Source organism: Centroberyx gerrardi, chromosome 13 (genome assembly GCF_048128805.1).
Source record: "Centroberyx gerrardi isolate f3 chromosome 13, fCenGer3.hap1.cur.20231027, whole genome shotgun sequence".
In the NCBI taxonomy this organism is placed as follows: domain Eukaryota; kingdom Metazoa; phylum Chordata; class Actinopteri; order Beryciformes; family Berycidae; genus Centroberyx; species Centroberyx gerrardi.
The window spans coordinates 2,641,844-2,786,022 of NC_136009.1; the positions used below are offsets into that span (position 1 = coordinate 2,641,844).

Below are 144,179 nucleotides of genomic sequence, written 5' to 3' on the forward strand. Positions count from 1 at the left end.
TTCCCAGATCTGGCAACCCTGGTTGCTATACATAAACAGGGGGGCGAAGTTGTCAGGTGCTTCAAGATGCACATTTTGGTACAATTGCAAGGGGGAAAATTTGTGGACTTGTTGAAAGCTGAAAGCTGAGTGATACAGCATTGGATCTGATCATTCCTGAGGTAGGCCCAGGGAAGCTTTGTCAATATATAGTGGCTGTAATCCTTATTCAGAAAGAGGGAGGGTATTGCAATTTATTTCAAATAACAGGGAAGAGTCAGGTGAAAATACTTTTAAGTTGGGGAGGATGGGTTTTTTTCAGGCTATTGAGAGTTTGAACGCATCACTTCCTGTGCAGCAGGGAAAGAGGGACCTCACCATAGGAGTTTAGAACAGCAAATGTAAAAGCTTTCTTCAACTGCCAATACACAAAATGTAGCAAAATTTATTTCCATGAAAAAGTAGCAGATTACTTTTAAAAATGTGAATATTTTCCACCGCCACAGAAGTGGTCAGTTAGTAAATGACATGTTAAATATGCAACAATCACTTTCTATAATATTTTCATTGGCTGTCACCTGCAGCACCACTCAGAGTAGAGCAACAGCAAACTGACTCCTTCACAGCAATCACTAGCATAGTAAATTCATGACTTAGCTCTAATTAATAGAATTGATCAGAATGCGGGTAACTGCTCAGAATGCAGTTACCATTGTGTTTTATGATTAACCACTTTAATCACCCACTTTTTTAGAGTCCAAATGGATTAGAATCTCAATCATTTGGTGGGTATGAAGATTCAGGTCAATTGCCTCCTATGTCTGTGGCCCACGTTCAATTAAAGCGACCCTATGCAAGGAGACTCCATGTGAAGCACCTTGAAGAGCTGAAAACACACACACACACACCCTCACACACTTGCAGTGACACACGTGAGTGAACACACATGCATTTGCAAGTGCTGTAGACACACAAATGCAAGAGGACACATTCGCAAGAGATGGAGAAATACTTCATGTGTGTGTGCTCTGACACTCACACACACACATACATACAAGCACAGACAGTGGGAAACAAGCACAGTGAGGCATATTGAGTTTGACAGCACCTTGTGGAGCGTTGGGTCAGCGGTATATTATGCTGATCAGATACTTTCGGCCTGTTTCAGGTCTCCAGTTCAGCGGCCTCAACAGTCATCTAGTCTTTAAGAATTTGCCATTTACAACCAGTGTTGGGCAAGTTACGTGGAAAATCACATGACTTTACTAATTAATCAACAGGAGCAGTAATTAGTTACATTACTCGTTCCTTCACTTTCTGTTTCGTTGGCAGTAGAGTCTCCTTGTTTTTCCCTGAGTTTCACATTGCTGTGTTGCCGTATCAGATGCTTTGATAAATTGGATGTTGTGTTTTTCGCTGTGGAAAGTGTTTTGCTGCCCACACAAATTTGACATCGGACCATAATGTTCTCCTGCATCCCATGACTGAGATCAATTCAGAGTAATGGGAATACTTCCAGTTGCTGAGAGTCTGTGTCTCACCCTCAATCTTTTGTTTTGCTTTTTTGGGTAATAGCTGACGTAAACCGTGCCTTAAGATACCTATGATGAAAAAACAAAGAGGGATTTTGAATTTTTTGGGGGGAAAATTTCGAAGGATGGAAAATAAAAGGTTGAATGGGGTTTAACTAAGACAGTAACGGAGCGTTACTGGGATTAGTAACTGTAATGTAATTACTGAATTTGTAATTGTAATCCCTTACACTACTGTTACTGAAAAATGTAATCACATTACTGAGTAACACCTTACCGCCCAACACTGTAAAACAGCATGTGTTGTGTGCTGCTAGTTGCAAATAATTTATAATGTGTTTCTTGAAAAGTGTTGACATAACCTTATGAAGAATGTATTGTTTCATTGTAATGCTCTCTGCCACATGCTTTTTCATCATCATCGGCAGCCAACTGACAAGAAATTCAGTGAGTACGTTTACATGCCACACTAACACTCTGATTACTGGCAGTATTTCCATTAAAACATTTACATGGTTCGACATGACGCAATTTCTCTGATAATGGTGTTTACATGGATTCACTTAATAATCTATCAAATGAGAACTGGCTTTCCCAGCACTTCCTCTTCTTTCTTGTCTGCATGCGAACATGTCAAAACATTTCTTCTACCTTTCTTTGTATTTGTTCATTCTCTTTGCATTTTTACAGAACACCTTAACAGGAGTGTTCTTATTGTCCTCTCAAGTGTTGTCATTTCTGGGCTTTCGGATTATATCCGGATCTTTTTTTTGCCAATCGTTCTGTTCTTAAAATGGGTGAAATAATGTAAGTAGAAATGACATATGACAAAGTTATTACATATTTGAACATGTTGTTACTGAATTTAAAAAACAAAATAGTTCGCTATTAGGTGCAGATGTTGCGTTATCCTCGTTTCACAAAGCCAGGAAAAGCATCAGAATCCACCTCAACAAATAAAGAAATGCTTAATAGATGAACCCTCGAGAGAAAATATTAGCACTAGATATAGTTAAATACAATAATTTTACACACTGATTCATTTTCACGTTAGACTGAAAGGGGCGGGATCCAGAATTCCTTCCTTGGTCTGAAAAATGATGTCACACTTGAGAGGAAAACTTGCAATCCTGTCCAAAAGCAGAAGATGCTGTCAGTGTATTTGTTTGGAAATACAACATATTTTATGTATTTATTTACATTCCCTGATTAAAGGAAAGATTGAGTAGAAATTAATCATGTTAATCATGTTATGCTTCCTCTGATTATGACCCTAAGGCATTTACATGACAATATCTATAATCAGAATATTGCCTTAATTGGGCTAAGATTGAATAATTAGTGTGCATGTAAATGTACTCGAGAACTTAAAACCATATTTCAAAAACTGTCATTTGTTTTCCTTCTTGTCCTTCTTTGGCAAAATTTCCTATCTATATTTCCTGGCAAATTGTGGAGGAAGTGCTAGTGATAGATGAAATGAATGTGGGTAATGCATTTGCAGCGCGGAGAGTGTGGCTCCAACTGGGGCAGCTCGCCTTGTTCCACCTCAATGGAAGATTGATGACTTCTGGGTTTTCTGGGATTTGCACCTGTTTCCACCGCTCTGTCTTTTCTCTCTCTGTCTCTCTCTCTCTCTTTACCCCTTTGTCTTTCTTTCTGTCTTCTATCCTGTCTCACCCTCTCTCCATCTGTCTTACTCGCTGCCTACAATTCTCTATTCAGTTACTTTATCATGACTGTTTATCAGAAACAATATTACCAAAGCAGTATATAAAAAATACATTTTCATATACATTTAGTAAATTATTTGGTTTGAAAACAATTACTATACAACGCAACAGAATTGCAGTATCTACAATTACTATTGATTATTTATCTTCAAAACATGTACTATACAATAGCACATAATCACCAGTATCTATAATTATTATTAATTATTTGGTTTAAAACATGTACTATACAACAGAACATAATTACCAATATCTATAATAACTTATTTGGTTTAAAACATGTACTATATAAAAGTACATAATCATCAACATCTGTAATTGTTTATTGGTTTATTTTTTCAGGGACAATGCACATCAATCAACAGTCAAACTGTAAATGAGCCAGAGTTAGCCAGAAAGGCTAATTTTCATCTGCTGTCCCTGGCCAGATGTTTAAAAGGCAGCCTAAATAACTATTAATTATTTTGGTTTAAAAACATACTCAATGATAGTACATAATCATCACTATCTATAATAACTATTTGTTTTTATCTGACTTTCTCTCTCTCTTTCCACACTCTATGTCCTTCTGCTATTCATTTCTCTCTCTGCTATCTTCCATGCTCTCTCTCTCATTGTTTCTCCCTCTCTCCTCTCTTTCCCTGCTGCACATCCTCTCCTGTCTGTGCAGTCGCATCAACATGCAGTGTGTGTTTGTGCTTACATGTGCATATCAGCATGTCTGGCTGAATGACAGTTGCTGGTTTGTTGATATACGGGGTTTGTGCCATGCAGTACATGGTGATGGGACAGTTTCCATGCCATTTTATCATATTTAAGAGTGCTGATAATATTTTCACCTTGAACACTTTAACACTGATTAGGTTTAAAACCTGCAATACGCAATATCAGACCTTATAACCAATCCTGAAACTAATGTGTGCTATGTGGAGATTTCATTGAGACATAATGATATAAACCAATATCCACACAGCAGCCAGCTGTGTTGCTGTTTTCACCTCTTTTCTAAAGCTTGTTGTCAAATTCCGCACCGGAATGAAGCTCCTCCTGCTCTATTCAGTAGCTTTTCTTTTTTTTAAACTTGCTTGTCTCCTCCCTCGCTGTTTGAAAGCGGCGCTCACCCCCTCCTATTCCTGAAAAAAATTCTCGTAATGGCGGAATGAAGCGAGCAAGTGAACTTGTTAAACTAGTAAACTTGCTACCTACCTCTTCACTTGTCATTGTGGGACATGTAACCTTCAGCGGGAGAAAGATCTGGCAAAGAGAGACTGGTAACCGACGAGCCTTCTCCGTAGGTACGTTTAGCTTAGCGATTAGCCTTTATGTGCGGTTCAGTAGCTTTGCTGTGCTTTATTTACAAATGTGTTGTGGTTTCTGTCACCCTCTAGTGGTTGGAAAATCGCTTATTGCAGCTTTAAAGTGGTAATCCTCGAGTTCCTCAGATTTTCTGTTGATGAAGTTTGAGTTTCTGTAGGTGGCGCTCTTTTCTTGTCTGTTCAGTCTCTTCTGTGAGATATGAAATGAGAGTTCCTGTGCAGTCCACAGGGGCATCTAATAGCATTGATTAGATTGTTTGTATTGCAGTTAATGATGCCCTTGATGTGCATTGTTTTGCCTGATCTTGGAGTGGGAAAATGACGCATTTTCTTGGTAAAGAGGTGGTTGTGGAGCAGATTCGTTTAACTCTATGTAACTGACTCACAGGTAGAGTCTTTTTCAGAGCAGCTGGATCTATGAGCAATTATGAGCATGAAGATATAGCTATTCGTGGCTGTTGGTTTACGGAAAAGATCAGTACATATTTGGTTACCTTATTTGATCACTGTGACATCCAAAAACTCAAGCACACTGTGACTGGAATGGATGGTGAGTAAGGGAGTTCAAGAAATTGTGAAGCTCAGAGAGAGAAGACAGGACGCCTTTCCACAGGACCAGTATGTCATCAATCTATCTTTCCATAAATATATGTTCAAAGAAAAGACTGCTTGTTTCAGTAAGTATGAAGATTTTTTGTGAGGAGCCATCTGGGTGTCCATACGGAAGAGGATTAGGGCCAAATGTGAAAAATGTATTTGAGTTATGAGTTTAAAGTCAGAATTCTGAGAATAAGGTCAGAATTCTAAGAATAAAGTCAGAATTCTAAGAATAAAGTCAGAATTCTGAGATTAAAGTCAGAATTCTACGAAAAAAGTCAGAACGCTGAGAAAAGTAAGAATTCTGAGAATAAAGTCAGAATACCGAGAAAAAAGTCAGAAGTCTGAGAATAAAGTCAGAGTTCTGAGAGAAAAAAAGTCAGAATTCTGAGTTCTGACTTTATTTTTTAGAATTCTGACTCAGAATCCTCTTCTGTACATAGCAGTTCCCTTTTATTAGAACTCAAAATAGTTTTGGGTCAGCACCCTGATGCAAGGAAATGTTAGTTGTAGGCACAGAACACAGTGCTTAATGCCAATGTTGTGAGGTATAACAGTGTACAGTTCCTCAACATCAAAAGACACTAGTAGGCAATCTTCTGGCACAGGGCCAAAATTATCTGTCAATCTCAAGAAGTCATCTTTTTTCCATAAATACAAACTGCCATCTGGGCAAAAACATTCACGCCAACCTCCCTATGTGTGGGATTTTTTTGCAGGTAAACATGTCAGGGAATCCACCAATGTCGGCAGTCCAAGGTATTAAAAATCTAAATTATCAGTTATATTCACACAAATAAATTTAACCATATGTTTATGGTTGATTTTAAATTCATAAAAACAAATGATTTTGAATGTGGGCATTCCAATGAGTTAAAAACAGGAACACTCTCAATCTGTAGTAATGAAATCCCGTTCTAATGCTTTTTCCGATATGACTTGAAAAACCAGCAGCCATCAAAGTAAACAAGAAAGTACAGCAAATGTAAAAGCTTTCAGAAACTGGATATAGGTTGGATCACTATTGTGTCATATCATTCAACAACAGAGAGTAGCAAAATGGACATTGATTTATATGGAAATGTTTTAAATATTTAATTATTACTAGGTAATACACGCAGGAGTGCAAGCACAAAACACACACACACACACACCTGCAGACAGGCATGTGCAAGGAAACACAAGAATTTAGTTAACACAGTACACACGCGCACGTACGCACACACACACACACATCACAGTCTTTCTAATATCCAACCAGAGTGTGTGGCTGTAGGCTGCAGTGGGTTATATTAGGCTCTACATCGTCACAACTAACTAGACCTTGCATAACACATAATCACTGTCAGCTACCATCATCTTTAATTGAACATTATAATTATTGATTTTCAATGACAAGAACTTGTAGATATAAAAACATAAATGTTCCTGCATCCACGGCAACACTTTTTAAAAAAGATGTGTCATTTTCAATGCATTTTTTGTGCATGTAGATTCGGACAGCACAATTTTGGGTTACTTTTCAGCACAATAATTGTTACACGTATCATTTTAGCATCAATAAATCTTTACCACATTCATTTTGAGACATTAGTATAATTACTAGAAACAAATTAGACTGTAACGCAGACGACTGACAGCCTTTGCCTAGTCTTGCAAGCCAGATGAGTCTCGCTAGTAGATTACACCGCAACGAAGATCTGGCCTACGTGTCCCTCGGGGGCGTTGCTGCCTTGAGTTATTTAAATGGTCGAACCAATCCGAACAAGTCATATGATGTAGACACAGTGTGCCGCTAGCTTAGCCGATGATGTAACAATGTTGCAATTTGGCGGGAAATCTGTTGGATTGCTTTACAAAACAGGAAGAGGGTGAGGGAGAAAGGGATTTTTTCCCCCCTGTGTTGCCAATATGCCCCCAGTCAGGCTCTGCAAAGTGGCTGGCGGACGGAAGAGTGTGAAGCGAACTGCAGCCTTCTTGCGTTTCGATTTCTAATCTCCTCCCCTGAAGCTATACAAACTCCAGTCACCACAAAACAAAAACAAAACGTCTTCGCATCGCTCAGCTCGACAAAATTAGCAATTGAAATGGCATACCAAAATTTCACTATTGAGAACTTTAACCACGACTACACATTTATTCGCTTTTACATTCTTCTTTTCCATTATGCGAAGATGGCATGTTTTCCAACAATCTGTAAATGAAACTGTAATCCACTCTCTCGTAAAAGGGTAATGTTTGCTACATGTGAAAATGCAGGCGTTCTGTGCTACTTTTGTGGCTTTAGTTGGTGACGGTGCGCCCACATAGACCCTACAAAATCATATCAAACATATATATAAAATACCTTTATGCATGTTATGCTTACCTGTTTCACTTTAATATAAATTCTTCAACCTGAAGAATCCCCTACTGGGCTATGATTCTTACCAATATCTGTCTAAATTTTGCGCAACTAGCACCAGGCTCTTGCAAAAAAGGAAGGCTATAAGACCTTCTGTGCTTTTGTGCACTCCAAACCGGTTAGCTTTAACACGATAGGCTATTACACACAGCTACCAAGTTTCTACAGTGCAATTATCAGGAGTACAAGAGCACAGACAGTGACATCCTGGGGACACACTGGTGAAGTAGTTCAGGACCGGCCGTTCCCACCGATCCTCACTCCCTATCCTCATCCAGAAGCGCACTGCATGTTTCCTAGAGTATCGCCTGAAGCGTTGCATTTTTAATTGCAAGTAGAGATAGCTATGGCTGTGACACACAACATGATGTGGCGGAGCAGAATCATGGCTGCAACTGATTTGGTTAAATTTGATAATGGCAGGACAGGAAACAAGTTACTGTTTCAGCAAAAAAAGCTCTGATTTCCACAATTGCGTCTGGATAATCAAAATAAGTACTCAATTCATGTAAACAGGATTATTATTATGAGGAGTTGTTAGTTTATGTAAATGACTTAAACAGACTATTGCTTTACTCACAGTACTGGCAAAAGTGTCATTATAGTGCGCATGTAAACTTAGCCAAATATGAAAGCAATTGAATGCAACCTTATTAATCATTTAAGTAAAACAAAAGGCAACCGACAAAATAATGGAAACAAGTTTTATTGTACCACAAAGTTAGTTGTAACTGCACATGTTATTATGGTGTGGTATCACTGTGTTACATAAAACTGTCGGTGCATTTTCAATATCTCCAGAAATGTGAATTCAGCTTAAAAGGGACATCATCTGCCCTTGGTGGCATATTTGTGGTGTTGTATATTCACGCCTTGCGACTCTGCATCTCAAGAACAACAATATCGGTTTCCTCTTGGGAGAAGCCGGTCTGGACTCTCCTCATCCCTTACAAAACTGTCAGTGCACTATATGGTAACACTTTATTTTCTGGGTCCACAATTTCCTAATCATTTCCTAGAAATGAACTGTTTTCTTGGGAAGTTTCCTGGAAAGAACCGTGAAATGATGTAGTAGTTATATAGAAAATGTAAGCAGTCTGGTGGAATCAATAAGAGCTGCAAAACTATAAACTATTTATTGGAATAATAATAGGCAGAGGTCAATTTGGTAACCCAAGGCATTATTCATATAATTGTATAATATAGTTATTTGTTGAATTTCTTCCTCTTATTTCAAATTGTCTATATAACTACTACATCATTTCGTTCTGGGTCTGTCTTGGAAACTCAGAAGAAATTAAAGGTACTTACTACCTACCTACTAGCATTGAACTCTTTCTCTCTTTTCCCTGTAATTAGTACATAATGTAATGGCTCTTTCCAGGAAACTTCCTAAGAAATTAACAGTTCTTTTCTAAGAAATTATTAGGAATTTGCGGACCCGGAAAATAAAGTGTTACCCGCTATATGGCAGGGAGTGCACTGCCAACTGTAACTAAACCCCACCCAAATCTTTGGTGAAGCCTGACACCTAATGGTGAAAAGTAGGTTACTGAACTGGTCATCTGCTATTGGCTGGTCTTTGGTACCAGGTGATGTCACATTCTATAGAGTACAACATGGTGACATCACCTGGCACCAAAGATCAGCCAATAGCAGATGACCAGTTCAGTATCCTGCTTTTCATCATTAGGTGTCAGGCTTCACCACAGATTTGGGTTTGGGGTTTAGTTACTCTTTAAAAGGGATGAGAGGAATGGCCATGATTGATTCCAGCCACTACCACATCTACTGATAATGTATTCTTCCTTATCCAACCCCTTTTACAACTGCGCTGTCTGTGTCCGTGCCGCACCGGCACCTCTGGTCACAAAATTAACAAAACTCTGTCGGTCCCGCCCAAGTGAGCTTTGCGCTGTCAACTTGCGCCACCGTCTGCATCTGTGCCTCGATTCACGACAAAATCGAGCCCATACATTCAACATACAATGTCACAGTTGCATGTTGTCCCAAACTAGACACACTGATCTTTTCAAAAGTGAATCTTCCTCCCCAGCCAGCAAACATCCATCCAGTAACAGCGACGGTGCTGGACCTTCAAAACTTTTATTTACTCTCGCTCTTGTTTTTGTTTTCCATGTGGTGCTGTTGTGGAAATGTATATGACGGTGTGCTGAAGCGTGGATAGAATCTAATTATAAGGTGCGACTCTGACAGTGGAATAACATATGCAGGGAAAACCATAGTGTATCTCCAAATACTGTCACTTGGAGGGGGCAGAATGTACAGTTTGTGTCTATTCTTTTATTTTCCCGCTGGTCTTTGCAGATGTACTGATACATAAGTCCATGCACACAAAATTGCCCACCCATGCATCCACGCCTGCGTACCCAGCCCACCCAATTGTGTGTATGCACATACATATTATCTAGATCTGCAAACTGAAGTGAATATATCACAGTTCTGTAGTCACTTCTGTACACATGTATGGCTTCCTGTAGACCTCTTAATACCATCCTGTATGGTGTAATCTTTCACATAGTGTCTTGTCTATTCCTCTCATTTTTATATATTGCATATATATGGATATATACAGTATTTTTTTTTTTTTTTCATTTTTGTAATTTTCCACCTTTTTCATAATGCACAAGTCTCACATTGTCTTTCTGTCTTAGTAAGTTCTGATGCTACTGCTGCTATTTTACATCCTGTTAATGCTGGAAACCACACTTTTTTTTTTTTACATTTTCATTTATGCATGTCTACTTCATATGCCCAAGTGTTGGGATTGTCGGTTGAATACATTTATATAACACTCATTTGCTCTATTCTTAGTTATATTCTATTTTTCTTTGCTGTATCCTATTACTGTTCACTACTGCGACAAACCACAGGAATCCTTAAAGTTTCATCTAATCCAATGTAATCTAATACACCGATATACAGTATACCTGCATAACACACACACACACAAAGAAAACTTCTCTCTCTGTCCTTTGTTTTACCCAAAAGTTATAAATTGCTGCTGTGGCTCGGCAGGCGGCTGCTGAGCCTGAATAACTGTGACGCTGTCTGGGCCTTTAAAGATCACTGCAATGGAATTAACCCCCCCCACCCCCCTCAACCCGCCACCACTCCACCCACACACACACACAATATAACCACTAACACACAAACAATAGAAACAAAAATGAGTTATATTTTCAGAAAAGCATTCATGTGCTTTTTTCCCTTTAAATACCCAATCCTCATACAACTCTATATAACATCATATACTATACTATATGTATACTACGAACATGAAGATTTATGGTAGTCCAAAAAGTTGCTATTCTACCACATATAAAAAGCTGGTAAACTGAGTTGATGTAGGTTTACCCTCCACTACATCCCTGACTATGATAATACTGTATGTATGTGTATTATTTCTGTGAGTGGGTTTAGGCAATAGCCATACACACACACACTCACTCACACTTTCACACATATAGACACGCACACTCTCAGACAAATGCACTTACATACAGACACACACATAAGCACATGAACAAACATGGAAAAAAACAACATGTAAATGTTTGTCCATGCAGAGTTACATAGTATTATGGAATTCTACTGTATATGTTCACACACAGGCACACACACACACATACACACACACACACACACACACACACACACACACACATACACACACACACACAAGTTTGAGGACTTTGTGTTCCTCACTTCATGTTTGACTTGTGTTTGTGTCTTTGCATGGAGGCATTTGAGCTCCTCACATCTCTTATCTGTGTTCATTAGAGTCAAACAACTATTAAGGTGATTTTGGCTGCATTGATGAATTTTGAGATATTATAATATTTGGCTTCTATAGTTACTGTAATTTCATAAAATATACAAAACAACTATAAATTGTTAATTTATAGATTTTATAGTAGCTATGTTTTGGTTTTATTGATTGTATCGCGTACTCATACTCAGCGCTTTAGCAACTCCATCATCCCAGCTGCAGTAAGGTTTTATAATGAACTTTAGCTGAGGGAAATACTGTAGCACTTATGCACTTTAGTAAGCACAGAACTGTATTGTTTTTTATTGCTCCTATATGTTTTGTTATTTTGTATCATTTTTATCTATTCTTTTTAGTGTCTTATTTTTTTTTTTTTTTTAACCTTTATTTATTCAGGGGAGTTTCACTGAGAGCAATGCTCTCTTTTTCAGGAACGCCCTGATCACATTCACACACATTCACACCTGGAAGCTGATCAGTACAACCACAGTCTAATCTGCTGGCCACTGAGCAGCTCCACTGGAGCGGTTGGGGTTAAGGGCCTTGCTCAAGGGCACCTCAGTGGTGGTAATGAGGGAGGGGCAAGCGCTGCTTTTCACTTTCCCCACCCATTTTATTTTTCAGTATCTCTATTTTTATTTATTTTTTTACCTAACCTCATATGGTTTTTAACATCTGTATGTCTTATGTCTTGGTTTTTACTGTGTTCACATGGGTGTTTAATGGATGCTCATGCTGCCAAACGAATTTCCCTCTTGGGATAATAAAGGTTATCTTGACTCTTATCTAAAATATGAGATTTTCGCCATATATATAGTAATTTGTTAATAATTCATCTGAAATTTTTTACAAATCCCTGTGTAAATTACCAGCTATTCATCAGAATGAAACAGGAAAATACACATTTTATTCACTGAGAAAAAAACACAAGATAAGACTAAAGAGACTACAAGAGTAGACTAAACTAGACCAGACTAGACTGGATGCCTCCTTAAACCTGCAATAAGCGATTTCGGACCCTGTAACCAATCCTACTAACGTGTGCTACGTGGAGATTTCCGTGAGAAGTACTGATATAAACAAACAGCCACACACGCAGACCAGCGGTGTTGTTTTCACCTCTTTCCTAAAGCTTGTTGTCACGGTCGGCCCGAGTCGTAGCTTTTCCTTTTAAAAACTAGCTCCTCTCCTTTCTCTCCCCCTCCCCTCCCTGAAAAAAAGTCTGGTAATGGCGGAATCGATGAAGCGAGCGAGTAAACGTTTTCAACTAGTAAACTTACAACCTACCTCTTCACTTGTCATTGTGGGACATGTAACCTTCAGTGGGAGAAAAATCTGGCAAAGCAAGACTGGTAACCGGCGATATTTCTCCGTAGGTACGTTTATTTTAGCCATTAGCCTTTATGCACGGTACAAAAACAAGTTCTGATATGCAAATTAGCACATTTTTAATGACATATTATCAAATCAAATATGTTAATAACAAATCATAATAAAAAAAAGTGTCTGTCTTTGTGTCCATATTCAACATATAAAATATCATTCTTATAGGATTTTCTTTTTCCATTTTCACCTGTGGTGCCATGCCTTACTGTAAACTGGACTGTCCTTCATGAACTACATTGAATGTTTTCTTACTGTATTACCTCAAGAATACAGGCTGGCAATTCCATATTCTAGAATGTGAGAAAGAGTGGAGTTTTCCTAAGTGAAAGCCTCTGGAATGGGTCATGGGCTGGAAATGAAACAGTCCTACCTGACAATTAACGCAATAACAAATTCCAACGACAACAGCTTAGCGAGTTGACAGAAAGCATTGGTGCATTAAGTCACCACTCCGTGACTGGACGCCCCCTCCTACGGTGGATAGGACATGTCGAAGATGTGTTGTGATGCTGTAGCAGGCACAGAGCGTTTCTGTCTCTCATAGAGTCACAGACCATGGCTGTGGATACACAATTACCCACCAAGCAGCCACAATCGCTTCTCAGATGATACCATGGTGTAAAGTGCTTCACACTGAAAGGGAAGAGGGCGAGTCTGTGTATGTATGTGCGGGATACTAAAAATAAATCTGGTAGGCTGAAGCTGATTTAGTGGTAGGGGAAGGATAGGGTGAAGTTAGGGGGTGGGGGGGTGGGGGGGGTACAGGAGTAAGAAGGGATGAGCGATGAAGGAGGGATGAGGGTCAGGCCTCGGATCAGCTTCCGCTCATAAACATTCATCTTTCACAGCCACAAGTGACATACAACCACATAGTAGTCTACATAATGTGTAGCATGGACGTCCAATGAGGACATACAGTATATGCATACATTTTATTATACGCCATTTTCCCGTGATGACGTGTTAATTTTCTTTGTTCTGTCAAGATATTGAGTTATTTATGTCGTTATCTCTAGCGAACACATTTTGTTTCGGATAACACATTTTTTTCTCGAGACTGGGCCGTCACAGTGGGGGGGAATAGTGGAACTGACTACCCAGGGCTCCCAGGTGGAGGGGGCCTTCAAAGAGCCTGGACTAAAAAGTTTGCTTTGGTGTACAATTTTACATTTCCAAGTAATTAGTGATAAAAAAAATAGAGAGACTGAATTTTGCATCCCCGCCCCTCTCGCAAATGGTTTAGTCCGCACCTGCGCTACATTTGAACGTGGCTAATCGCGGTGACTGCTGGATACTGATGAGGAACACAGACACTAGTGCCTCACACAAACATGCTCAAAACCAAAGCAAAGTCTGGAAGCCAAAAAAGAAAAGGAGAGAGGAAACAGAATGTGGGAAAACAGCTTCTTACAAGTTTTTTTTCAGAGGAAAGGTGAGCTTGCTAATGGTTTAAGGCTGCGTTAAGCTAATAGCGGTATGTGTGCGGTAGGCTAGATTGCTTGCAGTATGAGCAGGCTAGCTAGCTTGCAGACATTAGCATAATAGCTAGTACATCATAAGGAATAAATGCAAACCGCCAATCCAGTTGTTTGGTCAGAAGAGAGGGAGGGGTTGAGAGTTGAGGAAATTATTAGCTGAAAAAGAAAGGCAGTAATGGATAAGCAAGGTTTCAGCAGAACTGTTTTCACTGTCCTGTTGCAACTGTTTTAAACAAGTTTTAGGTTTAGGAGGAAAATTGTGTTGAGGTTGCATTGCAAGAGTAGTACCTCTAGGTAGGTGCAGGTGAAAATGACTTCAGTAGTTTGACCTCCATCAACTGACTGAGTGTGGCAAATGCAACTGAGAAGGTGTCTTGGATGAAGCTGTTAATAACTTTGGCCTGGAGACAGAAAGGGATATCATCCCTCATTTGTCGACTGAGGTTGAGTGCGCCTGCACAATTGAAATATGGAAATGGAATATAAATGGGAATATGAACAGAGTTATGGGAGGAGATCAAGTTTGTGGTGGGGTGGCAAGAAGAGGTTGAATGAGGAGAGAGGCAACACAGTCTCCGAAAATTTTGTGAAATGAGCACGAACTGTGAAATGCACATTATGTGTTATGGACATGAATAATGTGACGATTACGTTCCTCCACTACAAAAGGATTATGTGACAATATTACGAATTGACAACTTCACTCACAGTAGAAAGCTTCTTGGAATGAGTGTAACTAGTAAATGTATCCATCCATCCGCCCCCCCGACCTCCACACCCTTCAAACTACTACCTGTTTCTAGTCATGTCTCCTCCACCTACTCCTTTCCTGGTGGGGAAATGTATTCTCCCACTTTTGGTGCACAGATCACATATTTACATTTTAAAACATCATGCTTATTTCATGAATTTCCGTGAGACCAGTCCGGAAGAGAGGTAAACATGATTTATATATGCTTGAATAAGGATAGCATGACAGGAAATTTTGACATGGGGGTTTTGGTCATGATGTGTGCTCCGGTGAATGGGAGAAGAAATATGGGGATAGGCTCTGTTGTCATAGGCAGGTTTGTTCTAGCTGTGATGAATATATCAATTGATGAAAGAGTGCTTTCCTTCTGAAAGTACAAAAAAATGAAAAACGATACGTAAAAACTGTAAAATCTGCTTTTTAAACCCACAATGAACAATGCCATTGAGTATAGTACATGTGGTGAAGCACACATCTGCACAATGGACAACATGCAGCAACTATTTTTGACTTGACTTCCCCCTCTGGTGATTTTTATATTTTTACATGAATTGTATTTTTTTTTCATCCTAGGAATCTCTGGCAGATAAATGTCTGAGTGAAAGTGCAGGAATAAGTCATATCTAAAAGAGAGTTAACACTGTGATGAAGCCAGGGTTATTTGGTTTGGACTTTTCTGGCAGGCAGCATATAAACACACTTTTCCACACTACTTTATAAGTAACTTTAGTTAATAAAACTATATTTGTCTTGATGGAAGCTTTGCTGTAGTTTAACTTCTTCTATCGTGTGAAATAGGGAGGCGCTAAGGTAGCTTGTAAAACTAGACTTTCAACATAGCTTTCCCATTGCTGTCTGTGACATTCCTGGCTGTTCCACTAATCCCAGAAAAACATAAGGTTTCAGTGAGATGACCTGTGTGTTCATCTGATTTGAATGGATTCCTACATTGCAGATGAAATCGGCTTAAGTGCTGGTGACTTTTACAAAAATAAAAGTTGTATTAAAATCATCTTTTTTTGTTTGGACACATGGCAGTCAGGACAGTTACACAAAGCACAAACTGGGAAAAACAGGAGATGAAACAATGGACTGTACCAGTGATTCCTCAGCATTTAAACACTAAAACTCAATCTCAAATCTGAAAAACATTATAACACAATATTTGAGAATCGCTGAATCAATGGAGTTGACCAACCTACCTGGAGTGCCACCCTGCTCCTCTCAACGGAGAAATACTGGACCGCACATAATTATATGAACACTGAAACTTGTGTTTGTTAACAGTATGTCAACTTCTGCTTGCTTTAATGGTTTGAGGAGAAATCACTGTTTACAGTGGTGCTTTCTTTGGTTTCCTTTTTGTTTCACTGCATTGAGTTTAAAGTAGTATAAGTATTAAGTAGGATTTCCACTTACTCTGATGTACCCCTCGACTTGCAGTTTCCTTTAAATATAATATTAATACTCCACTATATTTTAGGTTATCTGGCTGACTGGGCTAAAGGTTCTCTGGAGAACACACACACACACACACACACATGCAAGGCTCCCCTGAGAGGCAATTTTCCCATCTCTTGTTCCAGGGAGCGCTGATCCATGACAGCCTGGTCGTGTGATGGTGTCAGGGTCAGCAGAGCACAGGAAGGTCCCTTATAATCTAAATAAGGATATGACATTTTCAGCATTTATGGGAAACATAGCATTATTCCTCATGGCAACTCTGATGATATAACATTATCCTTGATTTGGCATCATCTAGGAATAGCTGAGAGAATGGAGGAAGGCCTTGAAGTACCATGTTAGGAAACTAATTCAAGTTCATGTGTCTATTTTGCGAGTGCTTTACCTGAATTTGTTGAGAACAGTGCTTTTTAAAACAGGTTTTGAAATGTGTTTTGGATCGTATTTGTTAACAGCCTACTTCTTCTTCTTCTGATTGATGTAACACAATAGTGATTCAACCTATAGCCGGTTCATCAAAGCTTTTACATTTGCTGTTCTTTCTTGCATCATATGAAAAATGAACATTATCTTCCCCATCCCCCACCCTGCGACCATAGAAGTCTAGGGCTGCAACTAACGATTATTTTCATTGTCTATTAATCTGTCGATTATTTTCTCGATTAATCGATTAGTTGTTTGGTCTATAAAATGTCAGAAAATGGTGAAAAATGTCGATCAGTGTTTCCCAAAGCCCAAGATGACGTCCTCAAATGTCTTGTTTTATCCACAACCCAAAGATATTCAGTTTACTGTCATAGAGGAGTAAAGAAACCAGAAAATATTCACATTTAAGAAGCTGGAATCAGAGAATTTTGACTTATTTTTCTTAAAAAATTACTCAAACCGATTAATCGATTATCAAAATAGTTGGCGATTAATTTAATAGTTGACAACTAATCGATTAATCGATTAATCGTTGCAGCTCTATAGAATTCCCTTACATACAATCATATTTCCAAGCCGACATCACAGGAAAACAGATCAAATGAATGATATCTCTAAGGAGAGAGAGCTTGGTTGCTGACATCTACTAGCCAGCATCTTTTTGGCTACAGTAGAGCCTGCAAGCCAGATGCGTTTCTGGTTCATGGATAAATTAAGAGAGGTGTCATCTAGCAAAAGCATGACCTGAGGGGTACAACGCACTTTCTGTCTTACAGATATCAGAGCTATCAGAGGGCCCTGTAACTGTTTACACTTTTTAACAGATAGATCTATAAAAACAAGACTAGGTTGACCTAGTGCAAGCCGGGCCCTTAATGTCTCGCCTCCTCTTGGCTTTCACATCCTAGTATAATGTGTGTTCTGGACTATAGGTAACGTGTATTGAAAGCCTGTTTAGCCACGGCGAAGTTACAGGTGTTTCTGTCAACATGGAGACTCGCCTCTTTGATCCACAGTAGATGTGGTGTTCAGAGTCACCTAATGGTAAAGACATGAACAGCTTCACTTGGTGACTACCACTAGCTCTCATATAAACAAGGCACAATAATGTCATGAAAGCGCCATAAAAGAAACAGGTACCTCACCTCTTTTTAGCGCTGAGCGCTGTGAGCGCTGGACCTGTTCTCTTAGTTCTGTTGAAATAATTAAAACCTTTTCTGAAGCGCACCGCTCATCAATGTCACTTCAGAGTTCTACCAATCAATGAGGATGAAGCAGGGGCAGGACCAAGGCATCCTGCGGTTTTGTAGCTAACATTAGCCACTCAGAGATGTCGTCTTAACGCTCCCCGCTCCAGCGCTCAGCTGACACTGCCAAAGCACTCAGCACCAGCGCTTCAAGCGCTCAAGAGGTCGCTTGGTGGACACGGCCCCTTAATGATTCTCCAGCTCTTCTCTCTTTTACTGCAATTCATAAAAGCACGTCGGTAAAGTCATCATGCTCCATATTCTTTCTGAATATTTGGCGCCGACGATATCGTTGTAGTGTGAATGCTTGAGCAACACGTTATAGTTAGAGTTATCCTTATAGTTGTCTAGGTGTGAATGGGCCTTAACAGTGCAAACAACATGATATCACGTATGCCACCATAACTGTGTAGGTCTTGACGCCACTTCTCGCGCGACTTTCAACAATGGGTAGTCAGTCACTCAGTCAGTTAGCTACTTTCCCGGCAGCAACATCCTCTAAGCAAAGTGGAAAGACCAAGTCCTTCTCTATTGGTAACATTTCAGAGTTGAACCATTTCATTATTGACCAAAGATTAAATGGATAAAAATGCAACTGGAAATTTGGTACTCCAAAACCCCCATTCTCTTTGCTCATGTAAAGAGTGTCAGTTTTATCTGTAGATGCTTTCCATTCCATAAAAATCTAGATATTATAGAATGCAGTGTCTCCCAGTATCCTGGAGGCGGTGACAACAGCAACATAGAAATACAAAAATTAACACAGAAGAGAATATTCATTTTTATCATATATATTCTTCCAGCCAGGGAGGCAGGGATATTGGCCCACTTTTTAAGGTCTGCTGCTGTAGCTTTAAGTGTGGCATTGAAATTGTTTATGTTAATGTGACCAATATTTGGGGATATGTCAATATCCCAAATATCGAAAATGTGAGACCACTGGTATGCCAAATGACTGAAAAGTTGGATGATCCGGGGAAGCATTCAGAAATATGAAAAATTATTTAGTCAAGTTGACTTTATAGCTCGATAGTGGACTAAATTCATTATGGATATCGAGTGTGGCGGGAAAAGAGGAAAATATATTATCCAGGTAGAGCAGAGTATCATCTGCATACAAAGAAATGTAATGCTCAGTAGATTTGTATGTTATTGGCGTAATGTTATTGGATAATCTAATTGTCTGTGCAAGTGGCTCCATGGACAAAATAAAAAGAATAGGAGACAAAGGGCAACCCTGCTGGGTGCCAATTCTGGTAGCTTGTGATATACATGAGTAGCCTCACCTGGTTCTTCATTTGAAAATAACAAAATGTTTTATTCAAGTTTCATTCAATCACTAATTTTTTTTTAATAAACTATAGTCTGGACCGTGGTGTCACTATACGCAGGGGCGGTTTTAGTGATTTGGAGGCCCCAGGCAAAGACCAATGTGTGAGGCCCTTCTCCATTTTGCTTAACGCAATCATAGTTAGTGAACAAAAACTATTTGGAGGCAGCTTTTTTAAGTTAACAAAGCCACAGTACTAAAGGACAGACCCAAATGAGAATTCTAACTGTTCTAACTGAAGAACTTCAAATGACCTTCAGTCACACACACACACACACACACACACACACACTCAGAGCTCTTCATCTGATGCACAGCACCGCGACCGCTAGGTGTGGAGAACAAGATGAGGGAAGCAGAAAGGGATACTATACTACGTAACAATACATTGGCTCTTGTACATATGAGAATTGATAACTGGGCCGAGGCGCTATGAAAAATGTCCTAGTGAGATATTACGAACAATGAGCCTCATGCAAGAACCACTCGTAACAGATTCGTTCTTAAATCACTTGTAGGAGCGATTTTCTCTTAGGTACGAACAAAATCTACAAGTGGTCCAGACCTGTCGTACGAGTCACGTACAATCAACCTGCTGTTCTCCAAAGCAAAAAAAAAACTTTGTTGTTGACTAATAGATTGTATCTCTGTCACTTTGAAGAAATTTTGAGTTTTAATATATGTAAATTACACTGTAATGTATAATCATGTTGAGATTAACTACAGTGGTTATAGTCACAGGAAAAATAGCAATCTCATAAATATCCATACATAGTAGCCTATAAGTGCGCTCAATACAAAGACAAAACAAAAAACACTAATAATTGCCAGGTTATTTGATAAACACTCAGACAAAGGTCAGACAAAGGCAAGGTTAGATTGTATTGGGGCAAATACATTATGGAGGGAGATTAATCTGATTTAGGCTATTTTACTCCAGTTGATAACGTTAATGTGGGTAAGTGAATCTAAATTTTAGAGAGAAATGGCTTTAGGTCTTACCATTAGAGTCATGCATAAGCCTATATCATCACATGCTGCAGCAGCTTGCAAGTCGCTGTCCAGGGCAACATCCTCTGCTGAACACCTGACAGCCATATCGCCAATTATGGCAGGTATAGGCCTATTCTTTCATCTGTCTCTGTAACGGAGAATTTCTCCTGGCCCTCCTGTTGCAGTCATGGATCGTCTTGCTTTTTGCATCTAATTTCATGTCAAGCCATTTCTTTTTTTATTTCTGTGACGGTGCCCTAACGACAAATCACTATAGTCCTATAATATTCCTATAATACTACGATACGACGATAGGGACTTTAGAGTGTCTGTGATACTCACTAGTGAGTTTATAGTGACCATATCATGGTATTTTCGTCTTCTGTAGTATCACTATAATATTCCTATAGGGAATTATAGATTTGTTGGGATATTTATTTAGTATTCATCTAAAATGTAGTATAGGAATACTAGGCCTATAGTTGATTTTCGTAAGGGAACGCACAACAGACAACACTGCATTAACAGCACAAGTTATTTTTTCCCATTCCTTGGCTTTAGCAGGGCCTTTGATTCTACTATTGAATTATATTAAATATTATATGCTTTGGTTGACTTATTTATGATAGTAGGACTTCGGTCTCAGAGCTGGTAGAATTCTCCTTAGTCTTCCGTGTCATTTTTATGAATGAAGCTTCCTGACATATGGGCCGGACCCCTAACCTTATATGGCATTATCGGGGCGTCAATTATGCAAATTCACAATTCTCATGAACGCGCATTCATTTAGAACAGGTGGAATTCATAAAAAAAAAAATCACGAGGCCCTTTGGCGGACGAGGCCCCAAGCAATTGCCTACCTATGCCTTATGGTAAAACCGCCTATGGCTATAGGAGAGATTGTGTGTGAAGAAATCACAACGGCACTTGACTATAAATTGCTACTAATTAATCAAGGTCTAGCAGAGCTATGATCTAAGATTATGGATTGTAAAACAATGATCGGATGCCTGGAGGAAGCTGCAAATGAAACTGACAAGCGACTGGTGAAGCTGGAAAGGAATCAAGTGTCACTTAAATCTGAGAACAAACTTGTGAAATAGAAAATTGATGAACTGGAAAATCACAGCCACAAGTTTAATGTTTGCTTCATGAATAGTCTCTCTTGAGATCTTTGGTCCAGAGAAGCTAGGAACCCCTAGTTAACATAGCACACCATACCAGCATATCATCATGAATTGGGCAAAATCTTGATTTACATGATAAAAAATAATAATAATAATAATAATAAAGTTTATTTGTATAGCACCTTTCTAAAAACAGAGTTTACAAAGTGCTTTATAGAAAACAAGAGAAACAACTCAAAAAAACAGACAACAATATAGAAGACAGACAGTAGCACAAAAGACAGCCAGTAATAGAAAGCAAAGGGCAAAAACACAAGATTTTAAAACATTTTAAAATTGTAAATGATGCTGCCTACAAATAACTATTATGTGGGCATAAATAATGACATTTATATATAATTTACTATGCATGACCAGCAGTGTTTCCACTCATACCTTTCCACTCATTCTGCATGATTAGTAAATAGCATAGTATTTTGATTTGGTTATTTTGGTTATGTAGTGTGTTCTTCCCTGCACACACCTGTAGTGAATCTGGGTATGAGCATCCAAAGCATTAGGAGTTGTGCCCCCTGTTTCACAATACATGTCTCAACTGCCTAAAAAGCCTCTCCATCTACCATTCATGACTCAAGTGGAGTGAATAGGAGAAAATATTAGGGCATTCTCCCCTTCACCAGCTCATTCTGCTGGGCAGGTGGCCCTAATGTTCTGTACACTCGATGTAAGAGGAGCACAAATTAACATACCGTTGTGAAATTACAGTTCAGGGAGTCAAATGATATGTCTTATAACATGTTGTTATGCACACCTTTTCCTCCAGGTGAGTAAGCTGAGAACTGACCGAGAAGAAGTGAGAGGAAGACAAGGTGACCATCTTGGCTCTCCAGCAGCCACCAGGATATCACAACCAGATTGGAGACTCATCTTGTATTCAACAACACAACCCCTTTGACGGAAATCTCAGATTTCACTGTGTTCCAGCCAACTTCAACTCATAGCAATTTGAATCTAAAACCAAGACATTCCAACTGTGACCTGACCATCTTGTATTTCAATGAATTTTTCTCTCCCTTACCCAGCATAATGCTCTCCAAGAACTCTTATACTTCAGTGAGAGCAGCACATTAACAGATTGTTGTTTAACCACCCAGAAGGACCATATTGGAAGTAAATGCTTTCCCTAATGCTTTCCTCTGGGCCAGATCCAGCTTTGGATGGATGTCTATTCTCAACCTGGAAATAGGCAGTTCGTTGAACTTTTCTTTGCCTTCTCCACCTTCTCTGCACCGATACTCCCTGATGATCACAAGGGAATATGTCACACTATTTCTGGTGGGCTCCTGTTTCCTGTTGGACTACAGCTCCCAGAACCCCCTGCAGGCTCTGCTGCAGAGCAGAACTAAGGGGGACGGGGCATCGCCCAGAGGGGGGACAGGAAACAAGGGTGCGATGGCATCACTTGGGGGAGTGACATCATTACGGGACAGGACAAGGCTGAGGAGACATGGGAGATCGGGGGTTCAGCGAGTTAAGAGAGGATGGGTGTGGAACCAATTCTTCGTCCTGGAGGAGTACATGGGCTCTGAACCACAGTATGTTGGAAAGGTAAGTGAACATTCTACAACTTTGTCCCCATCATATTTTCTACAGGAAGTAATTAGGTTTGACATTTGACCCTGTTTTATTTTTCCTAGTTTTCTGTTCTAGTGCAACTATGAAACTATTCTGTTTTGTATTCTCTCTCTCTCTCTCTCTCTCTCTCTCTCTCTCTCTCTCTCTCTCTCTTCTCTCTCTTTGCCCGTGTGTGTGTGTGTGTGTGTGTGTGCAGAATTTTACATTTCTCTTGGCAACGGTGTACCATGTTATTGGTACAGTGTATTATCCTTATCTTCCTTCAAACAACTTTGATCAATGTGGAACTCATTGAAACATAATTGAGGATGAATTGTATTAGCCTGCTGATGTGTGGCCAGTACATTTTCACCAGAGTTGTGCAATATTATCGTCAGTAGCCCATTTTAAAGGAGGTCAATGAAAATGGTATGGATAGAGTTAACAGCAAAGTAGCCCAGCTGGGATAGTGCCCAGAATCCTTAATGATATTTCACTTTGGTAGATCATGTTAATTTTTTAGTGCACATTTTTTAGTACGTCTTCATGAATAGCCAACCGTCAAAACTGGTCTCTCACAGTCATCACCCCTTTCTTACAATAATGTTAAAAACATAGGCCAAGATCTACTGGGTGTAACTTGAGGCGCAGTGCAAAAACAAGTGTGAGTGCAGTTAGTCCTGATTGCAAAGACTGCACAAATGAAAACATAGAAGAGAATTCATTACCTTCAAATATAAGGAGAGCCAAAGCAAAAGATAAACCAGAAAAAACACATGAATTTCACGTGGAAAAATCCCATGTGAAACGCATCACATTACATGGGCAATATGTGGAATATATGTGCTTTGCACATGGCAAATGTCTGGTTTTGGAACATTTTCAGGTGCTCCACATGTGGCTTGGAACATTTTCAGGTGCTTCACATGTTATAATATGTAATAACATTACATGTGATAAAACATGTTATCATGGTAAATTCAAGCTACCAGTAGTGACAAGGCCTAAGGTTTAGTAACCATATCATCAAAGACTAGGTAAAACTTTTAGTAACCATACCATTACTATTCAGTAGGTCTAAGCTTTAAGTGAATTATGTTAATATTTTTGTTTTGAACAAATTGTGTCCATTTTCTTTTCACAACTTTTTTCTTGTTGCCTTGTTCTTGGTGAGTCTAAACTTACCTTTGCCACTACTGTACCAATGTCCTGTTTAGCTTTTCCAAGTAATTTCATTGTACAGAGAAGTGTTTTTTTTTTATTAATGGGCTTACTCAAGAGTTCAAATTGGTGTAGCCTATGATTAAATATTAAAGGTGAGCCTGCATGAAGGTGTTTTCTCCACAAAGCAATTACAAATGAATGCAAGACATTTCCGAGGGGGATTTTTTTCCACACTCAAAATATCCCAGACCTAATATCTGACATTTATTCCAAATGTGTTATAATTTATTTAAGATGTTAAATCTGTGATGTTTCCTCGACAATCTTCTAATTTGCGCTCCAGCCCCAGAGGTAATAAGACAAAAACACAAAGAACAGCAGCGTGCTCATAGACCCATTTTTTTCAGGCACAAAGCCCTGTGTTTTTTGCATTTTTTTGCATCTACTATTTGATTTACACTAGGGCAAACCTTTAGTAGATGCGGGCCTTAGTCTAGAAATTGTACATATCTACAGCTCAAATTAGGAACAATTTATCCAGTTACACTTATGGCATTCTATGCCCTGGATCATAGTTTTCACAGCAAATAATTTTGTCTGCTTTTATAATTATTGATATTAAGTAAAAATCTTGACTGTCAGTGATGGCAGCAGATTCCCAGGGCTGCTTTTTCTCCACACCTACCTCTTTTTAACCTCTCTTTGTCTTCGATGACGGTGTTTAAGGGTTAAGGGTCAAACTGAGGGGGAGTTCTAAAGCCTTTCACTTCTCTTTGTTGTCTGTCTCTTCTCTGAGGGCTTTGTGTCCAGGATCGATGGCAGCGTTGCTCAATAATTGAAAACAACATCCAAGGGCAGAAAGCAAAGAAGTCTGGGAGATTAAAAAAAACTGTCAAAGAGGCAGTTATCAGGGCCATTTACAGCTCAAATAGTATATTCAAAATGACTTCAAAATTGCCTCAAAAAAGGGTGTTGAGTGTGAATTGTCAAGCTCTTCAGTAACATTTATGAAGCCACCATTTGCCTAGGAGGAAGAGCAACACCGGTCAATAATGTCACTGAAAGCCAGAATGGGGGTTATGACTCATTCACTGAACATAATAAGTGCACAGGTGTAGTCGGCTATAGCGGAGACGTCTCAAAACTGAGCTGCATGCGTCATTCCTGAGAGAATTCTCGATTCTCATTACAAGTCTTGTTAGGTGAAGAACACCGCAAGATAACATATTTGAGATGATTTCAAATATATATTTTGTTGAGACATGACTGGATAAAACTCAACTGGCATCTCATCAATATAACTCTATCATATAATCAGTTTTAAAATTGTTTCCTTGCTGGTCTGGGATCAAATACCGAACAGAGTAAAAACACATCCAATCTTAACCAGGTAACGGACAGAATACAAAGCATTTAATAACACCAACATGTGATGTATATCGGGTGCCATGCATTGCGAGCTTTTGTGCACCGAGCTTGAAATGTCACGTGTATTGGAATAAATAAAACTCATACACCTTTGAAGCAGCTTTCAATGTTCCTCTCGGATCAAATCCCAGCAGAACTTTCTCTGCTCTGTCTCCTCTGCTTTCCACCTGTCTCCATAAATAAAAAAAATACATATTGAAGGTGAGTGGATTGCCCACTCTCCTTTTTAGAAACAAAAATCTAAGTATTACAGTGCTGCTGTTTGCTCACATGCTTCCAAGCACCATCTGTTTTAAAGCTGCACTCGGCAAGTTAAACTGAGCTTAAACCTTTATTTATCCAAGGAAAGCTGACTGAGCTCCATGCTTTTTTCCAGCAACACCCTGCATCACGTTCATACAGTTCCACACATTCACACTGGGAGCTGCCTAGTACAAACACAGTCTTCTACTGTTCTGCTGTTGACATCAATAAATGAAATGCCTTCTTCTTAGTGTGTGGTGGGGTGGAGGTGGTGAAGAGGTTCAGCCATCGTTGGTGAGTCCAGCTTTCTCTGGACGGAGCGCTCACTCACTGCTGTTGCACCCTTAAATCTGGATTCATCACTTCCTTTGTGGAGAAGATTTCCCACCAGTCACCACACCAGCACCAAAATTTAAATAGGATCGAGTCTACAACATCTCAATTAATGGGAATGGGACGCTCTTCTCTGTTGCAGCCCCAATTTGTGATTTAGGCGGATGAGACAGCCAGATTTTTGCATTAAAATCTTGCCTAGTACAGCTTTAATTATCTAGAATGTAGAAATGAGAACCTGGTCTCCTGAAAGTTTGTGAAATTAGCATATGAATGAAATGAATTGAACCCAGGTTCAATTCAGAAGTTTTCCACAGTGAGTGTAGTTTTCATTTTTAGCAAAAGTTTTTCTTATTCAACCATGACCAAAACTAACCTTAACCAAATTGTTTTAGTTGCCAAACTTTTACCAAAGTTTTTGTTGCCTAACCTTTCACATGATGAACAGGCGAAGACGGTGTGTCCAATTTATGCTGTCACATGATCCAATTTGTGGTGAACTAATGTTATCCTGACATAATTTATGTCCACACATAATCTGTGTTTCAGAGTTTGTGCTCTATGAGACTGTGCTGGGAAATGAAGTACCTTCCCTGAGCTTGTAGGCCATATTTTATTAGGGTGCTATGTTAATATTTCCTGGCTAGGATCATATAATTTCTGAGCACCATATTCTCTAATTATCTACTGTAGATGCTGAGGCTAAAGAGTTTGGGGCAGGTCCAAATCAAACTCCATCAGTTCTTGAGAGGAGCTATTATAAAATCTGGCACCCACAGAATGGAGCTCATATACATTAACACAGAGTCCAAGACAGAAGAATTATATATGGACTGGTGAGCAGTCATTATGGCTGGGCCATTAGGAATTACATTATAAATCAGAAAATTCTGCTGCCCAGATCTTGGCCTTTAGCACCAATCTCAGTGTTATATGGCATATCAACTGATCAACGGTGGTAAAACACTAGAGAGAAGGTTTGCAATAACCTACCCAGTTGTGAGTGAGATTGTATGGTGAGTACATACGGTCTGAAGTACAGCAATAACTGCTGAAATACATGTGGTGATGTATCAAACAGCTGGAGTTGGCTTTGGGGTGGCTATATGAATTTGCTGCTTTTGTGGCTTTTGGCAGAAGACAATTTTTCACTTAAAGCATACCGTATTTCCTCTAATAGTGGCCCGGGCCTTTATTTACCTCAACTGCAGAGGGTACCAGGCCTTTATTGGAAGCAGGCTTATATTAGAGACAGGCCTTTATTTCTAATTCCCTCTGTTTGATAAGTATATTTGCTCATATTTTAGTACGAAGCATCCTTGTTTTCTGATCTGCTTCTGTTGGGGTACGTTAGGTAGACGTTTTTTTGTTACTGCAATGCATTACGATAATTACGGTAATCGACGATGGCATGCTCCAGAGACTTCCGCTGGCCGAGCCATCTTGTGGCACTTGTACGTTACTACAAACTACAGTTACAAACAGGCACCAGGAGTTTACCGGTATCCACCGTTGTTTGCATGTAAGCTGAAGCTAACTGAAGCTAACTGAACCTGGGCGCCGATGTGTTCCCGGTGATCCGGCTGAGATTTCGGTGGGGGTCCGGGGCTTGGATCGGGAGGATCAATGCGGGCCGTGAGCGCGGTGGAGAGGCAGCGGCGGAGAGAGGAGACGGACACGGTGCAGCTATATACTAGGTTTTGACCTAGTCTTGTTTCCTTTGTTTTTTCCCCCGGCCTGTATTTGAGACCGGCCTTTATTTGTTCGTGTCGACGACGGCCCCGGCCATTATCGGAGACCCGGCTTTTAATTGACTACAGGCCACTATTAGAGGAAATACGGTATATTTGTTTGATCAATACTGTTAGATATCTTGCTCTGCTCCTCAATACTTCCTATAGCAATGACAATAGAATTTTCTCAGCTCTGTCCTTTCTAATCATCTAACCACAGAGGGGATCATCCTGAGCAGGACTTTCCCACGCCACATCCAAATTACATTCCTGAAAGTATTAAGAGGAGCTCTTCTGAAATCTGCTGCCTCCAAGATGGGGCTCTGGATGGATCAGTTTGGCAGATTGACTTGCCAGCGGGCCCGCACCAGCCCGGCTACCATGGCGGACTGGCAGCAGCTTTTGCTCAGCAGTAGGCCTGAAACCTCCAGCTGGCGGAGAGAGAGAGAGAGAGAGAGAGAGAGAGAGAGAGAGAGAGAGAGAGAGAGAGAGAGAGAGAGAGACACTGGCTATATTTACATGCAGGGGGATTTCTGTTCTTAACTGGTTACTCAAGTAACCTTTTTGTGTTGACACAGGTAAACATCATAACTCGGTTAGAATAACCATGGTAAACTCATACTTTGTTTATGAGAAACCTGGTTAAGATGCCTGGCTTACTTCCATATTAAAGAGGTTGCTGTGGCATGGAAACATGTTACTGCTTTCACTTTTGGTTTTCACCGTCTGTACAAACTCACACAGCATTATGGGTACATTTTGATGTCAACAAAAACATGGCGGGGCGTCCTGGTGGCTCAGTGGTCTAAGGCGCATATGCAACATCCTGGGTTCGGATCCAGCCCAGGACCTTTGTTGCATGTCATACCCCTCTCTCTCCCATCTTTCCTCTATACTGTGGCTGTCCAGTAAAGCAGAAATGCCAAAAAATAATCTTAAAAAAAAAAAAAAAAAATGTGCCTCTGTATAGGCAACACTGCATCTCACAGTCAAAAAGGCCCTGTAGAGGCCATCTGACGAAGCGCATCATCTCACTAAGCATTACCTGACTGACTGACTGACTGTCTGACCTGAATTTACCTTGTGATGCCACTCCACTCCTCCGATCTCACGATGGTTGTAAAGAATGTCTGTAACCATGGTAACGTTTACTTCAGACCAATATGGCAGCTACCATTGCCTGTATTTTCAGTTTACTTGACACCAGTAACCAGAGGCGTCAATTTATCCATAAGATCTTAATAAATCGCCCCTGACAGCAGAGTCATATTCTCTTTTTCCACCGCATGGACCGCAACATTTGGGCCCAAGACTGCAGAACTGGTAGGAGCAATCACAATGTTGAGGAAACAGACCGGATAGAAAATTTGAGAACACACAACGCTTACCTCCGTCTCTTTCAAATTAACAATGATATTGTTACGTAACGTAACGAGTGTTGCGCCATAAGCCACGTAACAACCAGTTGTCCAGTCCGGTTCTGGTTCACACTACTCAGACTAACCAAATCCGCTCTGAAATTCAGTAGGCAATACCTGAATTTTCAGGTAGTGAGTTCGGTTATAGAATGCGGTTGCCACTCTCTGTAATAACCAAAGTGTGTGTGAACTGAACAGGATTAAGCACTCCAATGAGGAGTGACAACTGTATTTAGTTGCAGTGTGTATGTAGCCAGTGAAATCTCTGCATAGCACACATTAGTTCCAGGATTGGTTATAAGGTTTGATATCGCTTATTGCAGGTTTAATTTGGGCAAACGGGGTGAATATACAGCGTCTCAATTAGTGGGGATGGGATGCTCTTCTCTGTTGCAGCCCAACTTTGTGATTAAGACTGATAAAACAGTAGCATTTTTACACAAAATCTTGCTGAGTGCAACTTCGTTCAAGGACAAACGAGTGGTAGTTGTTGAAGGAGGGGAGAGTATTACTCATTCACTTTCCCCACCCACATTTTCCCAGCAGGTCTGGGGATTTGACCCAGCCACCCTGGGGTTACAAGTCCACTACTCTAACCTCTAATCTACCGTTGCCCCGAACTACAGGAAGGAAGGAGGACACATAGAAGGCAGCAGCCATTTGGGACTGGAATTCCACCTTAACTCCTCTTTATCCCCATTGCCTCCCAGTGGACCGATGCAGCAAACAGACTGGGTAGGCTAGGCTCCAGTAGCGCCCAGCCAGAATGGACTGGTGCCCAGGTCCTGATTAATCTGCAGTCGGTGCTAATAGGGGCCAACATGAAGGATCACAGCTTGATTATCACGAGAGGAGGCAAGGCTGCATGGAAGAAGGGATGTGGGGATATAAGGAGGGAGGAAGAAGGCATCAGATGACCTTAAGGCACTGGAGGTTTCGCAGGGAGCTTTGAGTGCTAAAACCCCTGGCTGGATTCTATTGAGGCAGGCAGGTTTATAGGCTTAAGGCAGAGTAGGAGTCATGCTCAAACCAAAGGAGCTATACAGCATAAAGCAAGGATTTCATACCACTCACCCTACTACACAGACAGGCACAGACACTTGCATGCATGTCCACACAACAAAGAAGGAAAGAAAGAGACAGAAAGATTAAAAGAGACTATATTCTGTTACAGACTGTTTGGTTTGCTTTTGTGGAAACTTGCAGCTGCAAGTAATTGTCGTTCATTAAATGCAAATACCACATTGCAGTATTGCAGTTTTGTATTGAACGACACATTCAACATGGCAAAATTGCCATCTACCTATTATTCATATTAGTAATAGACATAGACACAAAAATCATCCATGTATCCCCGGTAGATCATTGGCTCAGGTGTTCCATGCTAACACTTTAGTATACAATATGTTGAGTGAGCAGGCAGCTAGCATTATCCAAAGTATCACATGACCAGACATCCCCGCTTTCTGCAGACAATGGCTATGTCTACATGCACACCAATAATCCAATCATACTGCGATTAAGGCAGTAATGCAAGTAAGGTGAAGCCCATGTAAACACCATACTCTGATTATGTTAATGTGATTATGCTCATAGTCTGTATAATCATAATCGCAGTAACATATGTGGGGTACTGCGATTTTAATCTCATTATAAAGGCATGTATACACCTACTTGCATTTCTTCCACTCTAAATTGCACATGTACCAAAAAAGATGTCACATGTCACTTCACACGCAGGCAACCCAAGTTCCACAGGTAATACCAGCGAGGACAAAGACCATTTTGCCACTGGAATTGTCCTGTAAAAATGGCAGCAACAGATATGAAATGGGAGTGCAGCATAGTTGTCGCTTGTTGTGGTAGAATTTGCTGATGGCGGGACAATAGAAGTATAAAGTTGTGGGACGGATTTAGAAACGACCCCCAATTCTGCAAATAATCAAATGACAACAAGTAGCATGTAAACACAATTTAAAGGAATTGCCGAGTCATGTAAACATCTTAATTGGAGTAATGCCTTACTCTGATTATTAGTCATAATCACATTATTAGCGTGTCAGTGCCCGGATTTTGTCCTTTGCCCCCGGTGGGCACCGTCCCCAGAAATGTCCCCGGATTTCCCTGTCTCCAGACAGCATTAGTATTACCAGGGCAAGTCTGGTGACTGGTCATTTTTACCTCAGGATGGATTAAAAAAGGACAATGGCGTACACTGCTTCCACTGCTCCCACATTTATTCAACTATTGTGCGCTTCGACCTTAGGTCTTCATCAGGAATCATGGCAGAGGGACAAACAGGTGTCCATTTATAGTCAATCAACAATGATCAATCACATCACTTCCTGACATAGAAAGTTCTTCCAATGACTTGATACACTGAAATCATATTACAATCCCAGAGTATATTATCCAGTGTTGGAAAAATTACAATATTATATTACACATATTTACAGTATAAAGCAACATCAACTTTCCACCTGTTGAAAATATACATTGGTTATTGAACAATGCACATGAAGATGAACCACAAATACTTGGAATATAAAATCAGTAAAAATGACAAATACATACCTACAAAATAGGACATCATATCCAATCAATGCCTACAGTATAATGAATCCCACTCATTAGGACAGAGAAACATTGTCTTTTTTTCTGGTCTCACAGCTATCAATTCCAGAAAATACATCAGCACCAGAGGACATTCATTCATTGGGATTGATAAAGGGATAACACATATAAATGTTATCAGTATCATGACATTTCATTATTCACCAAAGATTAAATGACCTCAGATATACAATAATATTTAGTTATAAGAATGGTTTTAGGTCAAATTCTTCTTCTTTTTTATCTCCTGTCTGTATACTGCTGTTTGCTGATCCTGCTCTACGATTGCAGGACAACGTTGGTTATGTAATTTAGTACATTGCATGTTGATGATTTTAATAACTGATCCGGATGGCATATGTATTACTTTATTGCTCCAATAAATTACTGTGGGGGCGTATCATTCCCATCAGATTCCAGAATATGTCTACTGTGCAATATATTTGGAATTTATGAATCATATACATCGGTTCGGACAGTACTAGAATTGACAGACATGGGAGTTCACTGAAAAACTGTAGGTTATTTGCTTGGTAACTATTATTCGGCAACAGGATTGAATCACTCCAGTAAGACAGTGTATGACAGTGCATGAGTGGAGTGAGTGAAACTACGTTAATGCCATTCTGCCTGGGGTATGAGCACACACTGCATTTCCCTTATGCAGGTCTCTTGGGACTCATGTGCGGCCTAAAGAGCGTATACCGCAATTCCCCTAAGCACTGCATATTGCAAAAAATGTTACACACGAACCAACGAATGCAGGGCCAGGAGGCGGAACTTATAAATGTGTCATGTATGTGGAGCCTACTGTCACCCAACATAGTGTATGCTAAGGTGTTAGCATGGAGCCTACTGTCACTCAACATAGTGCTAAAGTGTTAGCATGGAGCCTACTGTCACTCAACATAGTGCTAAAGTGTTAGCATGGAGGCTACTATCACTCCGCATAATGTATGCTAAAGTGTTAGCATGGAGCCCACTGTCACTCAACATAGTGTATGCTAAAATGTTAGCATGGAGCACTGGAGCCAACGATCTACTGGGACACATGGATGATTTTGGTGTCTGATCTCTTAACAGCTAAGTTAGCAATCTACCAAAAACCCACTGTATTCCTTTAAGGCCTTGGCATTACTAAAAGCACTTTTTAACTAGAATAGCACTTTGAAATATAGCTTGGCAGTGGAAAACTATAAACGAGTAGGGTAGGAATGAAAATGGAGGGAAGAGAAGTAGTGAAACTGGTTGTGATGAATAAAACAAAGACATTCAAAATCCTAAAAGCTATTCTTCCACTTCATACACACCTCTACAGGAAGGTTTACTTTACTTTGGACAGGACAGATGCACTGCACTGTGACAGAATACACATTGCACAAAACTGAATAGTCATGTGCCATGCGTGTACACACACACACACACACATGCACATAGTGACAGTCTGCTGACTGTCAGTATACCAGTTGAGGTGGAGGCTCCCTGGATTTCTCTCTTCGCTGGTCATCTGTGACAAATAAGGTTATATTATTCATAATGCAAGACCAGCAGAACTCTCTCTCTCTCTCTCTCTGTGTATGTGTGTGTGTGTGTGTGAGCGACATGTTCATGTACCCATGACTAGATATAAAAAATAAGAAAGGCTATACCATTCAGTGTCATCAAGAAACACAGGTGGTATATAAGGTATTCAATGGGTGACATCAAAATTTACCACAATCTTTCAGTTAACACCATACATACCTGTAGTAAATAAACACAAGCAACGAAAATGGCAGACATTATCTCGACCGTAGGTAGATAATCCAACATTTCATACAATAATTACTATAGAAAAATACAATAAAATGGTAAATTGAAGCTTCCTGTTTTTCTGAGTTGTATAATTCTCAATGACTCTGGTGATGCAGATTTCCGTCTCTACCTGTAGTATTCCCAAATTTGAACCTTTGTCTAGCCTAGCTAGCTAGCCTAGGCTAGCTAATGTTAGACCAAGTTGAAAGAGATGAGAGGTCATTACGTCGTCTACACAGATATACAATCTCAAGAAACTCAAAAACAATGACAGAACATAAAAAACATGAAAAAAAAAAAAATCTAATTCAGGATTTTTATCTAATTTTCTTTTAAATAATTTCACATATTGGGGCGTCCTGGTGGTTCAGTTGACTACGGTGATGTCATGTCATCCCCCCCTCTCTCCCCCTGTCTATCTCCACTGTACTGTCTAATAAAGCAGGAATGCCATAAAAGTACTACTAAAAATATTTTTGTTTTACATATTTATTTCAAAATATCAGTGTTTTCTTGCCAACAACAAGGGGTGGAATTGCACGCCAAAATCACCAATGAATACAACCAACTACCAATTATCACAGTAAAGCTACACTAGCTATTTTTTGCATGTTGGCAGCCCTAAATGGCAGCGTAACTGAATTTTGAGGACTTCAATACCCAGAAATCCTGTAAGGTGATGTCAGCAAATTGCCCACAGAACTTTCATGTTTACCCACTCGTGATGCTGTGATGCGTGGTCTGTGATGCTTTATCCCAAAGGATACCAAAGGGCACTTTTGGATTTCACTCTTAAGTTTTGATTCGTCGCTTCCTGTGTTGAGAAGACTTCCCACCAGTGTCCATACCGACACCAGAATTTAACTTGAGCAAATAGTGTGAATATATGGCATCTCAGTTAGCAGGGATGTGACGCTCTTCTCAGTTACAGCGCCACTTTAGGCTTCAGATTTAGGCTGAACAACTGGACTTCTACATATGCATTCAAATTCACCTTGTTACACATCATCCTGTCTGACTCCTTCATGTCACTCTCCACTGGATACTCCATAATAAAAGAAAAATGCCTTATTTTACAGAATTCCTGTTTGTAATTTTCCCAGAATCAAGTCACACAATCCAATTGCAAAAAAAACAAAAACACTTTTTTTCAGGGGTTTCTGAGACCATCATTTATTCCACTCCAACCAGGAAGTGAGTCAGCACATGTGGCCTTTGGTGGGGTGTAGAAGATGAATCACCCCAATCAAACTTTTTGATTTATGTTTGCACTTACACACGTTCTCGCCCTCTCACTTCTTTTAACATTTTTCTACTTTTTTATGCCTCATTTTTGTGCCTACCTTTGATTTTTAATAATGTTTATGTAACAGCTTAAAAATGTAGAAAGCAATAGAAATTCATCTTGAAATCAGGAATGACCCAATAAACCACATATTGGTCCTTGACTGCAGTCAGTGATTAAACCTTTCACAGCAATAAAGTTACTTCGGTCAAGTATCTACATATGCCACATTCTCTCCATAACAGTGCAACCCAAATAATTATAACACAACTTGTATTGCTGCAATCAGCAATGCTGCCTCCAGACCTTGCATGTTTGTTTTACTCCCAGCAGGATATGTGAGCAGCTTGCGTGGCCTTTTGGGGAAGGAAGATATATCACCCCATTGCCCTCATTACATATGTCTGCCTGACCTTTTGAATGGCACGTCCATCTGTCACAGCAAGGCATGACTACTATCCAAAATGGCCACTGCAGAGCATAATGTGCGGACATCAGCATTCATCATAAGTATGCATGACTCCTACTATATGAAAATAAGAGTTCAAAATGCGCAGCATGTGAGTTCGGCATTTAAATACCAACATCTATCATAGGTGTCATGAGAAATAGCCATTCAGAAGCACAATAAGTGTGGTTACCATTTTAAAAATGTCAACATTGGTATTCATCGTACTGCAAGCTGGCCGATATGTTATCCTTCCGCCACTTCATACTCTGGGCACAAATGAATCAAGAAAGCAAGCCTTTGCAGATGGGATGCATCCATCAAATCCAGGCTGGAGAGTTACCTTAATGTATCTCTGATGAATTTACAGGCAAAGGGATGGCATTATTTCAGCCCAATGAAACAATTGGTCTGAATATGAGACTCATTTCCAAAGTCATTACACATACAAGCCTCTCAATCGATGGTGTCAGTTCCCATTATATCTGAGTGGAATGAAAAATAGACATATACAAGAGAGTGATGGATTTGAACATTGAGATAAAATGATGTAAGTTATTGTAAGGATGATGCTACTTGAGACCGGGTGCTTCTAATTAGACGAGCATCAGAGCTGCCGTCTGTAGAGAGGTGAAATTCAATGTTCATTTTATGATTCATAATTGCGGTGATGCATTCCAATCAGACCGGGGTCAAATATTGGAAATAACTTGCTAGTGTTTGTTTAAACTTGTGTTGTTAAAATCAGATGGGTGGGGTGTTCAACTTCAGAACAATTCAGATTGTGCCAGATAAAGTGTTAAACACCGAAAAGTATACTTAATTGACTTTTGTACAATTTCCTGTGATTGTCTAACCTCTCTTGTAGGCGTGGGTCGATATTCGATATTATTGCTATTATTGATTAATGCAATATTTCATGGATATCGCAGTATTTCCCACGATATTCGATAATATCGAGCAGCGGAAAAATGTGTCTTTTTAATTCAAGTGGGTTCCCTTTTCCACAATCAGCCCGTTTTTCTGGAAATAGTGTGCAATAATATTGTATATCGCGATATTTTGGCGGGACAGTATCGTGATACAATTTTGGATATCGCCCATGCCTACTCTCTTGCACTATTGTCATGTGAATGAGACATGAAAAAGATTCAGGAAATAATATTTTACTGTAGTCTGATTCTAGTTTGCCTGATTTCTGAATCCTTATCATTTTGTTTTATTATGGAAAATCTCTTCAAAGAGCTCAGTGGCTGCATTTATTTAGGTGTGTTTCTTCCTTCTTTCCTTCCATCCTTCTTGATTTTCCTCCTTCTTTTCCTCTCTTCCTTCCTTGAACCTGTCTTTAATCCTTTCCCATCTCCCTCTACTTCTTGTTATTTCTCCTTTTCCTCCTCTTCTGGTTTTGCATCATTTCTTCCTTCCTTCTTCTTGACCCAACGTCCTCTCCTAGCTCTTTCCTTCTAGTTTCCTTCTACTTTCCTAGCTGTTTCCCGCCTTCCTTCCTTCCTCGTCTTCCTTCCACCTCACTTCCATCCCAGGCTTCCGTTTCAGTTATTGCTTTTTCTTCTTCCTTTCATCTTCCCTCTTTTCTCCCTTTCTTCCCTGACTCCTTCCCTCCCCTTCCTTGCATCCTTGCTTCACTCCCTCCTTTCTTCAAACCTTCCTTTGGTCCTTTCCTTCCTGTCCTTAAAAGTATTTAAAATTTGTTAAATATAGTTATTAGAGGTGTTATTTTTTTCACCATGCAATTATGACTTATGCTTTACCAAACATAGATGGACTTCATGTCCCTTAACAATTAATATTTAAATTGAATTAAAAAGTCTTAAATTTGGCGTTCTGAAACCTGCAGATATCCTGCTAATTGGAGACAAATTAACAGTCAGGCAGCTAGAACCTTTTTGTACATGACAAACTCAATGTTTTGTCCTCAACCTGTACTGCTACATGTGCCGGGTACAAACTGCTCACGTCATACATACATTCATACATTTCCAAATTAATATTTCATATCAAAGCTATGAGCTAATGTTAGACTGTGTAGCTGTGATATAACACAAGTTGTTCTGTGCATTGACCTTGTAGAGAGAGCAATCTACTGGTTGAGAGGGAACGTGCTCTTGTCGAATGGTTGTTGTGGGTATGTCACATGTGAAATTATAACAAAAGCCATGAATCCCCACACTGGAAGAATGCTAACCAATTGTTTATTATAGGAATTTATTAACTTTCACATCAACGTTTTGACTCCACTGCATCTTTGTCATGTCCTTTTTAACTTTCATGAACATCAATGTTTTGACCCGATTTGGGTCTTTCTCAGGTATTCATTATTTTTCACATCAATGTTTCAACCCCACTGGGTCTTCATGAGGTGCTTGTTAACTTTCACATTCACGTTTCAACCCTACTGGGTCTTTGTCATGTCCATATTAACTTACACATCAAGGTTTCAACCCCATTGGGTCTTCGTCATGTCCATATTAACTTTCACATCAAGGTTTCAACCCCATTGGGTCTTCGTCAGGTCCATATTAACTTTCACATCAACGTTTCAACCCTATTGGGCCTTTGTCAAGTCCTTATTTACTTTCATATCAAGGTTTCAACCCCACTGGGACTTTCTGAGGACCTTACTACCTTTCACATCAACGTTTCAACACCATTGGGTCCTCATCAGGACCCTACTAATTTGTACATCTACGTTTCAACCCCATTGAGTCTTCATTATTAACTTTCAGATCAACGTTTCGACCCCAGTAGGTCTTCGTCAGGACCTGACCTAATGAACCGAACCCCGGATATGTTCTTTTGAACATTTGTGGATGTGCACATACTCCAACACGTTTGTGTTGTATAGTGTAGAGGACAGGGCACGTTTAGTCTAATGGATGGATGCCGTTAGATGAAAACCTTGTATTCCTATAAAGTCAACTTTTCAGTAATTCAGATTAAACAGCCCAAGATTCACTTTGACATCCATTCTGTTTTGAAGTTAAACGTACAGTGGGTTTTGAATGGTTTTCCCAGGCCCAAGGGTCACAATACCTGCTCTACCCATAAAAAAACACTCAAAACAAATACTAAAACCACCAAAATTTGGCCCCAGCAATAGTCATACTTGACTTGGAGACATGCTTGGTCTTTTCATGTCTTCTATTTCACATTTCTTTGGAGAACATTATTGAAAGGATTAATCTTTGGCCAGATTACAAAATCTATCATATTCTCTGTTTAGGTAATGAATCAATTGATTGATAATCTATAACTAAATGATACTCTCTTCTCCAATAGGAAATTGATTGACACATAATGGATAGCAACACAATGCTGTCTTTCTCTAAAACTTTAATAGATCTCTCCTCATTTATCATCTCTCTATATATAACTTACTGCTTTCTCTGTGGCAGCCTACAGACATCGAATGCAAAACTTGGTTTGGCACATACTGTAGATGTGTGAATTAGGCTAATTATCAGCCCATGCCACACTTTAAGTAGCTGCATTAGACACCAAGCAACTCCTGCTGAAATCATCACATTGATAATTAATTTACACCATATATAAAATTAGCAGACACTACTTAAATTAATCAGTCTTTATTGCTCACTTTAAATCATTATTCAAGTCATTAACTCATTATTTCTACCCACCTGCTGTATGGAGAGAGATGGGTACGTTTTTTAGTTTGTTGTTTTTTCTGCATACATTAATTTGTCATCTCTATATCTAACATGCCTAAATCTATACAAATATTTCCAAATACGCCTATTGCCACCTGATACATTTTTGTCATTTTGTAAAAGATTTTCAACATTTTTCAAGTGATTATAGTTCTTGCTACAGGACACTTGTTCTGCTTTATCCATTTATTAACAGATAATTACTAATGATACTGACCTCAGCAACAAATTTTTTTGAACTGACTGACGCTGCAGTTCAGGCCATATGAGTACATAGACACATGCAGTAGAATACATCAATAAATCAGTATGGCATAATATTTTCATTTCTGCTTCTCAGTACTTATTTTCTCTCTACAGCTCCATACAGACATGGACCAGGGGGACAGTGAGGTGAAGTACACTCTGTCAGGAGAAGGAGCTGGTTCCATCTTCACCATTGATCAGATTACAGGGGATATACATGCATTGGTGGGGCTCGACAGGTGAGTACTCCTAAATGCTAACTTTACCTGAAGTGCATTGTGAAGCTTCAGTAGAGGAATTATTAGCATCTGCATAACATACAGTATATACTATAATTACATTAAAATCTCAGCAAAAAGTATGTGCATCACTGAGCATTAAAGAAACAATCAGTAATATGGACTCAGCCAAAGCCCCCAGCTCCACCCAACCTCTCTCACTCCTCCTGTCCCCGTGAACTACGGTTGCGTGAAATTGACAGAAAGTATGAACTGGTGATTTCACAACAGACACCACCTAGCCAAGTAGCGTTACAGTTTAGAAATGTCAAGTAAAGAGGTAACGTATCCCATTACAAACTGTAAAAAATGTTTAGAAAATACCACAGAATTACAGAAATATTATACAGCAAGTCAAGTAAAAGATGGAATCAATAGCTAGCGATGCTATGCTATCAGCTAACCCAGAGGTCTAGCAGCTCAAGATGTAGCTAATGCTAAGCAACCCAAAACCATTTAGCTGCTTCTAGCAACAGGTTGTGTGAACATATTGCTTAACAGCTATTTATGTATACAACAAACGTTAGCTAGCTAGCTAGTGTGGCTACTCATAGGCTGCTTACCTGTCTAACAAATGTAAGACCAACTCCACATCAGTCTTGAAGTTTTTCAGAGTCCTAAGCTACATCCACCTTGAACTACAGCCCTTGAACCAAAGTTCAAGGGCTGTAGTTCAGAGGGCAGAGCTTGGGCCTATATTGAAATGCCTGGGGGTGTGGATCATTTCCACCAAAACAGAGAGAAAGGACCTGACTGCTTGTTTAGAAAGCCTGAAATCTCAGCAGCCATTGAGGTAACAGTGGAGTGACTGGCATTGATCAACAATTTGCAAACCCCTGCTGATGTATTATGGTCATTTTGTGCAAAGAGCCAGTAAAATGTTACTTATTGTTCCTTTAAGGCATACCTAATATTATATTAGGAATCTAGTTGACTGTTTTATAAGATAATACAAGCTTGCCCCAGAAAATATTCAAGTAACTTGGCTAATGCCAATATATCATATGGCCATATTTTGCTATAGGCTATATAAAGCATGCAGGCAGGCATCGAGGGACTCACTTCCGGAGGGCATTTTTTCCCAGTTGATCTGATTTGTGGGGGCAGTTTTGTCTGTTTTGGGTGCAGTTTTATTGATTTTAAGTAGGCATATGTATCAACACATGGAACAGGAAAAGTGTCATATGTGCTCACTGGTGCAGAGAATGTACTACATAAGTATGGTTAAACACAGCATAAAGGTATCAGTGTGTGGTATGAATGATGGTAACTGTAATGAAATGGGTTGCTTTTCCTGGCATGGTTTTGGCCTATGCATCTCCTATATGCCAAAGACAATCCTAATCATTGCTAACATAACGACTTTGATGGTAAATTCATCTCAAATAGCATTTCTGGATCTCTCATAGATGCTCAAAAGGGACTGTATGTTATTGAGAAGATCTTGGTATATTGCTGACATTATCATCATGCTCTTCAACCCACTCTTGCATTGCTGATAAGAATTGTCATCCAAGAATGCACTGCTGTCATCAAGAACACAACAAGATGAAGTTGATTACGCATTTGTTGCATTAGTAGTGATTAGAATTTGAATGGCCCTCGTAGGGATGACTGGATTGATTCCAAGCCAGGAAATGATCTGAGATTATCTACCTTGCACCCATACAGATCTACCAGAACCTTACTGATGTGCCTTTTATTTTCATATTTTCTTTTATTCCATTTATTAGAAAATGTATGTATTATTTATAAATGTAGCCACTGAGCAAACTACAGGGGACAATAGGGCTGGGTTCAAATTAATTCAAGTCAGGGAGTGGATGTTCTTCAAAATTAGAATATTGAAAAAGTTTTGGCAAAGGAAGCTTGACATATCCAAAAAACAAAAGACATCACTACAAACACTGTCTGTGCTGACGTCAACTTTTTTCATGCTCCAACGACACGACGAAGCATCAACCAATCACAATAGTGAGACATTTATTTTATTATTTTCATCCCTCTTTCCCTGAAGGTTCTGCCAACACTGTTCCAGTGAGTAGCTAGTTATCCACAATTTTTGCCATCCAAATGCAAACAAAAAAAATGAACTTGGCAGCAGTTTTCTGCCTTTGTTGGAGCTCCAAGTATGTAAACCTGTCATTATTATTTCACATACAATACAAAATAACATTCAAATATATTATGGTGTTTATTTTATAGTACACATGCTCGTGACAACACTGACGATGTCCATGGGCACTCGATAGCCACTTGTAGATTCGGTAACATTGTAGCTGGTTACATTGATGAGGTGAATCCAATTAAAATGATCCCATAGTGACGTTCCTTATTAAATCTAGGCTATACCAATCACATAGGAAGAGATGTAGATAAAGAGAAGCAGACAAGTTACAGAATGAATTTTAGGCTTTGAGACAAGTGAGATATGGATTGTGCAAAGGGGCTGCAACTCAATATCAGGAAGATGTCCCTAATGTTTTATACTTTCAGTAAATAGTGCCTCTGACAAATATAGGGGATATGAGTTGATGGGGTAGGGTGAGACACGGGAGGCAGCATTGGGTGGAAGGCAGGGAAACAGCTCTGGACAGGTTGGTAGTCCATTACAGAGGCACAGACAGACAGACAAATATATTCACTCTCACATTCACACCTAGGGCAATCTACAGTCTTTGGACTGTGGGAGGAAACCCGGGAGAACAATACCTTTGGAGAATTTTCTGGCCGGTTCACCTCATGGTCTTTCAGGGATGGGAGAGCTTCATGCCAATTCACTTACTCCACTTTGATTTTCACACTGTGTCTTTGGATTCAAACTGGCATTCTTCTACCCAAAACGTCACTTCTCTAAGCATTGCACTATGAACGATATGAGAGAGAGATGGTACACTATTGCTACTAGTGCTTTTCTCTTGTTTTTGTTTTTAGGAGAAGGAAAGAATGTGTAACTTTTCATTAATGTCCATGTCCACAATAGCAGTGATGTACTGCGTTTGTGTACCTTGGTTGACATCTTTAAAATTGCACAGGGCAACTTGCACTTTGCCGGCCCCAAGTGGCAGCAAGAGATAAGTGGTGCATAAGGGTGCATTTCCATGGCTTGAACCAAAGACGTTATTTATACGCTCGTCTCGTCGCTAATTGCGATCAGTGCTAATTTTGTCAGCATGTCTGTGTGATTACTTGATTTGAGCAGTGTCGCAGTAATTTGGACATTAAGGCAGCGTAGATTGCGCTCACATTGAATAACACACATTTTTATAAAAATCTTGCCTGCAACTTTAAATGTGTTATATGGAAAACCCCATGATATTATGGCCCATAGCTAATGCTCTTGATTGCAGCCATTACCATAGGCGTCATATGAAGTAACAAGCGACAAAATCATGTTGCAAATTCTACAATGTGCTGGAAAAATTGTGATTCTGAAATTCATCGGGGTGACAAAGTGCTAGTGGTGGAGGTCTAAAATAATGGACTAACACCCACAACCCCTCCCCCCAAACACCAGTGTCCTACTTATTTAACCTTGAGCAAAGTAATAAACCTTGACACCTTAACCCTGATCCACCAAAGACCCAGTCATGTACTCAACTTAAGCGTATGTGTCTGTTTGTGCTTATGTATGTAGGTGTGTATTACTTGTTAAACCCCACATGTGTGTTAAATTGTGATCACTTGACTGGCATTTTTTAAACTATGCCCATTGAATGGGGGTGTAAAGGAAATGGTATAGGGATAGCAGCGAAATACCCCTGTTAGTACTGCAAACGGTTCCCTTGTGATAATGAATATTACTTTTCATATACTGTACATACACTTGTTAATGATCTCTTTGGCGATAGGGGAAATCTAACTATGCAGTCAGCATAATAGTTTCTGCTGCCAAGACATATTTACACTAACAAAATATAAGAATAAACACTATATTGAATAATGTTTTGTGCATTTTCGGGATGTTTTGCAGAGAGGAAAAGTCGTATTACACGCTGAGGGCCCAGGCTGTTGACATCAACACAGGCCGTCCTCTGGAGCCAGAGTCTCAGTTCATCATCAAGGTTCAGGACATCAACGACAATGAGCCACGATTCCCAGATGGACCCTATACTGCCAGTGTCCCGGAGATGTCTCCAACAGGTCAGACAAATAGAGGTTGAGATGATGGTACATCAGAGCTATTACCAATACATCCTTTCTCAATGTGTGTTCTTGTCCATCTCTGTCATAATATTTAACAGCCAAAGTACGATTCCAAAACAAAAGAACGCCAAGCACAGAGGACAGATAAAGATTACTTGCCAAAAATAAAATATAAAGAATGGTAACCTGGCCAATGAGAACGGATAAGAAGCCCCAAGATTCATTGCGAGAGCTTCTTTTGTTTTGGAACTGTGGCCATTAGATATTAACATCAAACGCATCGTGAGAGACACATGAATGGATAAGAAGTCAGATTGAAAAAGACCACATGTGATGCAGTTCAAGCGCATGCACCGTCCCAAGTAACTGGTCAATCAGGTCAACAATAGAATAAGCTTCAGTTCCTAGATCACCAACATTACAAGCAACCAATAAGGAGGTCAGGTTAGCAGGTTAGCTGTGCAGCATAGGTTACCATGGTGATCTACCCCGGTTAAAAGTGAACCACCTTCCTGAGACTGAAAATCCAGGGTTAAGCCCAAAGTTAGTTTGCTAACCCACTAAGCTTTCTTCGTGAGACAGGCCCCAGGACAGGCTTTTGGCTTGTCGTCAGTTGGTGGCTTGTTGGACTTCTCTTAAACCCCCAAAAATCTATTGGTCTTTTTAGTGTTAAACAAGGGCGCCCTGCCCTTAACTGAATTTTAATGTAGGATATTATTTACTAACCTTTTTAGCTCAGATTGGTTCTATTCAGTTTGGCTTTGCAGTGTACCTATATGAAAACATTCATTCCTACTTGCACACACACACGCACACACTGACACACACGCACAGGGAGTGCACTAAGCCAGACCTAGTGGCCCATCTGTCTGCTAAATACCATTACTGAGAGGTAATTTAACAGTCGAGGTCTTAAGACCTTAAGCTGTTAATGCCTCAGCTGAGGCCCAAAGTGCTCTGACAGGACACAAGTTCGACCCCAGTATGTTTCTGTTGCAGCAAAATACAACAATAAACAGTATGGCGGATTAACCATGATACTAAGCTGCACAAGTATCTGTAACATAAAAAAAATCCTATCTATGAGAAGACAACAACTGCCAAGATGACAAACATTATTTTCTTATTTGAAGTGGTTGCGCAGCTTGCGCTCTATTCTGTGGAGTTGCTGACTTCTCATAGAGAGAGTTTTTAATATGCACCTCTGTCCCATTCAAGTTGTTTGTTTGTATCATGGTCTGCTTCTCCTTCAGATCCAAAAATTAACCATTTGAATTTTGGATTTACAGTTCTGTGCCGTTTCTCAACAAGGATGGATGGCTCAGGATAGATCATTTTGCAGGTCCCTAATGGGGAAATCTACTCTTGAACATTATTTATGTTATTTTGATGATGTTTGACAGGTCACCCATTATCTGTGGACATTGTAAACCTCCTCTAAAGCTAGAAACTATAGAGTAAGGACTAACCAGTGATTTCATCAACACAGAAACACTTTCTGGAGCTGCTCCCTTGACAATTGTGGACTCAGTATGTTATTTTTTTGTATCATTGTTAGCTTTTAAGCCTTTGCACCCAAATTAAATGTTCATTTCATAGTAGTGCTGTCAGTTCTGCCTGCTCAGAAAACATGCCCAGAAAATCATTGTGGGTATCCCAAAGATTCTTCTTCCCATTGATTTCCAATGGTGCATTACCAGAAAGTGTTTCTTCATAATGTTTCATAATGTTTGTTTGTTTCGACAGTTGTTAATGAAATGAAGAACTTGCACGCTCAACTTGAAAACGTCTAGCCCAAAAAACAGGGTGCAGACTCTTGGGCATATAGCGTTGGAGAAGAACGTCTGCATTCTAAATAAGATTAGATGCACAGCAGCAGTCAAAGAAACAAACGGGTTTTAGCACATCGCCTCTGTTAGCGTCCACAAACATTTCTTTGACCGCTGCTGTGCATTAAAAGCTATTTAATCATATTATGTGAGTACGGACATTCTTCCCCAACACGAACAATTTTAAGGCTTAACTTAAACATTAGTTTCTCTACTCATATAGGATGAGAGCTTGAAAAAAAAACCCAGTAGAAACCTAAACTCTCCACAGCCGAAAACACTAGATATGTTGAGAAGCATACTTGTGAAAGCATACTTGTAGTGCATGTAATTGACTCTAATACAGTCTACAAACAATACCGTCTTAACAAGAGCACTGAACATGGGGTATTTTTCATTTTAAACAATTAGTCCGGTTAAAACTTAATGAAAATACTCAAAATCAGATATATTAAAAATATATAAAATTCAACTTGAAAGCAAGCGAGACTCCCCAGGAACATACAGCATATACCAATGGTTCTTAAACCACCTAAACCAGCCTCTTTCATCCATACTGGGTTCCTATATATAGTTTAAACAAGTGAAAACTAGCTTAGTGCTAGTTGCATACATGCCAGCTATGAGCATCTTGACAAATAATGTAATAAAATCATATCACCAATAATAGCTCACTATAGTGCAACTTCACTCTTAATACACTTAGCAAGGCCTACAGCAATGTTACTTACATCCTCAACAAAGGATTAAACCCACTAACAATGAAGTCCAACAAACAATATGCAAAACCTGAATCAGTCAATCTAATGTTGTAAAATGACATGACTTACCTCATCAGGAAACAAATCATCAGAAATAAATATTCTACTAGCAACTAGCTAGCTAGCTTCCACAAGCAATTTCAATTGTAGAGAAATGTGAAATGGAAAAATCAATTGTCCAATGCAACTGCAGTGAAAACTAGCATCAACAGGAGCAGTAACTTTAGACACAGCAGAACATGGAGATGCTGAACCTTCTGGCTAGCAGAAAAAGCGCTATACAATAACATAATATGCGTGTGTGTGTGTGTGCGTCCCTTGACAGGCACGTATGTGACACAGGTGACTGCCACGGATGCAGACGACCCTACATATGGCAACAGCGCTCGTATCGTCTACAGCATTCTTCACGGCCAGCCCTACTTCTCGGTTGACTCCAAGACAGGTGAGACGGTGACGACGTCTTCATCATTACACTTGTCATTCATGCTAGCGCTTGGCCTTCACTTGACGCAACTCCCATTTTGTTGTATGGCAATTTTCTAAGCATTGGGTTTGGTTCAGTTGGGTGTGAAGATGATGACTTCTAGGTCAGTTACCAGTGCTGTAGTAAAGGCTATCTGTGGCTTTCACTTGAACCTCGCATTTACAGCCATTTGTACAGTTAAACAAGTGATTCATGCTAGCAAGGACTACAGCTTCCTCTTCAGTCCTGTACCTGGATGCTAAAACAGGCATCCAATGGCACTTCAAAGATTTTCAGTTAACATTAGGCCTAGCCCAAGTGTTATTCACATTCATCAAAGACATTACTGTATTTCAAAGCTATTGAATTGGCATACGTGAATACAAAAGGGTGAAAGACCTAATACCTCCATTCTTCAATTTGAAATTGATCTTTGCTGTTGTAGTCTTGTAGTCAAGCAGAGGGTAGTATAGCCAAAATTTAGGGAAGGAGGCACAAATTCACACAGATTTGTCCACAAGACAATACAATACAATACAATAGCGAACATAGATAATATAGTCACAGATGAAAGGTACCTGCAAACTTGCCAATAGCTACATTTTCAAATATGACAATACATAGGAATCAGCATAAATACAAAATGCTGAAACTGTGCTGACAGATACACTTTAATGATCCCATTGGGAAATTGGGCCATTGCAGCAGCAAATAGTTCTAGGATACATCAAAGAAGAATAGGATATTGATAAGAATAGCCTAGAGCAAATTGAGGTTATATTAACATACACAACTGACAATTCAACACAGTCAGACAAATTGAGTAGAAACATATGAATGAAAATGTGAAAAAAGTCTGGATTCCAGCATTAATAGCAGTAGCAGCAGTATCAGAACTCACTGAGACAGAAAGACAATATAAGATATGTGCAATATAAAAATTATACAGATATCAATATGTCTGGCTCGAACTTGGAGTTTTTCCACATTTTGTGGTGTTACAGCTTATATTCAAAGTGGATTAAATCAGAATTTTTGTCACTGATCTGCACACAAAGTGGATATATTTACTTTTTTTTTAAATCAATTAAATAGAAAAGCTGAAATCTTTTAAGTATTCAAACTCTTTGCAGTGACACTCCAGACTCAAAGCTGTAATCACTGTCAAAGGTGCTTGTACAAAGTATCCACTCGGGGTTATCTGTGTGAAGGCATGTTCTCCCTGCCTATGCATGGTTTCCTCTGGGTGCTCCGCTTTCCTTCAACAGTCCAAAGACATGCAAGTCAGGTGAATTGAGGTCTCTAAATTGTGTCCTAGGTCGGTGATTCTCAACCTTTTTCATATCAAGGACCACTAATGTTGAACACATTAGGGCCATGGACCCCCATTTGATGAGGTTTTGTCTCTCAGACCTAAATCTGAGAATATTTTTATTGTTGGATATGATTTTGTCGAGAATTCCATGACTATCTGTGTTGTAGGTATTCTTCTACATCCTCTAATTATGTTAACGCCTTGTAAATGAACTAATGTCCTGGGGAGCCCCTGGACCCCCCTCAACGACCCCTGGTGGTCCCCGGACCTCACGTTGAGAACCACTGTCCTAGGTCATCATAGGTGGTAATGTCAGAGTGAGTGTGTCTGTCTGGTGTGTCTGTCTGTGTTCGCTCTGTGATGTTACTGGCGACCTGCCCAGGGTGTTTCCCTGCCTTCTGCCCAATGGATTCTGGAATAGGCTCCAGCCCTTTGTGAGCCTGAATAGGAATAAGTGGGTATGGAAAATGAATTAATAAATTAATGATATTTCGCTAATTAATTTTCAATAATTTGTATTTCTAAAACCATGTTTTCACTTTATCTTCATTGGGTATATTTTATGTGGATTATTGACAAAAAAAATCTCAATTCAGTCAATTTTGAATTCAGGCTGCAGCACCACAAAATGCAGAAAAAGTCAAGGGGGTTGAATACCGTCTGAAGGCACCATACTTGCTCTTCTGACTGATTAGCTAGCCAGTGCACTGTGGCACGCCTCTCTTGCCACTTCATCAAAGCCAAGAAACCTTTGCACTAATTGACATTGAGTCTTTCAACCTGGAACCTCTAGGATTTATTAGTTCACTCTCCTGGTGTGGTGATAGCTATCTTTGCCTGAATCTATGCTGCTCTTACCTCTGGTTTGCTAGTGGCCTCTCCTGACCTTTGAACTCCCCGCTGATTCAGTCCTGATCAAACGTTCGCTGCATAGGGAGAGGCACTACGGCCTGATTAGAGGGATGTCAGAGGTCTTCCTTTTATGACAATGAGCGAACAGCTGTAATATGCTGGCCTAATTAATGCTAGATCCAGAAAATATTCCTCTCCCTCTCTCTCTCTCTCTCTCTCTTAATCTCTCTGCCTCAGGGTTCCAACTACAGGGCAGCCAGGATCGGCATAGTTTCCCTAAAAGCAATCAGTTTACATCAAGTGAAGAGCAAAGCTCTAGCACTTTTTTCTTAATGATTAATATTACAACAAGGTAAAATACATTTTTAATTGCAAAGAAAAGGCCTGATCTCTCTCCATAGAAAGTGAATGAGATGGTTGATTGATTGGTTGGTTGGATGGATGGTTGATTGTTTAGATGGATTGTTAATTAATTGATTGGTTGGATGGATGGTTGGTTGGTTGGTTGGTCGGATGGATGGTTGGTTGATTGATTGGTTGGAGGGATGATTAGTTGATTGAACTGATGAATGGATGGTTGGTTGGTTGATTGGTTGGATGGATGGTTGATTGGGGGCATGGATGATTCATTGAATGGTCGCATGGATGATTGGTTGATTGGTTGGATGAATGGTTGATTGAATAGAATTGAATCTCTCTTGTTCAGCATCACTTTCTTACTGATGCTTCCCTCTGTCTCTGACTCTTCATCCTCCTCCTATATTTCCTTCCTCCATCAACCTTCAACCCCCTCCAATCCCCATCTTTCCTCCCTCTTCTCTGTCGCTGTCCTCCACCAGGAGTGATCAGGACGGCACTCGCCAACATGGACCGTGAGGTGAAGGAGGAGTACCAAGTTCTCCTCCAGGCCAAGGACATGGGGGGTCAGCTGGGGGGGCTGGCCTCCACCACCACCATCAACATCACCCTCACCGACGTCAACGACAACCCACCACGCTTCGCCAAGAGTGGGTGAACTTCCCAATGACGCCTGATTGGTTGATTGGTTGGATGGATGGAGGAATGGATGGTCGATTGATTGGTTAAATGGATAGGTGATTGGGTGGATGGTTAGTTGAATGATTGAATTGATGGATGGATGGATGGATGGCTGGACGATTGCTGGATGATTTATCGATTGGATGGTTGGCTGGTTGATTGATGAATAGATGGTTCATTGGCATTGAGTCTACGCTTGGCATATGAAATGTGCTATATAAATAAATTTGACTTGACTTGGATGGTTGATTAGTTGGACGGATGGTTGATTGATTGATTGATTGATTGACTGGGTGGATGGATGATTGATTGAATGGATGGATGGACGATGGTTAGATGATTTATTGATTGGATGGATGGATGAATGGTTGTTTGAGTGAGTGAAACTTGCTTTCCTTCTTTCTCAAACTCTTTTTTCTTATTATATTTTCATCCTCTCTCTCTCTCTCTCTCTCTCTCTCTCTCTCTCTCCCTCCTTCCCACTCTCTTTTTCTCAGGTATTTTCCATCTTCGGGTACCAGAGTCGGCGTCCGTGGGTTCTGCGGTGGGTCGGATTCGAGCCCACGACCTGGACGCTGGCAGAAATGCGGAGGTGGATTATTCTATCGTTCCAGGAGACGAGGGCAACATGTTTGACATCATCTCTAATGGCCAAAGTCAGGAGGGAGTCATAGTCTTGAAAAAGGTACACAGTCATTATGAACTACACATGAGCTGACTGGGACACTCACATACAGTGAAGTGTTTATTAAGTTCATTAGGTTGGGTGATAGCGTACATCCTCCTGTCAACAAGTCGTCATTGCATATATAGCTGATCCCTGACACAGTATATTCGTCCATGCTGGGGGGGCATAAGCATGATGACCTTGAATTAAAACATTTGTTTTGGCCTATCAACACCATATTTGGTATATATCCCAAGGGAACCTTGATGCACCAATGTTTTATTAACAGGCTCAATCAGATAAATAATATGGCCGCCATCGACCAATCAACATAACAAAAACCGTGGCACACAAAATTGGCCATAACTCATCGACCATCTGTGCAGCAGCATTTTAAAATCAACCCATAGGGGGCACCACAAAGGCCAAAAATTGAGATCTCAGCATTGGGTGGAGTGATATTTGGTACCTATGCAGTAGGGCCAAGTTAACGCCATAATATGAAGTTTGGTTGTGAGCATGGCCAATGACATGATAATTGCATAATGGCTTATAACTCCGGTTGGCTAATTTTACTGTTACAGTTCGACCAACATGGCTTTTTGTAGACCAATACAGAGAACAATATTGATAAATTCTACAATAAATAATATCTAATCAAACAAACTGCATCATATGCATCATATCAGAGGTGGACAACACTGACTGAACCAGATCCAATTTTTAATAAAAGGGCAATATTGGCCAGCCACATGACAAGTCAAAAAAAAGAAAAGAAAAATACCATAGTTAAAAATACCATAGTGAAAAATAAAGGTTAAAAAACTGTGCCAAAGGCAGATTTTGCCGAGAGCAAACACTAACATTGTGCTGGTAATGTGCAATCCATAATCTAGTGTTGGTGTGTTACAGAGTAGGGATGTGCTGATCTGGCTGTGATCCCAATCATTCTCCCCATCTTCCTTCCACTGAACCCATGGCAGCTATTTGACAAGCTAATGCTCTACACACACACACACACACACGTGCGCGCATGCATGCAAGACAGACAACACTCTTCATTCTGCAGTGTCAGCCGTTTGATAAAGATCCTCCTGATGATGGAAGATTTATGCTATTTAATGGGGAGGGAGAGAAAAGAAAGAGAAAGGGAAAAGATGGAGGTGTAAAGGGAAAGAGATGAAACAGAGAAGAGGACAGGGAGAGAACGAAGGAGAGGAAGAGAGAAAGAGAGGACAGGGGCAGAGGGAGAGAAAGAGGAAATAAAGAGAGGAGTAGAAGTGAATTTTGGATTCGAAGCGATTTCAGAGGCAGAGCTTGGTTTGGGGACGATATCCAATTCAGCCCCAGTGGAAAACAAGTAAGACTTACATTTCTCTTCCCCAAAGTGTAAACCCAAACACATCACACCTCCTCCCTGGTGGATCACAGCATCCAGTTTCACCAAGACAGCCTGATCTCAGCTCGTCCCAAAGCTTTTAACAGGAAAGCGTATCTAGAGCCTGTCCAAGAAGAGAGAGAGAGTCATTTGAGGGCTTGAGAAACTTAAACGCCATTAAAGGCTCTGTCTAGAAGGATACTGCCTCGTATCTCACACACACACACACACACACACACACACACACACACCCAGAAACACACACAGCACACACACATGTCACATCACATCAAGCAGTTTAACATCAGACAGCCATGGAGGCTTTCATTTCAGCATGTCCTCTAAATCAGAACGGACACGACAGCTACTTTCTGAGCAGGAAACTTTGCCAGCTACGTCTCTTATTTTAGAAATGAGATAAGCCAGAAAATCATGTCTTCCAATGGCAACATTGTGTCCCGGACAGTTGGATCAGAACAGAGAGGCAGTTGTCAAGCTTTCAAAGATAAATTTGCATCAGTCGTTTCATCGTTACAAAACGATTGGTCAAATTTCTCTACAAATCCTGTAGATACCAAAGCATGTAGACTGTTTTTGTGGAGTACATGGAGGCACTGTACAGTCAAAGATAGATAGATAGATAGATAGATAGATAGATAGATAGATAAAAGCCATAACATGAAGTTTGGTTGTGATTGGTCAAAGTGGGCGTGGCCTATGACATGATAATTGCATAATGACGTAAAACTCCAGTTGGGTTTAAACTATCACTATGAAACTTGTTGAACTCTCCAGAAACCCAATCTTGAATATGCATATGCAAATCCGTCAAATGTTGAGGCAGATGTAGCAAAGTTGACACCATTCGCAACAATGTTGATACAAAATACAAAAAATATTTTTAAGAATTAGATACGTTTTTAAGTTTCCTAGTCTACATTTAATTCAGTTTAGTGCAGTGAAAGTTTCATAGTGATAGTTTTGTGAAAACTGGAAATAGCATGGAGGAACACACTTTAATTATGTTTATTTGGCTGTGACTGTTAGTCATTGTCATTTTGCTTAGATACGTACAAAGACAGAGCTACAGATATTTAGTTTTGCAACTGTTGTATCAGAGGGGAGAGTTACTGGGTTGGTGGTGTTACTTTATAGCAGACAGAGAAGACACTAGTCCTTTTTTTTCATCGCTGCTCTCAGGATTTGAATCAGCAGGATTTGAACCAGGGATCCTCTGAACATGAGCTGCTTTCTCCACTGACGAGCCCCCACCTCTTGACGTATTTGCCTTTTTCAGGCATCTCAAATGGCATAGACATAGCATAGACTTACTGTTGAATAGGAAATGTTCTGACCAATGAGAAATAATTCAGGAAGGTTACATCATGGGAACCTGAAGCTTTTTCATGTGCACTGGAACCCTTAAGGAACTTGTAATTTATAGATGAAAGCGCATGTACAGATTTCAACAGGTACAACAGTCAGTCACCAATGCAAGGTGTAAATGCAGAGTTTCAGGCAAGCAGCATAAGACAAATCATCATCATCATTGTCATCAACATCATGACATCATGATGGACGAACAATAATGCCCTTCCTAACAACATTTAGGAGGTCTAAGGCAGCAGGATAAAGTCCTCTACCAACATTTAGGAGCTCTAAGGCAGTAGGATAAAGGAGTCCTCTAGTGCTGGGCCAAAAAGAACGAACCAATCATTTTGAACGAATCGTTCTCGAGCTCGAAACAAACCGAGTCTGTTGTGGTACGTACCGGTTCCTCACACTTCGAGTTTCCATCAAAGCTCATTGAACGATTGAATGATCGCCATGTACCTTAACAAAGACATCACACTTTCAAACCCACTCTTTGAGGAAGTAGTACATTGTTGAGCAAGTTGTTCATTCAGGTTTTCGAGTGTCCGAGACAAGCAGCATCTTGAGCGTTCGATACTACTTCCATGTCGAGTTGAGTTCGAGTATTCAGTATACGGGTTCCGTACGTACTGAAACTTGAGAACCCGAATGAACGGCTCGCTCAAAAATGTACTACTTCCTCATTGTTGAGCGAGCCGATGGCCAGAGGGTCGTACCTTGAACACAAAATGCAAGGGTTGGGCACAGTCAGAGATAATGGTATGTGCAATTTGAAAAATGGTATAGGCAGGTGGTATAAAGTTTTTCTTATCTACATTACATCCACACACATTTTGAAAAATGATCAAGCTAAAGGTGAAATCCAAATAGCTTACTTGAAAGGCATGAAAAATATGTGCCCTTTTCCCTGTTTCTCCTCTGTCTCATCTTAAAACAACCAGATGTCCCATCTCTCCCCTCAGTGTCCAGACAGCAAGCTGCAATATGCAACTTTTCTCCTTAAGACAAGAAGTCCTGCCCTCCTCCCCCAACACTTGTCACTCATCTTGATTAGCTGTCTACTCTGAAACTGCTTCTAGCCTGAGGCGGAGGTAGCCGGCATCCAAGAAGCAGATGGCAAACACAGCCAATCTGCAATCAAAAAAACCAACACCGATGTTCGCAGTGTTTTTGAATGTTTAGCTTTGCTGTTCTTTCTTTTCTTACTGCCTTCTCCATTGTTGTTGTTGCTATGAATTCCCTGCTCTATAGCCGCTAGCCTCACCTTGATGGGCAGACAGCAAATGGTATATGCTCCAAAATGTCTCCAATATCATTGAAATGCCCATTTCAGGCAAACAGGGGGATTTAGGCATGTTATTTTAATGTGAAAAGGTTGCATATTGTAGCTTGCTGCAGTATTACTGGATCCTATGTTTTATTTTACTTTGTGATCAAAAAAACAATCCCCATTTTCTCTCTTTCACTCCCTCAGTCTTCCTCCCCAGTCTTTTCCTCCTATATTCTCTCTCACCATACCTCTCATCACTGCCCTTCATCTTATCTGCTCACTGCTTTAAATCTCTCTTTCGTTCTCTCTCGCCAACATTTCCCCTCTCTCCACACCTTCCTTCTCCACTTCTCTCCCTGCTCCTCCCTACTGTCCATGGCAAGATGCCAATCAACTAAATCCTCCCTGGTTCCCTCACTGCCAGTCAAGCTCTCCTCCCTCGGCCTTTTCCCTTACATAACCTCAGAAGTCTAGGTGTTAGCTAAGTAAAAAGCAGAGTAGATTTTATTGATCAAGGAGAAGTTTTAGTCCCCCCCTCCTTCCTCCACTGCTCTCTTTTTATCATGGTGCCGTGGTCTTAAAGAGGCAAAATACTCTGTCAGTGAGACACTTCACTGCTCTATAGCTGGATGAAAATTGTGTCTGTTCTTTATTGATAAGTATCTAATAAATAACAGGAAGTAAAGTTGTATTATAGTAAAAAAAAAATAATACAAAAATAGTTTAAATACAAATCTTCACATCTTCACAAAACTCCCATAATCCTCTTTTCATATGCAAATGTATTTAGATGATATCACATGACAGGAGAACATACTTCTGAGTTCTTTGTCTATCAGTTTACATGGACTCCTCCTATACAGTGATACAGCATTTTGTGATCTATTGTTTATTAAACTCAGAATAGGTAAGAAAAAATGTGTACACTACATAGGCACATGGGGATACTGCAAACAAATACAACACAAATATAGATACATATAGATATACACACACATACACATACACACAATACATAAATACACATCTACACAAACACCACAACCCAGCAGAAATGACATACAAACATACAAACATCAAACAAGGCCTGTAATACTGGACAATAAGGAATATGAAAGAATGAAGATCAAGAAAGGGCCAACTAGGCTAAACCTGGTTAATTCTTTGAATAATCTCGATAGCCTTGGACCAGTTAATAAGGGTATCAACATTTGCACCACTGATTCTGGCAGTGGACCTCTCAAGTACACAAATATCTAGAAAAAAAGTTAACTAGGTTCTCCTCATGATAATAGCGGGTTCAAACCAGTTCTTAATGATGGTTTTCTTAGCTGCAGTTGAAACTGCCATTAGTACTCGCTTCTCCTGAAAGGAGATAGACACATTTGGATTGAACCCCAAGAGATAGAGAGCAGGGCAGAAGGGAAGAGGTTTACCAATAATGCTACCAACAACTGTATTAATGTATTCCCAGAAAGATTTAATCATAGAGCAACGCCAGAACATGTGAAAATAACCCCCCTCTCACATAGTCGGGGCACTTAGAACATATATCATTATCATTATTTTCAATCTAAATCTGCACTCAGGGGTGAAATAAAATGTATGTATGACCTTAAAATGAATTAGCTGATGAGCCAGATAGTCAGAACAGGTCAGTGCTACTAGTCTGGACTTGGCGGAGAGCATTGTTACCATGGGGTGGCGACATGGAAAAGCATCCCATGGTACCCCATATGTTTTTAGTGCTGTGTGGAGTTTAAGGTAAAAAAAAAAACATGATGAGCCTGGAATGGAGTATGTGTCCTTCAGATCTTGGAAGGAATGGAGGCCTTGGTGATTAAAAATATCACCTTGCACATAAATGCCCTGTTTGGACCACTGAGGAAAAATGAAGGGCATCGACCCGGATAGTAGTGCATTATTGTGCCAAATAGGAGATGATACATGGAATTTGCAATTGATAGATAGATGTTTTTCAATACAACGCCAGATAGATAATGTGTTTGAAATGATAGAACCCATGTGTGATTTAGCAGTTTTGTGCTTGACAGAAGAGAATGGCAGGTTCTGAATTCTAATTGGATGTGATAAAGCATTTTCTATTGCACGCCAGGGTACCTCTGAAGAAGTGTCCAACCAGATTTTTATGGCTCTTAATTGAAAAGCCCAGTAATAATGTTTAAAGTTCGGTAATGCGAGACCGCCAAGTGCTTTTGGACGAGATAGGGTAGAGAAGCTGATCCTGGGATGTTTCCCCATCCAAATGAAGTCTCTATGTAACACCTCAAGTTCTTTAAGAAAGTTAGTTGGTGGAGAGACAGGAAGCATGGAAAATAAAAAAGTAATTCTTGGAAGGATGTTCATTTTTATAGCAGAGACACGGCCATAAAGACCAGAATGTAATGAAGACCAAGTATTAAAGTCTTTCTTAACTCTATAAAGAGCTGAGCTGAAATTGTCTTTGACTAACTGGGAGATCGTAGGTCTAATATGGATACCTAAGTATGTGAAGCCATGATACTGTAAAGTCACTGGAAGGTGAGGCAGATTGAGGTTTAGGTCTGTAGAGTAAAGTGGCATGAGAATCGATTTGGACCAATTTATTTTATAACCAGAAAAAGAGCCAAACATATGGCACAAATTCAAAACGTGAGGTAGAGAATTAGCTACATCCGCAAGATACAATAAAATGTCATCTGCATACAGAGAGATATGGTGAGATGTCCTTTTAATTGTGATAGGAGATATAGCTTGGTTTTCCCTCACCGCCTGAGCTAATGGTTCCAGTGAAAGAGCAAATAAAGCAGGGGAGAGTGGGCAGCCCTGCCTAGTACCTCTCATTAAGGTAAAATCAGATGAACCAGGGTGACCCGTTTGAACACGAGCAGTTGGGGTGGCATAAAGAGTGTGGACCATATGTACAAAAGAAGGTCCAAAACCAAAGCGCTTCAATACTGCCCATAGATAACTCCACTCCACACGATCAAAGGCCTTCTCTGCGTCTAAGGACAGGATTGCCCAAGGATATTGATCAGAAGCAGCCTCAATAATATGTAGCAGACGACGAATATTGTCAGAGGCCATCCGACCCTTCACAAAGCCAGTCTGGTCGGGGTGTAGCAAAGAAGTGACACAGGAATCCAACCTCCTTGAAAGCACCTTAGCATACAATTTAAGATCACAATTTAAAATTGATAAGGGGCGGTAACTAGAACACTCAACTGGGTCCTTGCCTTGTTTTAAGAGAAGTGAGATAAGTGCAGTTTTTTGGTCTCTATGAAAGGAGCCAACCTTGAGTGAGTAGTTGATAGAGTCAAGGAGGACAGGCCCAACCATATGCCACAGTACAGAAAGTAATTCGGGGGGGATTCCATCCAGACCGGGATATTTACATTTTGGCACTGAAGCAAGAGCATCTTCAAGTTCTTTTAATGTGATGGGGGCTTCTAAACGAGAGGACTGTATCACAGAGAGAGTGGGCAGATTAAAGAACGACACCATTTCATGGCAGTTTTCTGGAGCTTCTGAGGTATATAATTTAGAGTAATAAAGAGTAAAGGCACGATTAATATCAGAAGGAAGTGTACATAATTCGCCAATATCATTTTTAACAGTTTATGGAAGCCAAATGCTCAGATTGTTTTAATCTTAATGCCAGAAGTCTGCTAGGTCTTTCTGAGTTTTCGTAATATTTTAAATGAAGAAACTCTGCATGTGCAGTAGTAAGACACCTGTAGTCTGACCTAGCAGAGGTCAAAAGTTTTTGCCTGACCTCGGTAAAATCTGTTTTTTGTTTGGCTTCAAGGGAGGATATTTGCTTTACAATATTTTCAAGAGTCTCTCTGCGGGTTCTATTCAGATGTGAAGAAAAAGAAGTGCAAGCTCCCCTTATGTGACATTTAGTCACCTCCCAGAGTACATGTGAATTGACTTGTGATTGAGTGTTATGAAATAAAAACTCCCTTAAACTTTCGGTAATGTGAATTAGAAATACAGCATTTTATAACAAAGCACACTTGTATCAGCAGTGCTTCTATGTACAGTATGTAGCCTATGTAATATGTACGTATAAGCTATGTTACTGTGTTATAACTATGCAAATGTTACTGTATTCTCCATAGAAGAGATAAAGGCAGCTGAGAGTCAGAGAGCTGAGATCACATTCTAATAAACAGATCATTCATTAGGTCAATATGTCACTGCCACAAATGCACCTGCCTTTCACTCTCTCTCTCTCTTACCCTCTCTCCTGTCTGCCTCTTTTTCTCTCTCCACCAGTCTGGTGTCTCAGTTCTACTGTATGTGAGGCCGGTTCTGGTGATGACCTCCCCCAGTGTAAGAGGATTTGGTCACTGTAATGAGTTCAGGGGAATAAGCAGCTGGACACAATGAAAGATTATAGTTGAGAGACACAAGTAAACGGTCTGTAAAATAGGCTGTATATGTAGCTGTCTTTATATGCAAAGAAATGGCAAGCTTATGAACACAACATCAAATCCCTGAAAATGTAAACTTTTAAAACTGGTTTGTGAAAACTCCACAAGTTTTGAAAAGCCACCTAAAAATATAGCAATGAAAAATAAAATCACCAATAAGAGCTCACTACTGCAACTTCACAACTAATGCCACTCACACTTAGCAAGACTGGCTACGCTATGTTACCCGCTCAACAAGGTTAAGCCTGCTTACGACAAAGAAGTCCACAGCTGACACTAACCAAGCTGGCTACTTACAAACAAAAGTACACAGTCACCTCACTACATTTTCAAATTTTGAAAAGCCACCTAGAAATATATGAAAAATCAAATCAAATCACCAATAATAGCTCACTACTACAACTTCACGACTAATGCCACTGCTAGCATACACTTAGCAAGACTGGCTACACTAATGTTACATCCTCAACAAAGGTTAAGCCTACTTACAACAAAGAAGTCCAACAAACAATATGCAAAACCTAAATGAAACAATCGAATGTTGTAAAAAGACAGAACTTACTTTATCAGGAAACCAGGGAACTTGAAATGAATATTCCAATAGCTTTAGCCAAATGCTTCCACAAGCAATTTGAATTTTAGAGAACTGTGAAATGGAGGAATCAATCTTCCAATGCAACTCCAGTGTCAGCAGGAACAGTAACTTATGGGCCATCAGCTGGCCTGTAAAGGTTACTAGCACAGGCACTTCAGACAAAGCAGTTCAACAAGGATATTAAAATACTATAGGCACTTAGCACATGGAGATGCTGGGCCTTCTGGCAAGCATAAAAATTCAAAAGGTGCCAATATGAAATATAAGTATTTTGTCTTAAAGGAATAGTTCACCCCAACAGAAAAATGCAGTCATTATCTACTCACCCACATGTCAATGGAAACTCCATTGCAGTTATTGGTCCACCAAACACACACAGCAAGCCTCCGTAGTTCCATTTTAGCCTTAACAGAGCCATCGTTTTTACAGCTCCAAAAAAAGCATAAAATCAAATTTCTCCACACAGCTTGTGCAGCATAATCCAAGAGTTTTGTAGTCATGCAAACAATTGCACTGTGGGTGGAAAAGTCCAATATTTACCTTGTTATCTCCTACATTTTCCTCACTGATCACTGACCTGGTCACGCTTGCCTCTTACAACGCTCTGGCGGAAGAGTCTGCTTGCAACTGTAGCTGTAAAAACAATGGTCATAAAAAGTAGCCTAGTGAAATGAGCACGAACTCTGAAACGTGATTTACGTGCTGTGGACACGACTTATGTGAAAATTACATTCCTCCACAACAATTAGAATTTTGTGACAATAACACGACTTGGATTCTGCGGCAAGTAACAATTAGACACAGCATTTTCAGCTAAAGGTTGGCTAACGGTTAAGTTTAGGCAAGTAAAACAACTTTCGTTAAGGTTTGGGTTAAGGTTATGGTTAGGCAACTAAAACAACTTGGTTAAGGTTAGGGAAAGGCTTTGGTCATGGTTAAATAAGAAAAACTTTCACAAAAAACTTTGATTCCACTCATGGTAGAAATTTATTTTGTAGAAGCTGGGAATTGAACTCTGGTCACCAACATTGAAGGCAAATAAGATAAGATGCACTTTATTGATTCCCTAGGGTAAATTCAGGCAACAGTCTGTCGTTCTCAGCAGGATTCGAACCTGCGTGGGGAAACCCCAATGGATTTCTAGTCCATCACCTTAAGCACTCGACCACAACAATTCTATAAATGCAAACATATACGAATTTTAACATGTTATGTTCCACCAACACTTAATTTGGTGTTAAAAAGTCGTGTTCATTTCACGTATTTGTGTGAGATCAGGTTGCCCTGTTAACTTTAATAGTTTGGGACAAGGCTGAGTTAGATCCATCCCTGTGTCGGTAGATAATGACTGAATTTAATTTGTTGTGAACCATTCCTTTAATTCCGGAAAAAGTTGAAGTTTGCAGATGTGTGATTTTCATCTTGCAAACAACATTCAGAGTGGTGTCTCTTTTTGAAAGATAGAGGCTGTCCATCAAAATGGATGGAAATCTAACGGAGATGAACACGTCATTAGCCCTGTCCGGACAACAGACAGCTCTCACTGACAATGAATTGAAATGAACGGAGACGGACACAATGGATCAGTGTGGCTTACAAATGGACAACTGTAGGTGTTCCCATTTGGAAGATAATTGTTTTTATACTGCAATCACTAAAAGTGTGCCTTATGCACCCATATGCTTGGAAATGAACCACTGCATTTTAAATGTTTTCATTTCTAAGATACAATAAAGGGGGATTTTGTTCCAAAAAAAGCAATCACTTTCCTAGAGGCAAGCCTTTCTTTTTAGAACAATTGCTGAGCCATCGTTGGGCTTATGGCAACTGAAATACTGCTAAGATTTACAGTATATATGAGTATATGGAGGAGAGAGTATTAAAGAGACAGGTGAAACACCTGTGAATTCAGAGCAGGAATGCTGGTGTGAGCAACAATATTGGGTTTTACTTTCTTAAGATCTCAGTGGAAAAATACATTTTGAACATATTGTATATCAACAAAATTAATATCATATCATATTATGTGACTATGGCCAGATAGAAACCATGAACCTCCAAAGAGTCAAGTTTTTGGGAATTAAAATGAATAACTTTGTTAAAAAATGTGAAAATCACTCAAATTTTTGTTTCATAAGATAGCAGTCGTTGTAGAACCCAGTACGTTTCTGTGATCTTCCATTCATAAGGAGCAATGGTTTCAATTAAAATATTCAAATCAAATAAAATGTAGCCTTTCAAAGCTAGTAAATTATTTAACTACTAATCCAATAATTTTAAAATGTGCACAGTAAAAGGGATTTTACCAGAATGATTATTCATTATTATTTCAAGAGATTTTAGAAAATTTGCATCGGACACATTTGAAAAGAAAACTGAAGAAAATGACACCATTTAAAATGAAAAATAATTGCATAATATGTCGATTGTGACATCCTGCCTTCAAGTAAAGTTTCTTTGGCAAACAAAATGTAACAGGGCTCAGAACTATTTTTGAAACCTAAACAACACTTTTTTTTGTTGTGGGTCGAGGAAAAGTCATGGAAGGATTTTTTTTTTTTTTTTTTTTTACAGAATGCTTTGCAGGTTAGTGTTAAGATTCAAAACAACCGTCAACTGACTTCTTGGCTTTTGTAGAATGAAAGGGATATGGCATATACAAAAAAACATAGTGTTTCTTATACTGAGGTAGTGGTGTACAGTAATATTGTTATTCTCCTAAATGTTGCCTTTAGGTTGTATTTTCCATCAGTTTCCCTGTATTATCTGCATTATAACAAGAATCTCCTACCAGTTAGGTTCCGGAAAAATAATCAACTAAAAATGTGAAAATTAGCTTAATTGTATATCAATATAGCCAAATATAAAGGCATTAATGACATAGGCCTCTCATGTAAAAAAAAAAATACCATAATACCCTTAATTGCTTGAATTTAGAATTTGCAGATGTTGTACATGGGCAGGGCTGTAAAGGAAAATTCCCCCCTCTCTCCAGGATACTCTTGCACTATTACATATCATCAATTTCTGATGTTCAATGCATTCCAGGAGTTATTTTGTGATGAAATGTTATAATCTTTTTTTGTTGTACACACTTTCCCTCAACTTGCCTTGTTTACCTTATTGATTTCCTTCGTTTCCCAGAATGCCTTTTGACAACCTGCAGCGAAGGCGGTTCTCTGTGCGGCAGGTGGAGAGAGTGATAGCAATAGTGCAAAAGTTTTTGTAGTGGAAAGAAATTGAGAGTGGAGAAAGAACAATGAGAAACATTACAAAACAGCTGTTTAAGAGGGCATTGTATTTCACACACTACAACAACAGATCCACAAAGATGCAAGATACATCACGTTGTCGATGTTTGGCCAGTTATCCAAGGGAATAAGAAAAATACACCACCAAACTACAAAATGGGCCCAGAAATGCAAGGTACATCACCAATAGCTGTCTTTTTTTTAACTGTGTTACAGTGTTATAGGGTGGATCTTTCCTTTAAATAATGGTCTCCACTGGCCAGCTCATCAGCCATATCATGGTCTGGATGTACTCAGCCTTTACAATCTGGTTGAAGTGTTTTTCCCACAGCGCAGCCGAGGGCATCACAAGGCAAATTCAGGTCAGGCAGTCAGTCAGTCAGTCAGTCAGGTAACGCTTAGTGAGATGATGGGCTTCGTCAGATGGCCTCTATAGAGGGCGTTTTTGACTGTGAGATGCAGTGTTTCCCATACAGAGGCACAAAATCAAACGTTGCTCACTGTATAGAAATGGATCTAAATCAATCTCTAATGCGCCTGACGTGCATCATGTCATGTCTTTAATTTGGAGATGTACAGACAGCAGACCAGCAGCATTGAACTCAATCCACAGAGTCTCCCGGTGTGAAAACAAAAGTGAAACTTAACATTCCACAGTTGGTAACGGGATTTTCAAACTTTAACGGTAGGTGCCTTTAACGTATTTAAGTAACGTCAGTGGAATTAAGTCATTTAACCGTGTCACTGTGCTTCAGTGCATAGAACTGAACGTGCTGTGGCTCTGTACAGGATCTGTGCTTGTAAAAACGTGTTTTGGTATTTGACAGAAAGGATTCATTACTACTGTTTCTGATTAGACAGTCTGGGTTTCCAGGAAAATGAAATAAAACAACAAACAAAAACAAAAAAAATAAAACAAAAAAAAGGAAAAACTTTGCTCAGAATTCTGGTTCAATAGTTAGTCTACCAAACTCATTGTAACAAGCAATTCGTAGAATAATAATGTAACAGTTTTGTTTCACTGTTTTCTGACTTACATTCGATTCAATTCAATGAGCTTTACTGGCACGAAAGTTAAGAAACAATATTGCCGAAGTGATAAGGTATAATACAATTATACAATTCAAAACAGCCTTTAAATCATAAATAATGTTAAGTTACAACAGGTCCCTTATACAGAATGACAATAGATTATATATATGGACTATATAGAGTGACAATAGTTTATATGTATGAGCCATATAGGATGACAATCAGTCAAATATATAGAATGACAATTGATAAAATGTATCAAAATCAGATCCAATTACTCAGAACCTCTAGCTTTGTGAGAGGACATATTTTGCGTCAATCTGGGCTGTAAAGATAAAATTACTTTTCTTAATTAAATAAAGAAATTCAGGCAATACTTTCTGAATTTCATCTTGTAATGTTTCCCGCAGGGAGGAATATTTTTCACAGTGAAAGACAAAGCCTGCCTTGCAGTGACCACACGCTCCTCTCTGGGTAGCCATGTCTTTTTTTATCGTCCTTTTTCTACAGCCAATTGGTGCTCACTGAGCCTGTATTTGGTCAGGGTTTGCCTCTGCCTCGTATCTCTGATGGAGTAGAGATAATCAGCCAATTCATAGCAATGTAGTCTACTTTGGGTTTTTGTTAAATTTTTGCAGTGTTCCAAATACAGATCTTTTGACAGATTGATAATTTGCTTTATTCTAGTCTTTTGATGAGCAGTGCTGATGGGTGCTTGGTTGGTTAGCTTTACCGTTGATTCATACGGAAGCTAGCCCAACGGTTCATATAAAAATGGCCACTGCTCCGACCATCCAGGAATGTGGATTTGAATGTTAAAGGATACGGCTGGTGTTTTTAAATACATTTCTTATCGTCAACAAATCCTATGAAAATAACAAAATCAACAATGCATTTGCTCTACTCCCATTACTTTCCGACTTCCCACGTTCCCTTTATAGCCTTCAACCCGGAAGTCATTGGCTCCAATTGTAAGCTAAAAACCTTGAAATACAGCTCACAAAGACATAGTTTCAGTTTTAAAAATCGCTAACTGTTACCATGAAAAGTCAGGCTGTTGTAGTTATTACCAAATCAAATTCAAATGGGAACAAATTCTTCATTACGACGGGGACTATTTTCGGTGCTACGGAACTACTTTCCTGAGATGGAAAACATGTGATGTTTACAGCCGGCTTATTAAGTTGTTTGAGGAAAAAGTCGGCCGGCCTGGTGCATCGCAATGATGAAATATGCTGCCAGAGCAACGACATGGCTCTGTGACGTGTTTTTAATAGTTGTTTTTTTATATATAGTGGAGTTCTATGGCTACTGGGACATGGCTTTATTAGGCATCGGCTACACGGACGAGACTTGTTAGCAAAACAAATTCATTGCTGATTTTGTTATTTTCATAGGATTTGTTGACGGTAAGAAATGCATTAAAAAACACCAGCCTTATCCTTTAATGACGGTTCTATTCATTCAAGTTCTGTGGCTTTGCCATCGGCTGAGGGGTCTGTTTTCATGGTTCAGCTTTTGAGCCTGTAATGCTTTGAAGTGGAGAGTACCTTTTGGGTTCAGATGTCCCAAGATGCAATGGCTCTTTTTTGTATATTTATTAATAATTGATAGTGTCCTAATTCTATTCATAATTATTCAACAGAATTCTGTGTAGCGTGTCCGGCTTTTTGTTACGTGCCAAACTCTAACTTATTCAGTGGACTCCAGACTTCACTTCCATGTAAAGCAATTGGCAATATTACATGATCAAATATCTTTGTCCAGTTTCCAATTGGAATGTCAATTTTGAATAGCTTCCTTTTTATTGCATACATTGCCCTGTAAGCTTTTTCTGTGAGTGCTTTTACTGCCTTGTCAAACCTCCCAAATTCAGAAATGGTCAGATGAAGGTATATTTGTCTTGGGTGTGTTCAATTAAGTTGTTGTTGTTTAGAGTAAAGAGGAATTTGTCTTCCAGATTCCTAGACTTTTTTTGAATTATCATAACTATGGTTTTCTTTAAATTGACATCTATGGCTCAGTTCTGACGATATTTTTCTAGAATGGTCAGATGATGTTGAAGACCATTTCTGGTTGGAGATAACAGAGCAAGATCATCTGCATAGAGCAAGTATTTGACCTCTGTGTCAAAGAGTGTGAGGCCTTTGAGCTCACTTTGGGGCATTCTTTGGCTAGCTGGCTAATGAATGGAGAACCATGTCAAGCCAAGATAATAGACCCTGCTAAACTAAACATAGCAAATGGAGACAGGACAATGAGAATCTAGTTAATGGGGACATGTCTGGAAGAGATAAAGCCCCTAATTACACTGGTAATAAATAGATCTAGAGCTCAAACATTAACTGTGATATAAGCAGGCAGAATCTGACTTCATATATACACAGGTTTGGTTCACCAATGACCAAAAAAATCCATGGTTTGGATGGGAATCAAAATTTGAACACAATAAATTGTCATGATAACAAAAAGAAGGCCCAGGTTGAAAATAGCCGGAATTATCCTTTAGTTCTTTGTTACTACAAAACTCATTGTTTCCCTCCAGCCACTACTGGCCTCCATGGTTACTATAATAGAGACTAAGTGAAGCCCACGTTTCCTGTCACTCTCCACTGTATAGAGTCCATTAAAAAGGCAACATAGATTTAACACTAATTGGAAAAGAAAATGCCTCATCCTTTCTCCAAGATTATTTTCAACGTTTTATTGAACAATATGCAATAAAGCGACACAGGAAAGATGAGAGAGGAGATGGCATGAGTCTGATTCAAGTCCATGATGTCACCAGGATGCCCCATAACTCTTGTAGAATAGAAATAAAGAGGAAGACAGTATTTCCTAAACATCACACTAATAATCTTCACACACACCATACACACACGCAAACACACGCACTTTCACACACATATTCCATGCACACACAGGCTTGCATGCATGTGTGTAATGGGGGATGGGCAGTAGAGTTATATATGCGTTTGTGTAGATCGTGTGTACACGTGTGGGTTTGTGTGTGTGATGAGGGCAATTACAAGGATATGAGAACTGGGTAGAGGAAGGCAGAGGTGTGTGTGTGTGTGTGTGTGTGTGTGTGTGTGTGTGTGTGTGTGTGATGGATATGAAGTATTTCTGAGAGGTGAGAAGGGGCCTGGTGTTTGTGTTGATGGAGAACTGAATTGATCCCAGCAGCATCATTTAGGGCTTATTTTCCACAAGGGATGCAATCTCCCCAAGAGAACTGCACTTCTCATCTCAGTTCTTTGCATGTGAGTTTGTATATGAGCCCCTTTGTGTGTGTGTGTGTGTGTGTGTGTGTGTGTGTGTGTGTGTGTGTGTATGAGAGAGCGAGATAGAGAGAGAGAGATAGAGAGAGAGAGGGACAGAGAGAGAGAGAAAGAGACTTGTTTCTTTCAACTTTAAAAGCCTCCTTGGTGGTATTCACAGCAACACGATAGCCAGTTGTGTTGATGCGAGTCCATAAAGCTTGATCCCGAAAATTTAGCCCTCTTAAAGTTGATAAAAGCCCTATAAAAGCCAAAACATCCATGCAGTCTTATGAGTGATATACAGTACAGAGCTGCAGTCAAGCTCAGGAATGTGAATTGGCTTCAGCAGCATGAGACAAACTGAGTTTGATATGTATATGAATGTGTCTTGGTGCAGTTTGCGGCTACATTACCATATCAAAGTGGCTGTCTCCTGCGTCGCTGTGCTGTGCATTCCCAACTAGATAGGCACAGTGAAGAATCGAGATTGACCCTCCTCTATGTCCAAATCAATTAGTGACTATTGCATTCATCAGAGTGATTGAACATCAATAACCAAATATTCTGGTCTTTGAAATCTAGCCTTCCTCTTGGGTTATGAATTAGAATATCAAGAATCGGTCATGGTTGCACTTTTTATCTATCTATCTATCTATCTATCTATCTATCTATTACGGCTGCACGACATGCAAAAAAAAATCACACTGCGATTACTTAAATCAGTACTAGGCAAGATTTTTATGTAAAGGTACAACCATCAAATTAGCCTAAATCAGGAAGTGGGGCTTCGACAGAGTACAAATACAAACGGTAGCTATCAGTGTCTAATTGTGGCAGTGTCACATCATCCAAATTTATACAATACTGCTCTAGCAGAGTACAAAAATAAGCAAAGAAGATATGCAGCATGGCTTGCAGTAGTCATGCAGATGATACCTTTCTGTGCATAATGATTTGATAGATATTTTTAAGTTACCTGAGCGATACTAGCTAACTAGCATGCTAGTAGCTGATAGCTAACTAGCCACTACTTGGCATCAGAGTAGCCATTGCCAGTGTCACAGTTGAGCTCTTCATTTAAAAGGTGGAAAAGTATTGTGATATATCTTTCAATCAACATCCCCCTGACTCAAGAAATCATACATGGGAACACAAAGTTCACACAACAGAACTATGTCTGCTTTTCAAGCATGATGCTAAGCTAACTTTGCTCCAACATAGCTGCTAAGCAGATAACAGTGGTGCCCTCCATGTCACACATGACATCATATCCTTTTTCTTAGTGAAGAGCTTTCAGGTGTAATTACCCTACTATGTATCTATCTATCTCACATTTTATCTATCTCTCCCTCTCACACCATTCCTGTATTTTTGTGTCCATACATCCAGACTTTGGACTATGAGACCAAGAGGTCTTACACCTTCAAGGTGGAGGCATCCAACGCTCAGCAGGATCCCCGTTTCCTCCACCTGGGGCCCTTCAAGGACTCGGCCACGGTCAAGGTGAACGTCCTGGACATGGACGAGCCTCCTGTTTTCACCAAGCCTTCCTACTCTATGGATGTATATGAAGACACTCCTCCAGGAACTATCATCGGCTCGGTAACGGCTCACGACCTGGACGCCAGCAGCAGCGCTGTCAGGTAAACCTGCATCATTCTTTCCTTAGAGCTACAGTGGAAGCCATGGTAACCGTCTCCCATCCTGCATCTGTCTTCCCTGTGTGTGTTACAGCCATCCATTAGTCCTCTATTAGTGTTTCAGCTGTTCACATTTTTTGTTTTGCAGAATTTTAAAAAAATATTCCTCTGATCACAATACGGTCCAAAAAAAAAGACCCACTCAAAGGTCAAATAGCAGTGTTTCTTTAACTGCAAATTGGGAAGCCTGATGGATCTTATGAATCCATTTATGACAAAAACTAGTGTGTTTAGATTCATTTATTTTAGGTGCTAGGCTGAAAAAGTTGAATCCCTGCATTATAAGCATTCAAACTTGTGTCTAATGCATATCAAAAGGCAGTTCATGTTATTGCAATTTTTGGTACCCTTCCTGTCTTTTATCACTGTTGTTGTGCTTTCTCTTTCTTACCAAAGGACAGCGGAATTTCTAATATATTACACTGTAGAGAGGCAGGCTACACATTTGTATGAACACATAGTTCACATTAGGTTTGAAATTAATTTCATGCCCTAGCTTTAAAAACCCCTTCAATTTGTCAGTTCAATACTTAATATTGGAACATTGTTGTAATTATTCTTTTGTAAAGAGGTGGAAAGCAACTATAACTACTCTAGGTTTTTAAGTAGGTTTTTTTGAGTAGCATTACTTGTATTTTAATCATTTTTAAGTATTTACTCTTAGTTTGACGTGGGTAAGGTACATTTTTAGACATTAGCGTAGTAACTACAGTGAAGTCTGTCAGTTATAGGGTCTGAAATCAATACCCACCAAGCGCCACCAGTAAAAATTTGTCTTTGGCGGATAGGGTCACACTGCCACACTGACTAATACTTCAAAAGATTAATACCAAAGTGGGTGCCAGGTATTCTGTATCCCGTGGCTCTATATGCACAGTGTTTTTTTTGTTTTGTTTATTCTAGCTGCTGGTTGCAACTAAAAAATGATAGACAGCAAACATAATGTCCATAATACATTATGGACACATTGGAAAATATTTAAAAATGACTTAAAAGAACAAACAAAAAATCACTCAACAGTTGTGTTTCCTAAACTAAGAGTCACGACCCTTAATGGACACTTGGCTTTAATGTGCCCCAGTGCCAAGGTGAGAACATTTTTCTCACATTCAGGTCCTTTGAAGTCAAAGCACCCCTGCTTTACAGTGTGACATGTGTCCATATATTCATATGTAGACTTTGTGAACTGGTCTTGTCTCTGCAGGTATTCGTTGGAGTGGCAGAAAGAGTCTGATAGCTGCTTTGACATTGACACAGTTGAGGGAACCCTATCAACTAATGAATACCTGGACAGAGAGGCAGCTACTCTGCACAATATCACTGCGGTGGCAACCAAAGTCAGTAAGTATTTCACAGCAAGAACATCCTACATCCCAAACTGAAGAATACAGACCGCAGGAGTGGTCATCCTATAAAGGAAAAACATGTATTTTGTGGTAACTGTGTGCATGACATGCTGTTTGGTGCACACAATATATAAAACGTGCTCAAGCTGCACAAAACTATGCAAATACAGTACTGTGTAAAAGTCTTAGGCACCCTTGATTTTTTATATAAATTTTGTCTTAGATGTTTATTTATTTGTTTTCTGCGATATTTAGAAACTTTTCATTTCATTATGTTTGAAAGCATCTTTGCTTTATGGATTTTTTTTTACATGTGCCTAAGACTTTTGCACAGTACAGTAGATATAAAATGTATGTATGTAGCATGTAATAAGTTAATACATAAAGTCAGTGCAACAGCATCTGACCTTTTTCTCATGGTGTTGGAGATCCCTCAGTGTTGAGTGATACAAATCCTTTATAAAGTCTATAACACATAAACATAGATTTGGGGGGGGGGGGGGGGGGGGACAATATTAGGAGAAGGTGAATTGTCCCTCTACAGTAATTCCTGCAGCAAATGCATATACTGTATCAAATGCATATACTGTTTTTACTCACTCTGTGTTGTTAAAAGCACAGTTTAGTTTTACGGAAACACATGTTATGGTTGGCTTTGGTCACAAGTACAAACACCTATTCCATACCTTTAAATAATGCATTTGACTGCTATATTTCATATTTTGATTAATGTTTGCCTTTTAGGTCAAGGATCAGTTTAGTAATGTGTTACTGAATTTCACACTGACCAATAATTCTCCTCAGCCCACCCCCCTTCCTTCTTTTTTGTACACTTCAATTACTTTTAATCCACCACATTTGATGGATATTACTGACTCACAATCTCGGGATTTTGTTGTTGCTGTCTGTCCATAAAGTCAAAAGTAAATTAGGGAAAAGGGCTTTCATGTTCTCTGCTCCCTCTGCTTCATTACAGAATTCAAAGAGCCGGTCCTCCTTGGTGAATTAAATTTTTTTTAAACTAGCGGCCATAAATGTCATCTCACTTCCCAATGTACTCAATTTCACACTAGTTTATCAACGTCTGAATACGCAGCTTTGCTAGAACAATTTGTGCACTATTCAACTTAGTGTGATCGGTGGTTAGTAGTAATTTTGGCTGTAATGAAGTCGCCTCGGCATTGTTACTGTTACTTACCAATAATATTTACTTGAACAGTGGTAGAAGTATAAGATGTCTTTTAGTGTCCTCTTAGATTGTCCTGTGCATGCGAAAGAAAGAAAGAAAAAGAAAGAAAGAAAGAAAGAAAGAAAGAAACAAAGAAAGAAAGAATAGATAAATGTATGACATGTAATCATAAAGGGAATGAATGTGATGGAATGAAGCTATTCCCTGTTAGAAATATTTACGTGAACAGTGGTGTAAGATCTCTTTTAGTGTCCTCGTAGAGTGTCCTGTGCATAAGAAAGAAAGAAAGAAAGAACAGATAAATGTATGACATGTAATCATGAAAACATGTGAGGGAATGATGCTATTCCTTGTTAGAAATATTTACTTGTACAGTGGTATAAGACCTCTTTTAGTGTCGTCTTAGAATGTCCTGTGTATAAGAAAGAAAGAAAGAAAGAACGAATAGATAAATGTATGCCATGTAATCATAAAGGGAATGAATGTGAGGGAACTAAGCTATTCCTTGTTAGAAATATTTACTTGAACAGTGGTATAAGTATAAGACCTATTTTAGTGTCGTCTTAGAGTGTCCTGCGCATAAGAAAGAAGGAAAAAAAGAAAGAAAGAAAAAAGGAAAGAAAGAAATAATAGATATATAAATGTATGACATGTAATCATAAAAACATGCAAGGGAATGAGGCTATTCCCTGTTAGAAATATTAGTATAAGATCTCTTTTAGTGTCCTCGTAGAGTGTCCTGTGCATAAGAAAGAAAGAAAGAAAGAAAGAAAGAAAGAAAGAAAGAACAGATAAATGTATGACATGTAATCATAAAACCATGTGAGGGAATGATGCTATTCCCTGTTAGAAATATTGACTTGAACAGTGGTATAAGATCTCTTTTAGTGTTGTCTTAGAATGTCCTGTACATAAGAAAGAAAGAAAGACAGAAAGAAAGAAGGAAACAAAGGAAGAAAAACAGAAAGAAAGAAGGAAAGAAAGGAAGAAAGAAAGAAAGAAAGAACAGATGTATGACATGTAATCATAAAAATAGTTGAGGGAATGATGCTATTCCCTGTTATATGCTGAATAGATGCTGGCCTTTCACCTCATTTAGAGCTAAGAAAGCAGCTTAAACAACTGCTATGTGCCACTGTCTCCCCCAAAGTACTGCATGTTTCGTTGGACTGCAGCTGTAGTTACTGTGGCGGAAACTAAATTTAGTAAATTTGAGCAAGCAGCTTAACTCATCCAAACTGTCTCTGCACCATACGATTTGCTCCTCTAAGCTTCTTGCGGAGGCAAAGGGTGGCGAGGCACAAATCTCCCAGCCCTCCTTAATAGCTGGTGCGACAATATATTGCCTCTAACCCCGTCACAATGATGTATTGGAATGAAAAAGCAGCTTTTGCAAATATGGGGATCAAGTTAAAATGTCAAGATGATCCAAAGTATTGGGAAAGGTTGTCTGCCAATTACTTGAGAAGAGGGTACAGAATGCACACAGCAAGAGAAGACATGTCAAAGTCTTTGTGAGAGTATCTGGCCCCATCTAGTGGAAGAAGGTGATTATGACTAACTGGCATCCACCGGGGAGAAAAAACATAGCAGCATTATTTTGCTTTGGCAAATAGAATGCGGCACAAAAACGTTAGGGGCTGTAACAGTGTTTCTCTGAGAAATGTCTTCTTTTTTTGATGAGTGGAAAAGCCTCTGAAACAGCATTTAGACCGTGGGACACTAAAACTCTCCACTGAAGCCGTTGAGAATGAAATTTTCTGAAACAGCATTTAGACAGTGGGATACTACAACTCTCCATAGAAACCAATGCTAATGAAATTCTGTGAAACAACTTTTTGACCATGGCACACTAAAACTCTCCACTGAAACCAATACAAATGAAATTCTGTGAAACAGCTTTTTGACCGTGGGACACTAAAACTCTCCATTGAAACCAATACAAATGAAATTCTCTGAAACAATATTTAGACCATGGGAGGTTAAAATCCTCCATTGAAACCATTGTGAATGAAATTCTCTGAAACAGCATTTAGACCATGGGACACTAAAACTCTCCATTTAAACCATTATGAATTAAATTTTCTGAAACAGCATTTAGACCGTGGGACACTAAAACTCAATTGAAACCAATACAAATGAAATTCTCTGAAACAGCATTTAGACCATGGGACACTACAACTCTCCATTGAAATCAATACAAATGAAATTCTCTGAAACAATTTTTAGACCATGAGAGGTTAAAATCCTCCATTTAAATCATTGTGAATGTAATTTTCTGAAACAGTATTTAGACCATGGGACACTAAAACTCTACTGAAACCGATACAAATGAAATTCTGTGAAACAGCTTTTTGACCGTGGGACACTAAAACTCTCCATTGAAACCACCGTGAATGAAATTTTCTGAAACAGCATTTAGACATTTATTGTTTTGGGTGACTGGGTGCAGCTTCTCCTGGCAGAGTGAAGGAGACATTGGTCTATACAACAACCAACACCACTGTTGTGGTGTCAATAAGTGAAGTTGATGTGTTGAATTAGAAGATTGTCATATTTTTTGAGCTACTACAAAATGGCTCAAGTTATTCAAGTTGGTAAAAATGCTAAAAAAAAATATATATTATATAAATTACATTTCTTTCCCTTGCACTTCTGTCTTACATGATGACTCGTACACTTTACTGTTGCACTTGTCATAAGTAGTTCTGCATAAGTGCTAAATGCCTATGAGGTATCTCTCTCTCTCTATAGCCATCTCTCTATCTATTTCAGGAGGAGTTTATATCTAAATATAATTTTTTGTCAGCGTTCTTAAAAGTGTTGACTGTCAATGTCCTGCTGCCTCCACATATCTGAGTGTATAACCATTGTCACACGATAGACAGTCAGTATCTTGGATGAACAGACTACCAGTAAGTGCTACCAGACTGTCAATGACTGTATAACCATATTAGTTTGTGTGGAACTTTGCAGACAACCCACTGCTATGCACCAAAGTATCAGTGACAGTCAATGTGCTGGATGTCAACGAGTTCCCCCCTGAGCTGGCAGTCCCATCGGACACCTTCGTCTGCGAAAACGCCAAAGTGGGACAGGTAACAGGACTGTCTGTATACTGTGTATATGTCGTTTTAAAGCTGCACTATACAATTTTCGCAAATTGGCAGCCCCAAATAGCCCTTTTCACAAACATGGATGCCCATTGACATATCTTTCTGTTTCTGTTGTCAGAACTGTGATCGAGGCTCACAAAATGCTAACTGGCTAACCAAGGCTAACGCTAATTTCTGTACTGTTAGCATTTTGTGACCCTTGATCAAATCACTTTTTTGATAGTTGCGCAGTCGTCTGACAACAGAAACAGAAAGATATGTCAGTGACAACACCTGTATTGTGTTATACATTATGTTGAAACACTAAATAAGTGATCAGAGATAGAGTTATGGGCGACAGAAAGTTGGCTTTTTAACATCGCTGGCAATGGTGAGAACCGAGCTATACCCTGCGGAAGTATGGCAGCCATGTTTGTGAAAAGGGCCTATTGCAGCAAGAGATAACTATTTGAATTTTGAGGAATTCACCAGAAATCATGCAACATGTCAGTACACTGCACACAGCACGCTCGTGTTTACCAACCCAACTGGTCTGTGATTGTTTTACACCAAACATTTTTGATACCTTGTATTGTTGTTTTAAAGATGCTTCTCTAACCTCTAGGCTACAACAAAGTCTGTCTGTTGCTGTTGGTCTGTTATTGGGTCTATCTGTATGTCTCTGATTGAATGTGCTGAGCTGTTTCTCCATCTGTTTGCTACCTGACCAGGTGATCCAGACAGTCAGCGCCGTGGACAAAGACCTTCCTCCTGTCGGCCAGAGGTTCTTCTTCAAGTCCCCCAAGGAGCTTCGCAACAGGAACTTCACCGTACGGGATTTTGGAAGTAAGGAAGCGCGTGAGAGAGAGAGAGAGAGAGAGAGAGAGAGAGAGAGAGAGAGAAAGAAAAGAAGAGAGGAAAGAAACAACATTTGAGTGGAGAGAGAGACATATCTGGATCAGGGAGGTTGTTTCTGCTGGTGTTAACAGACAGAGGGCTTTTGGGTTTAGTTAGGCACCACAGGTGAAAAGCAATGTGTTCATATTCAATATAAAATGTTATCCTGTCAGAATTAAATTTCATATGTTGAATATGAATATGAATACAAATACACTTTTTATATTAGAACTTATTTATTTTGTTGTTAACATTCATCACCCAGATTCAAAAGAACCAACACTGGATGCACAAGATGCTATAAGTCACACTATTGTAGTAGTGCTATTTTTCTAAAGGGAAAAACACTGGGCAGAAATTAATTACAGTGTGTGTACAGCAATCATTGCTACTCCAGCGCCACTCTAATTTTTCTAATATTGTCTGAAAACCTGACCTCAAATACAAATACTAAAAACTAAAAATATATACTAAGACCTGAATTGACATGAAAATTAGAGCGATGGGAAAGCTTCAAGTGCAATTCACCATATGCAACATGAGAGGCCATTCAAAGTAAATACAACCTCTTCCTTCTATGAGTTTTGGAAAAGCCAACAGTACGTGATCATTGAGAGTAGTGGCTGGCAGTGAGTGAGGCTTATGTAGTAGCCTTGCGCCAGAAAATGATATTATTATCCAACTCAGTGTAAAGCTTGTTTGCTGATCAGGCAGTCGTTGACAAATCAATGCACACTCCCACAGTCCAATTTGAAGAGGAAACATAATGTATCAGTTTGTTTTAAAGCTGCACTTTGGCAGCCCCGAACGGAACAGAGAGGTTACGGTTTGAATGTTGCAGACTGAAATACACAGAAATCCTGTGAGGTGGCGTCGTTAAATGAAATGGGCCTCATTCACAAATGTGGGATTCATGGAACATGCACAACTCCTTCATTTTATGCATATCCTCAGGCATATCTGATGATGAATGCCACTTCATAAATTGGATGCATGTGCCTGTTGATGCGGATTAGCATAGGTAGTAGGGCTGAACGATTTTGAAAAAATATCTAATTGCCATTATTTTGACTGATATTGCAATTGCAATATGATTTGCGATATTAGAGGGAATGATAATTTTTACATCATTATTCTCATTTTCATTGAAAAACATATTAAAATGATTATGGTGTGATTTTTGCGGGATCTGTACCAAACAAAGATGTTTTCTTAAGTCTGAGGATTTGATGTGTAGGCCAGGACATCTCTGCAGCACGACAATATTTAATTTAAAATGGTATTTTGACACACATTTCGCCTTTAACAAATATTGCGCCTCCTGCGATTTGAAAATTGCAGTAGGCCATATTGCGATTTCGATAAAATTTCGATTAATTGTTCAGCCCTAATAGGTAGACGCCCTAGCAACCCCATAAAAGGCCTGCTGACTGAAGGGTCGTGTGCAAATGGAAAGCACTACTGGGAAGGTGGAGGAACCATGGCGAAGAGACCCAAGAAGAAACACTTTAAACTCTAAAATAGAAATGTTGTTGTGAGTGAAAAAAGAAATACAATTTTTAAGAGTGACAGCAAACAAGAAAAAAAAAGCTTGGCAAGAAATTACTGATGCTGTTAATGTAACATCAGAGACATGCGCCTCGGATGAAATTAAACAGAAATGGTTTGACTTAAACTTAGAATCTTAAAAGCATACAGCTCAAAATAGGCACAGTTTATTAGCTATAGGGGGAGGGCAGGGCGCTGTCAAAAGGATTGAGAGAATAATAAAGAGAGAGTCAGGTGTCCAGTCATTCACTGATTAAATTCAAGCAGCATCTCCGTCAGATGGTAAGCTCAAACCCTAGGGCAGTGGTTCTCAACGTGGGGTCCGGGGACCACCAGGGGTCTTTGAGGGGGTTCCAGGGGGTCCCCAGCAAATTGATGAATCATTACACTTGGATGACTAGTAGGCGTACTGTAGAAATCCAGTGTAGACAGGGAATGCTTCTGAATTCATATCGCGCTAATGAGTGTGGGAGGGGGGGCGGTTAAATGATGTAGTATTATGTAATAATAGTAGTAGTATTTACGTCACTTGCAAGCGAATCAACCACCAATTAATAAAAATATCCCCATTGGGAATCCGCTTCATACCATCGCTGGTTGCCAGATCTTTAAGAAATCCCCCAGTTCTTTCCGATAGTATACCATAGTTCTTCCCAGTTTCCACCTTTGCAATATTAATTATTAATTGCTTCGCTACAACCACAGTGAGTGAAACTGTTTGCGTGTTTGCGACCTGCAGCTCATTCGCCATTACTCAGCTTAACAAACAGTGGGGTAATGTGATATAACTGGGTTTATGTGCAATAATAGGGGCTATGTGCAATAATATGACATACAGTTTTTCTCACTCTAAGTCATATATTTATCAGCATGTTTCAGCACACATATCTGGTTCCCAATTTATTGATTACGCTTTTGAAAGGGAAGTTTGTAATTTGTAAATATTGGAAGAAGTTCAAGGCTGGTAGTGTATCTTTTTGTTGAAGTTGTTCAAGTGATGCAAACTTACATGTGTAATACAATACAATACAATACAATACAATGTAAAGGTAATTCCGTAACTGCCTTGTAAATATGTAATCTGTGGTCTTATGTGCATATAAAAAGCATCTAAAAAGTATGAGTATTCAACTAGATTCCAGTTTTAAAACATATGAATGTACGTATATATACAAGCAACATACACACACACACACACACAACAACAAAGCTGACCCAGTCTCCCCGATTCCAATCGGATAATCAATAAACCCCTAGTGGAAGGAGTTGGTTACCTCCCACACTCATTAGCGCGATATGAATTCAGAAGCATTCCCTGTCTACACTGGATTTCTGCTACAGCACGCCTACCAGTCATCCAATTTTAAAACATCACCTTGACACTAACTTCATTTGTCATGGAGATCATGTGGGTGTTGGGAGAAACTTTAATAAAAGTCATCTCTTCTTCTCCATGGCAGTTTGTACTCAAAGCCATGTGTTATTTTAAGCACTACAGCAACAGAAGCAGGATTGAATCCATTGAATTCATAGAATTAGTTAGCATATTGACTAATGTTACGTCTTGTGGACACGAATAATGTGTGGATTACGTTCCTTCACCATGAAAGGTTATGTGACAATAGCAGGAATTGGACAAGGCATTTTCACATGTTTGTGATGTGAAAAGTTAGCTAACGGTTAAGTTTAGAAAAATAAAGTAAGTTTGGTTAAGGTTAGGGTTAAGGTTTTGGTCCTGGTTAAATAAGTAATAAATAATAACACTTGCTGAAAATGAAAACTGCACTCACAACATAAAAATTCTTCGTATGACTTGGGAATGGAACTTGGGTTGTTGAAGCTGAAAACAAATGTATACACCATTTGGTCATGATTGTGGTTCCTGTATCATATAAAAGTGTGCATTTAGGAAAATAGCCTCTCTTTGTCTTGTCCCTTAATCCCCAAGCATTGAAAGATACAAATGTTCTATTTCACACAGGCTTCGCCCTCTAACAGGACTCTATTTGTGATCATAGAACTAGAGTTACAATGTGTAACTCCAGCATGATTCAAGTTTTTGCTCACTTTTTATATTTTCCATCCCTTCTGTGACAGTTTTTACATGCTTGCACCATGATTAAAAATATTTTAAATCAGTTCTGCCAAATCTCTCAGGCTCATTCACTCCCATTCAATTCCAAACAGTATAGTAAAGGACTCAGGAGACTTTTAATTCAGTCGGTAAAAGTAATCCATCACTGGGAATCAGAAGCCGTCAATTGCATTTTGCAAAGTTACATCAGAGCACAAATATTAGGCTATTAACGGAAATACCGCAAGAGCCAAGACAAGACAGGAGAGGATGTCTTAGTTCCGCTTTCTGCTTCTCTGATTCTGTGTTTTCCTCTCCAAAATAAAACGTTCTATCAATAGCTAACATTCTCTGTGGTTATGTTAGGACCCGCATTCTGACGATCACAACCCATTTAAGGCAACATACAAAACCAAAGCAAGACACTTGTGCCAGCTACAGTCCGTAAAATGAAACTGAAAATTAAGCTTGATTTTACAGAATTACGTCTTAAAATTGGCACCTCCTTTACTGGGAGACAGCCTTTATTTCAGAATATTTACTTTGAAAAACAACTAAGACAAGGGAAAATTATGTAGTATGACTTCTACTACTAATACTAATAGTACTGCTCCCCGCCATGTTTCTGTTGACATCAAAATGTACTTTTATCTGGTCAAGTGCCTGATTATTTTAAATCCGCTACAGTTCAACCACTTCTCAAAAAGCCATCTCATGATTCATCCGTTTTAAATAACTTCCGCCCAATATCTAAACTTCCCTTCCTGGCTAAGGTCTTGGAAAAAATAGTCGCTGGTCAGCTCATCGATCATATGAATGGCAACGGGCTCTTTGATAAATTTCAGTCAGGTTTTAGGGTGGGTCATAGCACTGAGACAGCACTTCTTAGAGTTCTCAATGATGTTCTTTTAGCAGCTGACAATGGCCTAACATCTGTTTTATTGCTTTTAGATCTTACTGCAGCTTTTGATACAGTTGACCATGTGATTTTAATTGAACGTCTTAAGCATTGGGTTGGCTTATCAGGTACAGTTTTAGTTTGGTTTTGTTCCTATCTTTCTAATAGGAAATTCTGTGTGGCCATTGGTAACTTTAAATCCTCCTCCTCCCATTTTTCCTATGGAGTGCCTCAAGGCTCAGTCCATGGCCCTTTATTATTCTCCATTTATATGTTACCGCTAGGTCAAATCTTTCATAAGTACAACATCAGTTTCCATTTTTATGCGGACGACTCCCAGATCTATTTCTCGTTTGACTCCAACAACACAACACAACTGGTCAAAACACAATCCTGTCTTACAGATGTTAAATACTGGCTCTCTCAAAACTTTCTTCAGCTAAACTCAGATAAATCAGAAGCCATTATCATAGGTCCGGATCCCTCCAGCGAGCATTTCTCCTCTCACTTAGGTTCTCTATCCTGTTGCATCAAACTCCAGTGCAGAAATCTGGGTGTTATCTTTGATAACAAACTTAACTTTGACCAGCAGGTGAAGTCAGTCGTTAAATTGTGCTTTCTGCAACTTCGTTATATCTCGAAAATTAGATCTTTTTTATCCGCTAAGAATCTAGAAACTGTTATCCACGCTTTCATTTCATCCCGCTTAGACTATTGTAACTCGCTGTATTCCTGTCTCTCTCAATACAACCTCTTCAAACTCCAACTAATTCAAAATGCTGCAGCAAGACTACTCACAAAATCCAATAGAAGAGTCCACATAACGCCTATTTTAGCATCTCTACACTGGTTACCTGTACATTTTAGAATTGATTTTAAAATTTTAATGATTACTTTTAAAGCACGTTTGGGGTTGGCCCCGGATTATATCTCTGATTTACTAACCCCTTACGAGCCTAAATGCAGCCTGAAATCCTCCGGCAGAGGTCTGTTAGTAATCCCTAGGTCAAGGCTAAAAACCAGAGGAGACCGAGCCTTTGGAATCACGGCCCCACGACTCTGGAACGTCCTGCCAGAGGAGATCAGGCAGGCTAGCTCTGTTTCTTCTTTCAAATCTCTCTTAAAAACACACTTTTTCAGAACTTCTCTTGAATCGGTTACTCTTCCACTTTATTTTATTTGTTTTCTTATTATTATTATTATTATTATTATTATTATTATTACGTTTTTGTAATCCATACCTCACTTGTCATGATTACTGTATCAATTCTACTTTTATTTTTTATCTGGTAATTTCTCTTGTTTTTATGTCTTTGTAAAGCACTTTGTAACTTGTTTTTGAAAAGTGCTATATAAATAAAGCTTACTTACTTACTTACTTACCCATAATGCTGTGTGAGTGATAATATGATACATGTTTGTTCATGCAGTCTGGTGCTGTTTTCTGATATATGGAGAGGACTTTCTTGCAAATACCCTCTTCATTATCTTCAGCATCTTTTGTACCATTAGAGCTCCAACACCTTGTCCTCCATCTTAGTCAGGTTTTGCTCACTGTGGTAACCATTTCCTCCATCTTTCCTTTCAAATCTGATTGTTTTTTTCTGGATTTTGATCTGTGCCTGTAGACCATCGGCTCTCTAATTTATCACCCTGTTAGCATTTGGATAGTATTTGGAGCCATGTCCTCGTCTTCAACTACCTCCCTATTTTTGCGGGGATTTTGGTTGGAGACTCAATGGTAGTTGCAGACCTTGTAGTTGCAGACTTTGTTCCCACTGTTGTTAGAAGACATTGGTTTAGTGTAGCTCGTTGGGTTCGACTGCATTTTGCCAAAAGTCCTTTAAAGTGCCGAGAGAGTGACGAGCGTTGGGAGAAAAAGTAATCTTGAGAAATTGAAACAAAGTCTATGTAGAGTTTCTTGCTTAAAGGTACATAGATCAGACACGGATCTGGCATATAAGTTTCTGTCGCTGGAAACTTTCAGGGAAGTTCTGCCGCAGTCTGTAGGTTGGGGCCTAAAAATAGCCTTGAACTGTTTTCACGATGCAACATCAGTGAACCCTGTTCCCGTTTCCTTCCTGTTTTCCCTGTTATGTTTTGAACTGTTGTGTTGCCTGTTGCCTCGCTCGCTGAACTCAAGTTTTTTTTCAAAGTGTTTTAAGAAGTGTGATCGCATGTGTAAGCATAAGGCCTCGCCTGAGTGCTGCTCTAGTTGAGAATAAAGTTGCAGTTTTTCTCTCAAGAGAGCGATGGAAGTGGACTGTTTGCTTCCTTGTTCTCCTCTGACTTGGATGGGAGCGACTTAAATGTGTAAGTCGTGACACCACAGGCAATTAAAAGTGACAAGGATTGTATCTCCGCCTCAAAGGGACACGACTTACTGGACTAGCAGGAGACCTTTTACAAAGACCTTAGGCCACACTGATCCGTTGTGTCTGTCCGTCTCCATTCATTTCAATTCATTTTCAATAGAGCTGTCCATTGTCCGGACAGGGCTGATGATGCTCCATCTGTCGCGTTTTGATGGACAGAAAGTTCAACTTAGTTGAACTTTTTCTGGACAAACGGATTGTCACCATCCATTTAGCCAATCAGAGGCGTTCCTACGTTTGTTTGGGGAAAAATAGCGGCGAACACGGAGACAACGGTATGACCAAAGCAAAGATAAAACGGAGTAAGCCTGGTATAACACTGGGATGATTGTAGGTTTTCCAGGTCAGTTTCTTATTTAATTTATGCTGTATAATCTTCTTTTTTTAGCTCCATTATGAGCAAAGCTTTACTTTCCTGTGCTTCTGCCTCGCCCACCATGTTGACATTCCAAAACAAACCAACAGACAGAAATCTATCCATCAATATTTCTGTCTGTTTTCTGATGGATCACATGAGAAAAACAAAAGCTCACGAACTCCTTCAGTAAAGGACTAGATGGTCCATGGTTCCATAACTTCAAATCGGTCTAAAGTTCACCCAAAAGTTGGGTGTTTTAAGATCTAATTCAAAGAAATTATTCAGAAGGACATAACTACCATGTGCACAAGTCTTCTCATCTCGACAGATAAAACAGCCTATTCAGTCTCACTTCAGCCATTTCATTTGCAAAGGAACGCCTGAGACAGCACATCAAAAACAGACTGAAGCCGAGGAAAAGATCAGAAAGACAATCTCGGAAAAAGCTCGAAACGGACTAAAGGCAAATTGAGTTTGAACATGGTCATCGCTCTGGGAAACATCTGCACAAAGGAGACAAAGCAAGATCGATCGCGGTCCAACTGATTTTAGGACAAACTTGCTTGAAGAAGCCAAAAACCTCTAAACCACAATATTATTTTCTTCATCAGGGCCTTTTTATTTTCCACCATGCTATGTTCTGTTGTCAGTTTCATTTTATTTATTAATTTATTTGATAGGGAGAATGCTAATTAACAGAGGGCCACTTCAATTGGTTACAAACAGGTTGCTGCAACTGATGTTCTGTGTACAGAGATTATAACTATTGCTAGTTTCCAACTGCTGTCCCTAGTTAAGATTTCATTAAAAAGAGAAAAAAGAGAAGAAAATATCAAGGTGATATACAATTATGAAGCATAATTTAAAGGAGGAATGGAAAGACCAACAAATGACAATAAAATAAGCAATAATGAGATGATTAAAAACCCATGCAGCTGTGATTTTGCTTCAGCCAGCATTTAATATTTGTATGAAAAACCTTAATGTCTAATGTGTTCATTTTATTTTGTTTGTCTTTTTTGCCTTAGCTGCAGAAATGAGGTATTTGCTTGTCTGTCCTCTTTCTGGGTCTTCATCAGTTTGTAATTGAGGTTTTATTGCTGTGCTTTTATGCAATATCACTGTGGAGAGAAAAATATGATTTTTTGCCAATTATCAATTCCCTTACTACCAATTCCTCTCCCTGGTGAATGGCAACTGTGTCTGTCTCCATTGGCTTAGAGTGTTGCCAGGGACTGATCAGCTTTAACAAAGCCTCCGCTGACATTTCCTGTTCTTGCGCTGCAACTTCTCACCATCTAACAAGCATTGTTGTATTTTTGTACCAATACAGTCAGCATCAGGTCTGATAGTGTGAGACATAGAGGCCTGCAGCCACCAAGGCGAACTGGAGCGTGTGTATGTGTGTGTATAACAGGAACAAGGTGCCTTAATGGTCTCTACCTTGTCAAGCTACATCTCTGTCCAACCGAGGGAGAGTGAATCTGTTCTGACACACCCACGCACGCACACACACACACACACACACACACACACACATACGCCTCATGCTGAAAGGCTGTCTAACACTGACTAGTCTGGAAGCAGCACCATTTTAAACATTCTGCTCTATCTATATGAACTACACATCCTCTTTTATTCTGATATGAAATGTTGAAGCTGTCATTTGGGCCAGTGAATAGACCCTTTTCACAAACATGGCTGCCGTACTTCCGCAGGGTATAGCTCAATTCTCACCATTGGCAGCAGTGTTAAAAAGCCAATTTTTTGTCGCCCATAACTGTCTGTGATAACTTATTTTGTGTTTCAACATAATGTATAACACAATACAGGTGTTGTCACTGACATATCTTTCTGTTTCTGTTGTCAGACGACTGCGGAAGTAACTGTGATCGAGGCTCACAAAATGCTAACTAGCGAACCAAGGCTAACGCTAATTAGCATTTTGTGACCCTCAATCAAATTACTTTTTTTATAGTGTTGCGGTCGTCTGACAACAGAAACAGAAAGACATGTCAGTGACAACACCTGTATTGTGTTATACATTATGTTGAAACACAAAATCAGTGATCACAGACAGAGTTATGGGCGACAGAAAGTTGGTTGAACTGATCTATACCCTGTGGAAGAAAAGGGCCTATTGTGCTCTCTCAGCCTTCATAAAACCCAAAGAATGATCTAGAAACCTGTTATAAGAGCTAGAGGTGTTACAACTTACGTGACCGTATGTTGTATACATGACAGCTACCACTGTAGAAGCTCTTTTATACTAGAGCGTGGTTTCAAATGAACTCCACCAGCTGATCTCTGCTGGGAAACTATCAGTGTTGCTGGAAAAAGAACAGTGAAAAAGGGAAAATTTGACACATTTATTTCATGTTCCCGTAGTCAAACTTGTGTAATCCTGTCCCTGTTGGGTGTCCATGCTTGTACATTTGAAGATGTGTTGATAGTGACGTATTTTGATGCAACATGTTGCAACTGATGGGGGAGGATTCTTTTAAATTGAAATGTCATTTGTCACAGATTGCTGTTTACCTGCTGAAAATTGTAAGCTCAATAATGTGATGCATTTACACTGAGTTCCTTTGCCTCCAGAATCAATAGAATATGAACAGACGCTTTTCTTTTCTATTTTATATGTGTATATTGTGTTATCCTCTCCACACAATGATAACAATTACTTCTAATTTGTGTAAATAATGTTTGTGATCATAGTAATACAACTAGAGTAATATAACTAATCCCCTATACTTTTTCAAGTATTTTTAAACGTTTTTCCACTTTGGTGAGCCTGACTGCTGCAACACTTTGAGATCAGCTCTTATGGTAAAGCATAGGTTTCTAATTCCAAGTGAGTCAATGTTGTGCCAAGGTGGCTGCAGTATCACAAATTATGCATTTGTAATACTGTAATCTTGTTATACAAACTCATTTACTACACCCTGTTTGTAAATGACTGCTTGTAAATTGAATCATGAAATAAGTGAGTGAAAGAATGCAGTTGTACACACATACTGTGAACAAACATCCCTCCAGTGACTACATTTAGTATGTTTAATTTAGGACAATGGAATAATTTTAGTTTATATGGTTTTTCATCTTGGGCCACGCATTTCTCAGGTTATAGCTTGCTATGACCACCTTGTGCTATGCATTAGGGATTGGACGATACGCAATATGGGGTTCACAATTTGATACAACCACGATACGATGTAATAAATAAAAGTTCAGTGACAACAAAGCATGACTGTGCAGAATTATGTTTATTTCTGAGCCACAAATGTTTCTAGCGATGGCATTGGCTTGCTAGAATGTAAACAATGATTTAAAAATGTCATTACAAAGTGCAAATAATAATAACTTCAATGGAGAGCTTGTAAAATTGACATTTGTGATTACTACAGCAGAATAAAATGGAGCTAATATCGCAATCTATTTTTCTGCCCCACGATACGTATTGTCACATTTTTGTATCACGATATGTTGAATTGCGATATATCGTCCCATCCCTACTATGTATGTGTGTGTATGTGCGTGTGTGTGTGTAAATGTGCAGCCCTCACTGCTACGCTACATGTGTCTAACTCCTGAGTCTCCATTGTAAATCTCCATCTTAAATCTCTGTTTCCAGACAACACAGCCGGCATCGTGACGCGGCGGCTGGGCTTCCAGCGGCGGCTGCAGGACGTCTACGTGCTTCCTGTTGTGGTCGAAGACAGCGGCTACCCGGCCCAGAGCAGCACGGCGACGCTCACCATCCGAGTGTGTTCCTGTGAGCCGGGAGGTTTCCTGCTGTCCTGCTCGGCCGAGGCCATCTTCCTGCCTGTGGGTCTCAGCACTGGAGCTGTGATGGCTATTCTGCTGTGTGTAGTCATACTGATGGGTAAGCCGGTCCTTCATCTAACACGTAACTATAAAGTACAGCTCCCTCTTGGGATCTGTGAGGCTTTTGTTGATGGGAGGGATATTCTAACAGTCTATGTACCACAGCAGGTTTCAATTGACCTGATAATTAAAGCTACATTAGGCAAGATTTTTATGTAAAAATCCACCTGTGTTATCAGCTTAAATCACAAAGTGAGGTTACAACAGAAAGGAGCATCCCATCCCCACTAATTGAGACACTCAAATTAAATTCTGGTGTCAGTATGGTCACTGGTGGGAAATCTTCTCCACACAGGAATTAATTAATCAAAACTTAAAGTTACAACCAGCAGAATTTGAAGCTTGATGAAACTTGAGTCCCTTAGCGGTAGTGTTTTACATCACTGTCACAAAGATGCCTCCCCTCTCTGCAGAGAGAAGACAAATATGTATACAGAAGAGGTGATGTGAAATTCTCCAGGGAACCATAATAATCCTGTTGACATGACTGAAGTACTTATTTTGATTATCCATAGAGAATTGTGGAAATCTGAGTATTTTGTTAAAAAAAATATTAATTTCCTGTCCTGCCACTATCTAATTTAATCCAAACAATTACAGCCACAATTCTGCAATATGACATCATGTTGTTTGTCGCTTCCTTTGGCCTATCTCTATTGCATTTAAAATTGCAATTAAACTTTCAAGGCGATACTTTTGGGAAGAAGTAGATGACGCATGCAGTTGTTGTACCCCAGCAACCCAACGTTTTTGGGGATCGGTGACCTGTGGGAGTTCAGTGATGCACAGTGGAGAGAGAACTTTAAATTGGAGCTGTGTGATCAATTTCATCATTGTGTCCCCAGGATGTCAGTCTCTGCTTCTGTACTCCGGATGATTTGCACTGTAGAAACTTGGAAGCTGAGTGGAATAGCCTACTGAGCACAAAAGCACTGTACACATACCTGTCCTGTACCGAAAGGGACGGCCCTCATACGTAAGAATCGCCCCTTAATCTAACCCAGCATAGACTCTGCCTTACTCGCATTATCACATTTTTTACGTGCATGTGAACGTGTCTACTGGTTGAAGAATTTATATTAAAATGAAAGAGCAAAGCATAACATACGTAAAAGGGGTGTATGTAATTTTGGAGGGTCTATGTGGGTGCGCCTTTTCCAACTGAAGCCACGAAAATAGCACAGAACACCTGTGTCTGCGTATCGTTTTTGGAATAATTTTTGATGCCAATATTGCACTGCGTTACGCAATTTGTATTGAAACTCCTCTCTAGTCCGCCAAAAAATCCGGTAAAACATCCGGGTTGTCACATCCAACCTATAAAAAAAATACCAATAGAATGAATGCGCCAATGAAACGCAGTTAGAATTGAATTAACTGCAGTTGAATAGAGCTGTGGTTGGACCATAGGATCGTAGCGTCCTCTGAGGGTATGTTGCTATACTTATTTGCCTAGTCACATGACGAGTGCTCTGCTTACTGCAGGACTTAGGTGGCTTCATCATAAGAGGAAGATGGGGGATATAAAAACAGAATTGTCTCTTCACCCCAATATTTTATACCCTTTTTGCAATTTTGCAAAATATGACATAGTAATCTGAGCTTTAATCTAACTAGCACAATAGTGATTCACCCATTAATGTTACCTTTTCTTATCAATGCAAACTGGACAGGATCATGTGTAGTTATTTGGCTGATTGCAATAATACTCACACAAAGATGTCATATACTGCAAGGCTGCAATGAGTATAAAATGTGTTAACAGAAAATATTGATGTAGACTAGTTTATTCTCAATTCTAATTAATATTGTATTGTACATTTCTGGAAACCCATACACACAGTGAGTTTCTCCTCTATCTTTGTACATTCATACATATGTCACCTAAAGCTGTAATCTGGAATCAAATAATTTAATCTTTAAGCGCAGTTACTGATATAGTTTCTTGAAGGCTGATATTGATACTGATATTTTTGGACTGAAGCTGCTGATAGCTGATACTTTGTGCCAATATTTTATACAATTATCTATTTTCATGTCCAATATAAGTATTTTTAATATTTAACTATTTTCATGCCAAAAAATTCCCAAAACGCAAAAAAGGATTCAGTGTTTCCCTCAGATTTTTATTGTTGTCAGGGTGGAAAAGCCTCTGAAACAGCATTTAGACCATCATGGGACACTAAAACTCAAACCCAGACTAATGAAATTATTTTAGATGGGTTGGAATAGTTAGCAGCTCCTTAAGGCAGGGTGAGGCAGATTTCATTGCAGGTTTCACAGACGGACCCCCTTGAGGCTGTTGAGTAAAATCATATTCTGACTTCCATCATATCGGCAGTGGACGATACTTACTGGCCGATACCTAATTTTTATTGAAAGGCCAATATTGGCCCAATACATCGGCAAACCATGCCACCCCATAGCTGTTCCTGTGTGCCAGATTTAGCTGCTGAAAACCTTCTCCAAAGACATACACTCGCATGCAAACCTCTATTAAAATCATCCAAACTGGAGTAAGATCTTACGGTCTTTACTTGACAGCAGCTGTAAGGGTTTGTGCCAACTGATTTGTTGAAAATGACACATCATTACTACTTGTGTAACCAGCCTTAAAAAAGTATAATTTTCAGAATTTCGCTGAGTGCATTATGCATTAGTGCAGTGACCCTCAACCTTTTTCATATCAAGGACCCCTAATTTAGTCCACATTACAGCCACGGACCCCCATTTGATGAGATTTTGTCTCTCGGACCCAAATCTGAGAATATTTTTATTGTTAGATATGATTTTGTCCAGAATTCCAAGACTATCTGTATTGTAGGTAGAGAGATAACAGTGAAACTATGATCAAAATAGTCATTCTTCTACATTCTCTGATTGTGTTAACTTCTTGTAAATGAAATAATGGAACCCCCTCAAGGACCCCTGGTGGTCCCCGGACCCCACGTTGAGAACCACTGCATTAGTGCATTTAGGACAACTCACTGCACACTGATATAACATGTTGTTGTTAAAACTTAATGCATTGGAAAAATAACACAAGATGTCTGTTATCCCAAATTATACTTACTGGTGTATTGATATGGACACTTTTGTAATGGTTGGGGGTTTCATTTCTAAATTCTATTCAATTCTACACACATTACAAAGCGGTGAGGCATTTTCATCAGTGAATGAATGTGTATGTTGTCACAACACTAGAGGGTGCTAACAACCCATGGTAAACATTTCCTTCTAATTATTCCGGGGAGGAGTCAGAGTGCGCTCAGAGAGACGGACCTTGTAACCAAGGCCGATTGCTGATGTACTTATCTTCCCTTTTCCTGTCCTATCCTCTCATTTAGTCTCTGTTCCTTCTGTTACAGTGAATTATAGTTGCGTAACCACCTTTCTAGTCTCAATGGAAACAAGTAGCGGCCATGTGTTGCAGTGGTTTTCTAGTGCACACATCTCCGTCTGTGTATCTGTGTGCATGTGTGTTCGTATGCATCCGTGTAGGCAAGCCTGTGTGTGTGTGTGTGTGTGTGTGTGTGTGTGTGTGTGCATGTGCACGCTATGGTACAGATAAAGCAGATGAAATGAAAGCAGTGTGAGAGCAGTTTTTTATCCTGCCCTCAGAACTGAATCATCACAATCGAGAGAAAGACACATGCAGGTCTTTGCTTTGTTGTGTTTGTGTGTGTGTGTGCGTGCTGGAGTGACAGATAGCACATCAGAAAGGAATCACAGCCTCCCCGAGGCCATTGTGCCTCCTTTATTGGTGTCTTCTATAAAGAGAGAGAGGGGAACTGAAAGGGGGGATGATTGCATAAAAGAAAAGAAAGGAGGAAGGGCTAATGGCTGCTAACATAACATCCACCTTCTCCCCATGCCTGACAGACTGAGAGCTTTCCATGCACACTTCACGATGGCAATAACAAATAGAATAATCACAATAATGATATTAACTTTATATAGCACTTTTCAGAACAAAGTTACAAAATACTTCACAAAGACTTGGAAGAAAAACAGAGGTAATATAATCAGACAGAAGCATAGGGCAGACAAATAAGAGCCAGAACAGTAAGAACAAAATAGAAAAGGAGACAAAACTAACAGAAAAGAAATAACAGCTGTGAAAGAGTTCTTTTTAGTAGGGATTTAACAGATGACACAGACTCTGCTTGACTGAGTTCCTCAGGCTGTTTCAAAGCAAAGGGGCTCTGACGACGAAAGCCCAGTCACCTTTAGTTTTAAGCCTGGATCTAGAGACAGCTAGGAGGGCACTGCCTGAAGATCTCAGGCGAAGTTCAGGCTCATAACGGATCAAAAGGTCAGAATTGTAACTTTGGGTTAGACCTTGTCAGGCCTGAAAAACTGCAGATCACTGTAGATTACTGAAGATCTTCTATTCTATTCTATTCTATTCTATTCTATTCTATTCTATTTTATTCTATTCTATTCTATTCTATTCTATTCTATTCTATTCTAATCAATTCAGTTAACCAGTGCAAGCCAGTGCAGGGAAGCTAGAATGGGGGTAATATGGTCTCATCACATATTCAAATTCAAATTAACTTTATCTTCCGCAAGCAACATTTGTGCAGTGGTAAAACACAACAAACATGATAGTCACAACAATCATAATACACAACAAGTCCACAGAAATAAGCTAAAACAGCAGATTTTATCTAAATTTAGATTTTTTTTAAAAGGCAGGTGTGAGTGTATGCGTGTTGGGAAAGGGGAAGGGGAAGGGGGAGGACAAGTTAGGGGCTAAGATAGAGGAGGGTACAAAACTAAATGTGGCCCTTCTAGTTGTGTAGTGTGTGTGTGTGTGTGTGTGTGTGTGTGTGTGTGTGTGTGTGTGTGTGTGTGTGTGTGTGTGTGTGTGTGGTGTCCGAGGCAATTTTGTTGTAAAGGACCCAATAAATCAACCAAAATCAGTTGGTCAACACAAAACTGTAGACAAACTTGCAGCATTAACATAGATCTTAGGAGGTTTTGGGATATCATGCATTTAATATCCAATAGGCAATCCTTAAGGCTAGAGTTACGAGTTACCTGGGTTTATGGTACATAGAAATGTTTGGATATTATGTCTACAAATAATGTCACCGACAGGGAGCATGTAAAAAGAGAAAAACAAGGGGCCTAGGATCGACCCTTGGGGAACGCCACAACTGAGATTTTCTGTCAGAAAGATATGATTTAAACAGATTCAGAGCAGTTCCAGTGAGCCCGATCTCAATTTCTAAGAGACTGAGCAGAATGCTGTGATCAACATCAAAGGCAGTGATAAGGTCTAACAGAATTAGAACAGAGCTGTCACCTCTGTCAGCAGCAATGATGAAGTCATTAGTCACCCTGAGTAGAGCAGCATCAGTACTGTGGTGAGCTCTGAAACCGGATAAAAAATTTTCAAAGATGTTGTTGGAATTCATGAAAGACAATACCTGCAATTACATACTTTTTTGATTAATAATCCGCAACATTTTCATATAAACAAATGTCAGAAACCAAAACATATTGCTGCATCAGAGTGTGTTCTTAAAGTGATAGTCAGTGACGTTTTCATATAAATAAACTTTTGTGACTTTGTATCACCCACCCACTCTCTGGTGTGGCAAACCTACTGTATACTTTACCAACCAAGCTAAACTGAAAGTGATGCAGAGATCAGGCTTATAGTGAAGATGGAGACAAAATTACAAAAAATGTAAAGGTTATGCGCTATACTGGGTAAATTTTTGTGTTGTGTTGTTTCGACATTCCCGCATTCATTCCATGGCAAACTCTTGATACCCAGATCAGTTCTGTTTCTCTCTTCAGTTCCTCTTGGCACGTACTGTAGGTTTCCCTCTCATGTTGCCCCCCTGCTCAGATAAAAGTGGCTGCTACATCACAGCCTGGAGGGATTTCAACCATTTACTAGTGCATAACAACTACTGTATAATTTCTTAATGTATTTTAAGAAAGGGCAATTTTGTCCCTTTCCTGTACATTTTACACACCACGCTTACTCGCTTGATCCTTTATGTTCCCTTTGGATTGTACGGCTGAAATTTTACTGTGGTGTTTGAAATTGCCTGTCATCAATTTTGCTGGACAAAAGGATGTACTGGAACACTATTTAGAGCAATGCTTCCAAAAAAAGATTTACTCCTTACAGAATATTGACATTTTGTCAAGAGAGAGCTTATTTCAGGGTAGATTAACCTGCGCACCTTATTGTATCATCCAAATCCCAAAGAAAGCCCATCAACATTTTTAGACAGTGAATCGTATTTTTCCCCAGACAGGTTCCAGACTTTGTCTCTTTGTCATTTGAATTCCCATCTGACCCAGTGCCGCTACTAACATTTCTGAATGCATGTTACTTTCCATTTCACTGTTATTCAATTGTACCATAAGTCAGTTTCCCCAGCAGCAGGCATTTTCCCCCAAAAAACCCTGATGCAGACACACAAACCTCTTCTATTAAGTCTCCCAAAGAGCTGAACATGCTGAAACATCAATATACTCCAGTGCATACCAGCAGCCCCTATTAACCCAGCCCCTATTCTACTCCATGACCTTGTTTAGTTTGTATAGCACATACCCCCAAGGGGATGTTGTTGTTTTTCTTTCTCTGCGCACTGATGTGCTTCGTAGATCAGACGATTGGTTTTCAAATGGAGTGGGGGTAAGGGGTGCAGTTCCCAGATATGGGCTACATAAGACTACATCTACAGTATATGGAAGGCTGAGAGTAAAGGCTTTCAGATGGACAAGATCGCTTATGGGTCATGAGAGATCATTATTGGCCCTCTGTCTTTGCTCTAATTCATATTCCTGACTTCCTTCCATTTCTGATGAAATATGTATCGTAGATTTATTTGACAGTGTGTAAATTGTCAGTGCCCCGCAGAAACCTTTTGATCTCCAGTGCCGCCTTTTTATAATGTGGCTCGCTGCTGACACATTCTCCCATATGTAGAATTTATCATGAGGCCTGGGACCCAGCCAAGCCATTGCGAAGGCATTGTAAAATGTCAAAAATGCATGCCAGTCAAAAAATTCAGCCAGTTGGGGATCTCAAGTTTCCTCAGGACTGTCACAACAGTTATGTTCGCTCTTACACAATTCAACAATGTGGAGTTACGCATCAGTATGTTTTGTCAGCTGTTTTCTTCTAATCCCCATTCTGTACCTCTGCTACATATCTAAAGCCCTATTCTCACAGGACTAGTGTTTTGCGGCCATGTTATGTGGTTTTATGGACTTTGTGTATTTATGAATTACCGCCCCACACTGCGTTTCGTGAAATGCATTCGCATGGGATAATGAAATTTGCTGTAAATCACAATCAGTTGAATGAGATCAAGATTTTTACAATTTGTCACTTTCCAGTGTAGCAAAGCAGAACTCGAAGTCGAATGTATTCAAAACCCTTCTCCATAGTTTCCATTGCTGCCTAGATTTTTCGTGACAGGAGTTGTGTGCCAAAAAAATTATGGCTGAAATTACCTGGAGTACAATTTGCATGGGATTAGTATTATCAGGGGACCTCTGTAATATACAGCAATACAGTAATTTGTGCTGGAATTTTTACTTTACAAATTACAGGTACGTATGGAAGCCCATTCCCGCCACATGTAAAAAAAAAAATTTGGGACTTTTTTTGTTTTGTTTTTTTTATCATGAAGTGAGATTTTTTTCACAATATTATGACTTAGTAGCTAGTCATAATTATGAGATGCTAAGTCATATTTATGAGATACTATTTAACAATAATGACTTAATATCTCATAATTTTGAGATAAGTCATAATTATGAGATAGTAAGTCATAATTATGAGATAGTAAGTCATTATTATTAGATGCTAAGTCATATTTATGAGATACTATCTCATAATTATGACTTAGTATCTCACAATTTTTAGATACTAAATCATAATTATGAGATACTAAGTCATATTTATGAAATACTATATCATAATTATGACTTAGTATCTCATAATTATGACATAATATCTCAGAATTATGAGATGCTAAGTCATAATATTGAAAAGAATGAGCTTCATACTGAAAATTTTTTTTTTGCCAGAAATGGGCTTCCATAGGTACAGCAGCCTCAGGAATTAAATCACAGACGATCTCCGCAAATCACTGGACGTCCCCAGATAGTATTAGTCCCATGTGAACAACACTGTGGGCTGAAGACATCTCAAATACAATGAAGCGCCTTGATGACTCAGCAGGCTAAGACATATGCTTGTATACCTTGTATGTGTGCCCCTGTGGGTTCGAATCAAACTGACCTTCATGGCCTGCCTTCTCTACTCTTTCTCAATCTCTCCGCCATCTTTCCAGTTATTCTTCACTAGGCACAACTGTATAACAAGCAGAAAAAGACATTATGAAGTATATCATCTAATAATAGAACCACACTATACCTCTGATTTCCCAGCTGCGGTTGCACTTGTACGTCCGGTGAACATGTAATTGTGACATTGTGGGTTTGAATCATACTCATGACCTTCCTCATGTCATCCCCCATCTACCTCTCTCTCTCTCTTCCATTTCTTCTGTCACTATCTACTGTGTACAACCTAATATAATGTAGAAAAACAGACCTGTGTTATGTGACATAGCTTTAACAGAACTGCTCCACGCTTCTATATTCTATTAGAACTTGTACTAATATATAGAAAATTATGGCTGCCTTTGTACATTCAAGAGAGCTAAAAATATCCTATGCTGCCATGTTATGCATACAATACTGATTTTTAAATTCATGCAGCACAAGGCTTTATGAAAGAGGCTGGAGTCGCCACTGTAGAATGAGTTCCAGTTGTGAAACTAATCCACAGCACTGTTTCTTGTTCTGCACTGTACATCTGACACAGACAGCAGGCTCTAAACCAGCCTTATTATGTTCCAACTAATCCATTTGTGTGCCTTTCCTCTGACGGCTGCCTCAAACAGCAACCAGAGACACAACACGCAGAAACTGGTTTGTGTAGTCTTGGGGTGAAATTGAAAAACTCTGTAAAGTAAAAAAAAATGTTCATGGTATAACTTTAGTGCTAAATAAAATGTTCCAAGAGAGCTGGAACTTCAAAGGATGTTGATTTGCTGTTTCAAAAATGTGTTATTTCAATTTGAGATGTATTTGTAAAGAGGGCTTTAATCAAGAGTCAAGGCCAGGTCTAAAGGCGGTTGAGACCAAGTCAAGACCAACACCAGAGCAAATCGAGTCCTATTCAACACCAAGATCAAAACAGGCAATAAACAGTGTACATGTCTATCTGAATGTAGAAATAATGTTTGATGACGTTTCATTCATAGATTTTAGTTACATCACACCACTTCCTAAAAATTGCGGCAAGAAACACTAAAATGGACCAGATATGGATTTTCATTGGTTGTGTGCTTAAAGCAATATTCCACTTAGTTTTAACATGGGGGTTATTCAGCACTTGACCACCATGAAAACCAGAATATAAACTAATCATCAAGATCAGATGCAGCTGGACGAGTTTGTAGCGTTGGGATTTTTACTTCCCATTCATTTGAATGAGACCACGAAAATAACCTGAAAATTTACATTTAACACGTTGGTGAACATATTCAACAACAGTTCCCACTACTGTGATTTTCAATTGACTGTGGGTCCAATGTTTTAGAACATAATTTTGCCAAATTTTATTGATAGAAGAGAACATAGCGGAGGGATGCCATTTAAGGCAGGTATTGTTAAGTGACCAATCAAAAGTGTGGACACAATAGCCAATCTCTAAAACCCCGCCCTCAAAGTCTCAAAATTCAAGATGTCAGAAAAGTGGTCTGGAGCTCAAGCTTTCAAATAAAATATTTTCTAAACAATTTATTTTCTTTATGAGACTATATGTGACAGATTTTGGTTGCAATAGAATATCAAATGTATGTCTCTTAGTGCTGCCACACTTGGTTTAGATCATCTGCCAGAAAATAAATGGATATAAAACAGACTACAATCATGAATGCATAAAAATATTACATTTGCATAAGTGCTGTTTAACTAATCCATCACTTCATTCTCTCTGTCTCTGTGTTTGAAGTAATGGCTGCCTTGTACATGGGCCAGAGGCGTCACAAGGAGAAGGAGACTCTGATGTCATCGAAGGAGGACATCCGAGACAACGTCATCCACTATGACGACGAAGGCGGCGGCGAGGAGGACACTCACGCCTTCGACATGGGCACGCTACGCAACACGCACACGCAGCGCACCAGCACGCACATCGCCAACGGCAGCGCGCCCAAGAGCGCCGCCGCGAGCGAGAAAAACGGCTACGGCGACGGGGTCCTGCTGCACCTCAGCGGCCGCCGTGACGATGTGAGGTCGCCCGACATCCACCGTCAAACGGCCAGCATCGCCGGCGCCGCCGCTGTGAACGACGGGGCCCCGCCCGCCCCCTGCGGCGAAGTGACCGAAGGTGACGCCGAAATGATCAGGGAGTTCATCCAGCAGCGGCTGGAGGAGAGCCAGCTGGGCTACGCTGCCCCGCCGTACGATTCGCTGGCGACCTACGCCTATGAGGGGGAGGGCTCGGTGGCCGGCTCGCTCAGCTCTATAGAGGAGATGTGGGCAATTGACGGATCAGAGGATTTTAGTTCCCTTGGCGACTGGGGACAGTCGTTCAAAACGCTAGCTAGCATCCTTGACAGACAGCCACGCAATCAGACTGAGCTGGAGGAGAGCTGAGGGGACGGAGCTGTGTGTGTGTGTGTGTGTGTGTGTGTGTGGAAGTTGGACAGCAGAGAGGCACTTTGGGTTGGTGCTTCTGATAACAGTGACAGATGCAGCGGCCCAGCAGAGTGGCTCAAAAGACTGCTGTTGAACGGATCAATGGCACAGTACGGCTGCGTGGAAAGTAGTTTACTTTTCTGGACGTGTTTTTTTTACAGTAACCAGGTGGTTTTTGTGAGAGGCACTGGCTAGAATAATGTGACGTCCTTTTAGGAAGTTGTCCCAGTAGGTAACAGTTGTTGTGGACTGACTAGAGAGCAGGGGATCTAGCTGCAGATTCTGATGTAAGGTAAACTCGATAGCTCCTCAAAGTGCCTGAGGTACTATATGTTTACATGTATTTTGTTTCATGTTATTTAATAAAGTTATGTTTAACTGCTGTTTTGACTTCAGCAGCAGATCCTTGAGTCTCATGAAAGTGATTCACCCAAAAATGGAATATAGGTTTACACCAACTTAGCACACAATAATGACCTCAAAGAAATTAAAAGATTATCATTCAAATAACTGATCATTTGGCTGCTCTTGCCTTGCTATTTGATAATAAGTGATGTATTTGTGAACTGCAATCTCTTGTTGTGTTCATTTTCTGGGAATTAGCGGTTTTACACCTCATTCACTTGACAGTCGCTTTGAATGTCAAGCGATTTGTTTTTTTTAAATGTCAGCCACCATCTCCCATTGTAATGAGGGTTTTTGCATTAAGATTCTTCGCTAGACAAAATAGGGGGAAAAAAAGTGGAAGAAAGATTTGAAAAGATTGAGAAAAACAGTTGGGCTATGAGTTGAAATGGGCTTGAATCCAGTTTTGTAAACTTTGAAGGAGTTTTGGAAGTTTCTTAAATTTAGCAGACAATATTATGTCAGTAATAGAATAAATTGTGATTTTTTTAATAACTTTTGTAATGTTTGATCCAGCCCTTGTATCAGATGCTTGGACAACACATTTCAGAGATAAATCTAATAAATCAACAACAGTGCAGTTACAGATTTGGCCTTTGATTAACACTTTCTCAAGTGAACATATATTAAATGATGAACATTTATTTATTCCCCTTATCTACTGAACATCACATGATAAAGACAATGGTATTGATGCTGTCATGTAAACACCATTGTTTTTATTTGAATTGAAGGTTTACATGGTCCTCTGTTAGTCCATGAAACATATCAAGTTAACACTACGTCTGTTTTTCTTCCCAAAAAGCTGACTGTTGAAATGTGGGTCGTTCAATGATACACATACATTTTGCTCATCAACTACAAAGAGATAAATCTTCCTTTTGGATTTTCATATTCTAATGTTCTGTTCTCTTGTTTAATTTCTCTTTTTTTCTCTTTAATTAAGGAGGAATCTTTAATTTAAAAAAAACTCTTGAATGATCTCAATGGATGTTCCCATCAGTCCCCCATGTCTGCTGATGAGAAATGTGATAAATGAATAATGTGATAATAATTACGAACCTTACTGTGATGACTAATGTGATAATGATTGTAGGAATGTTCATTACCCAACAGATAGATAGAAAATATTAAAATTACTGTAACTATAATTATAGTAGTTATAGCTAATATCACCTGTTATGGCTGCTGCAATTACACATAATCACATTACAGTTTGGAAAAAACATTTAAGCACTTCCTAGTTTACACAAAAATATGCTTGAAAAGCAAAAAGCATGAGAGCTTGTTGATACCAACGTAAATTAACGTCTTTCAAAATAATGATTGATACTGGTTATCTATAACAATACTCAAGTGATTTGTTATTTATATGGAGACAAAGCAACCCAAAAGTTTTCTATGGAAGAGGATTAGTCAGAATTCTGAGAAAAAAGTAAGAATTCTGAGTTTAAAGTCAGAATTCTGAGAATAAAGTCAGAATTCTGAGTTTAAAGTCAGAACTCAAATATATTTTTCATGTGGCCCTAATCCTCTTCCGTGGTTTTCAGATTACATTACTGAGATAAAAATATTCCAGGGTTATTTCACTCCTTTTTTAAGTATGCAGTCACAAGTGTGTTACCTTCCTGTATCTGTCAGTGTAGTCAGGAGCGTTGTAAACTGTACAGATGGAATTCACACTCTTTACTGCATTCTTTGCTGCACTGTTGCTCCATCTCCAAAAGGAATAGATTGGAAAAATCAAATTTTATTTTATTTTCAGCTGTCAGAAGATGTGAGGGGTGGCAGTTTTATATTATGCCTGTTAAGCTCAACCAGTTGAAGTTTCAACTTTATTTGGTCCAACTGGCAATTGGAAATATTAAAAACAATAAACACTGACAGGCTCAACACCAACGACATACACCAATGAAAGGTGTTTCTGGCAAGCAGCATAAGACAAATCATCATCATCACCATCATCACCAATTTCATGACATAATGATCGACAAACTATCATGATCTTCCTCCTCCCTCTATCAACATTTATGAGGTCTCATGATGCGGTCACACCTACGGTTTGTTTTCTTTGGTCCGAACAAAAGGGGAAAAGTTTACTTTGTTGCATTTTTATATTTTGTTTGTTTAGGTTCACACTGCCTAGTTACAAGTGAACCAAAACGGTCACATGGACTCATTTATTGGAAGGAGTTTTGGCAACCTGTCATTCTGCGAGATTAGACATTTCAGCAACTGGGGAGTGGGGGGTTGTCAAAACAAATCTGATTCCAATTCCCGTAACTTTAGCTAAGCATGATGGACTCTTTGCTGTAATTGACCATCTCTGGTGTTCATACCAGTTAAGAACATATGAAGAAAAAGCTTGGTTCACTTCGTTAAATTATGCTTTCCAAGCATGATAAATGTTGGTTATCAGATGTCAACATCCATCTTGTTATGCCCATAAAACTGTGTGGAACAACGGTTGAACATCAAACAACATACTCATAGAACTGTATGTTCTGTTCTCTAAACTTGTGTGAACACACCCTCAGGCAATAGGGATAAAGTTCTCTACCAATATTTAGCAGGTCTAAAGCAGGAGGGGTAAAGGAGCCCTCCTCTACCAACATTTAGAAAGTCTAAGGCAGTAGGGATAAAGAAGTCCTCTACCAACATTTAGAAAGTCTAAGGCAGTAGGATAAAGAAGTCCTCTACCAACATTCAAGATGTCTAAGGCAGTAGGATAAAGAAGTCCTCTACCAACATTTAAGGTGTCTAAGGCAGTAGGATAAAGAAGTCCTCTACCAACATTTAAGGTGTCTAAGGCAGTAGGATAAAGAAGTCCACTACCAACGTTTAAGAGATCTAAGGTGGTAGGGATAAGGTGTTAGGTATTTATTTGACTTTATCCTTTGCAAATGTTTGGCAACATATAGATCCTTTCTTTATCATGCCAATGAAGTAGATTTGAATTTGATCCTACCAATTTAAAGCATTTGCTTTATTTATTACCTGCCTGTTATCACTGAATCTACTGAACTGTATTCCTGCTATCTTATGGGCCACCTTCATAATATTCGCTAGAGAATTCTTCTTTCAAATGCCAAGACCACTACTTTCAAATTACCATGCCAACAAATAACTGAAAAAGTCAGTATGGACTCACATTAAGTTCTATAAAACAGGATCATCAGTGTCTTATCAAACTGGATTCTATCAAGCTTGCTTATGCAAGAGAGATACCGTTGTCCTATTTTGCACAGCATTTCAGTGTTGCAATAAAAATTCAATCTATTGTCATTGTATCCAGGTACTAGTAATTGATTGCAGTATCTACGATCTGACCCTTAATAATCGTACTCTGCCTGGAATCAATACTGTTTCTTTGGTTTTGGCTACATTCACTTGTAGAAAAGCACTGTCATGCAAATGTACAAAAGCATCTAGGACCATGGCAAGTTTCATCAACCTGAAGTAGGTTAACAATTTCAAAGTTGTCAGTGAACTTTACAGTATGTCTGTTCTCGTGCTGGTTAAAACAGTTGTCTAGATACAGAATATACGAGACAGGTGAGAGGACACAACCCTGAAGACAGCTCCCCAGACAGACATCCATTCACCCTTACTCTCTGTTGGTTAAACAAGTGAAAACTAGCTTAGTGTTAGTTTCAAGCTTGGCAACCAGTCCATAACCAGTCTCTCAAATGACTTCATTACTAAAAAGGTCAAGGAAGCCTGTAGTCACTGAGAACCCTAGGGTGGCTGTTCTTGGCAACAGTTACCACAGCAAACCATTTCCAATGCGACGGCACCATCTGCTGTATAAATGACAGCTGAAAGATATAGTTAAAAATGCGACTCAATTGCTCTGCTAGGTCTAAAGTGTCTAGTTAACCTTGACTTGTCCTAGGTCCACATCGTCTAAAGGAATTAAAGATTGTTGTGATGATTTTAACTCAATCGGGAAAAGTTTGATGTTGATTTCTAACACAATGAGCATTATTCATCTCAGTTTCTGATGGTTAGATGGTACAAAGCTTGTAGGAATGAGTGAGAGCCTAACCTTCCCTCCATCCATCCACTGCAACCAATATTTCTATCTTTGGGGAAAAAATATCCAGTGTAACTTTGGCACCCAGCAACAATGGAGGTACAAAGGTTTTGGATAGTTTGGCAAATAGCTGGCTAGCTATTGTCTGACAGACTATGGGACACCTTATTAGCTATACATACTGTCGACCAATCAGAGCATTCATTAAAAACTTGGTTGTAGGTGACATTATATATACCAGGAAGGAGTTTGGAATTCTAAATCTGTTTGATTCTGCTGACAACCAGAGGGATAGTTTTTCAAAGGGCGGTATGGTCAAAGTTCCACAGTGCTGACAGTTATAATAATTTGGGTAACTTTACATTAACAGGTAATTTGTTAAATTACACGATGAAATTGAGAAATGCAATTCTCATTGCACTGCACCTTTAACCTGGACTCTTACTCAATCTACATCATCAAAGACTTAACTTGGACTCTTCCTAGTAACCTGGACTCTTCCTTGATCTACATCATTAAAAAGAGTTAAGATGGACTCTTCCGAGATCTACATAATCTATAGGAGTAAACCTGTACTCTTGTTAGGTCTACATCATCTGGAGGAGTTAACCTGGACTCTTCCTAGATCTATGTAATCTAAAGAAGTTAACCTGGAACTCGGGTGAGTGTTTTTTCTTCATTCAACTTACCTGGAGTTCTCCAGGCTCGCTGCTGGAGGAGCTTTCTTCCAAACAATTGCAGTGAATGGGGAGCAGGATGTTCTGCTTCAAAAAGGGCAACAAATGTCCATAAAATTACTCCATAAAGCTTGTGTAGTATAATCCAAGTCTTCTGACGCCTGACGATCGCTTTATGAGTGGAAAAAAACAAAATTTGATCCATTATTTCATGAAAATAGAGTCGATCGGCATTGCATTTACTTCTGCATTATCAAACCTCGCGAGGCCACCGTGGCCGCGCAAGGTTCGTGTGTGCGACAGTGTGCGACCTCCATCTCGTGAGGTTTGGTAATGCGGAAGTATAGAAACTCTCTGCTGTTCTTGGTCCCATATGGATGTTTTAGCAACAAACTGTGGACAAGCCAGACTAGAGGTAAGTTAAAAACAGTTCCTCTAGTTCATCACCATTGTGCATTGGTGATTAAAATCTACATAAAAGACTTAAAAGAAAATGTTAAAAATAACATCAAAACATGGACAGAACCACATTCAGGTACAGGTACACTTGCTGCTGATTGCCACATGAGCATGCACCTAGCGTCTATGTTCATGATGAAAGGAGGGTTTACTAAATGTAGAACGGTACAACTACTTCACACATTACGCATGATGACGTTTGAGGGCGACCACGATCACACAGCCACTGCAACATTATTGAACCACAGATGCATGGTTGGGGATCTCTGTGAAGTCTACCTCTGTAGATGGTTCTGAGGAGGCGTTTCACCTTGTTCTTTCATGTTTAGGAATCTCCGCTTAAGACACGCAAGCCTGAATATTACCTTCAAATCACCAGGGTTTCTAGAACATGAAAAGCATGAATAAAACCCATAGAATATGGAGACTGACATTCAGCCAAGGTACATATACCTTGTGTTGCATGATGTGTATTGGACACCTGACAGCTATGCTTGGTATTGAGGTTAGAATGTCAGTTTTGTACTTGCAGTTGTGAAGTCATTCCAAATCATTTGGATTGTGATTGCTAGACATCACATTTTCATGTGATGTCTAGCAATCACAATCCATACATGGCCTCTACTTTCTTTAGCTATTAATGAACACAATAGCCTAGCTTACAATCATTAGATAGTGAGACATGTCATTCATCTAAAAAATTAAAAAAGACCATCTGGAGGATTCAATTGCACTTAAACAGTGTATAAACTACTACTATACTCCCAGCAGGGCACAGACATTACTCTAAGACACGCTGGGGGAATAAAAACAATTAAACAGTTGGGAGACCATTTTGTTGGTCCCTCGGAAATTGCCAAATCAATACCCTTCTATGTGCATCGAATCCATCTTCTCCTCTTCGGTTGGTGTGATGGAAAATAGATTTTCTTGATTGCTACGGCGTAACAGATAGCCCCAGACAGTGGGGATGACCTTCACTTTATCAACCCTTGATCTCAGCTGTGACAATGGATAACACTTTGGCTTGGCAGCGTCAGGGTCAATTCACTTAAGAGTTCAGTTTGATTCAGAAGGTAAAATTGGAGCTGCAGAATTGATATATGGAACTTTTGGATTTGTATTGAAAATGGAAAATCTATTTACTAGCAGGTGAAATTGAGAATGAGATGAAGCGCAAGGTACTCAGCTGCACTTTGTTTTCACACTGTTGAGGAAGAGGTGGAGGAAGGTACTGCAGCTGTAGTGAGTAAAACTACCGGAGGTTGTTGTGCTACATATGGATATTGTGTGTCAATGCACAAGGGGTTATTTTTACTGACCAATCAACAAATCAGTGCTATAAAATGTTGATTTTTCCATTCCAAGAGACATAGCATTTGGTGTCCTGCTTATTGAGCAATCTGCACTGCAAAAAATGGAAAGCTGTTCAGTGATTTTAACTTGTTTCCAGATCTATCAAGCGTATTTCATGATATTTTTAGTCAAATTATATGTAAGTAATGTCCTGAAACAAGTTATATTCTCCTGAAAAAAAGTCAAATTTGTTGAAACGGGTAAAATTATCTGCCAGTGCAGTAAAATGATTTCACCAAAAAAAAATCCTAAAATAAGCTTGATAAGTCAGGATACAAGATAAAATAACAAGTTTGTCAGTTTTTGCAGTGTGTTTCATGAAGTGAGAGCGTACAGTAGAGCTGTTTTTTTTAATGCAAAGATAGCCTACAAACTGCAAGTCTTTCAGACTGCCTGTCATCAGCAACAGCACTTCAGCGACAGCAATGTGCAACCTCACGTGCGAGTCATGCATCCTGTTGCCAAAGGAGGAGAGTTAACACAATGCATGACAAATTAGTTCGCTCTTAACTTGGAAATCTAATTAGAAGTTAGAAAATGTGTGTATAATTCATCACAGCATGGCTAAAGCAGTAATGCTGAAACATAAATTACAACTCCCAGACTTCAAACTAAGGGGAAAAGACAATGGGTGATACATTTGGTAATGTTGCCAGCTTTTGATCTTTGGGCTGAGGCAAGACATTTAGGTTGATGGATTTGTCCACACAGGCACAAACTGTGGCTGTCCAATGAAATTTAGGTCACCCAACAGCATGCTGACTAAACAATCGACCAATCGACCAAGGGAGTTCAGCCCAGTGTACATTCATGTGGGGATAGGTATGAGTTTTGGAATGTGCCACGGTGTGTGTATTCCAAATGTCTAATGGGGGCCAATGTATTCCAGTCAGCAATGGCAGAAGTGGTATTATCCAGGTAGGAGAAGCCTCAGAAGGCAGCTTAAAGTCATTGATTGTCTGGTTAAATCAGCCGCCCTTGTTTTCTCTCCCAGTCCCATTGATTACACACAAGTAGATAGGACAAGAGCCCGGCAGAGGACAAATGAATTTGTCTGTTATCAAGGGTGGAAGAGAGGGCGAGTTAGTGAGAAAATGAAGTTAAGGTAGAGAGACATACTGTAGAGAGAGAGAGAGAAAGAGAGAGAGAGAGCAAGGGCATGCAGTGAGTAGACTATAGCAGCCAGACTAGTGTGACTGTCACCCTTTCATTTCCTCACCAGCGTTTTTCATTTTCACCACTGCTGTATTTTTTTGTCTTTTCCTCTGTAGCCCTATTCGTTGTTTTTTTTTTTGTTTTTTTGTTTTTACTTAATTTGGACATTCTCTCCTTGCAGCTGTTTTGTGTCTGTTCAAATGAGGACAAACCACCTCCCCGGGTCTGCTGGGTGACTGAATGCCATCACTTACACTGCTGCTGTTTCTGGATACACTGGCTCTCTTATTGTTCCTTTCTTCCTCACTGTAGAGTCCCTGATTGCTTTTCTCGCCGCTGCCACACTAACATCATCTTCTCCTTTCTCTCATTCTCTCTCCTTTCTTCTCCAGTTCTGCCTTTCTTTCAATCTGTCTTTCTGTCTGTATCCATCCCCTCCCTCGCTCTCTGTGTGCGGTTTACTTGGGAATTCGCGAGCCCCCAGAGCCGATGGGACCCGAGGTCCGACTGGAAACAAGCAGGTAAGACGCTTAAAGAAACACTTTGGAGATTTCCGACCGGAAAAGTCAAGGGAGATTGATGAAGATGTTGTTTTCTAGACAATGTCTTCAGTGAGGAAGTGTTTTCAGTGTGAGTGACGAGGGTGTTATCCTGCAGGAGGGAAGTAGAGTGCTTGTTAGGAGAGGACTGGAGGAGGTAGACTACTAAGGGATTTGGGCCAATGAACAATAGATGAATAACAAATGTAGGACACACATACAAAGATAATACTGCCTAAGGGAGAAAGAAAAGAGAGCTATGAGGGAGGAGGAAAGAAAGAGAACTAAGGACAGATTTTTTTTCCCTTTCTCCCTCAATGCATGTATTGTGCATTCAGAATGTCAAGGAAAACTAAAATTCGCTACCGTAGACTTTGAGCTACTTTTTATTTGGATTTGAAGGACTAAGGACTGTAGACTTAAATTGCATCCACATGCTTTTAACAGATGGCATATTTCAAGTAGTAATAACTAGGGACAGCAGTTTGAACATGTGCACCCTCCTGTGTGGGCAGGACTTGAATAGGCCACAACAGAACATTCAAATACTGTAATCCTTGTAAACCTTTTTATCTCCAAAAAGTCTTGTTTTTCAGAAATGACTCAACACAGCCTTTTTGGCAACCATATCATTTTTACATTAAAAAACACATAAAGTGTGCTCTGAATAGGTTTTTAATGGGTCTTGGGGTCATGAAACCTACTCATTGTATACAATTTTGGATGTATAGATCTCAAAATATGTGATATTAACGAACTCTTAAAATTAAAAAAAGACAATGCAACAAAACTTGGGTGAATTCTCACAGTGCTAAAATCTGAATGCATGTGATTGTAACAGTCAATATGTATTTTATATTTGTCTGCAAGGTTGATTGCTTTAAATGTTTCTCTCTCAGTGTCTCCAGCTCAATACCAAATGCAATAAATAAACACTGTGTAAACATTACTATAGAGGAATTAAACAGCATGATATATATATATATATAGAGAGAGAGAGAGAGTGATGCAACCTCAGATATAAACCTTTTGGATCTGTTTTAACCCAGCAGGCTTTCAACAGTGAATAATGAATGAGGAACAAAGTAGTAGTGAAGAGATAGCTGTTGAATATTAACAAGCTGTACATATGTTGAGGATTTTAAAGTGTGAACCAGGCTGAGGGCTTAGTATGCAGATCTTGATGAGGATTTCGGTATTGAAACGGTTAGTGACAGCATACAGCGTCGCATCAAACAGATGTCAATCCAGTGAAGTGAAGCAAAAATCTCAAATGGAACTCTCATGGGGCCAAAAGAAGGCCGCTCGCATATCTGTTTACATGGTTGCATAACTTAAAGCACTCTTTGAAGCTACCCATTGGTGTATATTTTTGCTGTACGAGTACATGTGTGGCATAGGGCAAAAGAGCTAGTGTGTGTTTCCCACAGTGAAGAGTTCTGTTGGCTCTGTTGTGGTGTGGGCTGCAATTTCCTGCTATGGTTTGGGTCTACTGAACCCCTTAGAGGGCAAGGTAAATTAATACAAAACCATTCTGATTGGTCACGTCCATTCTATGGTGAAGCATTTCCATTCGGATGGGAGGAGTCTCAACTTGGAGGACATAACCCCAAACTCAAGGCCTGAATAGTCACTGAATGGTTTGATGTGCATCCCAGTCACCAGATCTCAACCCAGCTGACCGTTTGCAACATTTCTGTAAACTCCCGGCCCCTTTAGTTACTGTTGCTATGTCCGACAAACTTTGAAGATGGACGCTACCATAGGCGCTACTATCTGCCTCAGCAGTTCCCCAACAACACCTTTGTCCTTGTCAAGAGTCAAACCGCTGCAATAAAAGCCGTACTCTAATACTCTCAGTGCAGTGTCGAAGGAAGTAGACAGATGCTAAGCACGGATTGGTGGATCGCTATGTCAGTCATTATTTGGCAAACAGTCAATTGAGTACATGGGCTAGATCCTAAAGTGGCAGCTGAGAGTGTTTTCCACCACCATCATCAAATGATGGACTTGACTGAGTGTGCCTAGTGGTGGCTGGGCCATTCTGCTTCTATGGTACATGGGCTATGCTCTAAAGAATTCTGGCACATAAGTATGAGAATGTTATTCTAGCATCATGGCGAATAGCTACAACAGAAAATATTGGTGGATCTTTGTAAGACCTGTTATGACCTTTTCTTTTACAAAACAGTAAAAACTTAAGAATTGCTTGGCTCATTCGGATGGGGTCACTCAAATAAGCTCTCTGTTTGCTTTGAAATCACCAAGTTCACGTCTTAGATCCCATTGACTCCCACTGACAAAGCATTGTACTAAAGAGGGGGCGTATCATATTAGCATCCGAGGTACGTAAGCTACTCATGTGACCTGACCCAGCTGGGCCTGGCAATTCCAGCTTTGGAACCAATTGATCACAGTACTCCCTGAAGGGTAGAGAGAAACTGATTTTTCTACTGGAAATGGGTGGCATTCCCCTTTAAGGTTAAGAAAAAAACGAAACTGGCCGAGTTTAGGCCTGTTTCAATTTGTTCTCTGCACACTTGGTTGGTTAAAAGCTTACTCCTCTTCTGCAGACCGTTTTTCCAAAATGTTGTTCTTATGAAACAAATGTACAATGCTTCTGTGATTTTCTGTGAATCACCTTGAAATCAGGCTACTCTGTTTCTCTCTTAATCTCTGCCTCTCTTTAACGAGACTATATACTGTATATGGTTCTGTCATTATATATGGTGCATTGTTCTATGATTACATTTGTTAATCTACCATTCTATCGATTGTCCTCTATATTGTTGTAATATTTTAATGTTCTGTATGTATATCTCTCTCCCCTTTACCTGTCTGTTTCTGTATTACCCCATCTCTCTGTATCTCTAAGTGTTGCTTCTGGCTTTGCCTTTCCCACACTGACAGCTGAAGCAGCTTGTTGTAGCAGATACTTACCTACTGCCTGATTATTCATTCTGCACAACAAGCTCCTCAGCATGATGGGAGCACTGTAGCTGAAACTAATATAAAAAATCCTCCTTGCAGGCAAAAAAGAGGATTGTACGTTACATGTAAAGAAGTTACAGTCCACTTGCCAGGCACTCATCCTAGATTAACATTTTGTTTTGCTTCATTATCCTGTCTGAAACTGACATCCGTAGCGCGGACTTGCAAAACAGAGAACGTTGTTCTAATCTAATTTCACAGCAAGTCTATCTTCTTTTAACAATCAGTTAATCTTAGCTGTTGTATCTTCAGTCCAGCTTCACTCATGTGGGTTTGCCCTTCCCATTCTCTCTGTAAGGAAAATGAAACAGTGTCAACTGATTGGCTCCAGAAGGAAGCAACATCAGAACCATGGGTGTGGTTTAGGGTAATGATGATCGATTTATTGATTCTGGGGGGCACATTACATAGCGTTGGGTAGTAGCTAACTAAAATCCTTCATTCTATAATTGGATTCTAGCTATAACTGTAATCAAACAACGAATTCAAAAAGAATTAGCTAGAATTAGCTTCCTCAAATATCACAGCTACATTCTTGATTGTAGTTACATTTAAAATGACCTTGGATATATGAATCTTTGGATGTTATAATTACCCTGATGGAACTGGAAATCTGTCCATGCATGCTAGGACAGGATCTTTGCGGTGCTGGTGTAGCCCACAGAGGCTGCTGCTGGAGCTTACGTGCACCTCCCCAAAAATGTAGCTGAGCTGTGATCGGCCCACTTCATATTTCCTCCAACCTGTATCCGGTTAATGTCTGCCGATATGGGGCACAACATGGGGCAGACTGAAGAGAGACTAGCTAAGGAGGTACCCGAATATGTTCATTTGTAGGACACCTCATCCTCAAATGATAAAGATTACCTGATGTCGCTGAATTTGTGGCGACAAATATCCCAGAACATGAGTTTCAGAGAATATAAACACTACTACTTCTTATTACTTACGTGCTAACAAAGCACAACACTGCCATCTAGCGTTTTGGTGGTCTATGCGCAGAATCACCAACGCAGAACTATAAATGCTCGCAACGCCGTAGACACCTAACAGCATAGCAAAGGCAACACTTTAACACAGAACCATTGGCTTTAAGAAGTGAAAGTGTGAAAGTGGTAGTAGTGGATGTAATAGTATTAGTAATGGTAGTAGTAGAAGCAGCAGCAGTAGTAGTAAACATGGTAGTAGTAGTGGTATCATTAGTAGCAGTAGTAGTTGTACTAGCAGTGGTAGTCATAGTAGTAGTATGAGTAGCAGAAGTAGTAGTAGCAGTTGCAGTATTAGGTGTTATAGTTGTAGTAGTTGTGGTACGGTTGTAGCATTGACCCTTATTTGTATTACACAAGAGCCAGGAACTTGCAACTTAGTGAGCAGATGCTACTGTCAAGGAATTCCCTGCAGAAAAAAATCAACAGTGTGTGTTTTGTTTTTGTGATTTTTTTTTGTTTTATGGTGATTTTCATATCGGTAAATAAAATATTAAAACTGAAAGTGTTTTTGGTTTTTGTCACAGATGTTGCAAACTTATGTCATCTGTTAGACCTATCATGAGACTAAACATTTCATGTACCATGTTGTCTTAGTTTTTCTGTTCTCCTAGCTTAAATACAGGGAGAGACGGGAGGGACAAAAGTAGCACAGACTTAACTATGCATTTCTTTGGTGTTATGCTGGCTGGATATGCCTAGGATTAGGCAGAGGAAGACTGACTGAGATCTGATCAGGTCTGAGGTGTATGAGAGAGCCTGCCAAACTGACATGACAGCCATTCTTATAAAAGGTGCGGCTAAGGCAGGATGATCAATTGAACTAATGAGAAGAACATGCCATAAAAATGTGTTGGTTAACTGTTTTGTCATCCGTTTTGACCAGTGCTACATTCGTCCCCCGCCTGTGCTACTTTTGTCCCGACTGTGAGGGGCAAAAGTAACATTGTGCAGCTTCTCTTTTCGGTCTGATGACATTTGATGTATTGGTCTGTGTGACAAAATGATTGTTTGTATTGATAGGGCACATGTGTAGATTGTCCACATTAAAATATATAATATATGTAGAGTTACGTGACGCAATCTTTTTGTAATGAGGAAAAAAACAAGAAAGTTCTACAATCGTCCCGGTTCTCCCATAGTAGTAGTAGTGGCAGCAGTAGTACTAGTAGAAATAGTAGTAGTAGTAGCAACAGTAGTAGTAGTAGCAGTAGTAGTAAATGTGGTAGTAGTATCATTAGTAGTGGTAGTAGTAGTAGTAGTAGTCCTGGTATAACCAGGACTGTAGTAACTTAACAACATTCACCAATGTATTGTCAAGAAGATGTTGCGCTCCAGTATGTTAGCTGTCTTTCAGTATCATAGTACCTGTTAGCCAAAATGTTTCATTAGCGTTGGCCAAACTTAAATTCCACGTTAGGCAAAACTGCTTTGATAGCTCAATGTAGTTGTAACTAAAATATTCACCAGCAAAAAAGATAAAAATTAAAATGTCAGCATAGATTAGCCACTGCAGTTACAAACACACATTGTGATACGAATACTGGGCGAGCGAGCATCACTTAATTCGAAGTGAGCGGCATTAAGTTAGCACTAAATGTAATAAATTCCACACCTGTTACTCATAAAACAATTTTGCTGGATCCATCTTGTTAGTAAAATATTCACTGGCAACAAATATCTTTGGTAGGGTGACCAGATTTTCAAACCCCCAAACCGGGACCCTTAAGTGTACCGCACGTTCATGCACGCGCACATGTATGTGCTTATGCACCATAGGCGTTTTCATCAGGACGGGGGACAATTATTTCAGCGCTTAGCACACCTAGTGACTGCACCTTTCAACACCATGGACAGCGCCTCAGCAAACAAAAAATGATGTTTTGTCTCCAAAAATCCACCAAAACATAGTTTATTTGAAATGATCTTTTATGTCGGCATTTCCACCGTGCACGACCGAAAATGTACTCTTGCAGTGTGTGCGGAACGCAGCATTTTCGTTGCCGGCTACTTCACGAAGAAAAGAGTAAGCCTTCTGGAGGTCTTTAGAAAAGACCGACTTTCTCTTTGGCACGACAGCTAACCGTTAGCGTACTGACAGATTCTGTCAGACAGAGCCACAAGCGTCATAGGCTAGCAACAACCTTGACAACGACACATTGATTGATTGACACACATACAGACAAATCAGTGTTGAATTCAGACGCGTGGTGCATTGTTGATGTTTTTTGATTGGGTTAGGTAATAATGAGCGGGACAGAACATGATAAATGTCTATGTAAGCGCTGAAAACAAGTATAATACTATTATTATTATTTTAATTGTGGTGAAAACCAGGACAATTTGGTAGTGAATGTTGAAAACCGGGACATTTTAGTGTTTTACAGATATTTGTCGGGACTCGGGACACCCATCTTGAAACCGGGACAATCCCAGACAAACCGGGACGTCTGGTCACCGTAATCTTTGGTCACACATATTAGCCACCACGCTTGCAAAGCTATTCCTTTGCAACAGTGAGGGAGCGCCGTTTGATGATTGACTCACTGACCTGAATTTGGCTCCTGATGCACTGGTCTTGTGCATGGGAAAAACCTCCTTACAAGTTTATTCCACTGTTCAGTTATGGCAATTTCACATTACCTCTTACATACAAATGTGTCTTCTTTCTGCAGAGGGAGGGAACAAGTGGTGAGTCCCCTTTGCGACACAACCACTAAGGGACTCAAAGGGTCGCCAAAGTCAGCAAGTTTCCAATTCTACTGGTAGTAGCTTTAAACGAATAGTTCACCCGAAAATGAAAATTCAGTCATTATCTACTCACCTCCATGCCAGTAGAAAATCAGGTAAAGTTTGTTAGTCCATACAACAGTCCTGGAGCTTGCCAGCTGAAGTTGCAGGGGACCTGTCTTCAGACTTCAAAAAATAATGGAAAATAACTATAAAATGGGTCCATGCAGCTCTTCCAGGATAATCCAAGTCTCTTGAAGCCAAAAGATCCTATAGTGACTTGAAAAGACCGACATTTACACCATTATTTAGCTGAAATCGACACTCTAGCTGTTGTTTTCAAAATACGTCACGTTTGTGCGCACCCCGGCCTCAATAGGTAAGACTAGCTCCAATTACCAGAAACAAGACTTCCGGTTTGGCCGTTTAGCCTTCAAAATAAAAGCGCAAGATTTTAATAGGTAGAAATACTGTTTTAAACCAATTCCTTTGTATTTAATCGTCAAATTCAATAAATGAGCACCCATATTAATGAAAAATGCCATAATATGTGCCATTTTAACCAGAAACGCTGCATGTATTACACTATGCAGAATACATACAGAACAGAGACTAAAGTGGACATCAAACATTAAGCCATTTTATGCTTATTTTCCGTTATTTTTTGAAGTCTGAAGACAAGACCCCAGCAACTTCAGTTGTTTTGGAGAACATTGCAATGTACTTCAGCTGGCAAGCTCCAGGGCTGTTGTATGGACTAACAAACTTTATCCAATTTTCTATTGGCATGGGGGTGAGTAGTTAACGACTGAATTTTCAGTTTTGGGTGAACTATTCCTTTAAATTGAATTAATTTGAATACTCAGTCCTCACAATACTGGACACTGATTGGCCGACGACACCAGCTCCTGTAATTCAAATGAGGTAAGCCTGCTGAGTGGATGCTTTCTAGTTCAAATGCAGCAAGCTGGCCTGATTGGAAGGATTCCAGTAATTCTTTAGTGAGGGGAGCCAATCAGGACCAAATCCAGTTGTGATGTTGACTGGAGTTAGTCTGAAACTGTCTGGAAAAAGGGTGGATTTTTCAAAATGTAATAACTTTAAATTTAACCCCTGAAACAAAATCAAATTTTAACAATGTCCTCATTAGACATCTCTAATCACATACTGTGCGTATTCTACAGATATTTGATATTGATATAATTCCTATAATATGGGACCTGTAAACGCCTAGTGGAACATTGGCCAACTAAGCTATTTTTTCTGTCTTTGTTACTAGAGTGCATGTATATTTATGTAGGCGTAGTATAGTTTGTGAGGTGTGTGTGTGTGTGTGTGTGTGTGTGTGTGTGTGTGTTTGAGTGTATGTGCTTGCATGTCTAGTTGTGAGTTGTATGTGTGCACATTCTTTTCTGCAAGAGCTGGGTTCAATTCACTTTCATCTGAATTAATTGAAGAGGGCTTCCTTAAAAACTGAATTACTGAAAACCTTTGGCACAAGAAGGTTCTCATCTCCAAACTATATATAAAAAAAAAAAAGGGGGAGCAGTGCACTGAAATGAATTTCCCATGTATGTTTTAATTTAATCAAATTAAAAGCTTACTGACCACAACTCTGCTTTCTGCTCATATATTTCATTTCAGGGTAAGCACTAATTGAATTTTCCACCACTGGTGAGCTCTCAAACTGTCTGAGCCGAGAAAATCATATAGAGACTCAGTTATAATTAACCAGGCTGTTCCTCATTCTACCATGGATGGGTGGTCAGGCTTTCATCTTCTCTGCCGGGCTAGTGGTGGGAGTTCACCGACACACTTTCTGTATCGCTTTCATCTACTCTCTGACTGAAGGTACAGCCGCTATATATGGATATGTGATTTTATAAGGGATTTTTAGCGCTCATCTTTGCAGTGAACTACTCTTACATGTACATATGTGTAAATGCACGATCAAAGCAAGGGTGCGGCAGAAAATTTGAATTTATTACAAAGCAGGATATTTCCCTAGAATGGATAGTATTCATGGCGCTTGACTTTAAATTCCAACACAAAAAAATTGCATGGAAATTGTGCATAAAATTGCCAGCAGGGCAGACATTACTCTAAGAAGAGCCATGCCAGGGGGAATAAAAACAATTGTCACTCATTGAGAATCCTCATCAACAGTGTCAGTCCTAAAAAGATAATGGTAAAAACTCTGCTGGACACTGATGCAAGTTTCTTTCATCAGCTGCCTTAGAGCCCCAGTCAGCATTAAAGGGAATATCCCTTTCCAAAACAGAATCCGCACATCTTATTAACATTATCGTGGAAGGTACAGTCTAAATTTGTCAGCATGAGCAACTAAGTCTGCACCAAGCCTCTTTTAGCAATGTCAGGAAGAGACAAATTCAAGAGCTGAGTGAGTGAGTGAGTGGGAGTTTAACTTTTAGAGAACTTTTGGCAGTACTGCGGGTAATTTTATGGGATATGGGTACATTTTCTGGCTGATAGCACAACTCGCTACAACTTAGCGATACTCATTTGGAAAACTCAAATAACATTTCTGAGTCCATAAAGTCAGTCTCCAGTTCATCGAGTATGTTTACATGCACATTAATAATTCCATGTTAACCTGATTAAGGACATGTTTTTGTGATTGTCATGTCTGATATCTGATTATCTTAACTGGAATGAGGCCGTAATTAGAGTAAGCAGAACCCAGTTAACACACCTAGATTTCTGCTCAATCTTTGCATTTATTGGGACATCTCACATTGGGACACTTCATTGAATGTACTATGTTTTTCATTATCCATTTTGATCTAAAGGCTTATGCTTAAATGCTTGAAAATTGTTTCTTAGACAAATATAAATAGTGAAGTTGATGCCTATGTATGAATCTCTTTCCAAAGCCTTTGCCTTTCCATCAAGGCAAAGGGCGGCTACTTTAAAGAATCTAAAATATAACAGTTAGACAGTTTTGATTTGTTTAACACTTTTTTGGTCACTGCATAATTCCATCTGTGTTATTTCATAGTTTGATGTCTTTACTATTATTCTAAAATTTGGAAAATAGTAAAAATAAAGAATAATGTGGTGTGTCCAAACTTTTGACAGGCAATGTATGTAAACGCAATCAAAATATTGCTTATTACTGGGAGTAATACGCTGATTACTCCCAGTAATTGGGGTATCATTGTCAGTGAAGCAGCTCCATGTTTTGTTTCTTTATAACATCACAGATTGGAGTTTCATTGCATGTAGCTCTGGGAGAGAATTGCTCATGTTCACAAATCAGATAATCGGGGTAACACATGAAACGGTCAATAGGTTGGAGTTAGGAGTAGGTTGGAGTCTTGACCCCTCCTCCACTCCAAAAGCCCATTCCCACACGCACAGCACTCACCACCAGCATATATTACCTGTGGCTGAGCAGTGGTGTCAAGGGTCAATTAGTAATTTAATATCATGTTTTGTCATGTTACTATACACTTTAGTGATTCATGTAGTAACCTATCACACTGTTTGAATACGTCTGATGTGATATCAAACCTTATGGAGCTCAGATCTGCTGCTGTGGCAAAGATACAATATTAGTGGCCATATTACTGTATATGAAGTCAAGTTTATTTTATTTAAAGTAGGCTACATTTAAACTGACCATTATTGACCAAGGTGCGGTACAAAGTAGGGTTAAGGGTTTTTAAAGTCCAGTGCTGATACTAATATTTTGTACTATTATTCAATATCTTTGCATTCAGGATTTTACTCTTGTCAGCAGAGCCGGTCCGTCCTAATAAGCGACGGTTGGATGGATGATGATGACTGATGCTGTAGGCGGCTGTGTGGTGCAGCATTTTAAACTCCTTCATTCCTGACACACTACACTAGGGTTAATATGCTGAAGGCAGCTATTACTTACCAGCTGAGCGAAACACAATGTAATGTTTTAGCTGAGGTTTGATCCACGATTTGTGCGGCACCATTGTGACAGTAATGACAGGGCAAAGAAATATTTCTGCCGTTTAACCGGCATGTGGTGTGAGAGGAACAAATACTTTTCAACCCACCGAACTACAACTTCTTCTCGCAAAACGAACTGGAGGGTTGCAAGACTCAAGAAAAACCTGGATTTCTTGCTGTGGACCAAGCCGCAACACACAAGAAAAAGTAACCCGATTCATACAGAGCAGAGGACTGCCTGAAAAACAACAATAAAGTAAGAGATGTATCAGTGCTGTGCTGTTCTGCTGTGCAGTCTGCTGTGTTGCTTATGTTTATGTTGAGTAACTGCTGTGATTTGATTTGCCTGTTGATTGCCTGCATTTGCATACCTGCCAACACTCCCTATTTTTAACCCTTTCTCCCGCTGTGCTCCCAATTGGTAATTTCTCCCGTTAATCTCCCGATTTCATAGTGATACAAATCAAATGGGTGTTTCTCAGTTTATGTGTGGGATATGTGTCGTAGTCCCTGGCAACCCAACCCAGAGGCAGAGGTGAGCATGCGCAAACGACCCTGCCTGATGTGTGTCACTCGTCACTGCACTCGCTCAAGCCCACCGCTCAGTTTGCCGCTGAAAATGGATGAAACAGGCCCCAAGAAGAAGAAATACGCTTCCAAATTTCAGTCCACTTGGTGCGAGACCTTCCCCTTTCTAACCGTTAGCCACATCAGCAAACTTGTAGATGTACTAGCTATTTACTAGCTATTTTGTATAAACCAAGTGACTAATCTAGAAATATCGACACTGACACTGACTGAATGCTTGCTTGTCGGGTATAGAAACAGATTTTTTCTTAGTTACTGGAAAATGGAAATGGAAACTACCATGGTAAACAAACAAACTAGTTTGGTAGGGTCCTATTTGATATTTTAAGTGCTTTTTTTTACATTTCATACTGCATTTCATTCTGTTATTTCTAGATTGGATTACATAGGCTATTAATCTCTGTGAGAGGTCACGAATGCAAGTATATTGTACAATAATGTACAATAAATGTACAAAACGCACCAGAAAATAGTTGTTAAAGGCAGATTTTGATCCCCCGACAATAGACAATGTATATCCATTAGTAAGAAAATCTCCCTCTTTTTCACAGCCTAATGTTGGCAGGTATGCATTTGTGAGGTTTTGTAATGTTTCTGCGAATCTAAGTGGTATTGAAAGTGCTTTTGCAAAAGCATTATAACCTTATGGATAAAATCAGCTCTGTTTTGTTGTTCCGCGCTCTGTTTGTTTCACCTCACCCTCATGCCAGTGGAAAGGTGACAGGTGAAGTTTGTTAGTCCATGTAACACACAGGGAGGTTGCCAACACAACTCTGAAGCAGCCTCATCCAAAACAACTAAAGTGAGTAGGATCTGGTTCTTTAGAGTTCCAACAAGACTAAGGCTGCATTCACACATAGCGTTTTTTCCCCAACTGCCAGCGCCCTTTTCTCGTTAAAAGTAATGGGAGGCGGCCGCTCCCGAAAAGCGCTGCAGCCGGCGTTTTTTTCGTCAGAGCGGAGCGCTTTCAAAAGTTGAGAAATGTTCAACTTTTCAGAAAAGCGGCGGGTGACGTGAACCGCTTTTTTCTCAGCCAATCAATTGCAATGACGGAGATGCTAGCCATTTCCCATAGCAACAACAAATATGGAGAAAGTGAAAATGCCGGTGGAGAAATTGGACGTTGTAATAAGTGAATTTCCGTTACCACAACAGTGATCACAAAGGCAGTATGGATTATACTGGACATGTATTGGAAATATCTGGTAAGCTTGCTTGTTGCACAACACTGTTTTGTCTGCTAGAAGTGCTAACCAGCTGGTTACTGAGCTAGCCCTAACCCTTTCCACACAAAAAAACGCTATGTGTGAACACAGCCTAAGAGTGTACCAGCCCCGCAACGTTGAATTTTGTGGAAGCATCTCTGCCTCTGCCTTGGAGTCTGCAGTCTAACTCCCTGCGGGCCACGTGACCCATAAAGTGGTGAACAGAGCGGCTGGCTTTGCCATCCATAGAGCCCCTGCTGTCGCGGGGCTAAAAAGAGCAAAAAATGACCATAAAAGTACTCCATACAGCTCGTGCAGCATAATCCACATCTTCGCCGAACGATCGCACTGTGAGTGGAAAAGACCTGTATTTACACCATTATATTTAGCACAAATCTTCACTATAGCTTTTGAAAAGCGGTCACGTTTGCGCGCATGTGAATCTTCCCGTTTCCGTGTTTACACTCCGAGGCATACTGTAGGTCTCGTTCCAATGGGGCCCCGGCTGATGTTCCTGGGGCATAACTTTGCTTACCAGGTGATGGGGTGATGTTGCAGCTGATAAAGCTGCAACTAACCCAAGCTCACCCTACCTCTTTGGGTCAGAGCTCCCAATCAATCTTGGAGGCCCAACCGAGTTCTTGGGAGGATGGTCTTCTTTCTTATCTATTAGCTATCCTTATATAGTCAATGTTCATGGCTCTACCCACCCATTCCAGTAAGATGGACATGTACCAAAAGTAAAACATTCCAACTTTAGAAATGAAATTTCACTTTCCCTTCTAGAAATTTTGGATTGCATTGGTTTAAGAGGAGACAATGTACAGACAATTGCAGTGTGTATATACAGAGCCTGTTCTTTCTTCTCCAGCTGTGCCTCTGCCCTCCGAGCTGGCCTTGGTAGCGCTAGTGGCATTTATTTTTTTAAGTCTTTCTTTCTGTCTCAGGAGTATTTCAGGCAATTACTGTGACAGTGTGCTCAGCATAAAACCTGGAACCACTGAGCAATGGTAGGCTTTTACAGAGCGAACCTTGTTTAGACATATCTTGCTGCGTCAGCAACAACACAAAAAATGGTGTTCGGCATATATTAGCAATGATTTGGGAGGAGGGTTAACAGCGGTTTTGATGGGAAATGGTGTTCAGCACTCCTCATTGATTAGAAAAGAGGCATTTGATAGTGTTTGCAGCACTTAAACAGAGCTGAGGTGGATTGGGAGTTATGTGTTTATTTGTGTGTGCATAGGTGGGGGCAAGTGTCTGTGTGATACTATGTGCTTGTGTGTGTGTGTGTGTGTGTGTGTGTGTGTGTGTGTGAGTGTGTGTGTGTGAGTGTGAGTGAGTGAAAGAGAGAGAGAGAGAGAGAGAGAGTCACAGGACAATATCTCAACACAATTTTTTTTTTCAATCTGGGCATTTTTGTTTATTGGTGCATGCCACACATGCACCAATACTGTAGCTATTTGGCAACAGTTGGGCTAATAGCTTAACTGCTTGTCCTAGGGTGGATTGCACTAACAAGGATTCATTTTTTAAACTGGATTAAAGAAGTTAGTTGTGTTGCACCAAACTTTAAAGCTCCACTAAGCGATTTTTTCTGACCACTAGAGGGTGAAAAGCAACCGCAACACATTTTGTAAACACACACAGCAAAGCTCCTGGGCGACGGAAGCCCTTAAGGACAAACTGTGCATAAAGGTTAATGGCTAAAATAAACGTACCTATGGAGAAATATTGCCGGTTACCAGTGTCGCTTTGCCAGATTTTCCTCCCGCTGAAGGTTACATGTCCCACAAAGACAAGTGAAGAGGCAGGTAGTAAGTTTACTAGTTGAAAACGTTTACTCGCTCGCTTCATCGATTCGCCATTACTCAGGCCGACTTTGACAACAAGCTTTAGGAAAGAGGTGAAAACAACAACACAGCTGGTCCACGTGTGTGGCTGTTTGTTTATATCATTACGTCTCACGGAAATCTCCACGTAGCACACGTTAGTTTCAGGATTGGTTACAGGGTCTGAAATCGCTTATTGCAGGTTTAAAGCTAGTTTAAGACTAAGCAGAATTAAAGGAGTAGTTCAAAGTACAAACTCGGGTGAGTGTTTTTTCTTCATACAACTTACCAGGAGTTTGCCAGGCTCACTGCTGGAGGAGCTTTCTTCCAACAACTGCAGTTAATGGGGAGCAGTCCTTCAGCTTCTAAAAGGGCAACAAATGTCCATAAAATTACTCCATAAAGCTTGTGTAGTATAATCCAAGTCTGGCGCCACACGATCGCTCTGTGAGTCGAAAATAACTAAATTTGATCCATTATTTAATGAAAATCAAGTCGATCTGCATTGCATTTACTTCCGCATTATCAAACTTCACGAGATGGAGGTCGCGCACTGTCACACACACAAACCTTGTGCGGCCTCGCGTGGTTTGGTAATGCGGAAGTAAATACAATGCCAATCGACTTTTTCCACTCACAAAGCGATCATATGGCGTCAGAAGGCATGGATTATACTACACAAGCTGTATGGAGTCATTTTATGGACATTTGTTGCCCTTTTTGAAGCCAAAGGACTGCTCCCCATTTACTGCAACTGTTTAGTTCTTAGTCTTTAGTTTTTACTTTAAACCTAGATATTGTGGCGGACTCTATAGACATTATTCACCATAATCTGTGGTTTGGGTATGTTTAACACACGCAGTTATATTGTGTGCTTCTCAGGGTTAAGGAGACACGGTCCCTTTAAGAAAGTCTGGTTTTCTGAGACTGACGTCAGCTCGACGTATGTTGTGTTTTTGAGCGCGAGGTAAATTGTCTTGCTCTGTGGGTTAAAAATAAATGACACACGAGTTGGTGTAGTCAACGAGAGAAGTTGTCCGTCTCTGCATTCCTGCCACTTCTACAATATAATCAATTACAATTACAATTTCCCATTCGGCAGACGCTTTTATCCAAAGCGACATACATATGAGGTTTTAATACAACACAAGCAAGGATTTAGTCAGGAGAGAACGAGAGTAAGTGCCATAAAGCTAAGTTCTAGTCCGACAGGACATACTGTAGGTGCCAAGAGGCAGTGCATAGAGGCAGATAAAGATTTTTTTTTAGTATTTAGTTTTTTTTTTTTTAAGCAATTACACAGTCCATCAGGTGAGAAGGTGTTCGCTAAAGAGCTGGGTCTTTAGCCTTTTCTTAAAGATTGAGAGTGACTCTGCGGATTGAATGGAGTTTGGCAATCCTGTTGCTGCAAAACTTTAAACTCTAATTTAAAGTTTGATCAGGGATTTGATATTTGAGCTAGTTTAACTGTCAAAATGGCAGCATTTTTGGAGCAAAATGAGAGAGTTCCTCAAAGGAAAACAAGGGGCAGACTCAACCCAGTTGAATTTTATGATGATAAAGAATTTTTAAGAAGCTACCAGTTCAGCAAGGAGTCTGTCATGGAGCTGAACAGGAAGGTTGGACCAGCTATCAAGCACGGCAGTGACAGAAATGCAGCTGTACCTCCAATGCTCCAACTCCTGGTGGCCCTGAGATTTTATGCTACTGGAAGCTTCCAGATGGTGGACGGGGATCTGTTTGGTTTACACAACTCAACTGTGTGCCAAATTGTCAGTGTGTGTAGGCAAAGCCATGATACCTTAAGCGAAGTTGATAATTTGTAGCAAACTATATTTAGCTAGTAACACATCAAAGCAGAGCAATGTTACAATGTAACATTGCGGGTCCTGTTTGCAGTACCATTTGGTGACAACATCCCTGCTTTCCTGTTCCAGAAGATAAAAGAATTTGGAATCGATGCTCCCTGCATGGTTAGCAAGCTTGTATTTGTTGCACACTGGGGAGCAAATGCTGTGGTGGCTCTATGAGGATACAAGCTAAACTGCAATGCACAAATCCTGAATGTTGTTCTCTCCAGTGCGTTTTCAGCTGAAGTAACAGCCAAGTCTCCTGAGGTTTTGCAGTTGCTGTCTGATGTGGAAAAAGTTTACTTTAAACATTGTGGCCAGCAAGGAAAATTGACTGAAGCAGTCTGTCAATATAAGATGGAATTCACACTTTGACACGTGCCACTCTGTGCTCCAACAGTATGACGTCATCGGTTCCGTGCTGATGACCAGCAATCAGTATCACAGAGTTGGCAGCATTGAATTAAACACCTTGCAAAGTGTGGTTGCATTTTTGAAGCCATTCAAGGACGCTACCAATGCGCTCGAACAAGACAACACTGCTCACAGAGCCGGCAGGGCGGCTCCTGGCAGCTCTGTTAGGCTTATGGAGCCCTGCACAGCTGACCAATTGGAGCCAATACCATCGGAGATAGCAGGTGTATGTGTATACCACCTAGAGGAATTGATATCCCCCTGCAGATCAGCGACCAAGCCACTCAACATGCTTTTCATGCTTGCAACATTTCTAACTCCTAAACTGTGCCTACTAAAGATGACTGATGAAGATGCTCGTCTACAAATAATTGATGCTGCTAAAGAAACTTAAACTTGGAGGACCACTATGACCTCCCAGCTGAATCCCATGAGGATGAGCCCCCATCTCCCAAGAAATCCACAAGCTGTTTTTCAGATTGGGAAGATAATGGATCGTCACCATAGCACCTTGGACTCTGAGATACAGTCCTACCTGTCACTGAAGCTTGACCCCAGCCTGAAGTCAATGTCAGATAATGTGCATTACGATATGTAGAAGGTGTTTAAGGTGCTTGCAGACTGTCTGTCAAACAAGAGGGTGGGGTAGTAAACAGGAACTAGTCATAGGTCAGAGGTGAAAGCGCGTGTTTCCTGTTGTCCGTTCAAACAAAATGCCGGCACACTTCGATGGAGATGAGAATCTGAGGAAGATGATATGGAGTCAGAAGAGGACAAGCTGCTGTTGTTAGTGTACTTGAAGCATTCAGGTGAAGGAAGAGGAGAAGGTCGGTGCGTCCCCTGAACAAAAGAAGACAGAGGAGGGAGAGTACAACATGCTAGTTCAGTGGTTTTTTTTTTCCTCATCCATCATGAGCTGGATGAGGAAAAGCACTTCTCCTACTTTTGAATGTCCGCAGCTCGATTTGATGATTTAAAACGCAGAATTGAGCCCTACATTAGACATGCTAACACGCATTGTAGCCCCATTGATTTGGGCGAAAGACTGGCAGTGACTTTGTGTTTTCTAGCATCAGGCAGTTCCCAACAGTGTGTGGCTAAAAGTTACAGGATGGGGAATGCAACGGTATGTGCTATTGTTTCAGAGGTCTGCACAGAAATTTGGAAGGCACTCCACGGCGAGTTCATCAAACTTTCCACAACAAATCAAGAGTGGGTTGATATAGCAAGAGACTTTTGGCATCAAGGCACTGAGTGGAGCAGGTAGTGACTGCTTCAATTACAAAAGAACACATTCCATTGTTCTCATGGTTGTCTGTGATGCACAGTACTGCTTCACCATGGCGGATGTGGCAGCATATGGCTGGGAGAGTGACGGCACACTAACATTTCGATGCTACAGTAGCATCGAAACGTTAGTCTTTGCACCTTCAATAAAAGGCTAAATTGTCTGTGTGCTCCAGTGAATCCTTTCTTTATTTTTGCTGCTATGTCCTTTTCCTGAGAAGCACTGGACTGTTTTTCTTCCAAAGAAGCTGATGCGCGGTGGAATCCCCTTGTTACAGCAGATTTGATTCCAGGCTGCTCGAAGAGAGGTTAGGACTACCAGAGCCCACTACACTGCCTGGTTCCACAGTGACAACTCCGTATGTGGTCGTGGAAGATGCAGCCTTCCCCTTGCATGTTAACCTCATGTGTCCCTTTCAAGGTGAAACTGTGCCTTCATACGATAAATGCACACCCCAGAAGGTTCAGACCATTGTGCACGCATGTGTGGCCCTTCACAACTTCCTGACCAGCACGGATGCAGCGACAGAGAGGGATTCCAGATACATCCCACCAAACTTTATTGACCACATCAACACCGCTTCAGGGGTCATTGAGCCTGGAGAGTGGAGGAGACGTGTTGAGGGGGACGCAAATCTGCTGGATGTACTGCATCTCCCTGCTGCAAGAGCAACAAGTGCAGCTCTTTGTGTCAGAAATGACTTAAAGACATTCTTTTGCATATCCACTGGGCAAGTGCCTTGGCAGGTGGCATATGTAAGGAGAGGCCTGCTGAATCCTAACCCATAATGGACCTGAGAACATTGCAAACCTGTCATTTATGTAGCTCGTGTCAACCTATAAAAGTGTTTTACACCAGAGTTTCTGTTAGAAAAAATTGGTGCTGGTCCACGTGTCCTGGAAGATTTCAATGTCCCGGACAAATGGGAGAAATTCCGGTCAAATATGTGACGCGTTCTATCATTTTCAGTCGGAAGTCGCAACGGCGCATTTGTGGATAAACGTGATTTTGAGAAAAGATCGATTTTTGGCTGTTTTGGGGTTTCATCAGATTTTAATAAAATAAAGCCGTGGCTTTCATTCTGTGTAAAGATTATTGTGAAATTCAAACGCTAAATATAGTTTTGAAGCTCATAAAGGTAGGGTGACAAGCAGAACTACTAGCTTAGCTCACATTCCTCATGTTGCCAGGTTCGCGGCTTTTAATGTACTTGGAAATGTTATAAATGCTGTAGGACTTAAAACGCTGTTTATAAAGTTTGTCAGGGTTGTATTGTGGAGTTTTGTTATTGGTTTGTTATTTTGGACTAGTTTCATTGATCATTGGGCTGTTTATGGGTTGGGTTTAATTGGCACTGGGAGGGTTTTGTCACTAAGAACCTGGCAACACTTCTCCCCGTCCCTCTCTCCCCTATGTGTCCCTTAAAATTATGAATGAACATCTGCATAGTAACAGGTTGACCATCGTTCACTTTATTGTCTAATCAAAATTATTGTCGAGAGTGACACCGCTGCGTCTTCCTCAGAGTTGGACAGTCCATACTCCAACCTACGAGCCCTGAGGCTACAGGCGGCGAGACTGAAGATGAGGAGGAAGATATTTCGCTTATGGCAGACCCGCGGCTGCGGCTCTCCAGTCTGTAGAAGGTGCCTATGTAAGCGAAGATTGTGGCCACGAAATCCAAAAGGCCTGCAACTATAGGTGCCACTGAGAGAGATCCCTGTCATTTTTTTAATAGAAGGATATGTGGAAATTTAATTTTAGCCTATTTTAATACAATTCAAATTGTGCTTAGAGGGAATTATTTTCACCGGACATTATGACCGGAGAGATTTAAATATGTCGGACTTCAACAGATTTTCCCAGTAAAAAAACGGTAATTACCGGATAACGGAAACTCTGTTTTACACATGTGAGTTTTTTTTAGTTCAGTGAAGCCTTATGGTGCGTTCAGACTGCGGGCTACAAAGTGACAGGATGTCATTCGTTTTCAGTGGAAGCCAGCGACACAACGCTACAAACGCCAGAGCGTAAAATGTAGCAGCTACAAACTGAAGTTCAGCTAGCTTCAACTTTTTTCCACGCTCTGATGACGCGGTGAAGCGCGACCAAATCAAGGTAGTGTAGGGTAGTGATATTTACGTTATTATTGTTTACTTGATGAATTAGAAGAACGAGTATTTGCCAAATAAAATAAAAACGAGACAAATGCAACGCTATGACAGTCTGGCATTATCAGTTGGTGCAGCCAGCGTGACGACGACATGAACCGTCAGCGACCACCTGGGCAACACTTTTCTGCTCCGTTGGTAACAGTGTAGCTTGGTACGCCAGACCGCTCTGTAGCTTTTGTAGCCCGTAGTCTGAACGTACCTTTAGAATAATTTTGTAGCTTGGCTCTTTTTCGGGCAGCCCTTTAAAACTCTGAGCAAGCATAAAACATTATTATTATAAAGTATTATTATTATCAAAAGATGTACACTTTTTAGTATTTACAATCTGTAGCCCACATTTAACTGAAATGATTACACAACTAACCCGTTTAAGAAAAAACACAATTAACGTATTGTGAATATAGTAAAGACTAGAGGAAGCTGTTAATGTATTATTACAACCTCAGATGTATGTAAAGTTTAGCCAGGATACTAATTTTGAAACTGTGCCATATGGCTAACCCTAACCTACATAATGACATCTTTTGTGTTTGTGGTCAAATGTGTTTTACATACGTTTCCTTCAATAAAGTCTTAAACGATATCTGGTCTTGTCTGCATAAGCTGGCTATGATAACATTACATACATAACAATCTAGTGGTTTCAATTCAAACTTAGCAGGAGGAAAAATGGACCACAGAGCACTGTATTTTCAGAGAAGTTGTTTATTGTACAAAAGATACAAATAATATACACATTCAAAAAGTAAGCCCCAAAACAAGTCCTGCAGAGTCCCAAAACAAATGTTTTAGTCTTTGCACATCTTCTGCCATGTTCTGCAAACAACTTGTGCGATATCACACTCAAACTCTGCAAGCGCGGTCTCCGGGAGACTGCGAGCAAAATCCAGCATCGGACCAAAACACTAGATTATCTGGTTGCACTCCGACTCTCTGCACTCGGCCCATTTCTCATCCAATTAGGCGAGAATCTTTTGTTCCAAAAGGCGCTTTCTATTTCTTGTCGAGCATGGCTCTTTTGCTGGTGTAGAGCAGGTCTGTGGGATCAGTGCTATTGCATTTAAGTCCTCAAGGTTTATTGTGGAGTCAGTGCTGGAACACAGATGTGCAGGTGACTGGCTGATGTTGGTGTCCTGGTGGCTGGTTGACGGCCAGGCCTGGTCTAGGCCTACTCGCAGTTGAGGGAGAACGTAATCCCTGTGCCTGGTCTTCATGCAACTAACATCCTATTAAAAACAAGCACAGATCCTGTACAGACCCACGGCATGTGTGTTAAATTAAATTGCACTGAAGCACTGCGACACGGTTAAATTACCTAATTCCACCAATGGTACTTAAATACCACAAGATGACGTCACCTACCGTTAAAGTTTGTAGGGCAGCGAAGACAAGTTACTGTCTGCAAATCCCTGTTACAAAGGCTACGCTCACACTGCAAGCCTCCGATTTTTTTGTTTGGCTGTTCACATCATTTTTTAAATGTGGCCAATATCAGATTCCAGTGTGAACTGGCCACGGCCCTGAACTGACCCGCATGCGCAAAAGAACAATAACAAAGACGTCACACGCAGCACGCTGTCGTATGGAAGTAAACATGGAGGCCACTGAAGTCAGCGTTTACGGTTTCCTGTATAAGTTGATGTGCAGTGGAAGCCAGCGAATGTGTCAGCAGATGATTACGAGGACGAGGATGAGGAGAAAGAGAGCCAAATTTGTAATTATGGCTTTTTGTGGAGCAATGGCTGCTACGTCTGTACGGAGGTTCATGTGGATGCGTAGTCGGAGCCAGGAGTGGTGGGATCGTGACGTTAATGGCTTCACTTTAACAGATTTCATCCAAAATTTCAGAATGTCAAGGGCTACTTTTTACTTCATCTGTCAGCGCCTCTCCACAAGACTCTCGCGGCAAGACACTCAGTTCAGGCGACCCATCTCCCTGAGAAAGCACGTAGGAGTTGGGTTGTATTGGCTGGCAACAGGTTTCAATTGAGTTCAATGCTGCTGGTCTGCTGTCTGTACATCTCCAAATTACAGACATGGCGTGGTGCGCACATCAGGTGCATTAGAGATCGATTTAGATCCATTTATATACACTGACCAACTTTTGATTTTTGATTTTGTGCCTCTGTATGGGAAACACATCATCTCACTAAGCGTTACGTGACTGACTGATTGACTGACTGCCTGACTGCCTGACTGACTGACTGACTGACTGCCTGACCGACCTAGAGCAATAGAGCAAGTCAGCACTGATCACAATCACAAAGAATAGCCAGGTAGCTTATCCCAAGGGGTTATGTTTTTAGCATTAGCTTGTTTTTAGCATTAGCTTGTTTTTAGCATTAGCTTGCTTGCTTTCAGTTTCGGAGAGTCACATTTTCGAACTGCATCACCACCCCCCCAAATGGAAGCCTTGTCTGAACTTCAGAACATTTCTGAAACCCTCTCAGAACTAAGTATATATTGGCCTTTACTCTGAAAATGTTTTTAATCACATGGATATTTTCCAGGCAAATTTAATAGAAGCATAGCTGATTTCATCTTAAACGGATTTCTGGCCTTTTTCAAGTTTCTAGTTTTTATTAGGCTATGTTTTTATGGTGCATTTTGTTTGAGAAAGCAGACACTGGTATCGTCATGTGGCACGGCCTAGACACAGATGACAGGCCTAGATGCAATGGCTTGTGGGAGTGGGCGGGTGCGGCATATGCAGATTACGTGTTGTGGACACAAATTCTGTGAAGATTACGTTGCCCCCACCACAAAATAGATTACAAATTGGACACACCATTTTTCTTGCTGGTTATGGTTAGGTTTGGGTGAATAATTAACACTTTTGCTATAAATTAAGACTTCACTCACACAAAAAATGTTCTAGTCATGAGTTGCGAAATGAAGCCGTGCCATTGAGTTTAAGGTAAATGTATCTGCCCATCCACCACCCTGACCACAACACTACTTCAATGTCAAATTACTACCTGTTTCTAGTCGTGTCTCCTTTAAGTAATACTTTCATGGTGGGAAAATTTGAAGACTTTGGGCAAAATTCACAAAATTTCACAAGACAAGGCTCAATTGTTGGTTGCATATGTTTTTATAACCCCAGTTAATTATGTTCTATTTTTATGTTAATAATATTACATTTCTGATTTTGCTGTATCCTATTACTATATGTATTTGCTGCTGCATCGACCCAATTTCCCCACAGGGATCATTAAAGATTCATCTTAACTTATTTAACACAGAACAGAACAATGGGCTTATGAGAACAGCTTAGAGTAACACTGCTTAGTATGTACTAAGCAGGGATGTAGAGGGGTTTTGCCCACCTTACTATTTGTGAAATAGTTAACTCTACTATTTAAGTCTAGATATAAATTCTTTGTATACCTTCTGTTGTGTCAGAATGTTATATATTGTAATGTATATTACAATGAAGTTACAAGTAAATACTAATCTGTAAATAGGATTGTTACGTTTTTATGTATGCATTTGCACTGCCTTTGTCTATTTGTCTATCTATTTAGGTAGTTGTTGATGTAGGTAGTGATCATTGACTACAGACCATAGTTTTCTCACCTTTTTATTTCGTACTCCCTCACGAGACTTACTTTATGGCTGAAATGACTGAGATCACTGAGATCACTTAACCTCGTAGTCATTGGTGTCATTTCACATTGTCGGCGGTTGGTTCAGGTGCTGCTGTCTCCACGCTGAGCCAATACGTCAAGAACAACACACACGATTGATGTTGCTGAGTCCTGACAGTTTTAGTCTCTTCCCACCACTTTATAGCTCTCTGTCTCATCGCTGGTTGTCATCACCAGTCAGAGGAGATGTCCTGATGGCAGAGTCTACATTAGAGTTTGATTGAGATTACTTTTTGGAAGCTGCCGATAGCTGATATTTTGTGCTGACATTCACTATTTTTAAATTTGACCATTTTCATGCTGAAAGATTCCCCCAAAATTCCAAATATTCAGTGTTTACCCCAGAATTTTGTTCTTGTCAGTGTGGAAAAACCTCTGAAATGGCATTTAGACCATGGGACACAAAAATCTCCATTGAAACCTAGGATAATATTACTACTGCTGCTACTTTTGCATTTAAGGTGCTTCCAATCTCTTTATTTTTTATTTTTTTATACTTTGGAATAAAACACCATGTGAACTGAGTCTGAACCCTTATGGTATTTTATTATATAAGACTAGGAGTCTCTTTGATTGGTTTCATAACCCCATGGATAACTTCTTCTTCTTCTTGTCTTTTAACCTGCTCTGACTAACACTGTCATCCTCCCTCACCTGTTGGTCTTTATCTAACTGGATAAAGATATGCATTTACCAATTTATTGCAGGAGTTGAAGTTGATATAACAGGGTGTTTGGTTCTTGATATTACTTGACTGGTTTTCTAAAACAATATTATTTGTACTAATGATAACTATAGTATTTACAAGATAAACTCCAACATTCATGCTAAATTGGCATATTTACCAAAATAAAAGGATAACTGGATTCAATTAACAATCGCTGTCACAGATCATCTAATAAAGAATAACAAATCCCACTATATTAAGCAAACAGAAAATTCTAAACATGGGAAACTGGGCATTGACTTTTACCAAATATGCATTGGAAAAAAGAACAATAAACTTCCATTTGTCAAGCAATCAGCATAACCTTTACCAAACAAAGAGGAGCCCAGCGTACCACTGCCAAAACAGGAGAGGTCGCAGCCGCCATCCGCGAGAATGAACCCTTTGTGGGGCAGCTTTTTCAATAGTCATAATAAGTCATAATAACTATGTTAAAAAAACCTTCCTAAAAAGACCTTCCTACCTACCTTAGATGTCCCAAAAAAGGGATGTCTAAGGCAGGTAGGAAGGTCCAACATGTAGAACTTCCAAGTCGGCTGCTAAACAGCATTGCTTTCACATGCTATTTTGTTGGAAAATCAAACCCACACGACAAATGATGAACAAACATAAACCGTTATGGAGGTTGCAGCTTTGCCTCTGATTTTGTATTGCCTTTGTTATAGAGCTGTCACGTGGTAATCCTGATGTCATCAAGGTTCCTGAAGTGTTTTGGCTGTTCATTTGTAGCACCCAGATTTCAACAGAGCTGGGTTCCATGGGTTCCTCTTATTCAGTTGATCAGACAATTTATGGTGCCAGAGTAAAGGATAACAAATTGGATTTGCATTTTGAAATCATACTATAAAGCAAGGAATCTCTGTATGTGTGTCCTTCGCATATCTCAAGAACCGTTCGTCCGATCTACTTCACACTTGGTGGGTGTATTGCTGGGGACCCAAGGACGTGCAGTGTCGGATTTGGTGCAATTTGGACACGCAACACGTTCAATATTAATAAACTTTGAATAAACAAGTGAACAGCGCTCTGTGCAGTAGCGGGGCGGGGCGAACAGTGCTCTGTGCAGCAGCAGGGCGAACGGGCACTGCACTAGTTTGAGAAAAACAAGAAAAAAATCAAGCCCTATAGTAAACAACCAGCATTTTGTTTGTCAAGGTAGCTACAGAGAGAAATATTTTTTTTATGTATGGGGACTTTGAAATTTTAAGTCGGTTGTTTGAACATGAGATATTTGGGTTCGTTTTGAATAAGTTTTGTATAAACAAAAGGAGTAATGTTTGCTGTGATCTTTTGTATGAATCTATAAATAATTTTATGTATATGTGTATACATGTATGACTGCATGTTGATATGTGTATGTTTATGTAAGGATGCTATTTTTTGTGTTAATTAGTAATTGCCATTCATGGAAAATAAGGAATTCATTCAATCAAAGTCATTCAATAATGACAATAATAATTCATACATACTCCTGATCAAAATGTCTGTAATGTAACTGAATTGATTAGAATCAATTCAGGTTAAGGGCTTCCCATAGACAGCCTGTGTAGTACTGATCAATTACAATTAAATATGTGTCAAACAACAAAATTCTTCATTTTAGAGGTGGGTGACATTGACTGGACCATATTCCATTTTTCATAACAGGCCAATACTGGTTCAATATATCAGTCAAGCTCTAACCTAAATACCTACCACTATGAAACCAAACCCCTTAATTTTATCCCTGAAATGTCCTTAATTTTCTCATTACATAAACATTAATTATCTATTAAAAATAACATAGCTTTAAAAAAATAAGGATAGTATCATGGGTTTTTAAGGGATTGGTTCGTGAAGACACTAGCAATTAAAGTTGCTTTTTTTATGCCTTTTGTGCATGGTTTACAGGTTATTAATGAGTTATTAATGGAAGGTTCCTGTCTCCCTGAATTTTACATTAAATTAGAATGTAAGCAGCCAAACATTAAGGGGTGTTTAAGGTAGTTTTTATGGGGTCTCCTCCATTAATAACTCCCTTAATTAATTTTAAGGGGATTTTGCATGAATTAAAGGGTGAATTAAGGGGATTTTAAGGGATTACTGGTTCATAGAGTACGTACTGTGTGCACAGTGGAGGAGTGTCCCCAGAAAGTGACTGCAGCAACACTGGACTTTATGTTTCAGAACAGGAAGACAGAGAGAGGGTGAGATAGGAATATGGAGGACTGTCAGGTCTGTGGAAGAGTCCATCCCTCATTCCCTAATGCGCCTGACAGCATAACATCAGGACAAGGGTAAAACAAGGGAGCACTGAGAAGAAGGCTGTCACATTTCCGCAGTTTTACCACCCCGACGGAGAGTTGCCGCTCATTCTGTTGTGGATTTCTTAGAAACAAATCTCTCCATCTGGAGTTTCCTCCCTCTGAGTCCCGCCACTTGTGTTCATCCTTACAACAGAATATATCATGCCATCTCATGTGGGATATGGTATGACACAAAATAATCCATCCATTCATCTAGAACTTCTTAGTGATTATTGCGGTTAATAAGCAGTTAGCTGGGCAAAAGAATTTCTGGGGTGGTGTCTAAACCATTTGGGAGTTTCAGTAAAACCTTAAAGACATAACATATTATGCAAGTAGCAAAAAAAAAAAAAAAAAAAAAAGACTAGGAATGAAAATGAAATGTAGAGAAGGGCTGTCAAGTTTGTGTAAGAAGCCATGTCTCAATTTGTAATGCGACTGACATCTGCGCACATTAAAGAAGAGAGAGGGATGACAGGAACTGAGAAAAGCTTTAGATAAGAAAGAGAGGCATGGAGGGCAACGGCAGGAACCGAGCATTTCGCGTGGGGGGGGTGGGGGTGGGGGTGGGGGTGGGGGTGCTGCTGTGAGAAAAGAAGAGAAAAAACGCTTTCAGAAAGTTAGGGAGAGGGAGGGAGCAATGACGAGGATGCAAGACGGTTTAAAGAGGGAGTGTGAGAAAGGTGAGGAGAAGATAAGGGCGTTAAAACAGGTGCTAATCACGGTTGAAAGAGTGCAAACGGAGGCATGGTGAAACAGGTGAGATGAAGGCATGAGAGGAATGAGAGAAGCTTTCTCACCGTTTGGGGAATTAATGTTAAGAGACAGTAGGTGACCGGATGGATGCAACTTTGAACTGTTAATGGGTTTTGCTTCCACGTACCACAAAGGAGCTTTACTATACCCTCAACTGCTTGTCTGTATACTGTTTGGTTTCGATTTTAGGGTGGGATGAACTTATTAAATGCATTGCCCTTGATAACTTATTTTAAAAGGGTAAAATGGGAGGGAAAATTATTTATTTACCTGCCCACCCTCTCCCTTTGTCACTGATTTGATGAGCTTGAACATGCTCTTCAATGCACTGCTGCTGGGTTTTTCAAGGTTATTCCGCCAAAAATCCAGTGATTAGATAACACAGGTAGTTGACACTGTTATTATACATCCATCACCCATGCAACATAACCTGTGGCAAAGCATCTGCTTCTTGATCCTTTACAGTTTTCATAGCAGGAGCAAGAAAGGCACGAGGAGATCGGAGAGGCCGCTCCTTGATGTTTCCAAAACCGTTGTCAGGGTGAAAGTAGTTTTAAGTTGAGCGTCTGAGGCATTTTCCTCTCCAAATATACTGTGTAATGACTTTGACATTTGAGTAGATAGAAAAGGAGAGTCAATGCATTTTCTTCCACCAAAAGGTTACCAGAAGGCTTTGTGTTTGATGGGCTTGAGCGTGTTTGGCATTTTCGATGTCAGGTAAAATGGGTTGAAACTCCATTCATTTTACAATGAGGATGATTAGTCGAGCAGCTTTCAAGGTAAAACACTGCTTGTCTTACTAGTTGACGAGTGCCATTCAAATCACTGAAGGTCTGAATGCACAACTACACCCTAAAAATGTTGAAAAATGTTGGCTTAGTTGAAAATAAATAAATAAATGCTTGGTTGGTTGGTTAAGTAAATACAGAACACATACTGGTTTAATTCAATCCAGCACATTGGGTTTATCATTTAAAGAGTAACTACCCCAAACCCAAATCTGTGGTGAAGCCTGACACCTAATGGTGAATAGTAGGGTACTGAACTGGCCATCTGCTATTGGCTAGTCTTTAGTGCCAGGTGATGTCACCACCTGTTGTACTCTATGGAAGATGACATCACCTGGCACCAAAGACTAGCCAATAGCAGATGGCCAAATGCCCGCCTTTTGGTCTCGTTCCCACACATTACTGAGTCATGGCCACTCATTAGGATCCCATTCCCATATGCTAGTAAGTCGTGGCCACGCATTATTAGATATTATATATATATATATATATATATATATATATTCCAAACTTCATGTCTTCACTATCAAATTTGTTTGTGTTTCACAGCCAAATGGTTAGGACCATCAAAAATCTGTGTAATGGCCATAATATGGACTATACTATGGTCATTACACAGAATTCTGATCCACAAAAAGGCCTACATCCTCAGAAAATTGCACATCTGTAGCACATATAGTTGATTTGTAATACATTTTTTGTAAGTTTTAAACTTTGGACAGTTGCTATAGTGCCACCATCAGGAAGATTGGCCCCATATTACAGTATGCATCGTTTTGGAGCAGACTGGACTACTCTGCAAAGTCTAGTGCGTTTTCATTCATGGGAAGGCAGCTTTTGTCAGAAGAAAGACGGAAAGACACAAAGAAATGTACAAAAACAATTGTCACCTGGCCTGTATATATTAGTAATAATACATAGAAAAACAATAGGTGTTTTAAAACTATGAATTGTATTTATGGAGGAAACTGTAGTAAATGAAAATTGTTGAAAAGTGCTGTTTTTTGCAAAATGCCCTTTTTACAGAATATATTAATTGGCAGAAAAAGCCTCCACAAAAATGCCATGTTCTAGTCATCTCTGTTAGGCTGTCAGCCTCAGAGCAGGCAGCGTCTGTGATTTCCATTTGCTAGCATGTTACATCAATCAGTAAATAATTGCGTCAGAAAATGTCAAATCTATTTCTGAAATGTCCTGCATCCTGCTTCTACATGACCAGTCTTTAGACCTTTTGAATAAGATATGTATCATAGTTCATGTAAATTCAATCAATATGCCAACAGCACGATTAGCAATTTTGAGACCAAAGCAGCCGGCCCAAGCACAGATCGCCGGCAAAGATACGAGTTACCATGAAATGTCACTGCACATTACCTGTGTATTGCTCTGGATTTATAAAAAATACATGTCATCTACTCTTAATTTAGATTTGATTGGTTGACAATCTGATGAACAACCTAACACTAACATGTCAGTCAAAACGAAATACTGTGTAAAAAATAAATTGACTGAAAGTGATATGTCAAGGCATCACAACACACTCTGTGAGAATAGTCATGATAGCAATATGCCTGCATAAGTCTGTCTTCGTTTTGTTATTAATTATATCTACTTCCATCAATGACAGCCTTCTTTGTAAATTAGATAAAGATATTTGCCTGCATAAGTGTGTCTTCATTTTGTTATTAATTATATCTACTTGCTACATCAATGACAGCTTTCTTTGTAAATTAGATAAAGATATTTGCCTGCATACGTCTGTTTTCGTTTTGTTATTAATTATATCTACTTAGATGCTACATCAATGACAGCTTTCTTTGTAAATTAGATAAATATATTTGTGCCAAATGCATACTAAATTTAACAAAACAGTGCTTTTGCACAGAAATGTAGATTAGAAATGTTGATTACAACCCATGCATCTTCAGTTTTGCATTTTTTATTGCATTTAACAGCTGATAGTTTATAAACAAAACCATTGACCATGTGTCCCAAAACTCAGATTCATGCATGTTATCTGGAAAATGAACCCATTTTTATCAATCCTGTTGAGTTGCCATTTTGAAGATGCAACGTTTTTGCCGTACATTGGTATCAGACAGTGTCTTCCCTTTACCACCCATGCAACTTGACTCACTGTTTCTGAATGATTTATTGTTACAGATGACACTATGGAATTTTTTATAACCTTTATTTTCCCAGGGAATATTGACTGAGCTGTCTGTTAGTGTTAAAACATACAGTATCTCTAACCCAGAAGAAACCCGTTCTGATACCCTAAGACAGCAAAGACAAATTAATAGATGGAGTAATAGGGCCTTGTCACTTTGGTTTGTCTGCTCGTGGGAAGAGGCAGCGTCTTCAGAGCTTGATTAAACCATTTCACTCTGAAAGCTAATGATAAGCTCTCTCAGTGTCATTGCTCTTCTTCTGGTGTAAGATGGTTGTGTTAAGTCCAAAACTGCACAGAGAATCCCATTTTATTAGTTAGAACTGCGACTGGATGAAAACCTGAAAACTGATCAGTGTGTCTTGGAAAGTATACAGTGCACTGCAAAAAATGTCAAACTGTCAAGTGATTTCATCTTGTTTCCAGACCTATGAATCTTATTTCATGATATTTTTCGGCAAATTAGGCATTGCACTGGCAGATAATCTTGCTGCTTTCAATAAATTTCACTTGATTCATGCCAATATGACTTCTTTCAAGAAATCATCATAAAACAATGAAGAAAATCTTGAGACGAGAAACTTTCTCCAAGACGATTTCACTTTTACCAAGTAAATGTCCTGAAACAAGTTACATTCTCCCTAAAAAAAGTAAAATTTGTTGAAACCGGTAAAAATTATCTGCCATTGCAGTAAGATGATTTCACTGTTGTTTTTTTTTCGTTTTCATGATTCCCAGGCTTATGAGACTTACTAAACACAAAGGAGCATGAAAATCATTAAAATGGAATTACTGTATAAATAGATAAAAATGACCGACTTTATAGTGAGATGTGGGTTACTGATTTGTGTGTGGGTGTCCCGAAATGCTACCAAATGGGTCCCAAAAAAGTTATACTGCTATTTTATTCTATTTTATATGAGATTTATTCCTCCAAATGAAATTGTATAGCAATTTATCAAGAATGGAGCAAGTGGAATTGGGAATCTTGCTGATAACTATTGAGTTGATGTTTGTTGTGGTTAAATGTGACTTCTTTTCCGGTTCATTTTCTTTTTCTACCCCCCTTGAGCTAAACTCCTATTGGCTGTTGCCACCGTCACGCTCAGATTTCAGGCTTGAACCCGACCAGATTTGGATGACAAAATCAGACATGTTACACACTACAGGATAATCCACGCCACCCCCAACCCCAGGGATTAGAATCAGCGTTAGAAAGATGATGATTTCCTAAAGGCCAAGCTTTGATAGAATTTCCCACACTGTTTTTGTTTGATGGGCACAGCATAGCTAAAGCTGTAATTTACATAAAGGATAATTTTTGTTATTTTCAACCTGGGCCTTATTTTCCAAGTTTTCACCATCATGATGATTAATTGTGTTGCAAATTTCATCACTTACTTCACTGTAGAGCTCTCCAATACAGACACACACACAGGGCATACACAATCTCCAACAGTTGCACCCAAAAAAGTGATTAAAACTCGTCCTTTCAACACAGTAACACCCACACAGCAATGGGACCTGCCTATATCCAATTTCCTATTATCCACTGCCTGAAACTTGCATATATTGTTATATTAGATGTGTTATTTTAACTAGTGTGAGCTAGTTGGCAAGTACAAAGTTCAAGTACTCTGATATCATATTGGATTTTTAAACATAGAAGAGAATCCACCAATGTCGGTAGTCCAAGGTATTAAAAATCAAAATTATCAGTTATATTCACACTAATACAATCAGCCACACTTATGAAATGCGAGAAATATTTGCTGTAGTTCATTTATGGTTGATTTTTAATTCAAAAACAGAAATAGATTTTGGATGTGGGCGTTCCAACGAGTAAAACACGTGAAGAATGCTTTCAAGCTGAAGCAACGAAAGCACCTTCTTTCGCTCCTTTCAATATGACTTGAACGCAGCAGAAAACCAGCAGCCATTGAAGTAAACAAGGAAGTGTGTAAGCAAGGCTGAAAAAGTATCAAATGGACTATTATAACTGAAATGTCATAATAATTGTTCACTCCTGGAGATGTGAAAGCTCTAAAGTGAAGTAAGTGATGACATTTTGAACACAATCATCATGATGGCAAGAACTACGGCAATAAGGCCCAGGTTGAAAATAACCAGAATTATCCTTTAAGTCTATGTTCACACTATTATTATTCTTTTTGGGTTTTTTTGTAGAAAAAATTATGCCTCAACTGCATTTTGTGCTGCCAATGTAAAGTGGGTCCCACACCATACATTTTTATTCAATAATGACCATCTGCCACTACCAGCAAACAATACTTATGTCCAACTGTCCCACATTTACCATGCATTCACGTTGCAAACAACATGATCAACAAGTCACCAGAGGTCCAATCATTTCCTACAGAGATGAGGGATCAGGGAAACTCGGCCGATGTGTGGATGGTCAACAAGCTTGTTGACTGAAAAAAGTTGGTCATCAGCCATCAATCAGATTTTGGTGCTTCCTTATTTTCCAACTAGTGTGATTATTGTGTAGGGATGGAGATTCTCAATTCCATCATGTTGATTCTGATCGATTCTACTAAGAAACGGACTTGGAGTCGACTCCTGTTGCAATCTCGACTCCAAACTCTGGAATTGAAGAAACAAATTTGTAATTAATTAATTCTGATTTAGGCCTCTTTGCTAATCTGTGTTCAATTGCGGGGGAGGAATTCAAGGCTCATTGGTAGAATGCCAAAAAAAAAACTTTCATTTTTGTGTTGATTTTAATTTGGAATCGGAATTGATTTAGAATCGATTCTATCAATTCCATTATAAGGAGTCGGAGTCGGAAATGTGGAATCGTCCATCCCTATGATTGTGTTTGATGATCAATCGTTCCATCTGTCCCACCTCTTTATTGTGATTAGTTGGTGCAGGTCATGTGGTCCATTCTAAAAAAAATCCAGGCACGACGTCTTTTCCAAAGCAGCTGCTTTCCATTCAATTTAATGTAGAAAAGGAGCTGGCAGTTTGCTGAGTTTGTCAAACATACCCTAAGGTTACATGTCCACCGGGAAACTCTCTTCACAGCGCTGGCTGCTTCTTCATATTTCGAATGGAAAGGATGTGCTGCTGCGTGCTCCCTGATAGCGCTGAGAGCTACGCATGCTTTTAGCACTCAGAGCACCAAATGTTAGAAGTTAAACATACTTCAAATTTCAGCAAAAGTGCACTTGTTTCACTAGTCTCACAGCAATAGCAGGAGCCATGGCCATCACTTACCCTAAGGGTTAATGCTGCTCAGTATAAAAGAAGTCCCTGTTGGATGGAGGAGAGCAGCTAGCATGCTATTAGGCTTTACAAACAATGCCATTTCACTCCAGTGATATCATCACAAAAGAATCCAGAAAGAAACAGATATTCATAAATTATGCATGAATCCATTATGTTGATCAATAATGGTGATGAGGACGTGTAATTTGCTACAATGAAATAGTGAGGAATGTCTGCGCTGCTTTGTTCAGTAGATTTACATGGATGTCTAGGTTCCAAACACAGAAATTGTAAGAAATAGAAAATACACATTTAAGAGGAATAAACTGTGATACAAAAAGACTGATTCATTCACACAACATTCTCTTATGTGCCAAAGAGAGCTTAACATACAGTATAAGGCTGTGAGAAAGGAGACTTACACTATATTTTATGCATTTATCCATTAATCATTGAATAGATCTCATGTGTGACGGAATTATACACTTGCTTGTTTTGTACCACTTTGGCAGATTTGAGCGCACTGTAAATAAATCATCAATCACAAATTATTTTTGTTTAGAGTAAGTGTTCAGTTTTCTGTCTTTTAAATAACATGGAGGAATAGACAAAACTAAGAGGACAGTCTAACCCCCCCAACCGCCACCCCCCTGCATCCTACCAACACCCACCTTTAAAGGATAAGGCTGGTGTTTTTTAATGCATTTCTTATCATCAACAAATCCTATGAAAATAACAAAATCAACAATACGTTTGCTCTACTCCCGTTACTTTCCGACTTCCCACGTACCGTTTTTCGCCTTCAACCCGGAAGTCATTGGCTCCAATTGTAAGCTAACAACCTTGAAATACAGCTCACAAAGACTATGTCTTTGTGAGCTGTATTTCAAGGTTGTTCAATTTTAAAAATCGCTAACTGTTACCACGAAAAGTCAGGCTATTGTAGTTATTACCAAATCAAATTCAAATGGGAACAAATTCTTCATTACGCCGGGGACTATTTTCGGTGCTACGGAACTACTTTCCTGAGATCGCAAACGTGTTTACAGCCGGTTTATTAAGTTGTTTGAGGAAAAAGTCGGCTGGCCCGGTGCATCGTGATGATGAAATATGCTGCCAGAGCAGCAGCATGGCTCTTTGACGTGTTTTTAATAGTTTTTTTAATACAATGGAGTTCTATGGCTGCTGGGACATGGCTTTATTGGGCATCGGCTACATGGACGAGCAACAAGTCCTCCAACCCATACGACCACATCGTTTGTTCCTACCCTCTAATACGACCCACAGAAGCGTTTCCAACGTGATCTCACAAAAATACGTGAAATGAAAACAACTTGGGTTATGGTTATGGTTAGGCAACTAAAACAACTTGGTTACGGTTAGGAAAATGGTTTGGTCATGGTTTAATTTGGAAACGCTGGGAATCGAACCTGGCTCGCCGACATCGAAGGCAAACGTATACGCCCGTCCACCATCCCCGACCACAACACCCTTACTTTCCACCGTGTTATTTCAATGTTGAGAGAGAAACGTGACAGTCACGTGATGTGGACGCAGACCAACGTAGCACATTGTCATTATTTACACGACCGCTAGAGGTCGCTTAACTTTAAAACGTAACTATAGGTCGTAATAAGCTGCTTGTACAAACAACCTATGGGGTCGTTTTTTGGGGGAGGACAGGCTCTGGACGAGACTTGTTGGCAAAACAAAATCATTGCTGATTCTGTTATTTTCATAGGATTCACAGTGGCAACCACAGTTACCTCAGCTTGTGGAATTAAGGTGTAGTTATTATAGAAATGATTGAATGAGGCAGCAGTGTGTCTGTGTGCTTCTCTCTCTCTGTCCGCGACCACACTTGCTATTTGTCACTTTGATCACGACTGTTCTCTAGGCAAAAATACATTTGATTTAAACAAAACAAAACAAAAAATTTTGCGTGTGTGGTGAGTTTACAAGCAGCAGCTATGAGCACAGGTGAGATCAGTCTCTGGTGCGACAGAGAACATAACGTGATGCGCAGCGTTACAGATCGCTTTAGATCAATTTCGTGCAGATATTGTGGCAGAGCACCACAAATAAACCTGTGAGATGGGAAACAAGCCTGCCGCCATTTCTTTGAACAGACAACAGGGAACACGCTTTCACCTCTGACCTATGACTAGTTCCTGTTTACCACCCCTCCCCCTTGTTTGACAGACAGCCTGCAGCTCCTCCTACAGACCCTATTGTTCTGAAGAACCATGAAGGTTCAGGGCTTCTGGAAGCTCGTTTTGGGAGGTTCTCAGAAGCATATCCAGGCCTTCACCCCTGAGAGGGAAGAGGCATGACAGCTGACAGACAGCTGTCCCCTAACACTTGTAGTTGTAAAAATTGTGATGTAATTTGACGTTGAAACTGCTGAAACCCAACTTCCAATCGGAAGCACTGACACTGTTCACCGAAGGAACTACTACATCAAATGTAAGTTGTTTTGTGGTGTTGTCTACCTTTCACCATTAAGTGGGATCTGCATCCTAATGACAGCAAAAAAACAGAAATAGTCAAAACTAAAATAGGTCTGACCCTTCATACAGTAACCGCCTAAAAATCAACCTGTCTAACCACACATCAATAGATAACAGTGCTGTAATGGTACGAGCAGAATGGTGTGGTTCTCAAACTGAGAAAAGCAGTGGGAAACTGCTTTAATTAGTGTTACCAAGGTTTGAATTGGAGCCAGAGCTGCATTCAGAGAGGTGGGAAGTTCTACTGTTCTGCTTTGTCTTGATTTCTCCACCTCTGTTATAATAATAATTATATATTTCTAGTGTTATTTGTGCAGGTGCTGCTGTTGCCATGTCACTAGCTACTCACTCGGGAGCAGCAAAAACTTGAGTCAGCTGTATTTGTTTTTTCCGCCTGCCTGTGATTTTGCTAATTTCTGTAGAAGTTGGACCTTACAAGTGTAGTCAGTCAAGATTATTAAAAAAGTTGGAGAGCAAACATTTTTCTCATCTGTGTGCAAGTTTCTTGACATGACACGACATCTTTCTTTAGCTTGATTTATCTGGAGATGTTGCTGAGTGTGCATGCTCTTTTTTAGAAATGCTCTGCAACACATTGAGTTACATACGTTTTCACCAAGGAGCAGTTGCAGGTTGAGAACCTTGTACAGCAGCTCCTCAACAGTAGTTACTGAGAGAGGGAAACTTTCTTTTTTATTATCTTCCTTTTCGGTTTTAAGTCCATTTCTCTGGGCAACCTTGTTTGGCATGAACTCTACAATCCCAGGGCGTTCTAATATCAAATTCATAGTTATAGTTACGAAAAGTAATGTACCACAATTTCATATGTACAAGTTTTCATTTTCAGTGGAAGTTTTTCTCGTTTAACCATGACCAAAACTTTATCCGAAGCAAATTGTTTTAGTTGCCTAATCTTAAAACTGCAATAAGCAATATCATACCTTATAACCAATCCTGAAACTAATGTGTGCTATTTGGAGATTTCATTGAGACATAATGATATAAACCAATATCCACACAGCAGCCAGCTGTGTTGCTGTTTTCACCTCTTTTCTAAACCATCTTGTTGTCAAATTCTGCTCTGGAACGAAGCTCCTCCCGGTCCATTCATTTAGCATTCAGTAGCTTTTCATTTTTTTAAAACTAGCTTGTCTCCTCCCTCGCTGTTTAAAAGCGGAGCTCTCCCCCTCCCATTCCTGAAAAAAATTCTCGTAATGGCGGAATCGATTAAGTGAGCGAGTAAACTTGTTAAACTAGTAAACTTGCTACCTACCTCTTCACTTGTCATTGTGGGACATGTAACCTTCAGCGGGAGGAAAATCTGGATAAGCGAGACTGGTAACCGGTGACACTTCTCCGTAGGTACGTTTAGCTTAGCTATTAGCCTTTATATATGGTCCTTCGCTAGGTTTGTCCTTAGGGACCTCCGTAGTCCAGTGGCTTTGCTGTGCTTTATTTACAAATGTGTTGCGGTTTCTGTCACCCTCTAGTGGTCGGAAAATCGCTTACTGCAGCTTTAACCAAAGTTTTGGTTGCCTAAACATAACATTAACCGAAGTTGTTTGAGCGCAGGTCATGTTGCTGGCCATGCGTAGGTATAGTACAAATCAAATGTGTAGATGTATGAATCAAGCGTGCATACGTTTTTGTAACATGAACGTTGTATGAGAACCTGTTGAATATTCACTTGACTAGGCTGGGGAGATCTACCAGCACAAATCAAGCAGATTCAGTGAAAAGCATAACCATTCCTAATCTGAATTATGCAAGCATAGAATAATTCAAAATGTC

The 144,179-nt window shown here is 39.8% G+C and overlaps 1 protein-coding gene across 1 annotated transcript; it reads left to right on the top strand.

The window, feature by feature from the left end:
• The first annotated feature begins 22,777 nt into the window (after positions 1 to 22,777).
• LOC139922515 (cadherin-12-like) lies at positions 22,778 to 97,596 on the top strand. The gene is made up of 12 exons (XM_071913046.2): positions 22,778 to 23,164; positions 39,676 to 39,800; positions 43,813 to 43,982; positions 46,901 to 47,020; positions 50,048 to 50,215; positions 50,744 to 50,931; positions 68,905 to 69,158; positions 70,420 to 70,556; positions 74,727 to 74,848; positions 75,577 to 75,691; positions 86,630 to 86,881; positions 96,950 to 97,596. The coding sequence occupies exons 1-12, from the start codon at positions 22,778 to 22,780 to the stop codon at positions 97,594 to 97,596; spliced, it is 2,685 nt and encodes an 894-aa protein (XP_071769147.1).
• Positions 97,597 to 144,179: the final 46,583 nt, after the last annotated feature.

What these genes read in the sequence shown, in the direction of transcription:
- LOC139922515 (XM_071913046.2), top strand. Translation starts at nt 22,778, where the DNA reads ATGTCTATTCTCAACCTGGAAATAGGCAGTTCGTTGAACTTTTCTTTG. An exon ending in CCCACCACGCTTCGCCAAGA is followed by an intron (nt 50,216 to 50,743) that starts GTGGGTGAACTT and finishes TCTTTTTCTCAG; the next exon opens with GTATTTTCCATCTTCGGGTA. An exon ending in GCCAGCAGCAGCGCTGTCAG is followed by an intron (nt 69,159 to 70,419) that starts GTAAACCTGCAT and finishes TTGTCTCTGCAG; the next exon opens with GTATTCGTTGGAGTGGCAGA.